This window comes from Tachyglossus aculeatus, chromosome 7, assembly GCF_015852505.1.
Source record: "Tachyglossus aculeatus isolate mTacAcu1 chromosome 7, mTacAcu1.pri, whole genome shotgun sequence".
Taxonomy (NCBI): Eukaryota; Metazoa; Chordata; class Mammalia; order Monotremata; family Tachyglossidae; genus Tachyglossus; species Tachyglossus aculeatus.
The window spans coordinates 41792581-41909734 of NC_052072.1; the positions used below are offsets into that span (position 1 = coordinate 41792581).

At 41.7% G+C, this 117154-nt stretch overlaps 2 protein-coding genes across 2 annotated transcripts; one reads left to right on the plus strand and one right to left on the minus strand.

Annotated features, from left to right (window-relative positions):
- The first annotated feature begins 2699 nt into the window (after positions 1-2699).
- TMEM207 (transmembrane protein 207) lies at positions 2700-24067 on the plus strand. Its single transcript, XM_038748788.1, has 6 exons — positions 2700-2823; positions 6541-6578; positions 10380-10424; positions 11057-11199; positions 16602-16734; positions 23797-24067. Exons 1-6 carry the CDS (start codon positions 2749-2751, stop codon positions 24065-24067), a joined length of 705 nt encoding a protein of 234 aa, XP_038604716.1. The 5' UTR covers positions 2700-2748.
- Positions 24068-30654: 6587 nt separating this feature from the next.
- CLDN16 (claudin 16) lies at positions 30655-65969 on the minus strand. The gene is made up of 5 exons (XM_038749637.1): positions 65856-65969; positions 40842-40944; positions 37709-37873; positions 36533-36724; positions 30655-30949 (listed from the first exon to the last, which is right to left on the minus strand). The coding sequence occupies exons 1-5, from the start codon at positions 65967-65969 to the stop codon at positions 30816-30818; spliced, it is 708 nt and encodes a 235-aa protein (XP_038605565.1). The 3' UTR covers positions 30655-30815.
- Between the last annotated feature and the right edge of the window lie 51185 nt (positions 65970-117154).

Here is a 117154-nt window from a genome sequence, read left to right on the forward strand (position 1 = left end):
CTGTTGCCCACCAGGTAGGAAAGTCCTTCTGTGCTTTCTAATCCAGTTGTATATTATTGACCTAAACCTCTCACTTGCCAGAAAATTCTTTCTTTAAACCATGAGATCAAGCCATTTGACTCATTTAAATGCTGTTTTTTGCTGATATTTCATTTAAGGATAAAATGAACATTCAAAACAGTGGGACAAATATCTTTGGGGAAGTAACCACTTGGCTTGGGTAGATCCACAAAGAACCCCTCCTGAGTCCAGATTAAGAGATGAAAGCATTTGTCTGCTGTCCATAGTCTTGACAGAGACCTGAATTTCACGCAGCGGTGAATAAACTGAGTCTTTGTCTTTGAAGGAAAGTATAATCTAAAAGGGAAGGTAAATATACAGAGATATGTAAAAGTGACAGAAACGTATATAAACAGCTCCAACTATATGGAGAAATATGCATAAATTTGATGCTTGACAGGAACAATACATGAACGATTTAGAGAGCCTGTGCAGAGCAATGCATTACAGTACTAGTGACATGCCCAGTATTATTCAGACTCTCTCTTCCCTGCCAATTATGTTCCCACTGGAGCATGGAGGTCATTGAGCAAACAAGGTGACAGGGATCCCGCACATTGTGCCATGCAGGTGCCGACTTTGCCCACTTTAGTTGCTTTGCATTCAGTAAGTACTCAGTAATACGACTGAATGAATGAAATAAATGAACCAGGGTTAGAACTTGGCTCACACATTTAAAATAGAGCAGTGTTCCCCTTGTCCTTTCTCTCTCTTGCACCTCCAGCAGACAGCCTGTGGCCTTCCCATCAGTCCACCCAGGCCTGCTCCTGACATACCCCGGGTGTTCCAGGCTGTGGGAATTCAAGCTGCTGCAGTGTGCTCTTTGTCCTCTCTATCCATAAGATGGTCAAGCATATGCACCAGGATCCTGCTACCTCCCCATAGCGATCCCCAAGGCCTCTGCTCCTGACATGCCCTGTGCATGCTGGGATGTGATTTTTGTGTGTGTGTGTTGTATCGGTTAAATGTTTACTATATGCCAGGCACTGTTCTAAGCACTGGGGTAGGTACAAGGTAATCGGGTTGGACAGAGTCCATGTCCCACGTGGGGCTCACCATCTTAATCCCCCATTTACAGATAAGGTAACAGACACAGAGAAGTGAAGTAACTTACCCGAGGTCAACCAGCAGACATGTGGCAGGGCTGCGACTAGAAACCAGATCCTACTGACTCCCAGGCCCACTAGGCAACACCTCCCTCCAATTCAAGCTCCTCAGTGTGCTCCTTGGCCTCTCTATCCACGGGATGGCCAAGCATTTCCATCGGGATCCTGACACATTCCCACAGCAACCACCCAGGCCTCTGCTCCTGACACACCCTGTGGGTGCCAGGCTCCTAGGGATTAAAGCTGCAGCAGCCTGCAGACTCTGTAAATTTTAGAAGACTCCTTAGGTTCTCTTCACCAGGGGACTTATTTAGACTTGACACTTGTATATTGCCTATCAATCAAATCCATCAATCAATACTATTTATTGAACACTTACTATGTGCAGAGCACTGTACTAAGCTCTAGAGAGGATACAATACAGTAAGTTAGCAGACACGTTCCCTGCTCACAATCAATCATCAATCATTTCCCTACTCCCAATCAATCATCAATCAGGGGCATTTATTGAGTGCTTACTATGTGCAGAGCACTGTATTATGTGCTTGGGAGAGTATAATAGAATTAGCAGACATATTTCCCACTCATATTGAGCCTACAGTCTTGTATTTGTGTTATTTTATCTTTTCTATTGTGTCTGCTGCCAAGCTCTTCCCTACCCTATTGTTAGACTGTAAGCCCTGGGAGGGCCAGGAACTGTCTGATTGTTTTTTCCCCAGCACTTAGTTCAATACCCTGCACAAAATAAGTGCTTAATAAATACTACAAATATGAATAATCTCCTGATTTACCAAGGAGTACTCGATCCACTGGATCAACAGCAGTGCTATACAGATGCTGAGTGTGACAAAAAGGGAAGTAAGAGGAATAGAAGGAGTTATTGGAGTGACTAGGCTGTAAATTCCTTCATGGAAGTGATTGTGTCCTGAATACAGTGCTTGGCACACATTTGGAGTTACAGTACCCTCTAACTATTGATAAATATTAGTGATTGATAAGAGATAGAAAGGCTTTATGGCCAAAGCCATCCTCCTAGGAGATCTAGGATGAAATTGTTGCCTTGCCAAGAATAAAAGAAATGGACAGTTTATCCCACAAGCCTCCCTAGAATGGAGCACAATGCAGTGTTCAGAGATTAGAGGTGCTACAGGTCCTCATTGAAAGTTCCAGACCAAAGAGATCAATCAGTGGTATTTACTGAGCACTTACTGTGTGCAGAGCACTGTACTAAGTGCTTGGAAGAGTACAATAGCGTTGGGAGTCAACATCCTTGCCCACAAGCTGAGATGCAGAGCTAACCTTGACAGTCAGTTTCCAAAATCCTGTAGCAAGCAACCGCTGTAAAAGGTACCCAGGTTTTTGCCCTTAAGCTTAAATTTGCTGAAATCTTGGCACCTGAATGAGTGAGCATGCGAGCAGCATTCCTTCTCTGACCATGTAATTTACCAGTCACAAGGAACAATCACGAAGGCATCGCAGGGCTGAGAACATAATTTATCCAGCAGCTTTACAAATTCTGAAGCATAGGAGAACAACCATAGATGGGATTCAGAAGACTCGTTGAGAGTTTTCCTTGAAAGACATGTCGCCAGGGACGTCTTCAAGTTCCATGTCAGTGAACTCAAAAACAGGAATCTTGTGTTTGATATTGCTCCAGGTAACCTCTAAGAAAATACTTCTGGGTTGTTTTTAGTATTTTTCTTATGCTAGATTTATTTATTGACTAAACATGTTTTCATACATTTTTAAAAAATTATGCCTACATTTGGGAATGGATTTAACCAGTTTAGGGGAGGAAAACATTTTTTAAGCATAATAGTATTTGGATAAGGTGGTGCATGCCTCTGATTTGCAGTTTAATATATTCAGTTTAAAAATGTCAGACACAGCCTACAATGTTCTGTTTACCACTGGTGATTCTTACTATAATATATAAAATATAATCACCTGTAGGCTTGAGACACACTCAGAGATGAGGGTGGTGCTGGGTATGTACAATTTATTTTGGTTCATTTATGCTAGCATTCCAATCAGACAAATATTGTATCTTTGTTCCGGGAACACAGTAGGTTAATACATCTTGAATGGAAAACACCACTGTTAAAACATTTCTAAATGTAATTGCTCTCTATTTTCAAATAACCTTAAGGTTTGACAGCTAATGAGTGTCTGGTGATGGGCAATAATACTATCATGTATTACAATTGCAACTTTTCTCTCCTTATTGTACCCCATAAATGATTGTATGATGACTTGAAACTGAGGTGCTGACTTTAGCTATTTCAATCCATTAAAATTGATTCCAGGTGATTAGATCAGCTCATAAATAATCTTCTTGTGCAGGATACTATGAATCCTCATTTTCTCTTCAGCTAGCCTACCAACCTATTTGCAGTGCACATGTGAAATTGAATGTACTCCAAGTCACTTTCTATGCTTCTAAGCAGTTCATCATCATGCCCTCTGATTGCTAATTTGTTTCTCTCTCCCCATCCACAAGTCTCTGTAGTTAGATCAACTTTGTAAAGTGAAGAGAAGGAAAAAACTGAAGCAGAAGTTGCAAATTGGGCTGAGAAATGGATGCAGATAATCAGAAATTGCCACAGGTCTTCAGAGTATCTCACACCAAGAGATACCCATAGTTTGTAGGATAAGCTTTTATTGAACACCCACAGGGGGCAATGAACTATACTAAGTCCTGGGCAAAGTACAACAGTAATGCAAGACATGTTCCCTGGATATGGAAGATATGGAACTTACACTATAATGGAGGAGGCAGACAAAAATATTTCCAGTGGGGTTATTTATTCATCCAAAATAAATTGACTCTACAATCCATCAAAAAATGTACATTAGTGCTGAGTGAGGATATAAATACATATGAAAGTATTAGGTGTTGTTAAAGGTTTGATGTGATTTGAGTTTTGAGAATTAATTTAGGAAAACTCAGTGGAAGAGTTGGGATTCTATTAGGAAGATGTTGAGGATGAGGAGATCTGTGGTCTGTCGGATTACGGGGCAGGCAGAGAGGAGGGATTTGCAGGCTGGCAGAACAGTATGAGCAAAGGGATGGAGGTTGGGGAGTCGAGGGAAAAATGCAAGTAGAGGAATTGCTTGGGAGAACTTAAGACAGTAAGCTGGAGAGAAGTGAATGGAAAAGGCTGGTAAGGAAGATAGGGAGAGTTAGTGGAGAGCCTTGAAGTCTATTGTGAGGATTTTTTTCCCCTCAGTGAAGAGGAAAATGGGAAGTAACTGAGGATAAGTGAGTTGGGATATGAGCAAAGCTTCAAGAAGATGACCATAAACAGCAGCATATATTATAGATTGGAGGGGAGAGTGACTGAATAAAGGTAGGTAGACCAATGAGGAAGATACAGTAGTTCAGCCATGACTGACAAGAGCCTGGATCAAGGAAGTAGCTATGTGGGTGGATGTAGGAAATGCTGAAAAGAACCAATGGGATTGAGCCATCAATTAAGAGAGCTGAAAGATAGGGAGGAGTCAAGGATTATACCAACATGGTAGGCTTCTAGGATTGGGAGGATGGTGGTATCACTGACAGAGATGGGAAAGTTGGGTGGAGAGGGTGTAAGAGGGAAGGTGAGTGGTTTAGTTTTGGACATGTTAAGTTTGAAGTGCTGTGAGACAACCAAGTGGAGCTGTTCTGGAGGCAAGAGAAATGTGGGACTGAAAGTTAGATGAGAGGTAGACATAAGAGTCATCAGCATAGGGGTGGTAACCATTAAGTATGAATGGCCTCCTTGGCTCTTATGTATATTGTGATTCAAATGCTCTAATCTGATAGACACAAATTATTCACTATGAGAAGATGAACATCTCCTCTTTTAGATTACAAATCCCTTGAGGGTAGGGGCTTTGTCTATTATCTCTACAGTACTTTCTCAAGTACTTTAAACAGTGCCTTGGACACAATATGTGCTCAATAAATGGTATTAATTTGCAAATTCTAATACTTTTGCATTTATAGGGAGCTATTTAGAGTCATCGCTTGTCTCATTTTTGGAACATATTTGGTTACCAGAACCTAACATACTGTCCTTTGATCTCTTTTTTTTTGTTGTTATTTAAGTGCTTACTATGTGACAGGCACTGTACTAATCACTGGGGTAGATACAAGATTGGACACAGTCCATGTTCCCCATAGGGCTCAGTCTTAATCCCCATTTTCCAGATGGGATAACTTGGCACAGAGAAGTTTAGTGACTTGCCCAAGGTCACACAGCAGACATGTAATGGCAGCAGGATTAAAACCCAGGTCCTGTGACTTCCAGGCCTGCATTCTTTCCTATAGGCAAAACTGCTCTCCATTGGGAGACCAATATTAGTAAGATTCCTCTGAATGGAAGGATCCAGTAGATCCTGGAGATGTTACTGAACTTTGCAGACACTTTGGAGATGGGAAAATGGTAACAAGAGGATCACATATTCCAAAACTCAAATTGGTGTACATATTTAATGTGTAGAATTTTTTTTAAAGCAGATGTTTTCACATGGTCACAAAAATACCATTTGTAACATTGATCTCAACTTCTAACAGGTTTGGGGACCTTATATTCATCATTTCAAAATAATGTGATCCAGATAAATGCATGCCTCATGTGACATGTAAAGACACAAACTCAGAAGAAAAGATGCGTGGTCTAAGATTTTTCTATTTACTGCAGCATAGCCATCTATTAGAGCATACATCTGATGCTCATTAATACTAACTAGATTTGTTTGTGTTTCTACCTAGGGATTTGCCCTATTTTCATAAAAATGTTCACAAAAGTAATGATTTTAAAGCCCAATAAAAATTGAACTGTACTAGAAAAAATGACTAGCACAACAGAATCTATAGAGCAAAAAACTATGGATTGAAATATATATTTTCCTTTTACAGATTTTTCTATCACATTAACTATTTAGGGTGAAAATATAAATCAATATTCATCATAACTGAGTGGAAGTCCCGGCCTTACTTATCTAAGTTCTCTCACAAGATGAGAGAGTTTCTGATTAGGGCTGACAAGACCCCACTTCACTTAAGTCACTTAATTTCTCTGGGTCTCAGTTCCCTCATCTGCAAAATGGGGATTTAATAATGTCCTCCCTCTTATTTAAACAGAGCCCCAAATGGGACCTGATTACCTTGTATCTATTCTACCATTTAGTGAAGGACTTGTAATAAAATAAGCACTTAAATACCACAATTATTATTATCATTATTAAATACATTCGAATACTCCATTCCCTAGCTTTTAATTAAAAAAAAAAACAAATGGAAAAAAGGGCATTTGTCCCTAGGCACCATTGAGATTGAAGAGATTTGACCGTTAAAATGTTTCATTTTCATTGTTCTCATGTGTTTCAGTTTGTGAGCTCAGATCCACCCTGTGAAGAAAATGAACCGTAAGTAAATAACTGATCTGGGGAGAGAGATATTAAAGAGTTTAAAAATATGTGATTCCAAGTGAGTGTAAATAAAAATAACAGGAAAGGAATGGCTAGAATAATAGCACTTGTCTAATATTTTCTTTTCTGCAACAGCTTTTATCTACTTATTTCTTTTTATTTATTACAATGCCCTAGATCCAAGCATAAGGACATTTTATAAGCTTCAGAAATAATTTCAGGACCCTTACCATAGTTATGTGAGATGTGGACAGTGAGGACCCTCAACATAGCTTGTTGATTATAGATGTGCATAATTCATACAGTGGAATGCATTTGTAAATAAATTCCTATATTTTTTAAAAAAATGAAATGTTTTCTGATCCTTAGTAAGAAAGAAATACGGGAAGAATAGAAGCCAAAGTGGGTGATTGGGAAAGACAGGACTGGAATAGACTGGATAGAGAAGGGGATTTTAAAAGAAAAGGAGAGAAGCTGTCTTCAGCTTTCAGCAGCCACTGTTAGAATTCCTCCCCTACTCTTTCAAACCTCACTGCAGGAGACAGTTGCTGGGGAATTGCCCTCCTGGTCTCCTGCCAGCAGAAGGAAGACATTAAGCATTTTCTTTCCTCATTCCTTTCTTGAATTAACAAACCACTAAATTGTAAACTCCTTGAAGGCAACAATCATGTCTACCATCTCTATTGTACTCCCCTAAGAGGTTAGTACAGTGCTCTTTGCACAGTTAGTACTCAAATATCATTAATCAATTAATCTATTCCATGCTACTTCCAATCATCCAGGCCCTTGGTTTCTCCTCCTTCCTTATGAAACTTTGAACATTTCCCTGCTAGACAGCACCTCTACAAGAGGACTTGCAGTGGCAGGGAGAAAAGAGGAAAGAAACTGGAAACAACATTGCCTAGTGGGTAGAGCATGGGCCTGAGAGTCAGAAGGAACTGGGTTCCAATCCTAGCTCTGCCACTTGTCTGCTGTGTGACCTTGGGCAAGTCACAATATCTCTGTTCCTCAGTTACCTCATCTGCAAAGTGGGGATTAGTCCTATGAGCCCCCTGTGGGACAGGGACTGTGTACAACCTAATTAACCTGAATCCACCCCAGTGTTCAGTACAGCTCCTGGCACGCAGTACATAGCATTTAAAAATGACTAGTCAGTTTGTTTACTTCTCAGTAGCACAAAAATAAGGTATGTGTAGCGGGTTGGTGGGGGGAGGGAGAGAGGAGGTGGAAGGGATAAGGAGTTGTGTGAAAATAAGAGGTTAAATGGGATTATCTATGGATTTTAATTATGCTTCCCTTCCCTATCCTCATTATCAAGAATAACAGATTGAGATAGTAAAAAATAGAAAGAAATACAATTTTAACATTTGAAATCTACCCTGGATATAAAAACCTGTGAGACGGAGCATCAAGAATTCAGCTGTTCTTTGATGCAACCCCACTCCCACACATTCTCCTCATACACAATTATCCTTCCCTTTAGGGTCTAGGGTTTAGGGAATGGCTTTGGAGCAGCAATTTTACTTCAGTTTCCAAAGTAATCACTTTTTCATTGGTAATTAAAGGTCAGGGGGCAAATGGTTCAAAGATATCACTGTAACTGGTATTTTGATATCTACTTCTACATTCTGTTATGTCCATTGCTCACAAAATGCTCTACATCCTTGTCATTTCACTGAAGAGTTCCACAAACATGACAGATCAAAGTCCTGTAAGATCCAGTACTGTAAGACAGACAGAGGCTGGGAAGCGTTAGCAGCACATACCTTGACAGGCATCATACATATGCACACATTGTTTCTTTCTATATTGAATCTAGCCGACTTGACTTCTGGACTGTTCTACACCAGAGCTGAGTTGTGATGAAAGAAGAATGTTCCCTAATTCTTTCATTTTGAAATATCCACATTGTGTTCTGAAAATGCATGATCCAGCACTGGGACTTTTTTTTTCTTTTTACCCAGAAGAGGCAATTTATCAGTGGTATTTATTGAGTGCTTACTGGATGCAGAGCACTGTACTAAGCTCTTGGGACAGTACAACAGAGTTGGTAGACACATTCCCTTCCCACAGTGAAAAGCAGCATAACCTAGTAGATAGAACATGAGCCTGGGAGTCTGAAGGACCTGGATTCTAATCACAGCTCTGTCACTTGTCTGCTGTGTGAGCTCAGGAAAGTCACTTCACTTCTCTGTGCCTCAGTTACCTCATCTATAAAATGGGGATTAAGACTGTGAGCTCTATGTTGGACAGCGATTGTATCCAACCTAACTTGTATCTACCCAAGCGCTAAGTACAGTGTTTGGAACAAAGTAAACACTTAAATACCACAAGAGAGCTTACTGTCTTGGGGGGGTGGGGGAGATAGACATTAATATAAATGACAAAAATATATGAACCTCTGAATAAATGAGATGCAAAAAGAAATACCATATGGCACATGATATTGTGCATCATTATGTCATGCTGCTCCCTGTATAATATGATGATAGCATCATGTTGCCTGGCTGCTTCTTAGCAATAGCTGTTTCAACAGAGGGGAGGGTGGGAAAAGATGAGGGGAAGACTTGGATGGGGATGTGTGTGGAAGGAGCCCCTCCCCCATCCCCCAGAGCACCTGTCAGTAGCTGTCAACATGTCCAGACCCTTCACAGCCTAGGAAGCCCCTTGCTAATAAGGGGGCAGGGGGCGTGAATTAAAGTAGGACAAAAAGATTGGCTGGTGGGAGGAAGAAAAGACTGTGGGGATGGAGAAAGGACTAGGGGTGGAAGGAGGGAGGGAGATGCTAGAGAAGAAAGGAGAACATGGGACTTGTGATACAAAATCATGACAACCATTATAGTGGCTGAATTTGTCCCCTGTCCAGCGCTTTGCCCCCATGGCTATCAGGGCACATGTGACCTGACTCCCAGCACCTGGCGTGAGGAGGGCCATTGACCCTGCATGCCGGATATGAGGATGGGGGAGGACTGGTTTCCATCACTTCCCTTTCTCACTGCCACTCTTACTTGGTTGAGCAAGGGCTGGGAGGGGACAAGGGCACTTTTAGCATTCACCATCTTAATTCCCACTGCAACTGCTTTTTGACTCAAAAGGGAGAAGCAGCAAGGCATAGTGGATAGAGCACAAGCCTGGGAGTCTGAAGGTCATGGTTCTAATTACTGCTCTGTCACTTGTCTGCTGTGTGGCCTTGGGCAATCACTTCACTTCTCTGTGCCTCAGTTCCCTCATCTGTAAAATGGGGATTGAGACTGTGAGCCCCAAGTGGGACAGGGACTAAGTTCAACCTGATTTGCTTGTTTCCATCCCAGAGCTTAGTACAGTGCCTGGGACAAAGTAAGCGCTTAAATACCACAGTTATTATTATTATTTCCTGCTTTGGTTTTTACTGTGGAGCCAGTATGATGGGGGCACCCTCATCATACCGAGTGGGCAGGAGGGCACCTAAGCTTAATAGCCACTTTTGATCCCCAGAAGACACTTATCTGGGTACTGGTACATGGGCGCTTGACCCCTGCTAAAGCAAAACTGGGTGTTTTTGCTATTGCATACCCGACTTGAATTCATTTGCCGCAAGTGTATTTTGAAACCATCTTACACTATTAATAGGAGAGGAGGAGCCGGTGAGAATGACTAGGAGGGGGAATATGTAAATGTGGGAAGGGCCAGTACAATTACTGTGGGTCAGACAAAGTCTCTGTTGCCTAATGATTTTAATATGCCACAAAATTCCTAAAACCCAGTTCCAATGGCTGTTGCTGATTGTATTTACTTATCTCTCTTCTGTTTAATCACCAGGTGTATAAATTATAATGACCATCTCCCCAGTGCCTGGCTTATCTGGTAAGAAGACCCTCAGTGACTATTCAATAATATCCCTGATGGCAGAGAAAATATCCATTCACTCCTGGTTCTTTACCCTGTCTGCCTATCGATAGTAACTACTGAACACTATGTGCAGAGCACTGTACTAAGTGCATGGAGAGTACAATACAACAGAGTTAGCAGACATGTTCACTGCCCACAACAAGTTTACAGCCTGGAGGGAGAGGAAGACATTCATATAAAAAAATTACAATATGTGATTTTAAAATATATACGGAAGTGTCGTGGGGTTGGGGCAAATATTAAGTGCCCAAAGGTCCAGAGCCAAGTGCATAGATGAGGCATGGAGAGAGAGTAGGGGTCCATTGAGAAAGGGCTCTTGGAGGAGATGTGATCTTAGTAATGCTTTGAAGGTGGAAAGTGTGGTGATCTGGCACATATGGAGGGGGAGGAAGTTCCAGACTAGGGTAAGGATGTGGGAAGGGGGTGGTCAGTGGTGAGATAGAAGAGACTGGTGCACAGTTGACTAAGCTGGTGATAGGAATGTGTGGGCTGGGCTGTGGTAGGAGATCAGTGAGGTGAAGTAGGATGGGATGAGCTTTTACTATTGACTCTCTGCCCAGTCCTTGTTGTGTTTTGTTTGCTTTTAGGTTATTTATGCTGCTCTTCCCAGCTGCTCTCCTGTGCTGTGGGATGCTTTTCTGTCTCCAATGCTGGATCAAGAGGACCAGCCAGGGCTCAGCAGGACGAACAGTGGCTGTATTTGCCATCAGTGATTTGGATTCCATTTATGGTACACTGCTACGGGGGCTCCCTCATTCCTTTATCTCTCAGAATTTTGTTCCATTTTTAATTCTAATAATATTAATTAATATTAATTTAATAGTAGTATGTAATAACCACCCACTTAGGACTGTGAGCTGTAGTATGCACTTGGGAAGTACAAGATAAATGATTCATTCCCTGCTTATGTGGAGCTTACTTACACTCTACTGGGGGAGACAAATGTAAAAAAATGTTCATAGGAGTAGTCAATCAATCATGTTTACTCAGATTACTGTGTGCAAAGCACTGTACAAAATGCTTGAGAGAATACAATAGAACAGAATTGGTAGATATGTTCCCTGCCCATATTGGTAGATATGTTCCCTGCTAGTAGTCCAAATAAATAATTGAATGGCAATCAAAATATATAGACAAAGGTTCTGATGATGGGTATAAATTAGTGCTTAAGTGTTGAGCTGGCTGATGGCTTAATATGGCTGAAGATGGTCAACCAATGTTATTTATTGAGTACTTTAATACGTGCAGAACACTGTGCTAACTATTTGGGAGAGTACAATAGAGTTGGTAGCTATGATTCCTGCCCTCAACAGGGTTACAATCTAGTGGAAAAACTTGCAAATTATAACACCCACTTTTCTCCGGAGCAATCAGACTTGCTTTCAAAACCCATTCTCCCTCCTTTAAACTATGAGCCCTATGAGGGACAGGGTCTGTATCTGATCTGCTTATATTGCATCTACCTTAGTGCTTTGTACAATGCTTTGCACATAGTAAGTGCTTAAATGTAATAATAATAAATACAATTATACTGCATGAGGACTTCAGGTCTCAGAGAAGCAGTGTGCCCTAGTGGAAAGAGCAGAGGCCTGGGAGTCAGAGCAACTGGGTTTTAATCCTGCCTCTGCCAATTGCTTGCTGTGTGACCTTGGGCAAGTCACTTAACTTCTTGGTGCCATAATTTCCTCAAATGTAAAATGGGGATTCCTGTTCTCCCTCCTACTTAGACTGTGAGCCCTGTGTGTGACCGGGAATATGTCCAACCTAATTAACTTGTATCTTTCCCAGCTCTTTGGACACATAGTAAGCACTTAATACCATTAAAAAAAAGCAACCATCACCAAACCAAAGAAGGAGTTTAAGGAAAAAAGGTCATAAGAGGGAACAGGAATAAGAGACTAGCTTCTAACTGAATTAAGGTTAACTGACAAATTTGGAAGACTTCTAAAGCCCTGATATCTCTTTGCTTTGTGTTCCCAACTGAGTAATGAAGTAAATCAGAAAGTTAAGGGCAACATGGAGAACTCAGTGACCCTTCCTTGTCCCTTCTATTTACTGTTGTTCAGGAGTCCATCCATTTCACTATATGTTGTGCCATCCTGACTTAGCTAGCCAAAGCAGCACTGGAAATGATAAGAATAATGATGGTATTTGTTAAATCCTTATTTTGTGCCAAGCATTGTAAAGAATACAAGAATTGATACAATGCCATCATATCAGACACAGCCTCTGTCTCACATGGGGCTCACTGGTCTCTGTGCTTCAATTTATTTATCCCTGGAAAGGGGAGTGAACACCTGCAGCCCAGGCTGTCTGTTGCTCAGCTATTAGGATAACTGAATTCAAGGATGCAAGGCAATGAGACTTCTGGATAAAACAAAATATAAAAACAATTCACATATAGCAGTGCATGCTTTTACAGACAATTATTTATGTTTCCAGAAACCCAAGTGTTTGTTTTCATAACCACTTCAAGATGAAAACTGGCTTTGTATCAAGGAGAAAACAATAAAGCTTTCAGACAAGAGAGAGCACTTGTCAATGGAGAGTCTTGGCCAGAAAAAGCTTGACATGCCAGAGGAGGACAGGGACTGTACTTGAATTCAAGCTGGTGCTCTAAAAATACTAAATAGCGCTGGGCTATTTGGTCAACTACTCCCATACCAAGTACCATCGACTTCTAGTGAATAACTCCAGTGCTATTCATATGAGTAACTCTATAAAGTATTTGGACAAAGAGAAGTAGGGTAGGCTAATGGAAAGACCATGAGCCTGGAAGTCAGAAGACATGGGTTCTAATCCCTGTTCTGCAATTTCCCTGCTGGGTGACCTTGGCCAAGTCACTTAACTTCTCTGCAACTCAGTTTCCTCATCTGTAAAATGGGGATTAAATACCCATTTTCCCTCCTATTTAAACAATGAGCACCGTGAGGGTAAGGGACATTTCTGACCTGATTATATCTACTCCAGCGCTTTACACATAGTAAGCATTAGAACACTAGTCAGTGGTATCTATTGAGCACTATATGCAGAGCAGTGTACTAAGTGCTTGGGAGAGTATAACAGAGTAGATAGATAAAATCCCTGCCCACAACAAGCTTGATCAACTCTCCTTTGGAACTCAGTGAATTTCCAGGCTACAACCCGGGAGTGGACTTACCTCAAGAAGAGTCCTATCTCCTAGACCCCTAGACAGATGCAGGAATGAATCTCCTGTCAGAAATGATAGAAGAGCTTGTATCCCAAGACTTCAGGCCCAAGAAACTGCCAGAGAAATGAATTATAGTACTAATGGCTTGCATAAGCACTACTCACTCTCTCTTTCCATGTTTCCACTGGGCGGGCAGGCAGGCAGGCGTGCAGCATGTGGCAAAGTGGATGTGTAGTCTTTGGTTACTCCAAACTACTGAAGTGTGGACCAGCCGGGAGCTTGCTCCCCACTAGCTCAGACCTCACTCACTAGCCCTGCCACTGATGCACTTGCTGACATACAGTGGTTTCAGGTGAATCACCTAGGCAGCTGCAGTAGATTTTAATACTGGCACCTGCAAGGGTTGTTTTTTCCTAAAATGGGGTCCATCCTCAGTTCAGTCCTGAGTGGCAATCCCATCTTTTATCACATCTACCAACTCTAATGTATTGTACTTTCCCAAGTGCTTAGTTCAGTGTTCTCCACACAGTAAGTGGTTTTATAAATACCACCGATTGATTGATACAATAGAATTGGGAGACTCCAGAGAAGCAGTGTGGCTCACTGGAAAGAACACAGGCTTTGGAGTTAGAGGTCATGGGTTCAAATCCTTGCTCCACCAATTGTCAGCTGTGTGACTTTGGGCAAGTCACTTAACTTCTCTGTGCCTCAGTTACCTTATCTGTAAAGAGGGGATTAAGATTGTGAGCCTCATGTGGGACAACCTGATTGCCTTGTATCCCCCCAGTGCTTAGAACAGTGCTTTGCACATAGTAAGTACTTAACAAATACCATCATTGTTATTATCCTCTAGGAGCTTACAGTCAGGAAAGAAGGGCTGAACTAACACTTCTAATAATTCACTCAAGCTCCCACCCTAACTCCTGAAATATAATAATACTATTAATAAGAGTATTTAAGCATGATGACATCTTCACAGCAACAGCTTTTTCAATTGGGGGCCATTTCTAAGCAGATGCTTTTCCTCAGCTATGAGTCTCTACCCACTATGGCACAGCCACAGAGACTTCCCTGTCCTCCCGTGGCTAAGTGAGACTGACCAGATGGTGGTCAATGCCCAGAATTGTGAGTAGAGGATGAGGTCAGTCCATAAAAATCAGCTGACCGTTAGAGAGTGCCATACCCACCCCCTTGGTTTTACCACTAGGGTGTTCTGAGTGGCTACCTTCAGATTATGTCATATGACTGGCAGATTATTCAAACAAATCAGTGCCCATCTGCAGCAACCAATCAGAGGACAATTTGTTATGGGCAGAGAATGCATGAGAAGCAACATGGTTTAGTGGAAAGAGCCCAGGCTTGGGAGTCAGAGGTCATGGGTTCTAATCCTGGCTCTGCCACTTGTCAGCTGTATGACTTTGGGCAAGTCACTTAACTTTTCTGTGCCTTAGTTACCTTGTCTTTAAAATGGTGATTAAGACTGTAAACCCAATGTGGGACAATCTGATAACCTTGTATCTAACTCAGCGTTTAGAACAGTGCTTGGCACATAGTAAGCACTTAACAAATACCATTATTATTATTATTTGCTAATTCTGTTGTACTCTTCCAAGAGCTTAGTATAGTGCTCTGCACATAGTAACATTAATAAATAGGAGAAGGAGCATGGCTTAGTGGATAGAGCATAGAACTGGGAGTCAGAAGGACCTGGTTGTAATCCTGGCTCAACCACACATCTGCTATAGAACCCTGGACAAATCACTTAACTTCTCCATGCTTCAGTTACCTCACCTGTAAAATGGGAATTAAGACTGTGAGCCCCATGTGGGACATGAACTGTGTCCCACCTAATTATCTTGCATCGACCTCAGTGTTAAGTAAAGTGTCTGGCACATAGGAAACACTTAAATACCATAACAAAACAAAGAACAATAAAACCCCACTGATTGATTGACACAGCTCATTAGTGGGTCATAAATCAACCCCTTCAACTGGGTGGCGAAGATCAGATGGGGTGCTCAAGTGAATTTATTTGGATTATGAATGCACTTTAGCATCCCTGTCGCAGACTCTCTATCAGACCTGCTGTTACAAGCTGCAAGGAAAAAGAACAGTCCCTGGATGCTAGCTCTTCCTGTGCCATTTCTCTGCTTGCTATCCATCAGTGGTATTTATTGAGCACTTACTATGTGCAGAGCACTGAACTAAGTGCTTGGAAAAATGCAATGCAACAGAATTAGCAGACATGTTCCCTGTCCACTGTTAGAACTCACCACCTTGTGACTCCTTTTCAATGTGATTAAGAATATTTGGTTTTCACCTAATCTCACCGTGAGAAATTAATGAGGTAACAGACAATATGTGTCTTGAAACTTTGGGAAGAAAATTACTCTAGGATTGTAAAGTCACTGTTGTTTTTTTCTCACTGTGCTTCTGTTTCCCCTCACAGATGTACTCTCAGTGAACTTTACACTGGAACTTCAAATATTCAAGATATAATTTTACTCAGCATTTGTAAAGCACTTTAGGTTATGAAAGGGTTTTAGAGGCATTAATCCTGTCCCTCCTGATTAATGAAGGGTAAATTAAGAGCTGAAAAGAAAATGAATGTTGGTATTGCCCCTAGATGAGTCTTGAATTCCCCATGATGAAGGGAAGGTCCTCAAAGTTCAAAGCAGATCTTGGCTTCCCATCACAGAAGGACAGCAGAATGACCAGAGGAGCTATTCCTCTCCATTTTGGCTGTGGAACTGCAAATTCTTTCTGAACTCCTTTATATAATTAGCTGCTATGAAGAGAGGTCCTTGTTATAGTGGCTGAACTATCAGGGTAGAGTTGATGGGAGTCTTTTTCCAAGGCTGTGTGTAATTTCTCATTGTTGGACCAATTTGAAGATGGGCCAGATTCTAGCAGTCAGCCCATGCCATTCTGTTTGGAACCAATGAAAAGATCACTAAGTTTCATTTTTTTCCTCTTTCTAGAGACGGCTGTGCCTCAGAATCCATTTCCTAGAGTTTGTCTTCACTCTCACAGTGTGGGCCTCTGTCCTGTTTCAAACTGCAGTGCAGTGAGGCCCCCACCTTCATATGAGGACCTGAAGAAGACTAGCAAATTGTAGGTTCAGTCCAAACTGAAAAATGATAATAATTATGGTATTTTTTAAATGCTTACTATGTGCCAGGCACTGTACTAAGCACTGGGATGGATACAAGCAAATCGGATTGAACACAGTCCCTGTCCCATGTGGGGCTCACAGTCTCGATCCCCATTTTACAGAAGAGATAACTGAGGGTCAGAGAAGTGAAGTGACTTGCCCAAGGTGACACAGCAGACAAGTGGCAGAGTTGAGATTAGAACTCATGATCATCTGACTCCCAGGCTCGTGCTCTAGATGCCAAGAATCTATCAATCAGTGATATTTATTGAGTGCTTACTGCTTGCAAAACACTATACTAAGTCCTTGGGAGAGTGTGATAGAGGAGCAGCCTGCCCTAGTGGAAAGAGCATGTGCCAGGGAATCAGAGTAATCGCTTAACTTCTCTGTGCCTCAGTTACTTCTTTTGTAAAATGGGTATTCAATACCTGTTTTCCTTCCTATTTAGACTGTAAGCACTGGGTGGGACAGGGACTGTATCTGACTTTATCATCTTGCATCTTCCCCAACTCTTAGAACAGATAGTAAGAGTTTAACAAACACCAATATTATTACAATGCTGAAGTCATCATTCCCCTAGAATACACCATAAATTTCCAGGCAAAATAACTATCTTTAATTTTTATAGTATTTACCATTTTAATCAATCAATAAGTAGTTTTCATTGGACTCTTACTGCGCTCAGAGCAGGGAACTAAGTGCTTGGGAGAGTGCAATACATTCTGTAGCGTGTTCAATCTACCGAGGCCCCCAAAAAGTTAAAGAGCCAAAGGAGAGCAAAGGAAAAATGAACCACTAGAGTTGAAATTTTGTCAGACAAAGGTTCTCCTTCACTAAGCAATGGTCTGGAACTCACTAGGGTACCATTTAGGGCAGGCATGTCAAATTCATTCCTGTGAATAGTTCACTAATGCAATTATCCATTTATAAGTAGGCCACCCTGTTAAAAAAAAAACTCAACTACTGATGCATTATTTGTAAGATTATTAGCAACATAATGTGTTATCATGGCATTAAGCAAAGGGAAATGAAATTGGTGACTAAATCTATTTTAATTAATTCCTTGCAAATATAGGGTTTTATTGGGGAGAGGGACAGTGGTCCAAGATTAGGGGAATAAGGGGAGAGACTGAGGAGAAAAAGAAAGTATCCGAAAGACAGATGAGCTAAATATGGACAGAAAGAGAGTCAAACAAGATGTCATTCTCTCACATAATCTTCTGAATGGAAAGCAGTAGCAGTAACAGTAGAGGCTGGGCCAGAAACCTATCCTTCCACTGACCCAGTCCGGCTCCTGGCTTTCATTCATTCATTTGTATTTACTCAGAGCTTACTGTGTGCTGAGCACTGTATTAAGCACTTGGGAAATACAATTCAGTAACAAATAGAGACAAATAGAGGTTTTGATTAATGGTATTGAAGTGGTTACTGTGTGATTGACACTGTACTAAGCACTGGGGTAGATCTAAGTAAATCATGTTGGACAAAGTCCCTGTCCCATATGGGGGCCATAGTCTCAATCCCCATTTTACAGATGAGGTAACAGGCCCAGAGAAGTGAAGTGACTTGTCCAAGGTCACACAGCAGACAAGTGCAGAGCAAGGATTAGAACCCATGACCTTCTGACTCCCAGGACCATGCTCTAACCACTACGCCATGGAAGCTACCACTCTCTGGGCTTTATGACCAGAGAGGCTGTGTGCCAAAACCCTTCACCCCACTTTCCAAATGTGGGGAACTCCAAGGATCAACACCTTATTTCCTAGAGCAAGTTTGTGGGTGGAGGTGGGAATGGGCAGCTTCCCTTATCCCTTCCCTGCAGCCCCTGGATGTTTGGTGGACTACAGACAACTGCCTGGCAAGACATATTCAATCGGCACATTTTCCAGGCTTGATTTAGGTCGTTACTAAGACCATTGATTTAGGTCATTAGGACCTGGGTTCTAATCCCTGCTCTGCCACTTGTCTGCTGTGTGACCTTGGCTAAGTCACTTATCTCTCTATGCCTCAGTTACCTCATCTGTAAAATGGGGGTGAAGACTGTGAGCCCCATGTGGGACATAGACTGTGTCCAAGTTGACAATCTTGTATCTACCTCAGGGCATAGCACTGTAAGTGTTAACAAATACAATTATCATTATTATTATTATTATTATCGCACTGTTGGGTAGGGACCGTCTCTATATGTTGCCAACTTGAACTTCCCAAGCACTTAGTACAGTGCTCTGCACACAGTAAGCACTCAATAAATACGATTGAATGAATATTATGGTTGTAGCATACAACAGCACACACATTTCTTTGGGGAATCAACTGAAAGCTCCTTGTGGGCAGGGATCCTCTATTCCTTTTCAATTGCATTGTGCTCTCCCAAGTACAGTGCTTAGCACACAGTATATTCTCAAATAACTCTGATTGATTGAGGTGCAATTCTGACAAAGTGATAGAAGTATTCCAACAAGAAACGTGAAATGCAGGGAAAGCATGGAAGCATGGGAGAGTCCTGGGAGTTATTATTTTTTAAAAAAATGGTGACAATCTTGTCAATGTGACAGGAGAGGAGGTCCTTGCAGATAGGGGTGACTACTTGCACTCCGTTAGTTGCTGTAGTAGATACATAAGAATACATTTTATTTTCACTCAGTAGCTTGAGATAGTTAATGCAGCTTCCTAAGAGGAGAAAATCAAGCAGAGCGAATTTAGGGGATTAATTGGGATTCAGTCATGATTCTGCATTATAGCCCTTGCAAAACACACCCATCTGTGCCTTCATTTAAAATCCAGGACTAAGAATCTGGAACTGCCACATGGGATGTAATAAATACAATTAATCAAAAATGATTTACAAATAAAAATCCTCAGTACACATACTTACCCCAGGTTGTAGCCACCCCATGTTACCTGTAACATAATGGGTGTAGTCATTACTCTTGACACCTTGATCCAATTCAAGTCTGTAAACTCCTTGTGGGCAGAAATCATCTAGACCTAATCTTTTATACTGTGCCTGCCCAAGTGCTTAGTACAGTGCCCTGCATGCAATGAGTGCTCAATAAATACCATTGATTGATGGATAATTGCAAGATGCCAAAGCAGATGAAGAACTTAGGGTTTCTCCACAACCAGCTAAAATTTTGTGATTTAGATGTCTTGCTTTAACATATTACTATTATTATAATTATTATTTATGGTATTTGCAAAGTTCTTACTATGTGGCAAGCATTGTTCTAAGCACTGAGTAGATACAAGTTCAACAGGTTGGACACAGTCTTTGTACCACATGGGGCTTACAGTCTAAGGAAGAACAAGTATTGAACCCCCTATTTACAGATGAGGAAACATCCCAGAGAAGTGAAGTGACTTACCCAAGGTCACACAGCAGACAAGTGGCAGAGCTGGAATTAGCACTCAGGTCCTCCGACTCCCAGGCCCGTGTTCCATCCACTTGGCCACACTACTTCAAAAAATGATTAAAGAAGACCCTGACGGAGAGAGGCGCTCAAAGGTGTAAAGAGATGTTCAGAAAGAGTTGGTCTGCTACAAGATATGTTGCAAAGACAAGAAGAAGGCTGTTGTTCACTACCACACTCTGAAGAAATGTCTAATTTTGCAGTCTCCTGCAAAGATTCATAATCACTTTACAACTCCTCATTTGATTAATGTGGTGATGTTAACTTGGAATTGTTTTAACAGTGATTAAACATTAGTTCAGTGATGCCTAACAGGAATTTCGTAGTATTCTTTCCCGGTGACGTTGGAATCAATCCCAATTGATAACATGAAAGTGTATAGGAAAAGGTACCCCTTGATACAGCCATTCACAATTCACCTCTTCATGATATAGCCACATATTCAAGAAACATAATCGAAGTATATCATGAGGTACTCTTTTTTTGTTTAATGGCATCTGTTAAGAGTTTACTATGTGCCAGGCAAAGTACTGAGTACTGGGGTAGATACAAAGTTGGGCATAGTCCATGTACAACATGGAGCTCACAGTCTTAATCCCCATTTTACAGATAAGGTAACTGAGATACAGAGAAGTGAATTGACTAGCCCAAGGTCACACACCAGGCAAGCAGCAGAGCCTGGGATTAGAACCTAGGTTTTAAGATTTCCAGGCCCATGCTCTTTCCACTAGGCCATGCTATTTCCTGTTTCCCTTATTGCTCCTTTATAAGAAGTTTTAATTTAAAGTTTAGTTAAAACAACAGTTGCCAGAAAATGCAGGGTAGAAATCAGATTTATCTAACTGCCAGGACAGCCAGCTCTGTATATAAACTGTAAATCCAGCTGTGCTCCTTCTCCCAAGAACATCTGGCAACTGGGAGGATGTTTCTGCAGTTAGCCTTTAATGAGGAACATTAACAGTTCTCTGTGCAGATGGAATGTTGTAGGTCTAACTAGATTAAATGTATTACTAAGCATTTTTGCATGGGCTGTCAGGAGATTAGCTTTAAAAATGACTCAGGTGATTCTGATCATCATCCCTCATCAAACAGGTGTTGCAAGAGACCCTCCAGAACTATTAATGTTTTTGCAATTTAAACATAATCTTTATGTGAGCTACAATCCTGATTCTAAATAGAAAGGTTGAGAAGGAGTGTGGACTAGTGGAAAAAGCATTGGCCTGAGAGTTAGAGGACCTGGGTTCTAATACCAGACTCTTCCACTTGTCTACTGTGTGAACATGAGAAAGAAATCATTTAATTTCCTCTGTGCCTCAGTTACCTCATCTTTAAAATGGGGATTAAGGCTATGAGCCCATGTGGGACAGGGACTTTGTCCAAACTGACTTGCTTGTATCCACCCCAGTGTTCAGTATAGTGCCTGGCAAATAGTAATTCCTTAAAAAATGCCATAGTTATTATTATTAGTTACCTAATCTGTAAAATGGGGATTAAGACTCTAAGCCCCATGTGGGACGTGGACCGTATCCAACCTGATTATCTTCAGTCGACTCAAGCTCTTGTGCCTGACACAAAGTAAGAGCTTAACAAATACCATTTTTTTTAAAAAAGGCAGTTGAGACATGTTGAAGTCATGATGATATTTGATAACCTTTGAGAGAATCTACAAATCGTCTATTGGGATTACATGATTTTACTGAAATACAAAAGCATCTGGAAAGCTAATATTTCATGAGCAACTTTTAAACCATTTTATCTTTGAGAATCCAACCTAATTTGTCAGCTGTGATGCCAGCTGCATGGAAATAGTGATCCAATTTAGGGACTGTGAAGCCCTAAATTTAGGACCAATGAGGTCCTGGAAGGTTTGCCTCTAAATTCAGACTGATCGCTTCTGTTCTAAAAGATATAGGAGAGGTCATGGAGTCCCAAGCCCTCCCTCCATGAGAGCTCCAGAGGCAAGGGGGGTGACTGCTTGATGAAAAAGGCTGCCACCCCGGTTCTCTCAGCTGACAGTGAGAAGTCAAGCTTAAACTTTGACAGTGAGGAAAATGGGCAGAAGGCACGTTCCCCAGCATTTGGAATGCTGGGAAATATTTCCCCTGCTTGTCTGTCCTCTCACCTGTTAGACTGTGAGCTCCTGGAGTCACCAAGGATGACATCTGCAATCATAATTATCATTGTTAATATTATTATTACTTACTATGTGTCAAACACCGTTCTAAGCATTGGGGTAGATACAAGATAATCAGTTTAGACTGATCATCCCCTGTCCCACATGGGGCTCACAGTCCAAGGAGGAGGGAGATCAGTTATTAGATCACCATTTTACTAATGAGGAAACTAAGGCTCAGACAAGTTAAGTGGGATCATCCAGCAGTCAAGTGGGAAAGCTGGCATTAGAATCCACAGTCTCTGATTCCCAGGCCAGAACTCCTTCCACTAGGCCATTAGTCTAAGCCCTTAATAGATGTTATGATCTATTGAGAAAAAAGCTCAGATGATAAAGTTCACTCGTTCATTCAATCGTATTTATTGAGCGCTTACTGTGTGCAGAGCACTATACTAAGCGCTTGGGAAGTACAAGTCAGCAACATATAGAGACAGTCCCTACCCAAAAACGGGCTCACAGTCTAGAAGGGGGAGACAGACAACAAAACATGTAGACAGGTGTCGAAACCATCAGAATAAACAGAATTAGAGCTATATGCACATCATTAATAAAATAGAGTAGTAAATATGTACAAGTAAAATAAATAGAGTAATACACCTGTACAAATATATACAAGTGCTGTGGGGAGGGGATGGAGGTAGGGTGGGGGGGGATGGGGAGGAGGAGAGGAAAAAGGGGGCTCAGTCTGGGGAGGCTTCCTGGAGGAGGTGAGCTCTCAGTAGGGCTTTGAAGGGAGGAAGAGAGCTTGTTTGGCGGATGTGTGGAGGGAGGGCATTCCAGGCCAGGGGAAGGATGTGGGCCGGGGATCGACTGCGGGACAGGTGAGAACGAGGCACAGTGAAGAGGTTAGCAGCCGAGGAGTGGAGGGTGTAGGCTGGGCTGTAGAAGGAGAGAAGGGAGGTGAGGTAGCAGGGGGAAAGGTGATGGAGAGCCTTGAAGCCAACAGTGAGGAGTTTTTACTTGATTCGTAGGTTGACAGGCAACCACTGGTGATTTCTGAGGAAGGGAGTGACATGCCCAGGGCGTTTCTGTACAAAGATAATCCGGGCGGCAGAGTGAAGTATAGACTGAAGCGGGGAGAGACAGGAGGATGGGAGATCAGGGAGGAGGTTACCTCAGCATAACAAAGTTGTGAGTTCTAATCACACTTGTGGAATAAGGATCTTTTTTAGATCCTAACTCCACAACCAGGAGTAGAACCCAGGCCTCCCGTCTCTCGGGGCCGTTACTTTTCCTCTAGGCTACTGCAGCCCTCTCATGGGAAGGCTTCCTTCATTCTATTTCAAGCAGAGGAGAAAGAAAGAAGAAGAAATAAGGAAAGAGAAGAAAGAATTTGCAGACAGTGCAGCTTCTCCTTTCTCGCAGTTTCCCCCCGCCACCCAAACTCCCCAACACTGGCTTCACCAGTAAGAATGGGTGTATGGGCAAAAACCTGACAGGTTGACTGTTATACTCTGCCCCACACTTAACGCTGGACCTCAGAGAGCCTCACAGCCATCAGTACTCCTGGGGCCTGAGATACCCAGCAAGGCTGCAGACTGGACAGAAAACCGTTTCCTGTACGACGCCTGCCTTCTCTGCTCCCTGATTCCCCAGCCATCCCCGCTGCTGACTGCCTCACCCTATACCCACCGTGGTTCTGCCTCTTTTGCGTGTCCATGTCTTAGAGAAGCCAAATCTAAGTTTTTCTTCAATTATCCCAAGTTTTGATAACCCAAACTGGCCGAAGTGAGGATTAATTTAGAGAGCTGAGAGTCTCAGCATTATTTTTAATATTTTAGTTTCAAAATACAGTGCTTCCTTCCAATGTCCAGCAGAGAGCAGTAGATATGTCAAGGATAAAGTCAAGGTGGCAGTTTTGAGGACCAAGAGCAATGCTGGAAAAGCAGAGAGAGGAGAGGAATTTGGAGGGAAGATGAGGACTCGTGACCGCCCAAACAGCACATGTCCTTATACTTCAATACTTACTCCCGTCTCTAATTTACCTTAGTGAGTTCCCTGCTAGGCTGTAATAATAACCGTGGCAGTTGTTAAGTGCTTACTATATGCCAAGCACTGTCTGAATTGCTGTGATTTAATACAAGCAGAATGGACTCAGTCCCTCTCACACATGGGGCTCACAACTTGAGGGAGAGAGAACAGGTTTTGAATCCCCATTTTATGGATGAGGGAACTGAGGCACAAGGAAGTTAAACAACTTGCCCAAGGTTCCACAGCAGGCAAGCACCCAGGTCCTCTGACTCCCAGACCGGTGATCTATCCACCAGTTCATGCTACTTCTTGAAGGCATGGATCATGTCTAGTAATTCTATTGTACTCTCCTAAGTGCTCAGTACAGTCTTTTGCACACAATAGGTGCTCAAAAATCAATCAATCATTGATTGATTGGCTGAGGAACCTAGAGGGGTCTGGAGGTCTTGTCACTGACGTCAACATTGCTAACCTTGTTTTTCTGGAAATGAAAAAATAGAATGCAAAGAAAAGGCTATATTTTTTTCACTAGCCAGAAGTTACATCAATATTATCAGAGTGCTGATTTAAAAGTTTTCAAATATGCATAAGAAGCCATGATCATGTTTTGAAGGCATAACCTGATTATTGAAATGAAATGGACTCACAAGTTCTAATCCTGGCTCTACCATTTCCCAATAGAGTGGCCTTGGACCAGCCACCTAAACACTCTAGACCTGTTTCCTCATCTGTAAAATGGGGATAAAATATCAGTTCTCCTTCTTTCTTGCACTGTGAGCCCCATATGGGAAAGAAAGATATGGGATCTGAACTGACTGACTTGTATTTATCTCAGTGTTTAGAACAATGTTGATTACATTGCAAGCTTTTAACAAACACATTTGTCTTGTGATATTATTTTCTGGATGATTAAGCCAGATGAAGTAGATTTTATTTTACTACAAATAGCAGACTGGTGAGTCAGTTGACTGTTGCTCTCTACCTCAGTACTAACTACCTGACGATGCTGGAAACATCTTAATTCTTAAAAGTACATAGTGCTACCTAACTGATGAGAAGAAAGAACAGTAATAGAACATAAAACCTAAATGAGTATTCTACTTTTGAGTTTCTAATGCTCTGTTAATGACATAAAGGAAAAGAAGTGAGGCAGTATTGTTCACTTATTTAAGGTCAGATGAGGAATACATTTTAATAACTTAATGCAACTTAATGCATTGTAGCTTTTGGAAAATGAAAGGAAGCTAATTCATAAAAAAGGAAACGTTTTGTAACGAACTTGCCCAAAGCAATTTATATGTGTACTGTGTAGGAAATACTTCTGTCTCCTGCATAACACACTAATCCAGGGTAACTATGTGACATATTAAAGTAAATGAAAGATAAATACTAGTTTCTATTTAATACTAAAGGGAGCTTAAAATAATGTATTCAGGAAGTATTTGAAAACCGCAAGCATCACAGACTTTGCTGTTTCATTGGCAGATTTTTCTTTGGAATTCATTACACAGGGGATAAATTTAAAATTAAAAAAAGGATTATTAGGGCAATATGAGCAGTTTCAAATTCCTCCCGCTCTGATGATTAATGTAACTAAAGTTTGTTTTCAGTTCAATAAAGTGTGCATTATTTTTTTTTGGTCAGGAAGTAAGAAATTAAAAAAGGAATGATGTCAAATAACCATATATCAGGTTATGTCATTATGTAGTTCCTTTTCTTTGCACATGTTTAAGCACATTAAATCAGATTTAAATAGGTTGGGATATTCAGAACCCTTAGTTATCTCAGATAATGTCTGAGTGCTCTCTCCTTGGAAAGATTTGTGATCTTGTCCAGGGCCCCTCTATCTTCTTCTTGGGAAGAGGAGAAAGGAGAAATTACAGGAAAGTTCAACATCAGAGAAAGGCACAGGGATAATTTTTTAACATTAATCAATCATATTTATTGAGTGCATACTATGCGCAGAGCACATTGAGACTGTGATTCAGAATGAGACTATAAGTATTAGGGAAAATACGTTTTTTGTTTTCTTTCTACCACTTAGGTCTTCCCTTTTGCATTTCTATTTTTTGTGTACTTTATTTTGGGGGGCATTTAAATGAGGCAGACCTGCTTCGTGTTTGGCTAATAATCAACTGCACCATAAGGTTGTCAAGCTGTTATTTGGGGAACACAGCCTAACAAGTTGGGGCTATCCAGGCACACTGTCTTCCACAGTATTTTTTTTCATGTAAAAATATGTCTTTTTTACAGTAGTAGCTTTTAAAAATCTCTTCTGATATGAAAAAAATTGGAGCTCTCTAAATGAGGTTCCCAGACAAGTAGCTTGTAGCAGACACTTGGGGAAATGGGATATGGTTCTACCATTCATTAGCACTTGATTTCTTTGAGGTAAAGCTTCCCACCTGAGATCAATTATTGCAGGGCTCAGAGGAAGCAGAAGTTCCAGGATCCATTTTGACTTTCTAGCAGGCTTAATCCAATTCTTCTCTGTAAGGTTTATTACATTAAAAAGTGCTTAGAAAGCCAAAGAAAGATAATTTGGATAGAAGCAGGAAAACATGGATTTTAAGTCATTGTGATGGCATTTTGACAAGGGCTTTGCTCCACAATTCTGGGTATCTTCATTTTTTGGTCTTGTTGAATGATAACAGGATGATTTGCAAAAAGAAGGCAACTCTCAGTGAATTAAACACAGGATTCTGGGGTTTGAAATACTATTTTCACTTTTTGCTGTTGTACCTCTATTTGGTGACTGGAAAAGGGAAGAATAGTTATTTACCAACATCATGTAGCTTCTGGAAAGGAATAAGTGCTTAAAGGAATAAAGAATCCACCCCTTTCTCTCCATCCAAACTGCTACCACATTGTTCTAAATACTTATCCTAATCAGCCTCTTCTCTGACCTTGGTGTCTTCTGTCTCTCCCTGCTCTAGCTCCCTCCCGTCTCTAACCCATACTTCACTCTGCTGCCCAGATCAGTTTTCTTAAAAATCTTTCAGTACAAATCTCTTAGCTCATAAAAAACCTCAATTGATTGCCCATCCACCTCCACATCAAGAACAGCTTGCCATGTGCTTTATAGCATTCCATCAGTTCTCCTTCTCCTACAACCCAGACCACACAATTCATTGCTCTAATACCAACCAATTCTCAGTACCTGGATCTCGCTGCCACATCTTCCTGGAACTCCCTCCCTCTTCATGTCTGACAGTCCACTAGTTCTCTCACCTTCAAAGCCCTCCTGAAACCATGTCCCTTCCAAGAGGTCTTCTCTAAGACCTTCTCTTCTTCATCACTTATGCACTTGGATCTGAACCCCTTAAACATTTGATAGGCACCCCACCCTTAGCTCCTCAACACTTATATACACAACCTTTAGCTCTCCAATTTCCCCCATCTGTCATTAATTTTAATGTTTGTCTCCCCATCTAGACTGTAAGCTTCTTGTGGGCAGAGATTGGGTCTACCACCTCTATTGCATTGTACTCTCCCAAACACTTAGTCCAGTGCTCTACATATAGTAAATGCTCAATAAATGCCTTTGCCTGATTAATTAAGTGTCTCAAAACAATTAGAACTGAAAAAAAATGTCAGGAATCCATCCATTCTAGAATCCTGTAAATGACACCAGGATCCCATAAAGGGTTGTGGGCCTTAGTATTAGAATATCAGAAATAGATGGCTAAAAGCTATTAATAAAGAATAGGACAATTACTTTAAATGTGCTGCTCTTCAGGTTTATACTTAATACTAATAACTGAAAACCAAAAAAAAATCTGGTAACACATTCATTAGCTTTGTATATCTCTGGCCTTTCCAAGTCTCAGTTAGAGGTTAGGCCAGCCAACTTTTATAGTGCATTTATTCATTAGTCAAATGGACACATTTCCTACTCTTGTTTTCAGAAACCTGAGATCAGCTTATTTTTGAAAATGTCATTAATGCATAGAATTATAAAGTCAGAATTTTCTGGCCATTAGATGGCAGTATTGGAGGTTATATTTTAAATGGAAACCTGCTCAACAAAATGAAAAAAAAATCCCCCACACCTGAAACACTTAACTCACTTCCCCTCTCCTCATCAGAAAATAAAATAATTCTTACAGAATATCTTTCTCTTCTAAGGAAGAATCCTAGGAGGACTTTGTAAATCTTTCTTCAAGTGATAATTTTCCCATGGCCAGGTTTCTGTTGCTCTCTTCATGAAAGCTGTGCAAAGTAACATAACCTTTAAATGAAAAGAGGAAAGTTTTCACCAGTTCACTTCCTGGTTCCTCCTGTCTCCCATCTTTTCATCACAGTAATTCCCCAGAGCTCTGATCAAGGTTCTCTACTCTATTCCTTTACACCCACTCTCTCATTCAGAAGGTGAAAGATGCTTAGAAGGGATTGGCTACAGAGGTAAGAAGAGGAGAGAACTGTGTCAGCAAAACCAAGTTTTGATAGTGCTTCTAAGAGAAGAGAATGGTCCATATTCTCAAAAAAGCAAGATGTTAAGGAGAATTAGGATAAAGTCTGTTAGATTTGACAGATAAGAGCTCATTGGGACCTAGGAGAGAACGGACTGAAGAGGGCAAACAGAGTGTGAAGGGTGAAGTAGGAAGGTGCAGGAGAGGAAGTGGAGGCAGCATGTATGCAATGAACAGAAAAAGCAATAGAGGACTTTGGACAGAAATGGAAGGAGGGAGGTAGGAAGGGAGCTGGAGAGTGCACTGGGCCCCAGAGGAGGTTTTTTTGAGGACTGGGGAGATGGCTGGTATGTTTGAAGGCAAAGGGAAGGGAACTATCAGAGAGCAAGTGGTTTAAGGTGGCAGGCACGGGGAAGAAGTTAGGTGCAAATGCTTTTAGGAGGTGAAAAGGGATAGGATTGGAGGCAAATCACAGTTACTATTAACTATTTTCCAGAGTGGCACGGAAAAGCTAGTGTAGTGATGTGCAACACTAACTGGGAGACCGTCCAGTCATATATCTTTCTTTTAGATTGAGCAACATATCGGACAGGGACTATCTCAGGTCTGATTGTTATTGTTTCTACGCCCATGTGTAGCTCAGTGCTTGACACCTAGTAAGTACCTAGTTGATACCATTATTATTAGCTGCAGCAGTCCCTCCTGATTGGACCTGCCACAGGCTCAGCTCATTCCTTTCCCATTGGATGAAAGAAGGGGGGTAGTGAGGGTTGGGAGAGCAAGGGAAAAGTGGTGGAGAATCAAAATATTTCACTGCCAAGGTGGACACAACCAGAGCACTTCCTCTTATTCTCTATGGGGTTTGGGGATGTTTGTGATGGCTGCCTACCAAGAGGACATATGTTTTATTCAGTTTGGGTTAGTATGATTCAAAAACCCTCCAAAGAAACAAAACATCTAAGAGTCAGATTCCTCCAGGTATATACAAAACTTATTTTAATAGTAAAAATGACTCAGGCCATTCACACATTTCAAATATCACCATTATCTTCCAGAACATTCATAAATACAAAATAAATCCCTGAAACAATTAGTAAAAAGAAAATAGTAAATGTCCCTTAATGCTAATATTGGTTTCAAACTTGGTTTACTGGAATGGGTTCTTTAAGTTCAAATCTCACTTTCACAAATACTTAATCCATGGGGGAAGAAAAACTTGGTTAACACATCAAACTTGATGATTCTAATACTTCCTTTCAGAACTTAAATCTCAAATGAATGTCAAGTAGATGATAATGTTAAACAGGTGGATTACAAGACTCATCAAACTTGAAATAAAATTTTATAAGTATCCTGAGCATTTCTCTCCCAGTTCCAATACAACATAGTAACCAAGTATTCTGTTGTTGTTGTAAAATCATAACCATGATAATGTCCTGAATATGAATGCAACTCAATCATTATTCATCATTCTTTAGAATAGATTTTATAGTCACAATAAAGCATATATTTTACAGGAGAGTTGAGAGAATTTGTAGTTTCCCTTCAACAGATTTCTTCTGTTATAAGCGACAAGATAGTAGACAATCTTCAAAATTGGAATTTTGGGGGAATACTCCAAGGTTTTTTACCTTTTATGTCCCAATATTAGTGGGCACTTTGCTGTATTTTGTCTATGCTGTGTGAACGAGTTCAATTCATCAGTCCATCAATGGCATTTATTGAGTGTTTACTGTGTGCAGAGCACTATACTAGGTGCTTGGGAGAGAACAATACAACAGAGTTGGTAGACACTATCCCTGCCCAGTTGCTGGCTTTGATGTTATAGTTGCGATTTAGAAGACTCATTTTTTTCACAATGCTGAATCATTCATTCAACTGAAATTTACAATTGAACCTAAAAGTGTCCTGCAAATTAAAGACCATCAGTTATGACATGAGACTGTAACCTCTGGATTTTTCTGGAGGTTTTGGATTTATTTTTATGAATGAGAAGAATGGTTGCTAGAATAGATGAATATGAATGGATCAGAGAAAGGGGAAATGAGTTTTCTATCGAGGATTTGCACAGATGTCTAAACTCTGGTATCCACTGCATACATTTTGGCTGTCTCTGTTCGAGAGGGTTCATATGTCTTTGCTATTGATTTTGCAGCAGTTGAATATGATGTCCTCTTGGAATAAGAGTAATGTCTTCCAGGGCCAATATCTATTTTGAGAAGACAAATAAAAAAGTTAATAGATATGAATTTTTTTTTTGCAAGCACCAGAATTACACAGCTGTATCTCTGCCTGGCTCAAAACCCTCAAAACATTCTCAGTCCCCAAACCTGCTAATGCTTGCCCCAACCCTTCCAATATTGCTTTTGCTTGCCCTGAATCCAAAACTGTCAGTTGCCACTAATCCATCAACCAATCAGCCATATATATTGAGCACTTACTGTGTACAGAGCATTGTACTAAGTGCTTGGAAGAGTGAAACATAACAGAGTTGGTAGACACATTCCCTGACTACAAGAGCTAGCAGTCAATAGGAGGATATAGATATTATTAAAAATGAATAAATTACAGACATGCATATAATTGTTATGGGGCTGAGGGAGAGGTGAATAAATGGTGCAAATCCAAGTGCAAGGGTGACACAGAAAGAAGTGGGAGAAGAAATGAGGGCTTAGTCAGGGAAGGTCTCTTGGAGGAGATATGTTTTGAATAAGGCTTTGAAGGTGGGGAGAGTGATAGTCTGTCAAATATGAGGAGAAAGGCTGATTCAGGCCAGAGGCTGGACATGGGCGAGAGGTTGGCGGCAAGATAGATGAGATCGAGGTACAATGAGTATGTTGGCATTAGAGGAGTGAAGTTTGTGGGCTGGGTTGCAGGAGGAAATCAGGAAGGTAAGGTAAGAAGGGGAAAGGTGATTGAGTGCTTTAAAGCTGACGGTAAAGAGTTTCTTTTTGATGTGGAGGTGGATGGGCAACCACTGGCGTTTCTTGAGGAGAGTGGGGAAAAATGGACTGCATGGTTTTGTAGAAAAATGATCCAGCCAGCAGAGTGAAGTGTTGACTGGAGTGAGGAGAGACAGGAGGCAGGGAGGCCAGTAAGGAGGCTGATACAGTAATCAAGGCAGGATAGGATAAGTGTGTGGATCAATGTGGTAGCAGTTTGGATGGAGAGGAAAGGATGGATTTTAGTGATGTTGTGAAGGTGGAACCAACAGGATTTAGTGATAAATTGAATATGTGGGTTATTTTATTTTACTTATTTTATTTTACTTGTACATATCTATTCTATTTATTTTATTTTGTTAATATGTTTGGTTTTGTTCTCTGTCTCCCCCTTCTAGACTGTGAGCCCACTGTTGGGTAGGGACTGTCTCTATATGTTGCCAACTTGTACTTCCCAAACGCTTAGTACAGTGCTCTGCACACAGTAAGTGCTCAATAAATATGATTGATTTATTGATTGACAGAAAGAGTCAAGGATAATGAGATTACAGGTTTGTGAGTTAGGAAGGAGGGTTGTGCTGTCTTAAGTGATGGGAAATTCAAGGGGAGGACAGGGTTTGGGTGGAGCTCTAGTTGGACATGTTAAGTTTGAGGTATCAGTGAAACATCCAAGTACAGATGTTCTGAAGGCAGGAGGAAATGTGAGGCTGCAGAGGAGAGAGATCAGGACTGGAGATATAGATTTGGGAATCATCTTCATAGAGGTGGTAGTTGAAGCCATGAGAGTGAATGAGTTTTCCAAGGGAGTGGGTGTAGATAGAGAATAGAAGGGGATCCAGAACTGAACCCTGAGGGACTCCCATAGTTAAGTGATGGGAGGCAGAGGATGACCCCACAAAAGAGACTGAGAATGAGCAGCCAGAATCATATTGAAATGTCCAGTGTGTCTCTGTATCCCTCTAAACTGTATGCTTATTGCAGGCAGGGAATGTGTCTGCTAACTCTGTTATATTTTACTCTCCCAAGTGCTTAGCACATTAATCTGCACATAGTAAGTGCTCAATAAATACCATTGATTGATTTATATCATTCCCCCTAATGTTCCTGGTGTATTTGCTAGGGCCAAGTGCAACTGGATTCAACTTTCAACAGGTAGATTCAAAGTTATAGGATCAGACACAGTCTCTGCCCCACACAAGGCTCACAATCCTATATCCATTTTACAGGTCAACAAACTGAGGCCAGAGAGATTGATTTACTTGCTCAAGGTCACAAAGCAGGCCAGGGGAAGAGCTGGAACTAGAACCCTTATCTCCAGACCCCTGGATAGTGCACTTTCCATTAGGCCACAACCTTCCATGAATGTGGCTTGCCAATCTGAGTATACTTTAGTAGCCTGGAGCAAAGCAATTTAGTTGGTGACTCTGAAGGAACTTTGGAGTTTGACACAAATAAGAAGTGAGAACAAACTTGATGGAAGGTAAATCTTTGAGGTAGGCTGTGTCAGAGCTGAAGTATCTGGAATATCAGAAGAGATGCTAAGGATTCAGGATGGGGGATCTAACGTGGCATGAATACATTTCAACCTGTTCAGTGTGTGGACAAGCAGAGAAAGAATACCATTCTGTGGCCTGTCCATTTTCTCCACATTGTTTTCGGGGTATGGGGTGGATCATTTTCACTTTCATTGGTTTTTCTTTGCACATTGATTCATGTTTACCTGACCATCAGAAATCATTTCCTCTTAACTGTGCTCTGCTCTCCTTCACATTATTGCCACACATCTCCCTAAATGAACTGACAGTTTTGAACTGAATGTGAAATTACAATTACCAGGTAGACACAACCTCTGAAATATTCAGGAGAAAACGTTCAGCCTGCTAAAGCATAACATGCTCACATAAGTAATTCATTTAGAAAATTATTGGAGATTTCTCCCAAGTGAGATGGGCTTTTTCAGATATATTTTCACTTGGTATACCTGGTTCTGGTTATAGTCATGACTAAGACACAAACCCACATGTTAACATGCTTCAAGATAAAGAGCCCCAGTTTGATTTTTTAATCAATCAATCAATCAATCAATCGTATTTATTGAGCGCTTACTATGTGCAGAGCACTGTACTAAGCGCTTGGGAAGTACAAATTGGCATCACATAGAGACAGTCCCTACCCAACAGTGGGCTCACAGTCTAAAAGGGGGAGACAGAGAACAGAACCAAACATACCAACAAAATAAAATAAGTAGGATAGAAATGTACAAGTAAAATAAATAAATAAATAGATAAATAGAGTAATAAATATGTACAACCATATATACATATATACAGGTGCTGTGGGGAAGGGAAGGAGGTAAGACGGGAGGATGGAGAGGGGGACGAGGGGGAGAGGAAAGAAGGGGCTCAGTCTGGGAAGGCCTCCTGGAGGAGGTGAGCTCTCAGCAGGGCCTTGAAGGGAGGAAGAGAGCTAGCTTGGCGGATGGGCAGAGGGAGGGCATTCCAGGCCCGGGGGATGACGTGGGCCGGGGGTCGATGGCGGGACAGGCGAGAGCGAGGTACAGTGAGGAGATTAGTGGTGGAGGAGCGGAGGGTGCGGGCTGGGCAGTAGAAGGAGAGAAGGGAGGTGAGGTAGGAGGGGGCGAGGTGATGGAGAGCCTTGAAGCCCAGGGTGAGGAGTTTCTGCTTGATGCGCAGATTGATCGGTAGCCATTGGAGGTTTTTGAGGAGGGGAGTAATATGTCCAGAGCGTTTCTGGACAAAGATAATCCAGGCAGCAGCATGAAGTATGGATTGAAGTGGAGAGAGACACGAGGATGGGAGATCAGAGAGAAGGCTAGTGCAGTAGTCCAGACGGGATAGGATGAGAGCTTGAATTAGCAGGGTAGCGGTTTGGATGGAGAGGAAAGGGCGGATCTTGGCAATGTTGCGGAGCTGAGACCGGCAGGTTTTGGTGACGGCTTGGATGTGAGGGGTGAATGAGAGAGCGGAGTCGAGGATGACACCAAGGTTGCGGGCTTGTGAGACGGGAAGGATGGTAGTGCCGTCAACAGAGATGGGAAAGTCAGGGAGAGGACAAGGTTTGGGAGGGAAGACAAGGAGCTCAGTCTTCGACATGTTGAGCTTTAGGTGGCGGGCGGACATCCAGATGGAGATGTCCTGAAGGCAGGAGGAGATGCGAGCCTGGAGGGAGGGGGGAGAGAGCAGGGGCAGAGATGTAGATCTGGGTGTCATCAGCGTAGAGATGATAGTTGAAGCCGTGGGAGCGAATGAGGTCACCAAGGGAGTGAGTGTATATTGAGAACAGAAGGGGACCAAGCACTGAACCTTGGGGAACCCCCACAGTAAGAGGATGGGAGGGGGAGGAGGAGCCTGCAAAAGAGACTGAGAAAGAACGACCGGAGAGATAAGAGGAGAACCAGGAGAGGACGGAGTCTGTGAAGCCAAGGTCAGATAACGTGTTGAGGAGAAGGGGGTGGTCCACAGTGTCAAAGGCAGCTGAGAGGTCGAGGAGGATTAGGACAGAGTATGAGCCGTTGGATTTGGCAAGCAGGAGGTCATTGGTGACCTTTGAGAGCGCAGTTTCCGTGGAATGAAGGGGACGGAAGCCAGACTGGAGGGGGTCGAGGAGAGAGTTGTTGTTGAGGAATTCTAGGCAGCGCGTGTAATTTAATGGCTCAATTGTCTACTGAAACACTAATTCATTATATGACACAACAGATAAAATTGTTCTAAACTGCCTAGACTTGTTCAAACTGATTTATACAAGTTTATTCTCATTTCAGTGACAAATGTAATATAAAGCAAAATTCTAAAAGAAATTGAATTTTTTTTAAGAAAAAATAAATTGGGTACTTTAAAAACTAAAAGATAATTTCAAGGTGATCACTAAGATTTGGGTTTTACTGATCTCCAGTGAGAATTGCTGGAGTTCTCTGAAATGAGGATATCCCATTAAGGAATATACCCACACTGGAGTTTCATGAGTATTACAGGACAATACATCAATCAATAAGTATTTACTGAGGCTTATTCAATGAAGAGCACCGTACTAAGTGTTTGGGAGAGCACAAAAGAAATGATAGTCATGAATGACTCCTGATCTCACCAAGTTTACAGTGTTGCTGGGGAGTCAGACACTAAAATAAATCACATAGAAAGAAGCAATAAAGCATAAAAATATGTGCATACTGCTAAAGGTTAGATCAGAAAAGATAAATACCCAAGTGCTTAGGAACTCTGATGTCACTGAGAAGCAGAAGGGCCTATTGCAAAGAGCATGGGCCTGATTGTCAGAGGACCTGGCTTTCATTCATTCATTCATTCAATCATATTTATTGAGCACTTACTGTGTGCAGAGCACTGTATTAAGCACTTGGAAAGTACAATTTGGCAACAGATACAAACAATCCCTACCCAACAATGGGCTCAGAATCTAGAAGGGGGAGACAGACAACAAAATAGACAGGCATCAATAGCATCAAAATAGATAAACAGAATTGTAGATATATACACACCATTAATAAAATAAATAGAATAATAAATATGTCTAACCCTAACTCCAACACTTGCCTACTGCATGACTTCAGACTAGTCACTTAGCTTCTTGGGCCTCAGTTACCTGATCTGTACAATGGGGATTAAGACTGTGAGACACTTGTGGGGCAGGGACTAGGTCCAAACTAATTATTCTATAACTACCTCAGTGCTTAGTACAGTGTCTGGTCCCTAGTAAGCATTTAACAAACACCACCATCCTGATTTGAATTATATAGTGGAAAGTATAGGAGAAGGTATAGTGCTCTTTCATTTGAGTTAAGTATTACTTTGTGGGATTGTTTTTGTTTTCTTTACCTTTAAAGAGATGAAAGCAGCAGGTGAGCAGTGCCCCAGCCAAGAGACATCCTAGAGAACCAGCCATTCCAAGCCAGCAGGACCAGCCAAATTTATACTGAATCCCCAGAAACACATTGTGAAAAACCAAAGAGGTTCGTTCCACATAGACATCAATGGCATACCACACTGACCCAATGATCCCTGGAACACCTGTGAAGAGTGAGAAAGTGGAAACAGATGTGAGAGTTTTCTAATGCATAGAAAGTGCATCACTCCCCTGGGTTAAATGTCTCCCTAATGGTAATTTAATTGATTTTAACAGGAGCAACTGACTGACTTACAGAGAATCACAGAGATTGAAGATACAGAACATTTTTGCCTTTGCCTAGTATCTAATGGAAAAATACATAGGCTCCATAGTCTATGTTATTTTATCAAATTCAATGAATTGGTCACTTGTCTGGATGGGTGCCAAAATGCCTGAAAGAACCAATACTTTCTTACTCAGCATCATCCCTGATTCCAGCTGGCTCCATTTATTTCAGTCTATTCTAGAAATTCCTCAGCATTTGTGTGTCTCCTTGTACAATATGTTTATATGTTCAATCTGTTTAGGTCGTTACATCACTCTGTTCATACATTTCCATCACATATGTTTTATGTATCCTTATTTGTGTTTGGCTGGACTCTCCTGGTAAATTGTAAACTTACTGGAGATACAGGCAGGGACTATTTCTATGTCTTTGGCATCTAGTACAGTGTTCAGTTCCCTGTCCACAGTGGGAGGGCAGAGTTTTATTGACTGGTTGGGTGATTAAAGTGGAATACCATGCGAGTTTGCACCTTTTGTTCAAAAGTGGGTTTGAGAGAACAGGGAGTTGATTTAGATGGCACTGAGAAAAGTTCAGATGAGCATTTTTCAGTAACTCTTCTCCATTCATTTATTTTAAAGACTTTTTAAAAATAGAGGAATTAATATCCATTTCTTGCTGATCTATTTATGCTTGATAAAGAAATTCCACACTATCGATAATGAATCACTGCAGCATCTCCAAACTACACCAATGAAGCAGCATTAGAAGCTGACATGAATATTTGCTTTGTACCTCAACCTCATCTCCACTTCCTCCCCTATAGTATTCCCCTCACTTCACATTCTGGGTAACATGTCCATTCTAACTCACACACCCATACCTGCTATTAACATTGTGATGCCAGCCACAAAGCAGAGCCGGTCTTTGATGTTAGGTTCATCGGGGAGGAACTTCACACAGTCAAGTCCAAGGAGCAGAGTGATGAATCCCAACCCAGACAGAATATCTGCAGTAATCATCAATGCTCGAGTTCCCACCAACTTCACTGAAAGACCAGGGCAGGTTAGAGCACCGTCAATGAAAAAGAACACTTTGGTTGGTTCCCATTGAGATCGTTTTAGAAGACATCCACCCTCTGTAGCCATATATAATCCTCCATAGACAAGGTCCCCTATAAGGCTGTAAACCAGCTGTGAAGATTAATAATGGGACAGAAACCCAGAACCAGAAATAAAGTTAAAAAAGTTGTAAACATAACTGTACATTTTCAGGCTTCTGTTGCTCAATGCCATTGGCCACATTTTCCCTTTGGCCCCAGGGAGTGGACCTTGGCCAGTTAGATATTGTGAGAACTAATTCAGGAAATTATTGTGGTTTAGGTGAAAGACATCTATATGCAAAATGGTTCTAACCTGGACATATTTATCAAGTAAACTGATGCAGTAATCCTCCAATCCTCTCTCTTTAAGTGTGGTATTTCTTGAACCTTTACTACATGCCAAGCACTGTGCTAAACTCTGGGGTATATACAAGATATTCAGGATGGACACAGTTCCTGTTCCAACAAGAAGGATCCTAATGGATAGAGCACAGGACAGGTAGTCAAAAGGACCCGGGATCTAACCCTTGCTCTGAAACTTGCCTGCTATGTGACCTTGGGTAAGTCATTTTACTTCTCTGTGCCTCAGTTACCTCATCTGTAGAATGGGAATTAAGACTATGAGCCCCATATGGGACAAACTGTGACCAACCTGGTTTACTTGTATCTACCCCAGCATTTAGTACAGTGCCTGGCACATAGTAAGTGCTTAAAAATGCCATAAATACCAATAATACCAATAATAATAATAATAATAACAATACCATAAAAATAACTATAAGGGAACACTGAAACATGATGCATACAATTTAATGTCTGCAAATGCAAGTGATGCCTTCCCACATACAGAAGGAACAGGATATACCAAAACAATCCACAGAGAAGAAAGTACTTCACCAACTCAGTGTTAGATACCACTAAATGATGGTGGTTGCCTGACCAGTGCATTTTATTAATGAATGTAGCTGGTTAGGGCATTTCAGTCCTTCTACATCATAGAGCTTAGAAGTTTAAAGAAGAGCCAAGCATCTAATTATCCTTAAATCAGGAAAAAAGGAATCCTTTAGATCCCCAAGTGATTGAATCTTAACCTAGTTGATGTCACTAAAATAAGACACAAGCATCCAGTGCTTAGAAAAGTGCTTGGCACATGGTAAGCACTTAACAAATACCATCGTTATTATTTAAACACTGTTACTTATTGGAAGTAGGTCAAAGTTGGAGGTATAGAAGCCTCTTATTCACAAAATGTGAATAGAAGAAATATCCATAAACCAAAGATCTTCAAACTAGTCTTAAGACTAACAACCCATAGCATTCTAAGGAACCTGAAACAAAAACAAAACATATTTATAACACCCCAGTTTCAAAATTACTTTGAACTGCTTTAGAATCCCAAAACTTTGCGATGCAAAGAAATACAACCATTCAGGTTTAAGCAGATATATGTGAGCTTAGAAATGTCTCTGTTTAAAAGGTGAGATTGTGAGCCCCTTATGGGATAGAGACTGAGTCTAACTATTTCATACCTATCCCAGTGCTTAAAACATTGTTTTGGCCCATGATAATCTCTTAAACATCATAATGAAATTGCACATAAGTACGTTTTGATACTATATTAATAGTGAATAGTCCCCAAGCTATTTTATTCATCAATGCACACTATTTCTTCAGTAATGATCTTTTTATGGTATTTATTAAGTGCTTATTAGAGAGAAGCAGCTTATTAAAGAAGCAGCATGGCTCAGTGGAAAGAACCCGGGCTTGGGAGTCAGAGGTCGTGGGTTCTAATCCCGGCTTCGCCACTTATCAGCTGTGTGACTTTGGGCAAGTCACTTAACTTCTTTGTGCCTCAGTTACCTCATCGGTAAAATGGGGATTAAGACTGTGAGCCCCACATGGGACAAGCTGATCACCTTGTATCCCCCCAGTTCTTAGAACAGTGCTTTGCACATAGCAAGTGCTTAACAAATACTATTATTATTATTATTATTGTCATTATTATTATGTGCCAGACACTGTATTAGGCACTGGCAGAGATACAAGATAATCAGGCTGGACACAGTCACTGTCCCACAAAAGGCTCACAGTCTTAATCCCCATTAAGTTCCCCAGAGAAGTTGAGTGATTTGCCCAAGATCACAGAGCAGACAGGTGCTGGAGCAAGATTAGAACCCAGGTCCTTCTGACTCCCAGGACTGTGGTCTATCCACCAGACTTTGCTACTTCTCTGGTTTCTTGTTAACAAAGTGTTTTTAATTCAACTTGACAATTCTTGATTTCAAAAATCAAAATTGATTTTTGTTTTGTTTATCGTGTCCCCAACTCCTAGAAATTAATGATGGGAAAAACCCAATAGAATACACAGTATTTAGAATATGTATTTCACCTCTCTGGAGCCAGAAGCAATTATTTTTCTTTAAAAATGCTTTCTGACATTCAAGTGAGCTATTTAAACACAGACTCTGCTAAATACATATTAGTATGTCTTATGGAAACAAGAGAAAATGCAAAGGCAAATATTTAAGAACTGAGGCAGTTGAGGAGCGAAAACATGGGTTAGGAGTCCTGGGTTTCAGCCCTGCCACTTACCTGTTTTACCTCAGACAAGTCCCTTAACTTCTCTGGGCCTCAATTTCCTCATCTGTAAAATGAAGACAATATACCTGTCCACTCAAGGTGGGACAGGAACTGTGTCTGTGTCCAATCTGATCATCTTGTATCTAACTCAACATCTAGCATAATGCTTGGAATAGAGTAAGGATACTGAGAATATCATCACTAGCAAGTGAACTCAATTTGTACATCCTTAACCACAAATACTCCAAATACTTTAATGATTAAAAGATCAGTCTATTTAACTATACCAGGTAACTATCTTTGCCCCTGATGAAAATGTCTATATCATACATACATGGATGCTCAGCAAGTATGGAGTCATATTCATCACACGTTCTAATTCCATCAAAAGCATTTGTGACGCATTCCCACCAGAGGCCACGGCATTTTGAACTCACCTAGATGCGAAAAGAGTGCAGAAGGGTCATTCAAGTCTGACTAGAGAGAAGGCATACACATTGAGCTCGTTGTGGGCAGGGAATGTGTCTGTTCTATTCATTCAATCGTATTTATTGATCAGTTACTGTGTGCAGAGCACTCTACTAAGCACTTGGGAAGTACAAAATGGCAACATATAGAGACTGTCCCTGCCCAACAACGGGCTCATATTGTTACACTGTACTCGCCCAAGCACTTAACACAGTGTTCTTCACCCAGTAAGTGCTTAATAAATATGATTGATTGATTGATTGAGAACTTGATTATTGAATGCGCGGGTTACAAATGTGAGCAGGATTCAATTTACTGCAGGTGCGTTCTTTTACAACTCCTACCCTAAGAACCTCCTGGTCCCTAAGGAAATTTATTAACTTTATGAATATTTCAAGTGAATTTAGTCATTGTCAGTAGAGACTGGGCTAGATGATAGAAAATAAGACTAGGCCACTGAAGGTGCCCAAGGATACCTACCATTGAGACATATGCAATGTCACATGTGTCACCCTGGGCACCTAGTATTACATGATGGTGTCATCAATCCCATCTTGCAGAAGTACACCAAGTTCATTTGAATCTAGAACCCTTCCAAGCACTTAGTACAGTTTTCTGCACACAATAAATGCTCAATAAATATGATTGGTTGGTTGATTGTTTTCTCTGGAGAGAACGCTAACCCTAAAACTGAATGAGGATCACTGTGTTTCCCCCCAGGTCTCTCCAAACAGCAGAACTCAGTAGCAGCATCAGTAGTAGGAGGCTGAGGGTCTAAAATTAAAACATTGCCCCCCAGTACTCTATCTGTACCAGGCAGGGGACAGACAAGCTGAAAACTGGGCTACCCAAAATAAAACCAGGAACTGCTCACATTAAGCGGCTTCCCTCTCCAACTCAGAGGTGGGTCTGGATGGGTCATTCAAACACTAATATGGAATAGATTTGCAGATTCCTTGCATTTCCTATCTACCTTTACAACAAATCTGGCTGACTATCCAGCTAACAGTTAAGGGCTTTTGCTACTATACTTTTTGCTAGTTTTTGATAGATTTTTACCAACAACACATCAACCCCATCTTGTAGAAGTACACCAAGTACTTTTGAATTGAGAACCCTCCCAAGCACTTAGTACAGCATTTGTTATAGATCTTGGAGATGGGCAATTTCCTCTGAAAGAGGAATCCTCTAGCCTATCTCTAATTCAATCAATCAGTGGTATTTACTGATCATGCACTGTGTGCAGACCACTGTATTAAGCATTTAGGAGATTACAATACAATAGAGTGCTAGACTTGATCCCTGCCCATCATCTAGTGGGGGGAGACTTTTAAAATAAATTACAGATAGGGAAAAGGGTAGCTAGCCCCTTCTACTCATGAAAACTGAGGTAGCTCCTCCCCAACTCTATTTCTCTCACTTCTTCAGCTCTCGCTTCTCCAACTCCCTCACTCCTGCTTGTCCTCTAGCCTGGAATTCCCTCCCCACTTGGATTCACCAGACCAAGCTCTTCCCATCATCATGGACTTCTTATAATCCCCTGCTCCCAGGAAGCATCCTCCCCTGATCAATTCACAACATTTTAGTCATGTCAACCCCATTGCCACTTTTGAATTGTAATCCCACCCTCAGCACTTATGTTTGTATAATAATAATAATAATAATAATGATGGCATTTGTTAAGTGCTTACTATGTGTCAAGCACCGTTCTAAGCGCTGGGCTAGATACAAGGTAATCAGGTTGTCCCATGTGGGGCTCACAGTCTTAATCCCCATTTTACAGATGAGGTAACTGAGGCACAGAGAAGTTAAGTGACTTGCCCAAAGTCACACAGCTGATAAGTGGTGGAGCTGGGGTTAGAACCCACAACCTCTGACTCCCAAGCTTGTGCTCTTTCCACTAAGCCGTACTGCTTCTCTATGTGGATTTAATAATGATAATAATAATAATAATAATGGTACCTGTTAAGTGCTTACTATGTGCCAAGCACAGTTCTAAGCACTGGGAGAGATTCAAGTTAATCAGGTTGGACACAGTCCCTGTCCCACATTGAGTTCACATTCTTAATGCCCGTTTTTCACAGATGAGGTAACTGAGGCACAGATAAGTTAAGTGACTTGCCCAAGGTCACACAGCAGACAAGTGGTGGAACCAGGATTAGTACCCATAACCTTCTGACTCCCACGCCCATGCTCTATCCACAAGACCATGCTCATTTCCTCATTTCATCAGTTATTCCATCCTGACAATTAAACTATCTGTTATAAACTTCTCGTCCCCCCTGCTCCTAAAATTTGCAAATAAGTTCTGTCTCCCTTATTAGATTATGAAGCTTCTTCAGGGCAGAGAGTCATGTACCTCGCTCGTGTTGTACTTATCCGCACATTTAGTACAGAGCTTTGCACTCACTAGATATTTCATAAATACCACTGATTGACTGAAGGGGGTATGCAGATGGTGGTGGAAGGGGTAAAGTACTATTTAGCATTCATGGGATCTGGGAATAGGCTGAGAGATAAGGATAAATTGTCTTTGACAACAGAATCATTAATCTGATCTTCACAAGGGCATCTTCCCTGCCAATGTTCATTTGCAATTTAAAGCTATGTTTGGAGTTGCTCTCCTTGAGAAACCCAGAAATTCAGAAATCCAGAAATGAAGAGTCAGATTAGAAAACAGAGACAGATGCTGCAAGGGGAAACATTCACTGCGGAAGTCTGCCTTCATTTACACCCAATGTATATTAAGGACCAGTAAAGCATGGCTTTAAAGACTTCCCCTATAATACTATACTAGTTTTTATTGTGAAGGGCAGAACTTTTGTTAGGTTCATATTGCAGTAAAAATTGTCTGTGCTCTAAATCACATTGCATACAAATTGAATACAGAATAGACCACCGCAGTGCAGATTTCACACAAACTGTTCTGCCAACATTCCTCCTAAAAGGACCACCTCAAAGAAAACGAGGCAATTTCTAAAGTTATTCCTTCTCCCCTATAAGAATATCAGCAAAAGTTAAAGATGTGATGGGACACAGAATGATGAATATTAACTCAATTCACTGAGGGGCACGAGATGCCAGACTTTCTCTCAGAAGGTCTGTGCACTGCATTCAAACTGTCCACTTAGAGATAAAAAGTGACATGAGTTTTCCCTTAATATATCTATAAGTGGGAAGTCACCGTGGCTTTCTCAGGGTTGTAAACATGGCAAAAGAAAACAGTTTTGGGTTTTCTTGGTAGAGCACATGCATATGGAACAAGTTAATATTCTTGCTTCTTCTGACAATTATGCATTCACATTACCATGGAAATTCAGGAATAGTTTTCTAAGGTCTAAACAAGAATTATCTTGGGAAATAAGACCACAGATTTGATTTCAAAGTACTAATGTGCTTCAGAGATGGGCCAGCAGTGGTGAATCAAGGTAAAAGGTTTGAAATTGGGAAGCAGTGGGAAAAGGTAGGAAAGAGAAGGGAAAACTTATTCTCTTGAAAAAGAAAGCCAGATAAGTAAACATATGCAAGTAAGTTATTATTCAAGGTTCAGCAGTAAAAAGGATGTATTTCATAACAAATAAAATTTGAGATATTGCATTCTTCCTCCCAGTAGTTTATATGACATCTGGTGTCATGATATTAAAAGTCATTAAGGTAGCCATAAAGCCCAGTTTTTACCAACATGTTCCAGGAATGGGCTCTGAATGAATAGGTTTGGTTCAAATATAACTCAAATTGTACTCAAAACTTCAAGCACTGATTTCATGTTCACTACGAACACCATTTGTTTAAATCAGTTTCCATTTTTTTTAAACAGCCATGAACTTGTTGGATATATTCCAGAAGACAGGGCCCTTCTTGGAATCCACTGTGGAATATCAGGCCCAGGAAAATCAGGAAAAATCTTGCCAAGAAGACAACTCCTGTGAGATTTAGCATACCAGATCAACAAATTGGGAAGGAGGGATCATGTCTGGAAGTTGTACCTTGACATCTCTCTTAATGGATCCAGCTGCATTAAATGTTTGGGAAAGTGAATTGTGGTCTAGCAGAAAAAGATTGGGCCTGGTTATTAGGGGATCTGAGTTTTAAACCTGGCTCTGTCAATTATTAACTCTGTGACTTTGGGCAAGTCATTTAACTTCTCTGTGCCTTGTTTTCCTAATTTGTAAAATGGGTATTATATACTGATCTCCCTCCCCTTGATGTGTTTACCAACTCTGTTACATTGTACTCTCCCAAGTGCTTAGTACAGTGGTCTGCACACAGTAAGCACTTAATAAATACAATTGATTGATTAATTGATTGATCAATCTACCCCAGACCTTAGTACAACACTTGACACATAGTAGGCACTTAGTAAATACCACTGTGATTATTATGATTACCGGCTCAGCTATGGACTGACTCTTATTTATTCATAGGCACCATCCAGCTGTTAGAGTGACAGGGGAGTTTCTGTTCAATAATGAGTGTGACATTTGTTAAGTGCTTACTGTGTGCTAAGCACTGTACTAAGCTCTGTGGTAGGAAACAAGATAATCAGATTAGACATAGTCCCTGGCCCACATACGGCTCACAGTTTTGGGAGAAGGGAGAATAGGTATTGAATTCCCACTTTACAGATAATCAATCAATCAATCAATCAATCGTATTTATTGAGCGCTTACTATGTGCAGAGCACTGTACTAAGCGCTTGGGAAGTACAAATTGGCATCACATAGAGACAGTCCCTACCCGATAGTGGGCTCACAGTCTAAAAGGGGGAGACAGAGAACAGAACCAAACATACCAACAAAAAAAAATAAGTAGGATAGAAATGTACAAGTAAAATAAATAAATAAATAAATAAACAGAGTAATAAATATGTACAACCATATATACATATATACAGGTGCTGTGGGGAGGGGACGGCGGTATGGGGGGGGGATGGAGAGGGGGACGAGGGGGAGAGGAAAGAAGGGGCTCAGTCTGGGAAGGCCTCCTGGAGGAGGTGAGCTCTCAGCAGGGCCTTGAAGGAAGGAAGAGAGCTAGCTTGGCGGATGGGCAGAGGGAGGGCATTCCAGGCCCGGGGGATGACGTGGGCCGGGGGTCGATGGCGGGACAGGCGAGAGCGAGGTACAGTGAGGAGATTAGTGGTGGAGGAGCGGAGGGTGCGGGCTGGGCAGTAGAAGGAGAGAAGGGAGGTGAGGTAGGAGGGGGCGAGGTGATGGAGAGCCTTGAAGCCCAGGGTGAGGAGTTTCTGCCTGATGCGCAGATTGATCGGTAGCCATTGGAGGTTTTTGAGGAGGGGAGTGATATGTCCAGAGCGTTTCTGGACAAAGATAATCCGGGCAGCAGCATGAAGTATGGATTGAAGTGGAGAGAGACACGAGGATGGGAGATCAGAGAGAAGGCTAGTGCAGTAGTCCAGACGGGATAGGATGAGAGCTTGAATTAGCAGGGTAGCGGTTTGGATGGAGAGGAAAGGGCGGATCTTGGCAATGTTGCGGAGCTGAGACCGGCAGGTTTTGGTGACGGCTTGGATGTGAGGGGTGAATGAGAGAGCGGAGTCGAGGATGACACCAAGGTTGCGGGCTTGTGAGACGGGAAGGATGGTAGTGCCGTCAACAGAGATGGGAAAGTCAGGGAGAGGACAAGGTTTGGGAGGGAAGACAAGGAGCTCAGTCTTCGACATGTTGAGCTTTAGGTGGCGGGCGGACATCCAGATGGAGATGTCCTGAAGGCAGGAGGAGATGCGAGCCTGGAGGGAGGGGGAGAGAGCAGGGGCAGAGATGTAGATCTGGGTGTCATCAGCGTAGAGGTGATAGTTGAAGCCGTGGGAGCGAATGAGGTCACCAAGGGAGTGAGTGTAGATTGAGAACAGAAGGGGACCAAGCACTGAACCTTGGGGAACTCCCACAGTAAGAGGATGGGAGGGGGAGGAGGAGCCTGCAAAAGAGACTGAGAAAGAACGACCGGAGAGATAAGAGGAGAACCAGGAGAGGACGGAGTCTGTGAAGCCAAGGTCAGATAACGTGTTGAGGAGAAGGGGGTGGTCCACAGTGTCAAAGGCAGCTGAGAGGTCGAGGAGGATTAGGACAGAGTATGAGCCGTTGGATTTGGCAAGCAGGAGGTCATTGGTGACCTTTGAGAGCGCAGTTTCCGTGGAATGAAGGGGACGGAAGCCAGACTGGAGGGGGTCGAGGAGAGAGTTGTTGTTGAGGAATTCTAGGCAGCGCGTGTAGACAACTCGTTCAAGGAGTTTGGAAAGGAGTGGTAGGAGGGATATGGGACGATAACTAGAAGGTGAGGTGGGGTCAAGAGAGGGTTTTTTTAGGATGGGAGAGACATGGGCATGTTTGAAGGCAGAGGGGAAGGAACCAGTGGAGAGTGAGCGGTTGAAGATGGAAGTTAAGGAGGGGAGAAGGGATGGAGCGAGAGATTTCATAAGATGAGAGGGAATGGGGTCAGAAGCACAGGTGGCCGGAGTAGCACTTGAGAGGAGGGAGGAGAGTTCCTCTGAGGATACCACTGGGAAGGATGGGAGAGTAGCAGAGAATGTTGAGAGCCGGGGGGTTGGAGAAAGGGGGGAAGAGACTTTGGGGAGGTCGGACCTGATGGATTTAATTTTGTTAATGAAGTAGGAGGCCAGATCGTTGGGGGTGAGGGAAGGAGGAGGGGGAGGAACCGGGGGCCTGAGAAGGGAGTTGAATGTACGGAAGAGCTGGCGGGGGTGATGGGCATGGGTGTCAATAAGGGAGGAGAAATAGTTTTGTCTGGCAGAAGAGAGGGCTGAGTTAAGGCAGGAAAGGATAAACTTGAAGTGAACGAGGTTGGCATGGTGTTTAGACTTTCGCCAGCAGCGTTCGGCAGCTCGAGCATAAGAGCGAAGGAGGCGGACAGTGGCAGTGATCCAGGGCTGTGGGTTAGTGGTGCGAGAGCGGCGAAGGGAAAGGGGAGCGAGCGAGTCTAGCTGAGTAGAAAGGGTAGAGTTGAGAGCAGTAATCTGATCATCAAGACTGGGTAGAGAGGAGAGGGCGGCGAGGTGGGGTGTGAGGCGTTCCGAAAGATGGGTGGGGTCCAGAGAGCGGAGATCTCTGTGAGGGAGTAATACGGATTTACAGGGGAAAGGAGTGTGAGTGAGGAGGCAGGTGAGAAGATTATGATCAGAGAGAGGGATCACAGAGTTGGTGAGGGTGGACACGGTGCAGCGGTAGGAGATGATGAGGTCGAGGGTATGACCAAGTTGGTGAGTGGGTGAGGTGGGGTGGAGGAAGAGGTTGGCAGCGTCAAGGAGAGATAGAGAGATAAGGAAATTGAGGCACAGAGAAGGTAAGTGGTTTGCCCAAAGTCACACAGCAGGCAAGTGTTCAAGTCAGGATAGTAGCCAGGCTCACTGAATCCCAGGTGTGTCCTCTTTCCATCAGGTCATGCTGCTTCTCGAGCAATCAATCTATGGTAGTAATTGAACATTTACTGTGTGCAGAACATTCTACCAAGTGCTTGAGAGAATATAATATAATCATGAGGATACATGATTCCTGCCCACAAGGAACTTGGAGTGCACTCTACCAAGTGCTTGAGAGATTACAATATAGTAGAGAAGGTAGACAGTTTCCCTGTCCATGAGGAACTTGCAGACTAAATGTACTTATTGCTGAGGGAGAGCACTGTATCACTGGACCTTCTCCATCTTTGGCCTCTAACAAATACGTCCTGGGACAACTAGCTATTGATGGGAACACGGACAAGCCAACTCAGCTTGGAGGTCAAAATATTCATTCCCCATCACTGATGCTTCCTGACCTCAGCACCCATCAACCACTGACCTCCTCCAGTATACAATCTCAGTTATATATCTGATTTTTCAATAATAATTGTGGCATTTGTTAAGCTCTTTCTATGTGCTGTACTAAGTGTTGATGTGGAAACAAGCAATTGGGTTGGAAACAGTCCCTGTCTTACATGGGGCTCACAATTTCAATCCCCATTTTACAGATGAGGTAACTGAGGCCCAGAGAAGTTAAGTGACTTGTTCAAGGTAACACAGCAGCCAGGCGGCAGAGCCGGGATTAGAGCCATGACCTTCTGACTCTCAGGTTCGTGCTCTATCCACTATGCCATGCTGCTTCTCTTAAAAGTAATTCAGTGTGCATATTCAGACATTCTTACCACATATGAAAAGAATGTTTCTTCACTCAAAGGAACCATAAACAATGCCATTTTCAAGGCTATTGATCATTTACCTGCAATGACCATATTTAGAAAAACAATGAGCTCATTAGAGGAAATAAGGAATCTCATTCCATTAGGTATTAATGCTTAGGGCACACTGTTAGATTGCTTGGTATTCACACTCATAGCGGTACGTGAGAATAGTGGCTGTAATTAACTAAACTCTTGTGTTAATGTAGTACTTACTAGAGACACCCTGAAAGGTGCCTTTGTGCAGGGAAGACAAGGTTAAAAGCCTTTATCACATTAAACATATTTTAGAGTCTGCTTTTTTTCCAGATGAATACTTTTCCATGGTGAATTCTTCCATGGTTGAGGGGCTGGAATTAATACTATCCACGGGGAAACTTGATAGCAAAGCCCTTGAAATCTGGAATATTGGAACTGTCAATTTTAGAGGAGTACCCCACAGGAAAAAGAACAGCAAAGAATATGAAGAATTGTAATGCTGATGTCAGACAAGTCAGCACAGGTGAAAGGTGATGGGGTTGACCATTTTGAAATCCTTTGTGAAAGAATTAATGGCACAGATCATTTTAAGTAGAACCTGACCTATTCATGGCATAGTTTATATATAAATGTATACATTTATGCAAATATAAAGATTTAAACCTATTCATAGTATAAGCTTCCTCTTCATTACTTATAAAGGCAAGATAATTCTAAAGGAAGGGTTGGTTTAATAGGAAATTCTCAACTCTATTATCTAGCCTCTTGAGGTTGCTGTCAGAATCGACCAGGGCTTGTTGTGGGGCTCGGTGTGAAACTGCATAGTTATAATATTGTATAATATCGGGTTCAAGGCTCTCCATCACCTCGCCCCCTCCTACCTCACCTCCCTTCTTTCTTTCTACAGCCCAGCCCGCACCCTCCGCTCCTCTGCCACTAACCTCTTCACTGTGCCTCGGTCTCACCTGTCCCATTGTCGACCCCCGGCCCACGTCCTCCCCCTGGCCTGGAATGCCCTCCCTCATGCACATCCGCCAAGCTAACTCTGTACCTCCCTTCAAAGCCCTACTGAGAGCTCACCTCCTCCAGGAGGCCTTCCCAGACTGAGCCCCCTCCTTCCTCTCCCCCCTCCTCCTCCCCATTCCCCCCACCTTACCTACTTCCCCTCCCCACAGCACCTGTATATATGTATATATGATTGTACATATTTATTACTCCATTTATTTTACTTGTACATATTTATTCTATTTTTTTTTGTTGTTAATATGTTTTGTTTTGTTGTCTGTCTCCCCCTTCTAGACTGTGAGCCCGCTGATGGGTAGGGACCGCCTCTACATGTTGCCAACTTGTACTTCCCAAGCGCTTAGTACAGTGCTCTGCACACAGTAAGCACTCAATAAATATGATTGAATGAAGGAATGAACGAATGAATGAATCTAGACTCTAAGTTCCTTGTGGGCAGGGAACATGTCTACTGGCTCTATTTTACTATATTCTCCCAAATGCTTAGAAAAGTGTTCGGCACACAGTGAGTGCTCAATAAATATCACTGACTGATGAGGTGACTTGGTCTTCAGAGGGGAAGAATCCCACCCCACTACTCCATACCACCATCGCTGACCCCAAAGACCCTTTCAAACTGGGCCATTGTCCCTGTCAGGAAGCAGGAAAGGCAATGGGGTGGTCTGAGCCAGAACATGGCTGTATCCAGAGCAGAACTACCTCTCAGAGGGAACTGCCCAGATCAGAGGATCTGTAAAGGTGGAGGGGGTGCCAGGCCCCTGGCATTACTGCTCACAGTCAGGGGAGGCTCCAGGCAGCTGTGGTGTCATTGGTTCAGAGTCAGGAGTGGCTCTTCCATCATCTCCCTTTCCTCCAGCCCTCATATGGTTGAAGAAGACAGTGGTGGTTGTGTTTTTCCCCTGAGAAACAGACCCCAACCCACAGTCTGTACAATATTTACAATATGGTACATTGTGTGTCTTCACTGGTCATCTATCCAGTCACCATATGCTTTTTTCATTTGTTCATTTGTTTGATTTAAATATTTATAAGTGGGCTTCTCTAGAAATGTTTTTGTTCTACTTTTCCATGTTCTTCCAGACTTCCTGAATTCTTCAGGAACATTCCCTCTCTTAAAGTTGTACGGAAGAAGGTATTTTGCACACACACATACACACAGACAGACCTGCTCACAGTGAGATTTTTATTTATATCCAAACAAGGCTGACATTACTAACATACCTTGCATATCATCTGCGGGAAGCAGCATGGCCTAATGGTTAGAGCATGGGCCTGGAAGTAAGAAGGACCTAGGTTCTAATCTCTGCTTTGCCACTTGTCTGCTGTGTGACTTTGGAAAAGTCATTTAACTTCTCAGTTACCTCATTTGTAAAATGGGGATTAAGACTGTGAGCCCCATGTGCGACAAAGACTTTGTACAATCTGAATAGCTTGTATCTACCCCAGAGCTTAGAAAAGTGCTTGACATACAGTAATAACTTAACAAATACCATTATTATAATTATTATTATTATCTGCAGGTAAAAATTGCCACTTGCACAATTTACACTATTTGTCTCCCTATTATATGCCTCGCTCTTGCTGTCTCACAAATGTCCACTGCTCTTCCACACCATTTAAAATTTTTCTTCTTTGGGTCTATAAATCCTTCCTTCTAACCTTCCTGTTTACCGTTACCTGGATTTAGCTCACTATAGAGTGGCCATTTGGGTATTCTATTTTCATCAATTTTTTACACAGAGCCCACACAGTGAAGTTGTGAAACTCTCCTAATAATGGTTTGCAGAAATAGTGGCAATGCCAAGCTGGTGGCAATGTTAAACCAGAAATACACTGAACAAATCAGAACAGACTGAATTCCAGAAAGTGATAATGTTCTTAAAGGGGTATTGAAACTGGCAGGCATGACTAAGATTTGTTGAATTCATTTTTTCTACTGAGTCCTTGGCAGAGTAGCCTATGGAAAGAGGACACTTCAGTGCTTTTTGAATATTACAGTAAATATTGCTTCTTCACAGTATGTAGTCAAAATGGATGCAAAAATCTATTAACACAATGTAAAGATTCCCAAATACTTCCTTCTTTCTGAATGCTTCACCTTTGAATTTGCATAACATTCCCATCCAAAAGCATAAACAGAATCTGTTTTCGTTGACAAATTTTGAATCACATCTGTACGTCCCTGTGTATAAATAAGCTTCTGTATATATCAAGACTGTAAGCTCATCTTTAGAATGTAAACTGATTGTATCTATGAGTACACTCCCAAGTACTTAGTATAGTACTCTGCACACATTAAGCACTCGATAAATAATACTGATTGGTTGATCCTATTAGAGAAGCGTTGTGATATAATTTATCCAAGGAATTTCTAAAGCACCTGAGAGTCACTGAAATACACTGCCTTGTCAGAAGCTCCTGGGAGAGCAGTAACATTCTTTCACGGATGCAAACAGCACATTATAATCCTCTGTTCTTGCTCATCAGATACACCCTGTAGCCACGGGTCTACCTTGCCAGTGAGACTCTGAGCTGGCTAGAGGGGATAAAAGGGTTTGGAGAGGAAAGAAATAGCAGCAGAGAGCAGTCAAGAAGTAGCAGTACCTCTCTATAGCCTGCCTTAACCAATCTGCAGAATTTTCATTTCTGGAACTATCACCTAGGGATGAGGATAATAATGATGATGATGATAATGTTGATGATGGCATTTATTAAGTGCTAACCTCTGAGACTGATGCAAGATAAACTAAGTGGATAGAGTCCTTATGCCATATACAGGGCTCATAATTTTAAGAGGCAGGTAGAACAGATATTTTAGCTTCATAGAGAAGCACTGTGGCTCAGTGGAAAGAACCCAGGCTTTGGAGTCAGAGGTCATGGGTTCACATCCCAGCTCCGCCAATTGTCAGCTGTGTGACTCTGAGCAAATCATTTAATTTCTCTTTGTGTCGGTTACCTCATCTGTAAAATGGGGATTGACTGTGAGTCCCCCATGGGACAACCTGATCACCTTGTAACCTCCCCAGCACTTAGAACAGTGCTTTTCACATGGTAACCGCTTAATAAATCCCATCATCATTATTACTATTTCACCATACTAAGCACTGGGAGAGAATGCATGGATGGGAATTGAACACCATCCCTGTCCCTCAGGAAACTCACGTCACTTATAAAACAGAAGCCTTCTCACCATCAGACTCAAGACTTTCCATCAGCTGGGTCTATGTAATTTTCTCTTTTCTCTGCTAACTGAACTCCTCATCTTTCCTCCCAAATCTTTCCCTCCACCTAACTTTGCCATAACAGTTGATGACAATCCCATCCTCCCAGTCTCTGAAGCCCACACCCTTGGTACTAACTCTCTCTCTAAACCACCACCTTTAGTCAGTCATCAATTCCAGTCACTTTTTTTCCTCCTTGGCATGTCCTTCTCCTCTCCATCCATCTAAATGGTCACACCGGAAATAGGCACTTATCATAACCTGACGACTTCTGTATCAGAGAAGCAGCATGGCTCAGTGGAAAGAACATGGTCTTTGGAGTCAGAGGTCATGGGTTCAAATCCTGACTCCAATTGTCAGCTGTGTGACTTGGGGCAAGTCACAACTTCTCTGTGCCTCAGTTACCTCATCTGCAAAATGGGGATTAAGACTGTGAGCCCCATGTGGGACAACCTGATTACCTTGTATCCCCCCAGCACTTAGAACAGTGCTTGGCACATAGTAAGTGCTTAATAAATGCTATTATTATTATTATTATTATTATTATTATTATTATTATTATTATTATTATCAGCCACCTCACTAGCTTCCCTGCTTCCAATCTCTCTTGTGTTCAGTATATACTTCATTCTGCTGCCCAGATCATTTTTTTCTAAAATGTCCTTATGTGCATGTCTTCCTAAATGCCACAAACCTCCAATGATTGCCCATCCCTCTCTGCATCCAGCAGAAACTCTTGACCATTCTACCAGCTTTCTCCCTCCTCTCATTACACCCCAACCTACACTCTTCATTCCACTCAAGCCAACTTATTCACTTTGTCTCACTCATTTCTCACACTCTGGACCTCTTTCTCATGCCCTTTCTCCAGTTTGGAACCCCCACTTTCCACCTCTCTCCTTCAAATCTAGGCACCATAGCTTTCCCCATTTCCAAAAGCCTTCTGAAATTATATCTCCTCTGGGAGGTGTTCCCAAATTCCTAACCTGCTTACCTTCTATCCTTCTTACTGTCTGTTCAGTGTGTCTGCATCACCTAAGTATTTGTATATTCAGAACCTCCCATAGTACTTACGTACATATTTTACAGACCCTGCTACTTAAACACTAATTCATGTACATATCTCCTTCTCTTTTTTCCTCCCAGTTGCCAATTATTTTAGTGTCCTCTGTCTCCTGCTGGATGTATATTACTTGGGGGCTGGGATCATGCCTACTATCTCTGCCATACTCACCCAAGAGCTTAATACAGTGCTTTGCACACAGTAAGTGTTCAATAAATATGATTGATTAACTAATTGCTACACCCCAACTCTTCCCAAGCAAAACCTTCTAATTGTCCCATGTTCTCAACTCTCCTGCCCTGGGTCCATTGATTATGTCCTTGGACATTAGATATTCATTCCTTGGCACTTATGTATATATCTATAAATTATATATTATACTTTATTTATTTATATTAATTTCTCTCTCCCCTCTAGACTGTAGGCTCTTTGTGGGAAAGTAACGTATTAACCAACTCTGTTGTTCTGCGCTCTTTCACACACTTAATCAGTACTTTGCACACAGTAACCACTCAATAAACACCACTGATGATTAATTATGCCTATACCCCTGTCTTGAATCTCCTCCTTCCTCAAATTTGCCAGTCAAACCCCTCCCCTCTGTCAAAGATATCTTGAAAAGTAATTTATTTTAATGTTTACCTCCCCCTGCTAGATTGTATATTCCTTGAGGGCAAGAATATGTCCTCTGATTCTAGTGTAATTTTCCAATTATGCCTGGCATACATTAAACACTCAATAAATAGGATTGATTGATTGGTCAATTGATCTACCAGGAACATTCCCTAACTACCCTTGTACTTTCCTGGCTGTGCCGTCCCATCAGCCATCTCAGAACTCATTTATCTATCTGCTTTCCATTTTTTTGTATTTATCTGAAGTTGTTCATTTTACATTCACTTACACCTATCATATCCATTCTCTCACTCTTCTAAGGTATAGTTCTCCCACACAGAAGTCAGGGATAATCTTTAGTTCTTTTGAATATATCCAGTGTAAGAGTTTGCACACAGAAGGTGTACAATAAATACTGTTGATTGGCATCTAGTTTCAAAGCCTTTCTTCTCTCCTTCCTTTCCTTCCCTATGCTTTAGCATTTAGTAGCAACAATTTAATATACAATAACCCACTTAATTAAAATTAAATACCAATGTAACAAGGCAAGACAGGGAGTAATAACAGAATCAATCTCTAGATTGCAAGGTCAAAATCAGATAGCAGCCCGCTAACACCATGACAGTTTGATGAATTTTACTAAAGTCATGTTTGAATGGGTGAAGCATGTTTTTGTAGAGCATTTTCCTGGCAGATGTCCTTTTGGATTCAAATCTCTGCAGAACAAATTAACCTTATTCATTGGCATTTTTGAACACTTACTTTATGCCAAATAATAATAGTAATAATAATGATTGTGGGTTTTGTTAAGCATTTGATATGTGTCAGGCACTGTACTAAGTTCTGCATGGATATGAGCAAATCAGGTTGGACGTAGTCCCTGTTCCATATGAGGCTCACAGTCTCAATCTCCATTATATAAGGTAACTGAGTCACAGAGAAGTGAAGTGACTTGCCCGAGGTCACAAAGAAGACAAGTGTTGGAGCCGGAATTAGAACCCATGACCTTCTGACTTCAAGGCCTGTGCCCTATCCACTGTACCATGCTGCTTCTCATAACTTCCCTATGATGGTGAAGTTTGCCCTGGGCAGTCTGGAACACTAATTTTGGAGTCGAGAGGCATTTTTATTTTTTGTACTTCTTAAAGGTTTACTTTGTGCCAAGCGCTGTACTAAGCTCTGGGATACATACAAGACAATCAAGATGGACACAGTCCCTTGTCCCATATGGAGCTCATAATCTAAGAAACAGGGAGCATGATTTAATCCACATTTTGCAGGTGAGGAAACTGAGGTATAAAGAAGTTAAAAGACTTTCCCTAGGTCACATAGCAGAAAAGTGGCAGAGCCAGGATTAGAACCCAGGTCTTCTAGCTTCCAGGCATGGCTCTTTCCACAAATAATCATAATTGTGGTACTTGTTAAGTGCCTATTATGTGCCAAGCACTGTTCTAAATAATGGGGTAGATACAAGATAGTCAGGTTGGACAAAAGTCCCTGTCCCACATAGGACTCACAGACTTAATCACCACTTTACAGATGCGGTAACTGAGGCTCAGAGAAGTTAAGTGACTTGCCCAAAGTCACACAGCTGACAATTGGCAGAGCCAGGAATTGAACCAATGACCTCTGACTCCAAAGCCCGTGCTCTTTCCACTGAGCCATGGGTGCTTCAGATGAAGTTCTAGGAATCATGTAGGATGGAACAATCCCAAAGGAATACAAAAACCAAAACATCCCACTTACTCTGAAGGTTTTTCAACCCTTGTTTGACTAATGAGTCAGATACTGCTTGGAACTTGACAGATTCCATACATAACATGCTACCTTCCCTTGCTGGCCCTCTACTTCTGCTGGCACCTCTACAAATAAGAATGTCCTCAACCCACCTCAAGGAGGGAGCAAGAGCACGAAAAGAAGACAATACAAGAAACTGAATGTTGTAATTTACCTGTATCCACATAACCTATCCTTTATAATGTGTCCCATTTCTCCACCTTATCTTATTGTGTGACTAGTAGTAGTAGTAAAAATAAAATAAAATATATAATGGTATTGATTAAGTGCTTACTATGTACCAGTTATTGTACTTAGTGCTGGTAGGTACAAAGTAATATGAATCCAGGCCCTGCATCACATAAATAAGATGGAGAATGGGCATTGAATCCCTATTTTACAGCTGAGGAAACAGACAGAAAAGTTAAGTGACTTGTCCAAGGCCACCTCCGGGCAAGCAGCAGAGCTGGTATTAGAGCCCAGGTCCTCTGCCTCCCAGGGTTATGCTCTTTCCACTCTACCAAGTAGTAGTAGAGATAATGATATTTATTAGGCACTTACTGTGTGCAGAGCTCGGTACTAAATGCTGGGAGAGAATTTACAGATATGCTTTGATTGTTTTGGTCATCTCTTTGGTCTCTCTACTGAAGGTGGGGACCATGTGTTGTTTCTAAATACTTCAAGTACTCTGTAATCTGAGATTGCCATAAAATGCTTGTCAACTGACTGACAAGCCCAAACAAAATCTGAAGATTGAATCTTGGAAGTGGTTGTTTTCTCTGTAAATCAAGATAATTCTTTCTTTCAGTTAGGTGAGTGTAAACAGTATGCTCTCTGGGTTACAGAGGGAGGAAAATCTGTCTCCTATATTCAACCCTGGTTCTCCCCTTAAGTTAGCCTTTGCAACTTGTAATAGTTGTAGTAATGGTATGTATCAAGTGTCTCCTGAGTGCAATGTTCTGTACTAAGTGATAGAGAAAAAGCTTCAGAGAAGCAAAAGAAAATCCCTGCTCAAGAGGATTTTGCAGTCTAAAGGACAATCTTGCAACCTAATGAAAGAACTTCCAGCTGGTGACCTAGATCCCTTTACATCTTAAAACACAGGTGATGTAGGGTGAATTCAGAAAAGCGTGAAGCAATATGGCCTAGCTGATAAGAGCACGGACCTAGAGAACATATCAATCGATCATATTTATTGATCATTTACAGTGTGCAGAGCATTGTACTAAGTGTTGTGGGGCTGAGGAGGAGTGAAAAAAGAGAACAAATCCAAATGCAAGGGCGATGCAGAAGGGAGTGGGAGAAGATGAAATTCATTCATTCATTCATTCATTCAGTCAGTCATATTTATTGAGCACTTACTGTGTTCAGAGCACTGTACTAAGTGCTTGGGAAGTACAAGTTGGCAACATATAGAGACGGTCCCTACCCAACAGCGGGCTCACAGTCTAGAAGGGGGAGACAGACAACAAAACAAAACATATTAACAAAATAAAATAAATAGAATAAATATGTACAAATAAAATAGAGTAATAAATGCATATAAACATATATACAGGTGTTGTGGGGAGGGGAAGGAGGTAAGGCGGGGGGATGGAGAGGGGGAGGAGGGGGAGAGGAAGGAGGGGGCTCAGTCTGGGAAGGCCTCCTGGAGGAGGTGAGTTCTCAGTAGGGTTTTGAAGGGAGGAAGAGGGCTAGTTTGGCGGATGGGCAGAGGGAGGGCATTCCAGGCCAGGGGGATGACGTGGGCCGGGGGTCGACGGCGGGACAGGCGAGAACGAGGCACAGTGAGGAGATGAGCGGCAGAGGAGCGGAGGGTGTGGGCTGGGCTGTAGAAGGAGAGAAGGGAGGTGAGGTAGGAGGGGGTGAGGTGATGGAGAGCCTTGAAGTAGAGGGTGAGGAGTTTTTGCCTGATATGAAATGAGGGCTTAATGAGGAAAGGCTGTTTGGAGATGTGCCTTCAAAAAGACTTTGAAAGTGGGGAGAGTAATTGTCTATCAGATATGAAGAGGGAGAGTGTTCCAGGATGGCAATGGGACATGGGGGAGATATCCGTGTTGAGACAGATGAGATCAAGGTACAATGAGGAAGTTAGCATTAGAGGAGTGAAGTGTGTGTGTGCTGGATGTAGTGGGAGAGCAGTGAGGTGAGGTAGGAAAGGCAAGATGATTGAATGCTTTTAAGATGATGGTAAGGAGTTTCTGTTTGAACCTGGATTCTAATCCCAGCTCTGCCACTTGCCTGCTGTGTAACCTTTGGTAAGTCGCTTAACTTCTCTGTTCCTCAGCTGTCTCATCTGCAAAATGGGGATTAAGACTGAAACACCTATGAGGGACAGGGACTGTGTCCACCCTGATTATCAGTGTCTTAGTACTATGCTTACCACATAGTAACAGTTTAACAAATACCATCAAAAAAAGCAGGGTTGCCTAGTGGAAAGAGCACAGGGCTTGGAGTAAGGAGGCCCGGGTCTAATTTCAGTCCCACCACTTGCTTACTGTGTGACCTTGGGCAAGTCACTTGCCTTCTCTGTGCCTCCGTTTCTTCATCTGTAAAATGGGAATTAAGCAGCTCTTCTCCCTCATCCTTAGGCTATGGGCCCCATGTGGGAGAGGAAAGGAATTTGATTATCCTTTATCTATCCCAATGCTTAGTACACAGTGAGTACTTAACAAACACTACAATTAAATTAAATTAATATTAAGATAGCTGTATATGATTTGCCCTACCTTGTAGACCAGAGTGATGAATCAGCTAGTGGTAGGCTTCAACACAGGGAGACTTTCTCCCCCAGGTCTTCTGTCAGCCAGTCTTCCTCCCTATCACCAATGGGGATGTTTTGTAGTCAAAAGGAATGTGTCTGTTGTATTTTTATATTGTACTCTCCCAAGTGCTTAGTTACAATGCTATGAACACAGTAAGCGCTCAATGAAAACAATTGATAGGTAAATAAGAAAAGGTAGACTGTAGAGAGGAGACTTGTTGGTTTACCTTTTCTCCTAGTATAAAGAAGATTTCATATCCCTGGGCTGGATACCAAAACTCTTTCATGAGCCGAGAAACCAGCTATAGTGGGGTTTTCTTAAGTTCTAGTGAAGCTAATTAATAAAGCTAATTAATTATTATTAATGAATAATTAACGAAATGAAGCTAACTAATTTCTAGACTGTGAACACACTGTTGGGTAAGGATTGTCTCTATTTATTGCTGAATTGTACTTTCCAAGCAATTAGTACACTGTTATGCACACAGTAAGCACTCAATAAATACAATTGAATGAATGAATGAATTTTTAGGCATCTCATTCATTCATTCATTCATTCATTTTATTTATTGAGTGCTTACTTTGTGCACAGCACTTTACTAAGTGCTTACAACTCTGTCCCCAGAAAAGCTGGAGCTTCCTACTCAGGAGTCATGAAGATAACATGTTTACTGGCTATGCATAAGCTGTGTCTACTTAACACCAAATTAATGTTTGGGAAAGTAATAAACATATGCTTACAAGGCATAGACAACAGTGTTTTCACAAAGGAACCAGATCCATCCTTTAATCAAAGGCTTTGTTTTAAATACATCAAATTGAGGGAAATTCTCCAACCCAAATAGTGTGAATCTTCACATGTAAAGGATGATTTAGAACAGTGCTTTGCACATAGTAAGTGCTTAATAAATGCCATTATTATTATTATTATGAATGACCTAACAGATGACAAACACAAAAGCCCAGGACTCTCTCTGGGGTTAAAGATAAATGTTTTAAGTCAGAGGATCCTGGTATTGAAATCAGTCAATCCATCAATCAATAGTATTTATTGAATACTTACTATGTGCAGAGCATTATATTGTATGCTTGGGAGAGTATAATGCAACAGAATTATCACTCACATTCCCTATCCACAATGAGCTTACAATCTAGAGAAACTGTCTGAAACTAAGCTTCCATCCATACACAGCAGGCTCACATCCCGTCTCATCTGTAAACTCATCATCTAGACTGTAAACTCACTGTGGGGAGGGATTGTAATCATGTCTACCAAATCTGTGACACTGTAATAATAATAATAATAATAATAATAATAATAATAATGGCATTTGTTAAGCGCTTACTATGTGCTGAGCACTGTTCTAAGCGCTGGGGGAGATACAAGGTAATCAGGTTGTCCCACGTCCCAGTCTTAATCCCCATTTTACAGATGAGGTAACTGAGGCACAGAGAAGTCAAGAAACTTGCCCAAAGTCACACACCTGATCAGTGGCAGAGCCAGGATTAGAACCCATTACCTCTGGCTCGCAGGCCCGTGCTCTTTCCACTAAGCCATGCTGCTTCTCTGTACTGTACTCTCCCAAGCACTTAGTGCAGTGCTCTACACACTGTAAAGTGCTCAATAAATATGACTAATTGATCAATATGATTGATTTCCTCTCGGTTCTGGATGAGGAGAAGGAAAATGTTTGGGCTCAAACAAGATGGTTTACAAACCATCTTATCTTGGATTTCCTCTCAATCTGGAGACAAGCAATAGGAGAAAGAAAATGTTCGGGATCAAGCAATATGGTCCCAAATGAGGAAAGACAGGTGTGATAGAACTCATTCCTCCATGCCAATCTGAATCACCACAGTCCAGCAGTAAAATTTCCTTTTGGCTCTGGGAAGATTAGACCTCGTGGAGTAATGGAAATTTTGATGAAAGTCAAGCATTAAATCCTTACCTAAAGTCCAAAACAGTAACTCAAGAGCCCCTAAACTGAGAAGGAAAAGACAGCTCCCTCCAGCAGGATGGAAAATAAGGCTGAGGAAATAGAACTCTGAACTTTGTTTAGTAGTTTGTTTCAGACATTTCTTTCACTGATGATTTGCATTTAATAGTAAGGGAGTCTTCCACTGCTCTGCAGCGATGTAATTTATTAGACTAAAAGTTGTGTGTCACTCCTTCCTCTATATGCAGCCGATGGTGCAAAAGTATCAAATCTTACATAGGGCATGGTTGTTGTCAAAAGAGGGGTCATATTGTCACAACTGTCCTCCTTCAACCTTTGTCAGTGCATTTATGGTATCTTGAGGGTAATAATAATTGTAATAATAATGAGTGTGGCATTTGTTAAGCACTTAATAAATGCCATTATTATTATTATTATTATTATTATTACTATGTGCCATGTACTGTATTAAGCACTGGAGTAGATACAAGATAATCAGCTTGAAAACAGTCCCTGTCTCACATGGGGCTTGCAGCCTAAAGTGGGAGGAAGAACATGTTTTGAATCCCTATTGTACAGATACTTGCCTCTCCAAATAGACTGAAAGCTCCTTGAGGGCAGGAATCATATATACCAACACTATTGTATTATACTTTCCCAAGTGTTTTAGTACAGTACTCTGGACACAGTAAGTGCTCAATAAATATCACTGATTGATTGTTTGATCTACTATTATATTGTACTCTCCCAAGCACTTGGAATGGAGTGCTGCATACCATAAGCTCTCCATAAATACAACCAATTGATTGATAATTGATTGATTAAATAATAATGAATAACGGTGGTTAAATGAAACATAATTATTAATAATAGCACTTGTCCTATCCTTTTTGATTACTGCATTAGTCTTCTTACTAACCTCCCTGCCTCATGTTTCTCCCCACTCCAGTCCATACTTCACTCTGTGGCCCAGATCATTTTTCTAAAAAAGAACATTCAGTCCATGTTTCCGTTCTACTCAAGAACCTCCAGGGGTTGACCATCCACCTCCATATCAAACAGAAAGTCCTTATCATTGACTTTAAAGCATTCAATCACCTCATCCTTGCTGATTCCCTGATGTAACTTAGGCTGCACACTTCACTCCTCTACGCACTCTACCTCGATCTCATCTATCTTGCTGCTGACTCCGCGCCCACGTCCTACCTCTGGTCTGAAACTCCTTCTCCCTTCATATCTGACAGACCATCACTCTTCCCACTTTCAAAGCTTATTAGAATCACATCGCCTCCAAGAGGCCTCCCAGACTAAGCCCTCATTTTCTCTACTCCCTCTCCCTTCTGCATCCCCCTTACATTTGGATTTGCACCCTTTATTCACCCTCCCCTCACCCCCACAACACTTATGTACATATCCTAATTTACTTATTTATATTAATGACCATCTCCCTCTATTTACTATAAGCTCCTTGGGGGTGGGAGATGTGTCTACCAACTCTGTTATATTCTACTGTTATATTCTACTCTCTCTAATGTTTAGTACAGTGCTTTGCACACACTAAGTGGTTAATAAATACCATTAATCATTTGACTGATTGATTGATCGAATCCCATTTCAAGGAGCAACACAGAGCAGGCCAGATTTCAGATCTGGCCAGCTCTTTAAACACCCGTTGGGGTAACTCAGAGGGAGTAAGACTTGCCCCAGTCCCGTGGATAGTCCCCAAACAGGAAGTTGCTTACATCCCAGGGTCATTTAGGACCTAGACAAAATCCCAAAGGCCGTTTCAGTCAACTTCAAAAGTCCCTGTTGGTCCCAGGAGTCCCCAAACTGCTTAGGGGTTCAGATATGTCAATGGGGTTTTCTGACAGCAGGGCCAGACCTAGCCTGTTAGAACTACTCTAATGCAGTTATGGGACAAAAAGTGCCAGTGTCAGCATCTTGTCAGGCTATGCTCCCTGATTTAAGCCATGTTTATACAGCATCCTTCTTCTAAACAGCACAGAGAGCTTTTATAGACATTTGTTGCATTAACCTTGGCCTAATGCTCATGTAAAGTGGCTAGTCTTATTTGTCCTATTGTGGGGAAGGAGAATAAGTGAGAGTTACAGGACTCCCTCAGTGATTTACTGGAGGAGCTTGGAATAAAGCCTAAGATTCTTGTTACCTTTGCCAAGTATGCCACTTTCTTGTTGTAACCTGCACCTGCAAGTCTCATTAGCTTGAAGGTGTAGAGCTCTTTTCCCATACTGAAACTTTGGAACTAGCTACTTGTCTATTTGCCCAAGGTGAGTAATAAAGAATGTCCTATTTCCTTCATTTTCCCCCTGTGTTCTTCTGTGGGGTCACGCATTTGTGTGGACTTGTACGCTTTGCGCACTATTTACCCTCCTGCATTTACATTTTAAACTTTCCATCAGTAAGATTTAACTTGCTTTTACTACATTATCTTGTTAATGTACTAATGGAATTGTTTTAAGCAAGTTTGTCTTCAGCTAAGCTTAGACACAATCAGTTGATCAATCATATTTACAGAGCGTTTACTGTGTATAAAGCACTGTCCTATGCATTTGGGAGAGTACGGTCTAAGCGGTTGGTGGACTTGTTCCCTATCCACGAGGAGCAAATAAATTTTAATCAAAAAGTTTAGCTATGAAATTGAAAGTTTTTATATAACTGATACATAGTCCAGCAGATTATTTTCAACCAAGGCTCGTGCTTGATGCTCCAAGTTAAAGGGAATTCAAATATATGCATATATATGTATATATAGGCATTTTCTTCTTCTTTGGCCCTGGAAACTAACTGATTAAACCCTGATTCAAACGCATCTCAATACTACTTATAGTACTTGGTGAAATTATTACTGGGTTTTCACTCTGAAGGCTAAGCTCTTATAGAAAGAGGTATCATCTAATCATTCTCCAGTACATGGGCCAAGTTCTCTCCATGCATGGTATTTCTATAAGATAGAAAACTAAAAATGAAACAGAAAGGGATAAAATTAAAAAAAAAACAGAAAATGATTATGAAATGTAATTAAAAGATGAGAAAAAATATGCAGCATTGAACTGAGTTGTTCAATGATCCAAGATGGGGAAAAATGCATAAACCTGCAATTCTTTTCACTTTTTTTTTCTTTGAGAGTTGGTTGCAAAGAATATAGAGGATAAACAAACTCTGCCTGAGTTGTCACTTGCTGTCCCCATGGAAGTTTTCCTACAGTGCTTGGTAGGCACAAGGTTCTGTTTAGTGCAGCCTACACTGTTAGAGACAGTTCCTATTCTAATAATAATAATTATTATTATGGTATTTGTTAAGCACTTTCTATATGTCAAGCACTGTTCTAAGTACTGTGATAGATTCAAGGTAATCAGGTTGTCTCATGTGGGACTCACAGTTTTAATCCCCATTTTACAGATGAGGTAACTAAGGCACAGAGAAGTTAAGTGGCTTGCCCAAGGTCACACAGAAGACAAGTGACAGAACCAGAATTATAACCCACATCCTCTGACTCCCAAGCCTGTGCCCTTTCCACTAAGCCACACTACTTTTAAAAAGCACACTTTTCACTGTTCCTGAAGCAACTTGGGAGTTTTCAAGATCCAGTACAACTTTGTAGTATACTTTCCATTTGATAATGCTCCTACCAATAAAATAATAATGACAGTCATATTTACTAAGCTCATTATGGGCAGGGAATGTGTCTGCTAAATATGTTGTATTCTCCTAAGCACTTAGTACAGTACTCTGCACACAGTGCTCAATAAATACCATCGATTGATTGATTGATTAAGCAATTATATGTGCCAAACTCAGTGCTAAACACTGGGGTAGATATAATACAATCAAAATCAGACAGAGTCTTTGCCCTACATGGGGCTCACAGTTTAAATGGGAGGGGAAATAGGCACTTAATCCCCAGTTTACAGATGAGGAAATAGATCGCACAGCAGGCAAAAACAGAGCCAGGGTTAGTAAAAAAGAAAAAGTTTAGCAAACTCTAATGTGACCCCCACGAATACAGTGACAAGACTGGTGGCCCAGAGCAGCTGTCCCTTAAAGGAAGGCATTGCTTAACCCCGATCTGGGATCAGCCTCCTGGTCTGTGTTAGAAAATCTAAGAACTTTCACTCTGATTTTGAGCATGTCCCGGGGGACAATTTGTTGCTTTCAGGGTCCTCGCAACATAGGTTATCCCACTATTCTCAGACTGGCATTGAAACACGAAGCTAACAGTAAGAGAAAGAGGGAATTTATAAAGCCCTCCTTTATTCGGAGTTGGCAGGATGGAAAGATGTAGCCCCTTTCTTACCTCCAGTGAGTCGTCAGCATTCACCATCCAACAGTCAGTCCAGGTGGCCACTACTAAAAACCCAGCTGAGAAAAATGCCAAAAAGCAACTAGCATATTGGAGAAAATCCTTCATGCTGGCTGTTGACCAGTCTCTCCAAGAGGAGCATATGAGCAACACAATCCAGCTCTGGGTCCAAGGAGCCCAGATAATCCCAGCAATTGTCAGTGTTTCAGCAGTCAGGAGATGTGTGAATTGGAATATTTCATTTTCCCTCCCAACTACCACATGAATCTTAAGGTTGCTGTAAGAACTATTCACGCTGGCTGAAACCAACAGAGAGGTCTAAGAGGTCATTCGTCTAAGCAACCAACAGCCAATCAAGAAGCCAGTTAAAAAAACTCATTAGGGTTTGGTTTGAGAATGAAAAGGCACTCCAAATGATCATACAGCATACCTGGGGAGCAGGCTAATAACCCACCTGGAGGAGGACCACTAGAGCTAAGAGCTTGGAGATGAAGGAGGCACCCTCCAAATTGCAGAGTATAAACTGAACCGCATACGTCTTCAGAGTTGTTCTCTCCTTTAGTCAGGGGATTTCATGGTTAGTACTTTTCACGCAGGAAGTACTCAATAAATACAGTTGAATGAATGAATGAATGAATGAATGAGTGGTTGGCTGAGCACAATTCTGTTATTTAGGACTATCAGGAAGCACCAGAAATGGACAATGTCTACATCTTCAGTGGAAACTGTGCTGAACAAATCTTGAGGTGTTTCTCCCTACGTGAAATGTACTTTTGTGTCTGCCATTCCCTCCAGATAAAAAGCTCCTTGCGAGCAGGGATTGTGTCTAGTAACAATATTGTACTCTCTCAAGCATTTCCTTCATTCATTATTCAATTGTATTTATTAAGCACTTACTATGTGCAGAGCACTGTACTAAGCACTTGGGAAGTACGAATTGGTAACATATAGAGATGGTCCCTACCCAACAATGGGCTCACAGTCTAGAAGGGGGAGACAGACAACAAAACAAAACAAGTAGACATGTGTCAATACCATCAGAATAAATAGAGTTATAGCTATATACACATCATTAATAAAATATAGTACTATGCACAAAAAATAGAGTAATAAATTTGTACAAATATATACAAGTGCAGTGGGGAGGGGAAGGGGGTAGGGCAAAGGGAAAGAGGAGAGGTAATGGGGAGGGGAGGAGGAGGAGGAGAGGAAAAAAGGGGGGGGTCAGTCTGGGAAGGCCTCCTGGAGGAGGTGAGCTCTCAGTAGGGCTTAAAAGGGAGGAAGAGAGTTAGTTTGGCGATGTGTGGATGGAGGGCATTCCAGGCCAGATGAAGAACTTGGGCCAGGGGTCGACAGCAGGGCAGGAGAGAACGAGGCACAGTGAGGAGGTTAGTGACAGAGAAGTGGAGTGTGTGGGCTGGGCTGTAGAAGGAGAGAAGGGATTTGAGGTAGGAGGGGGTGAGGTGATGGAAAGCTTTGAAGCTGAAAGTGGGGAGTTTTTGCTTGATTCGAAGGTTGACAGGCAACCACTGGAGACTTTTGAGGAGGGGAGTGACATGCCCAGAGCATTTCTGTACAAAGATAATCCAGGTAGCTGAGTGAAGTATAGACGCAGGGAGAGACAGAAGGATGAGAGATCGGAAAGGAGGTTGATGCAGTAATCCTTTCAGGTTAGGATGAGAGATTGAACCAGCAAGGCAGCAGTTAAATAATAATAATAATGATGACATTTATTAAGTACTTACTATGTGCAAAGCACTGTTCTAAGTGCTGGAGAGGTTACAAGGTGATGAGGTTGCCCCACAGGGGCCTCATAGTCTTAATCCCCATTTTACAGATGAGGTACCTGAGGCACAGAGAAGTGAAGTGACTTGCCCAAAGTCACACAGCTGACAATTGGCGGAGCTGGAGTTTGAACCCATGACCTCTGACTCCAAAGCCCGTGCTCTTTCCACTGAGCCACGCTGTTTCCAGCAAGGTAACATTTAGTATAGTGCTCTGCACAGAGTAAGTGCTCAACAGATATGATTGGTTGATAGGTGTTGCATTCCAAAGGCATCAGCAGGGACACTTGGACTCCACCAACAGTATGTAGAGGATGGGGTGGTAGGCATGTATGCTGGAAAAGGAGGGCTTTAAGGGGTTTTTGGCAGAAGGGAAGAGAAGCAAAATTGTAGAGATCATAGATCCATTCAAGGAAGCACAATAAAATCAGAAGTGCAGGAAATGAAGGGCAATGAGTAGAGAGTTGGGATAGAGCAGAGGATGGGAGTGAAGGGTGTGGGAGAACATTAACACTTATTAAACGCTCATCAAATGGAACATTACCAAATTTACTGAAGTCATGGACCCTTATCTTCAGGGAGCAGTCAAGGGTATGAAGAGGAATATATACAGAAGAGCAAATTTGTGAAAGAAGTTTCAGAATAAATAAAACATAGTGCCAATTCCAAGAATAGAGCTGCTTTTTAGCTAAGTGAAAGGAAGATTGATTTGTTAGTTGCTGCCTGTGCAGCATGAAGGAAATAAAGGCAAAGGAAACAGAGGCAAAAGAAAGGGTGATCAAAGTTAGAGAATAGCCAAAGCAGACATCAGCAGGTCATGGATATGGGGATATTAAGGAAAGGGAAAAATTGGATGATATTTTTAAAAAGGAGAGTAAAGTTATGAAAGGTCATGGAATGGAGGTCTATCATTCATTCATTCATTCATTCATTCATTCATTCATTCGTATTACTGAGCACTTACTTTATGCAGAGCACTGTACTGTTTGGAAAGCACAAGTCAGCAACATATAGAGACAGTCCCTACTCACCTAGAAACTGAAGCCATTGTTACTGATGAAGGATACATTTTTATCTCTGTTTAAAGATGGGCTGGAATGCCCTCCACAGGAAGAGCCCTGCTCCTACCTTCAGGATTCAATCATGTCCGCCAACAAGTACATATCGAGTTGAAACAAGGAGGAGAAGGTGAAAATAGCATCGAGGTCTGAAAGCAACAGACACGGTAGCGTAACAAGGGTCAGACTTTGTCTATGTACAATGTGGTCGAGACCATGCATTCCTCAGTGGCCTTCAGAGTTACATGTACTTCATTGGGTGAATCTCACCATCACTGGTGTCTTCTTTGAGAAGGAAGGATAACTATAAATGTGGTATTTGAGGTACATTTGAGTAGTCCAGAACAGTCTGAGCAAGACAGGGGAATATGGGCCACGGATCCCAACTCATGTCCAGGTAAAGGCAACCTTAGTTTTGGGTTGTTGAGGATTGGGGGAGAGGGAAGAATCATGTATGCATAATAACCCTTGACAGCTCCTGGAACCATCAAAGGACTAGACCCAGATGCCCCTCATCCCACCATGTGGACAGAAGTTAGAGGGGGGTAGGGGAAAGAGGGAGAACTCTGCTTCCTTCAATCAATCAATCAATGCTATTTAGTGAGCAATTACTGTGTGCAGAGCACTGTACTAAACACATAGGAGAGTACGATATAACAGTTCGTAGACATGTTCCCAGCCCACAACGAGTTTACAGTCTAGAGGATTAGGGTTTTAGGATGAAACTAGGAATGTATAACAGGAGTTCACACTGTATTGCAATACGCAGTTAGAGAGGATTCTTCATCAGTCAGTTCTTTAGAGATTTTTCTGAGCAATCTATCTCCATCACAGCCTGTTAGTTTTAGCAGGGCTTTATGTCGATGGAAAAAGAAATGCACCCACTTCTTTTGTTTGTTGTTTGTTTTCTAACAGTATTTGTTATGGGCTTACTATGTGCCAGGTACTAAGTGCTGGGGTAGATGTAAGATAATCAGGTTGAATGCAGTCCCTTGTCCCACATGGGGCTCAGAACCTATTGGGAGGAGGAGGACTTAATCCCCATTTTACAGATGAGGTAACTGAGGCACAGAGAAGTTAAGCAATTAGCCCAAGGTTCACACAGCAGGCAAATGGCAGATAAGATTAGAACCCAGGTCTCCGACTTCCAGGCCCGTGCTCTTTCCACTAGGCCAAGAAGCAGTATGGTGTAATGGGTAGAGCACCGGCCTGTGAATCAGAAGGTCATGGGTCTAACTCCTGCTTGACCACTTGTTTGCTTGTTTGGGCAAGTCACTTCACTTCTCTGTGCTTGTTACCTCTTTTGTAAAATGGGGATTGCGATTGTGAGCCCCACGTGGGACAGAGACTGATTTGCTTGTATCCAACCCAGTGCTCGGTACAGTGTCTGGCACACAGTAAGTGCTTAACAAATACCACAATTATTATTATTATTATTGCATCCATTGGCCTCTTGATAGACCAAAATGTGAGATCTAGTAACAACTTTTAATTAATCCTATACTCAAGGGCATGAGAAAGACAGAATTCCAGAGAATAAGGATGCTCCATTGTTTGTATCATGGGACTTTATACCTTCATCTGAAACATTCGGAAAGACCAATGCTGTGGACAGGATGCAGGGATGAAGAGAACATTGATCTTTGCAGGAAAATTCATATACATTCTCTGGGATCACTATAAAAAGCAACAGAATTATGTCAAATCATCCACCTGTTACTGATATTTTTTCCATTCTACCCATAATCCCCGGATGTGCATGGGCTAAGAAATAACATCATTTGTCTGTGATTTGAAGTTAGTGACCCAACAGTTAATGATCTGTAATTGTGAATTCAGCCTGCAGATGGAAGCATTTCTATATTTTCTATTTGGAAAGCAGGACCCCAAAATGCCGGACTGAATGCTACTACTGGTGTAGTTCAGTGAGATTTATCTTCACGTAAGTCAGCTTTGGAAAATGAACTCTTCATTCCTCTGTTGACCATGCTGCAGGTGCCCACACCCTGTCAGTGCTGTCATCAGGTGTCACCTGGGTTTTTTTCTAATGCATTCTTGCTGCTTTCCCCTGTCCATTGAGCCTGTTATCTTCCTGACCCTCCTTCTCCTGACATTCTTGTTGTTCTGGACAGAGGTTTCCCCGAACTGACTCTCAGCTCACCTGGCACTGGGAAGTGACTGATTTCGTCATCGGCTCCTTCCCGCCAACCTAAATTCATCCTGCTACACATTGTACTTCCCAAGATCTTAGTACAGTGCTCTGCACACAGTAAGCACTTAATAAATAGGATTGAATGAATGAATAAATGAATGGAGGTGTGAGCAAGTATCACTTGAAAGATGTGCTTGTTTGTACACTTCCTTAGGGGTTAGGCCAGGGGAAGAATGAAGAGATGATCCTCTGCATAGCCCTCCACACAAAATTCATAGGACCTCAAGACTCTTCCTTTACTGTTCCATCTTCATCCCAGCTTCTCTCAGTGGCTTGGAAGGAATGATAGTTTCTTCTTAAAAACTTCCATCTTGGTACCTTTTCTTTTTTTTTATGGTATTTGTTAAGTGCTTACCATGTGCCAGGCACCATTCTAAGAGCTAGGGTAGACATAAGCCGATTAGGTTGGACACAGTCCCTGTCCCATACAGGGCTCACAATCTTAATCTTAATCCCCATTTTACAGATGAGGGAAAAGAGGCACAGAGAAGTGAAGTGACTCCCTCAAGGTCACACAGCAGACAAGCAGTAGAGCCGGGATTGGAGCCCAGGTCCTTCTGACTTCCAAGCCCATGCCATATCCACTAGACCATACTTCTGCCTTCCTTCTGCAGTACTCCTCTCAATGCACTCATTCCTTGTTGAAAGCTGTGCTCTTGGCTTGGAATAGTCTCCCATTTCTACTCCATCAAGACATTTCTTTCACTCAAAGCTTTTCATGGCCCACTTTCTTGAGAAAGCCTAAAATAAGGATGGTATCTGATGAACACTTAATATGCACCACATAACGTATCAAATGCTGGGGTAGATATATGATAATCAGTCAGTCAATTGTATTTATTGGCACCTACTGTGTACAGATTGGAAGAGTACAATATAACAAGAAACGGATACATTTACATACATACAATTAAATACAATACAGAAACATTGGGAAGCAGCGTGGCTCAGTGGAAAGAGCCTGGGTTTTGGAGTCAGAGATCATGGGTTCAAATCCTGACTCCCCCAGTGGTCTGCTGTGTGACTTTGGGCAAGTCACTTAACTTCTCTGTGCCTCAGTTACCTCATCTGTAAAATGGAGATTAAGACTGTGAGCCCCCCGTGGGACAACCTGATCACCTTGTTACCTCCCCAGTGCTTAGAACAGTGCTTTGCACATAGTAAGCGCTTAATAAATACCATCAATATTATTATTATTATTACAGTCCCTGCCTCAACGAGTTTACAGTCTAGAGGGGGAGGCAGACATTAAAATAAATAAATAAATAAATTACAGTAATGAACAGTGCTTTTCACATAGTAAGTGCTTAACATATGCTGTCATTATTATTATATGTACTGTGGGGCTGGGAAGGGGGATTAATAAAAGAAAGAAGGGTTTAGTCAGGGAAGGTTGGACCCAATCCCTGTCCCTCATTGGGTTCGCAGTCTAAGAGTGAGGGAAAACAGGTATTGAATCCCCATTTTAGAGATGATCCTATGTCAAGAGAAATCCAATGGAAAGAGCATGGCCTGGGAGTCAGAGGAACTTGGTTCTGATCCTTGTTCTGCCACATACCTGCTGTGCCTTAGTTCCCTTAACTGCAAAATGGTGATTCAGTACCTGTTCTTGTGGGACCTGATTATCTTGTATTATCTACCCCAGTGCTTAGTACAATGCTTGGCTCCTAGTAAGTGCTTAACAAATACCACAACTATTAACTAAGTGTGATGAGTAGGGCAAAAGGGTAATTTTGATAATAATGATAACCACCTCTGACCCGCCTCCATTTTCCACTGAGAAAAAAGCCATCATAAAACTGAAAGGTATTTATTATAATTGTTGTAAAGTACACAATTTAATCATTCATTCATTCATTCAATCGTATTTATTGAGCACTTACTGTGTGCAGAGCACTGTACTAAGTGCTTGGGAAGTACAAGTTGGCAACATATGGGTCCCTACCCAACAGCGGGCTCACAGTTTAGAAGGGGGAGACAGAGAACAAAACAAAACATATTAACAAAATAAAATAAATAGAATAAATATGTACAAATAAAATAAATAAATAGAGTAATAAATACAAACAAACATATATACATATATACAGGTGCTGTGGGGAGGGGAAGGAGGTAAGGCAGGGGGTAATCACATGGAGCTAAGCATTCTCATATGTATTCTTAATCAGTATTTTGGGGGGGTTTCTTTATTAGTCTCCATTGTTGTCCCCTGCTTTAAGCACTTTATATGCCAACAGAAAGTTGTGTCCATGTGGACATTTCATAAATGAAACTATAATGGTTTTGTCCTTCTGGCATTAGAAGGGCATTGCATTTTCAGCACCGCAGCACTGGTTTACATATCTGTAATTTACTTTGTCTGTCTACCCCTCTAGATTGTAAGCTCCTTTTGGGAAGGGATCATGTCTACTAACTGTTATATTTTACTCTCCCAAGTGCCTAGTACAGTGCTCTGCACACAATAAGCACTCAATAAATACAATAGATTGATTGACCCATAGAGAGAAAGACTTGAGTGAGAACAAAGGCTACGTCACTGGCATGTGCTTTGCAACACTTAATATATACTCAATAAATCATAAAACCAAATAGACAATTACCCCTTTCTGAGAGCCAATTGTTCTGCCTGAAAGAGGTAATTAAATTTAACTAGGTGAGTAACTCATTTCTAAGATGCAGTATATTTAATACACATACAAACATGTATTATTGGGCCTGTTACATTATATTTCCTCATTCAAACATTTTGCCCTCAGTACCCTTCAAATTAATCAAAGAGACATGATCATTCAGTGATTGAACTCTGAAAACGCGAAAATCAGTTCTGGGACTTTGGGGCTTATATTACTCTGTAAAAAAGGAGAACTATGCAAGTTTATCTCATCTGGTTATTGTAAGAAATTCCAAGTAATGTTCAGAGAATAGAACCATCACATTTTATAGCACGTTCTATTTGCAATTACTAGCAATGAGAACATTGCAGCAATAAGTGGGGCAGTGACTTATCAAAAAAAAAAAGAAAGAAAGAAAGCAGCTGCAAAGCTAGAGGAGGTAAACTTCAATAATCTGGTGTCTGAGCCCAGAGAGATAGCCATTGAACTAACTCTCCTGCACTAAAATCTTGGTTGTGGGGATGGCTAAAATTCAGGCTTTTTTTTTCTGTAGGAACTTAAGAGAAAAGTCTTACTACTTCTACATTAACAAGGAAGATGAAAAACTATCTGGTAAAGGTTTAGTAACTTTCAGTAGTCAACAAAATCACAGACCAAGAGACATTCATTGGAGGGAGGAGGAGTCTGAAAAGTGACACTTTACCCATGACACTACCCAGCAGCTGTTTGGGACTCTCCAGTTCTCATCTTGAGGATCACCATTATTGAGGAATCTAGTTCTTCTCATATTAATGATAATAACAATAATAGTATTCATTAAGCATTTACTAGGTGCCAAGTACTGGGATAGTTTTGATATAATCTGAACAGACACAGCCCTGGTCCCACACAGGGCTCAGGGTCTAAGGGGGAGGGAGACTTTATATGAATAATTTTACAGATGAGGAAACTGGGGATGAGCGAAGTTAAGTGATTCATCCAAAATCACACAGCAGACAGGTGGTATAGCTGGGATTAGAACCCAGGTCTCCTGACTGCCAGTCTTGGAGTTTTCCCAGTAGGACTTACTGCTTATAATCCTTACAGCTAGGTTTGTACATGAACTCGACTCCTTCAGAACCTTTCCTGTCCTTAAGGAAAAATGATGCATAGAGAAAGTCTAACAGAAATAGTGCAGACCACCATCTTTGCATCATTATTAATCAATGAAGTGGTGAAATCAAGACTAGGAATGTGGCCCTGAAATAAACATTGATTACCTGGAATATTTCAGAACAGAGAAAATACATATGGAGGGGTGTGCAATTAAAGTTTGCAGTCTAGTTCAGACAAGACTCACAAATATCCAGCCAAAATAATAAGGGGGTGGAGTGGCTTCTGTATGAAGATAGATTAAGGTTTAGGATTCTAGTCTGGAAAGGCTAAGGCTGATAAGGGCCTATGACTGAAGTTTACAAAAAAACAAGAAGGAGGAGAATGGGGTCAAGACAGAATTGTTCTCCACCAAATTTCACAACATCATGTCAAGGAGCGTACATTGAACCTTGATGGTGATAGGTTAGGCAAATAGAAAGGAAACTTCTTTGGAACAGTAGGGGTTAAGTATGTAGAATTCATTACCACAGGTGGTTGTGTAAACTGGAAATAGGAAGAATTTCTAAAAGGGTTAGGATAAATTGATGAGAAGTCCATAATGGGTTACTAAGGAGACAAATGTTATTATTCTATTTATTTTGTTAATGATGTGCTTATAGCTTTAATTCTATTTGTTCTGAAGATTTTGACACCTTTCTACACGTTTTGTTTTGTTGTCTGTCTCCCCCTTCTAGACTGTGAGCCCATTGTTGGGTAGGGACCATCTCCATATGTAGCCGACTTGTACTTCCCAAGCACTTAGTATAGTGCTCTGCACACAGTAAGCACTCAATAAATACAATTGAATGAATGAATGAATGAATAGAAGAAAAGTGAGGAATGGAGCATCGTTAAACATTAGTACTGATGTCTCAAACACACACACACACCCACACCCCACTGTGTACTGTGGAGCATAGCAAAGGAGAAAACATGTTACAATCCCTGCTATCAAGGAGATAACAATATAATGTGGATTGCAGGATTAATACATATATATGATTTACAAATAGAACAAAAATCATGTGAGAGGTATACAAAGAATAGATGACACGTGAGTGCCATAAATAGTCCTACATGATGTACAAAGGTAATAAAGGACTGGAGGGCTATGCACAGAGAAACACATATATGTACATAGCAATATTTCTGTGTTAAGGTACACATTGCTTGTTTCTTAGTGATAAATGTGAGTCTATCAAAGGTTCTGAAAAGGAGTCCTTTGTTTATCTTCCTTCCAAGTGCACTTCTGGACCAATGATCCCAAGAAGGTTAACTTCTTTGGCAAAAAAAAAAGGTAGGGGAATCTGGGGTTCAATACTCCATTGGCATGTAGTTTACCCTGGAGACGACTTCACAAGCAGTGTGGCTATGTGGAAAGAGCACAGGCCTAAGAGTCAGAGAACATGGGTTCTAACACTGCCTGTTCTAACACACCTGTCTGTTGTGTGACCTTGGATGGTCACTTAATTCTCTGTGCCTCAGTTACCTTATCTGTAAAATGGGCATTAAATCCTACTCCCTCCGGCGAACCTCATGGGGGACAGAAAATGTGTCAAATCTGATTATCCTGTATCTCCCCCAATACTTAGTACAGTGCATGGCACATAGGAAGCACCAACAAGTACCAAAAAAATAAAAAGGTAAGAATGGGAGATCCTCATCAGAGCACACAGACACACACTGGTAATAAATAAAACCAGTATCAAAGCCAAGTAACCCCTGTTCCTTGGACAAATAATATTTACATTGAGTCATAGGATTATCCTACAGTGAAACTGGCCACTGGATCATTCAGTAAAGGATTCTCTTTCTGACACAAACCCATACCTTCTCACTGTACCTCGATCTTGTCTATCTCACTGCTGACCACTCACCCATGTCCTGCCTCTGGCCTGAAACACCCTCCCTCCTCGAATCCCACAGACAATTATTTTACCCCCCTTCAAAGTCTTATTGAAAGTACATCTTCTCCAAGAGGCCTTCCCCAAGTCCCCCTTTCCTCTTCTCCCATTCCCTTCTGCATCGTCCTGATTTGCTCCCTTTGTTCTTCCCCCCTCCCAGCCCCACAGCACTTATGTACATATCTGTAATTTATTTATATTAATGTCTGTCTCCCCCTCTAGACTGAAAGCCCATTTAGGGCAGGGAATGTGTCTGTTTATTGTTACATTGTACTCTCCAAGCATTTAATACAGTGTTCCACACACAGTAACCGTTCAATACATATGATTGAAAGAATCAATGAATGAATGAATAGAAGGTGTAAAACCTCAGTGCAGTTCATTTTCAATAGTCAATAGGAAGACCAGCTGGGTGAACTGAATTCAGCTCACAATGTAGACAGCTGATCTTATTTGACCACTTTTCACTTAAATAAGATTCTTGTCTTCGATGTGTTCCCTTGATTCCTTTCTTCTCTTGTCACTGGGCATCTTCCCTGCTTTCCTCATCAACAGCCTCTGCTGGGCCAAGCTCAACTATTCTACTATATCATCTGTTGCTACGTGAGGGACCAGAATTTCCCAGAGCTTTGGTGGTGGTTGAGCTGAAAATGACCAGACTAGAATAGATCCTTCAGAATGTTCAAACAATAGGTCCAGTCTGGTAGCTTGATTAACAGCACTACACAATGAAGGAGGCAGAGTAACTCCTGGAAATTCACAGAAGTGGGAGTTTTAGGTCTTGCTGCTAACTCTGCCTCCATTTATCTGTCCAGAATGAAGGATAGCAGACAATATTGGGGTTGTGATAGGACTACTTAATCGTGCTTAGTGCTTTAATGCCTATGAAATGCTGTCCAGAAGCTTGATAAGCTGTGGAGATGGTGAATTTGGAGAATTAAAGGGATTAGAGAAAAGATGCTGGAATTGTCTTTTTCAGCATGTCTTTGGCTGTCTTTGCTCCTGTTACCCTAGTTCATATTTCTAATTCCTGTCTTATTTCCACCACAAATATGCTGGGTATGATGGATCATCTGAAAGCAAGAGGTTTGCCCTGACAACGTCCTCCTCTCCATTCAGGCCAGTGATGGAACTATTTCCTTCAACATCCATCATGCCTGCCAAAGTGACTCAGCCATGCCTGGCCTTGTGAAATCATCTTTTGGGGGTTATAAGGTCAAACTAGTCCAAATCCACCCTTGGAAACTAATTAGGTAAGTATGTACCATATTCAAAGAGATATCAAGGGCCCCAATGCTCCTTACCTGCCTCCTGAGTCACCCAGCTCTGTCCTGGCATTGTTCATTAGTGAAGGGTTGTGATTTATAGGCAGTTACTCATTATTTCAAAACTTGAGCGACACATATACACACAAAACCACATTCCTCTGTTCATGTGTGTTTGAGGTGAGTACAACCCACATTGGAAGCTGCCTTAGATATTCCCTGGGAAGACTGTCAATGAATCAAAATGGGGAAAGAACCTCACCACCTTTCCTTCATAAAGATACAGAAAATGTATCCACAAAGCAGATATTTTGGGGACCAGTTTTTCATAGATCTTCCTCCTTCATAGTGGAAACTCCCCTATGCCCAGATGCCTCCTCTTTGGGGAGATCTGGGAAAATTTGAGAGGCAGTGTGGCCTCAGAGAAAAATCATGGGGCTGGGAGGCAGGAGACCCGGATTTTAATCCCAGTTCTGCCACTTGTTGGTTGTGGGACCTAAGGCTAGATATTTAACCTCTCTGGCCTCAGTAAAATGGAGATAAGATAGATTGTGAACCCCATCTGGGATGGGGACTGTATCCATTTGCATACCTTTGTATTTACCCCAGTGCTTAATAAATATTATGATAATTACTAGTATTTCCCAATACACCTCATATTTCTAAAATTCCCACTATCTATCATTCATTCAGTAGATATCCACATTCACTAGATAGCTGCATCTGCATTAATCATTTACACAGAGAGGTTCAGGGTTCAAAATTTTACAGTTCCCCAAATCATGAATCTTTGAAATCAAAGTGTGGATTTAGAGTTAATGAACTCCATCAGACAGAGGAGGGGCCTACAGTTATGAAACGTCACTGTCAGAGCCTTTGAAAATCCTTCTACCCTTGATGCCTTCTGTAGAAAATGAATTACTACTTACCTACCCACAAGGATGCTTTGGGATGAATGAGATCATGGCATGCAAAGTGCTTTGAGGTCGTTGAAAGGTGCTACATAAAACAAAGTATCCTAACTACATTTTACATGGTAAATGAGTAATCTCCACAGTTCACTGCAACCAGAGTCATGAAGATTCACACTGGTGTCAGAAAATTTCCATGACCATTAATACTGTTGACCCTGGGTAACTAAATGACTGTCACGTCATTGCACTTTTCCTCAGAGAATCTAAGGGAATCAATTTTAGTGAACCTCACAATACTCTTGTAAGGGTGGAAACAGATACTATTCAATCTGTCTGCCCTTGATAATAAGTAGAGGTACCAAAAGGATAAATTCAGAAGATGAGGCAGAAACAAAGTTCAAAACTTGGACCCAGGGATTCTGTCTCCCTGATGACCACTTGGAAGCTGGGTTGAAACAAGAAGTGAGAGAGGAGTCTACTGGAATCACAACTTGAGAAGCAATGAAAAAGCTCTCTTGGGGTAAGGAGAGCAGCATAGTAGCATCTGGGTTGGATTGCTCTTGCCTTGGAGTTATCTTCAACAGGCTCTGACATCAGATGCTGCCTTTACATTTGTGCTCTTCTCACACAGCATGCTCATCTTTACCCTCACTGTACACCATACTGCTTAAAGACCTCTGTCCCGACTACAGGTGGTAGGTTCCATGATTAGAGTCATGCATTTTGCACTGCAACACGGTAATCGGGTGAAATCCTTCAAGATGATCTGATAAATGAGCAGTTTACATTGATCCTGATTGATTGTCTTCATGGTTTAAATGGAAAGTCACCTGATCATGCAACCAGAATATGGTGCCGGGGAAGAAGGAGGTGGGACCTTCCTTTCATTCATTCATTCATTCAATCATATTTATTGAGCTCTTACTATGTGCAGAGCACTGTACTAAGCGCTTGGGAAGTACAAATCAGCAACATATAGAGACGGTCCCTACCCAATAACGGGTCCTTCTGAACCGTCCCCAAGGCAGGGGTAGGGGGAAAGACTCTGGGAACATGTGTGGATTAGGGTACAGAAAGTGGACTGGGGGAAGATTCAAATGAAAACAGCTCTCTCTGGGCTTCTTGGGAGGGATCTTACCCACCTGGGACATTTATCTCTGTATTTCCCAATCCCGCGGGGCTGCTACCCTTCCAGGGAACCGAGGGAAGGTAGAAGAGAGCTCCAGGAGGGGCTGTGTGGGTGGAGGTTACATGTATGGTTTCTTCCATCAGATTGAGAGATGGGCACAAACTAAGCAGCAGTATTGCCAAGTGGGTAGAGCACTGGGTCTGGGAGTCCAAAGGACCTGGGTTCTAATCCTGGCTCTAACACTTGTCTTCTGTGTGACCTTGGGCAAGTCACTTCACTTCTCTGGGCCTCAGTTACCTCATCTGTAAAATGGGGATTAAGACTGTGAGCCTCATTTGGGACAGGGACAGTGTCCAACCTGACTAGCTTGTATCCACCTCAGAGCTTAGTATAGTGCCTGGTACTTAACAAATAGCACTAAAGAAAAAAGTGACCCTGTCCCTGCCACTCAGGAGGGACTGTGCCTACCTGGAGCATTTCCCTCCCATTCCCCTGGCTCCGGGGCCCACTACCCCTCCAGGATAAAGAGCAGTACCTCCGGCACGGGAGATGGAGTCTCTGGTGAGGCTGGGGAACAGACCATCTGCTGAGGACATGTGAGGGGGGTAGGTGCCAGGCTGATGTCAGATTGGATCATATGACTGGTGTACATCAGTCATAGGGGCGGGGGTGCCATGTTGGGTCATAGCTCAACCACTTCTACTAGGCATTAGCAAATCTCATAGAACTCCGAGACATATTCATAGTCCCACCAAATGTCTCTATGCACATTGCACCCCTGTCGTGTTCCCAGGCCATGCTCTTCCAAATAATTTGTAAATTCCTGGCCAAAAATGTTTAAGTCAAAGCAACCCCTTGCCCACCACCTCCACCAAGTTCAGCATATGAAAAAGGCAATATGGAGCAGAAGATACTACCTCTGAGAAGGAAGATGACCCCAAACCAAAGAAATAATACTAGGATAATACAGGATGAAGTCATTTTGGGCTCTTTGGTCCGGTGCTGGAGATGGAGAGGATCCTTTCTGATCCAGGGTGGGCAAATCTTCTTCCCCAGCATTCTCAAAAGTGGAGGACAGTGAACCACCTATATGGAATGGTTTGGAAATGGCCCAGGAGCTATATTTTGATACTACTAATGATAATAATATTAATAATGATAGTAATGGTATTTGTTAAGTGCTTACAATGTTCCAGGTGCTGTACTAAGCACTGGGGTTGATATAAGCAAATCAGGTTGGACACAGTCCCTGTCCCATGTGGGGCTCACAGTATCAATCCCCATTTTACAGATGAGGTGAATAAGCACAGAGAAGTGAAGTGACTTTCCCAAGGTCACACAACAGACAAGTGGCACAGCATTTAGTACAGTGCCTGGCACATAGTAAGTGCTTAACAAATACCATGAGAAAGTGGTGGATCTGGGATTAGAACCCCTGACCTTCTGACTAATAATGTCATCCAGAAAGGCAGGGCCTCATGTTCTGTTCTTCGCACAGCCTTGCCCACATTCTCTTGGAAAAAATTTACAATTTGACTTCAAAGGTAAAAATGGAAAAGAATGAAAAAGAAAAGGAGGAAGAAGAGAATGATGACAAAGAGAGGAGGGAGATGGAAAAGGAGAAAAGGACAAGAAACGAAAGAGAAGAGGAATGGTCAAGTCTACCTGCCTGGTACTTTCCTACCTAAAACCCTATTTGAATCATGCCTCCCCATTCCCACTCTAAAGGCAAGCAAGTTTGAAAAATAGTTCCTGAAACTGCTAGACTGGGAAATTCCCACCCGGTTTAAGACTAGAGTGACTGACGTGCTCTGCACATAGTAAGCGCTCAATAAATACTATTGATGATGATGATGATGACATGTTCTGTAGCCAACTAACAGCTATGTCATTTGTGGTCATTCTTATCTTCTTAGAAAGCTACAGTCATAATCCTGGCATTAAAATAAGCTCAAGGAGCAAAGTAAAGCTAAATGACGAAATTGCAAAATAACCTTCTTCGGTTCAAAAGCTGCCCATGAGCAAATCAGCTAAAGCTGTGCACACGAACTTTGGGAAATAAAAAGATAGGACAGATTAGCATTGGGCCGGAACAGATTCCCATTTACTGGTATTCAGTCACTCTGGGTGGGGAAAACAAGTGGGGAAAAAAGAGAGAGGAAGTAAAATAAAGTCCTGAATGGTGCTTCTCAATGATAATTGGCTTCAAAAGGTCTGTAAGCATAAGTATATGAAAACCAAAAATAACACATCTCTGGGGGCTAGATACAAAACTTCAAACCCAGGTTCTACTACTATGTTAAGAATTATTTGCACAATAACGATCTCTTCTATTTGATGACCTCCAAATCCTTAAGACAAAAAGGAGACGTCCTCTCAGTTAAAAAATTTGATCGCATTTGGCATTAATAAAATGCATATGTCTTCCTAAAGCTCTTTGTCACGCATTCAGTTGATCTTGATAACAGCATCCTGGGAACCAAGTCAGTCCTGTATTATTTTCCCTTTGTAACAGCAGAGTAGTTTGAGGAATGGTGTGCCCTGCTCTCAGGCCAGATGACCAGTTGGTCTCAGGAGAAAGAGTGGAATCAGGAGACCCAATGATGAATTCTCCAATATCCTCATGAGCTTCTTTCGCTTGATCAGGGGGCATGACAGCTATTTCTCAAATATCAGCAAGTCAGATCTTGCAGTTTCCATGAAGACTGGTATGTTTGTTTAGGAGTGTATACGTGTGTGTGTGTGTGTGTGTGTGTGCGCGCGCGCGCGCGCATATGTGTGTTTAGGGGTAAGGGCAGGATGAGGGGAGCCAATCAGGTCTACCTCACCCTCTCGTGGCATTCATTCAGTGAACATGATCCGGGACTCATTGACAAGTTCTAACACAGCTCCATCCTGACCGAAGTCTTGGACCTCACCTCTCTATGGCAACTAAAACGGCAGGGAACAAATGTATTTTGCAAGTTTTTTTCCACTGGGAATTTCCATTTTGAAACAGACCCTCCAGGTGGCAAATCAAGTAGTGGTGGCTACAAACCTTAGTGGGGAAAATGTCATGAAAATTCAAGTAATCATTTTCAAGCCATCTACCACCACTCTTGCCTCAGAGGCATCACAGGGAACACCCTGACAGCACATCTGACTGATCAAAAGAGTATATTTAAGGCTTGTCTTATTCACCAGCCTGCTCCCTACCCTCCTGCTGCACTCTAGAAAGTTCTTGCAGACCAGGAAGGTGGCAATCTGATGATGAATATGCTGACAAATACGAAGTACAAATGGACAAATGCAGGTTTGGGAAGTGGCATGGCCTAGTGGAAAAAGCATGGGACTAGCAGTCATAAACCTGGGTTCTAATCCTGGCTCTGCCACTTGTCTCCGGTGGAGTCTTGGGAAAGATCACAGGCTTAGGAGTCAGAAGATGTGGGTTCTAATCTGCCTCCACCACTTGCCTGCTGAGTGACCTTGGGCAAGTCACTTAACTTCTCTGTGCCTCAGTTTCCTCATCTGTAAAATGGGAATTAAGACTGTGAGCCCCACATGGGACAACCTGATTACCTTGCATCTACCCCAGCACTTAGAACAGTGCTTGGCACATGTAAGCACTTAACAAATACCATAATTATTATCATTATTCTCTGGACCCCTGTTTCCTCATCTCTAAAATGGGGATTAAATCCTACACATTCCCACTTACACAGTGAGCCTCACAGATAATGTCCAACCTCATTATCTTGTATCTACACCAGTGCTTGAAAGAGCCTGGGCTTTGGAGTCAGAGGTCGTGGGTTCTAATCCCAGCTCCGCCACTTGTCAGCTGTGTGACTTTGGGCAAGTCACTTCACTTCTCTGTGCCTCAGTTACCTCATCTGGAAAATGGGGATTAAGTCTGAGCCCCACGTGGGACAACTTGATTAGCTTGTATCTACCCCAGCGCTTAGAACAGTGCTTTGCACATAGTAAGTGCTTAATAAATGCCATCATTATTATTATTATTGTACAGTGTGTGGCACATAGCAAGCACTTCACAAATAAAAACACAAACAAACAAAACAAAAACACAACAGTTTCAACAGTTTTACATAGGCACTGATGCTGGTGAAAGCCCAAGTAAGATAATGCACTCTTCCTCAACAACAGGAAGGAAAAGAAGCACAGTACAGTCTTCTATGGTGGAAAGAGAAGGTAGGAATATCTTGCATGGCAAGTCAAGTGAGTTTGATATTTGACAGGACAAGACATGAATCATTCACTTGAGCAAGAAGAGCAGTTGGCTGGATCTTACCAACTGATACACATTTTACCAGGGCAAATTTCTTTTCACTGAGGGTTAGTACTGAGAGACATCTCTTTTGCATTTAACCCTAACCCATTACCCACTCCTTATCCACATATTCATGCAGAAATACACATATCTATATAGGAACAGAGGTCTCCATGAGTCTCCTGCTCAAAACAGATCAAGGGAGGAGCCCCAGATTTGCTAACATGAGCCTGAAAAGTGTCCGAGAGTCAGGGAGCAGATGTGACATTATCACATCTTAAAATGTACCAATCACTGTCTGAAACCCTAGACAATTACAAAAAAAACCAACAACAAATTGACAGGGTCCATGTCTCAAAAAAAGCTCACAATCTCCTATTTTTAGCAGAGCCACTGACTTGTAAACTTGGCCAGTTCTGAGCCTCGTTAATGATTCGTATATTTAACCATAACATGGCGATAACCATGACTTCACAGGAATGCTAGGAGGATTAATATGATAATGGTTTCTTTTCTCTTCCTTGAAGAGGCTCTGGCTAACATGATAGGCAGGAAAGGCGATTCCCCCCACAAACACACACCCCGACCTCGATACCTATGGCAGGATTCAGCCCTCCAATCAGGCTTATGCTTAGCAGCTGTGCAGCTATTTGTTTTTCTAAACAGTATTTGTTAAATGTTTACTATGAGCCAGGCACTGTACTAAGCCCTGGAGTAGATACAAGCTAATCAGTTTGGACTTCAGCCAATGTCCCACAAGGGGCTCACAGAATCTCTATTTTACAGATGAGGCAACTGGGGCACAGAGAAGTGAAGTGACTTGCCCAAGGTCTCACAGTGGACAAGTGGCTGAGCTGGGATTAGACCCCAGGCCCGTGTTCTATCTACTAGGCACAGCTTCTCTGCTGGGGATAGGGATAGTTTCTTTCAAAGGGAAGAGAACTATACACCCACCAAGGGATGTCCACCAGACCTAGTTCTAGTTCTAGGAGAATCAGCAGAAGCACTGACTGATCAGGTCCTTCCTACACAGTCCCTCCTCCAAACTGGGCTTTTAAGGACATTCTTGACCACTTTGCATAATTTCCAGAGAATCAGGACCTAGAATTTAGAAGTATATACACTTCTTTGGAATTTTAAAGCATTAATATAAAACACTAAATCTAAAGCGCTTAGAACAGTGCATTGCACATAGTAAGCGCTTAATAAATGCCATTATTATATTGATAATGAACTATCACGGAGAGATATGCCTTACTTAGAAACCAGTATTTATTGAGTTTACTCTGTGCAGAGCACTGTACTAAGCATTTAGGAGACTAAAATAGAGGTAGAAGACACAATCCCTGCCCTCAAGCAATTTACAGTCTAGGGAGAGAAACAGACACTAAAACAGTGGAAAGCAAGAGAGCTTAAAGATCCGTAATTAAGTGCTTTTAAGGGGAAGGGGTGGGGTAATTACAGAGACAGAACAGGGGTGTGATTTGAAAAGACAAGTTTATTTAGCTTATGAATGTGACAGGACATCCTATCAAATCTACTAATCCCTAGTAGAAGGGGTTGAACTCTGACCCAACATGGCACCACCTCTCTTGTGACAGACATCTGCAGTCACATGACATGGGCAGGGAACTTGGTTGCTAATCATTCATTCATTCATTCATTCATTCATTCAATCATATTTATTGAGCACTTACTATGTACAGAGCACTGTACTAAGCGCTTGGGAAGTACAAGTTGGCAACATACAGAGACAGTCCCTACCCAACAATGGGCTCACAGTCTAGAAGGGGGGGACAGACAACAAAACAAAACATGTGGACAGGTGATCCTGTTGTATTATACTCTCCCAAGCATTTAGTACAGTGTTCTACACATAAGTGTTCAATAAATACCACTAATTAATTGACTGACATAATCTAACACTGACCTGGCATCCATACCCCAGTACCAAGGAGGAAACCATGCATCACCCCAACCCATATAGCTCCTCCTAGAGCTCCCTGATACCTTCTGATTCATTCATTAATTCATTCAGTCATTTTTATTAAGTGCTTACCGTGTGCAGAGCACTATACTAAGCACTTGGGAATGTACAATGAAACAATGAACAGTGTCAATCCCTGCCCACAACTAGCTCACAGTCTAGAGGGACTCTGTGGCCCAGAAGGCCAGGGGGTCTTGAGGTAGGGGATATGGAGGGGAATGATCCGGTGGCCACAATCCTGAGGAGTCAGGACAGAGCCACTTTGGTTTAACCTATCAGTCAGTCAATCAGTCGTACTTACTGAGCACTTATTGTGTGCAGAACATTGTACTAAGCACTTGGGAGATACAATATAGCAATAAAAAGACACATTCTCTGCCCACAGTGAGTTTCCAGTATAGAGGAAGAGACAGACATTAATATAAATAAATAAATTGGAGATATGTAGATAAGTGCTGTGGGGCTGGGAGGGTGGATGAATAAAGGGAAAAAGTCAGGGTGATGCAGAAGGGAGTAGGAGAAGAGGAAAGGAGGGCTTAGTCAGGGAAGGCCTCTTAGAGGAGATGTGCCTTCAGTAAGGCTTTGGAAGTGGGGGAGAATAATTGGGGTTGGGGACCTCACTTCCTTTCCGTTCTGTTTGGGGTGGGTGCAGTGGTGCAGATGTGATGCAGGTGTGGCAGTAGCAGTGGCAGCAGCAGCAGCAACAGGGGTGGCAGCTCTCCACACCCAGCCAGGAGACCCCTGGAGCCCACCCCTCTGCTCCCCAAGGAGCCAGGGTGGCTGTGGCTTTGGTTTTTCATCCAGCTCCTCCTCTCTGTCTGGGGTGGCTGTGGTGACCCAGTTTGGGTTCAGCTCCTGGGGAAACTGCGCACAAGAGACTTTATCCTTCTGCCCCTGCCAAGGGGTCAACTCCAAGGAAAAGGTCTTGTAACAGGGCACACACACCCCCACCCCAATTCCACTCCTCATCCCAGCAATCCACACACATCTGACCATCGCCCTTGCCATGGAGGGCAGCTCAAGGGAAGGCATCTCAGAGCCGGGTGCTTGTCTCCTGGTCTGCTTCCCACCTCCGCAATCCACACACATCCCCAGGCAGCCACAACTCCCTTCCCACAGGAAGTAGCTCCGGAGAGGGGGTTTTGTAGCCAAGCACGCATCCCTCAGTACATGATTGAATATGATTCAATCAAATACGATTGAATGAATGAATGAACTCCTCACCCATGCAATCCACCTGCGTTCCCAGAGAGGTCCTGTCTTCCCGCCCCTCCCTCAGGGGAAAGCTCCTGAGGAAAGCCTTGCCTTCCTCTTCCTCCACCATCAGAGTGGGAGACTTTATAATTTAAACTAGAAAGACAATTGATCCTTTATTGGCTCATCTTGAAAGATTGCACCTGATTTATGTGTCATAGCCCAAAACGTGCCAATCTGTCATGGAATCGTGTATCCCTAAGCGTTTCGTGGATTAGTGGAAAGAGCACGGGCTTGGAAGTTAAAGGATGTGGGTTCGAATCCCACCGCTGCCACTTGCCTGCTGTGTGACCTTGGGCAAGCCACTTAACTTCTCTGTGCCTTAGTCACCTCATCTGTAAAATGGGGATTAAGATTGCGAGCTCCAAGTGGGAAAACCTCATTACCTTGTATCTACCCCATCACTTAAAACAGTCCTTGGCACAAAGTAAGCACATAACAGGTATCATAATTATTATTATTAAGGATGAGGACTCATCTGCCTAGGAGATGTAATAGGAGGGGAAATAGAGGGGGAGATGAGAGGTTAGTCAGGGAAGGCCTCAATCAATCCACTGTATTTACTGAGCACATTGAGCAGAGTGCTATACTAAGCTTTCGGGGGAGTGCTTCAGGATGGAGAAAGCACTGGTTTGGTTGCTAGGAATGGAGAAGGAGTTCTGGACAAGAGGGATGGTGTGATTTAATAATAAACCTCACTCTGCTACTTGCCTACTATGTGACTTTGGGCCAGCCACTGAGCAACTCTGTCACTCAGTTTCCTCATCTGTAAAATGGGGATAAAACACCAGCTTTTTCCTCCCCTTTAGACTTTGAGCCTATTGTGGGATAGGGATGTATCTGATCTGATTCTTCTTTACCTCAGGGTTTAGTATAGTGCTTGGCACAAGGTAAGCCCTTACCAGATAACACAATTATTATTAATGTTGTTATTAGTGTTATTATTACTGCTATAATTACCTTGCACTTCTGTGGTACTTAAACATGAATGTATCAGCTTCACAGAGGTGGGTGGCTCTTATCAGATAATGGTAATTGCACAGGCTGCTTTACTTTAACCTAATAATAATAATGGCACTTATTAAGCGCTTACTACGTGCAAATCACTGTTCTAAGCACTGTGGAGGTTACAAGTTGATCAGGTTGTCCCACGGGGGGCTCACAGTCTTAATCCCCATTTTACAGATGAGGTAACGGAGGCACAGAGAAGTTAAGTGACTTGCCCAAAGTCACACAGCTGACAATTGTCGGAGCCAGGATTTGAACCCATGACCTCTGACTCCAAAGCCCGTGCTCTTTCCACTGAGCCACACTGCTTCTCTAACCTACCCAGGAGCTTCCAAAATACTACTACAATCTTACAGTGTGATTTAGGATGATCAGTCAGTAGGATCAATAATCCCTCATAATTGTAAAAAGGAAGAGACACCGGCCTATCCTTTCCCTTTAAAAATGACAGAGGAGCAGCATTCTGAACTGAGGGATGGCTGACTAATACAGCATGAATCTTACCTACCTGCTGTCTCCCACGAAAATTCAACAATGGAAAACCACAGTAAACTAGCATCTAAGCAGGCTTTCACTGCACCTCCCTGTGTCTATCAGATCATATGACTTAGGGTGGAGAAATCTCCCCAAACTATGCACAAGTCTTTCTTAAGGTTTACATTTTAACACTGTCATAAATTATCCTTATGCTCTTTTTTTCCTGACTCAGAACCCCATACCTTCCTCAAGTTTCACCCACCCACACCCTACCTTTTATTTGACTATGGAGAAAAAAAAAAAAGTTTTTTCTTGCCATTGCACTAACAAGTTACAACAAAACCCAAGCTGATTCACTCATTCCACCATGTGCCTGTTCAAAAGACTCTGTTTATGACTGCAGGCTTGAGACATTTTTCTGCAAAGATAAGAAGGAGATGGAGAATGAAATGAATATGACAATTCAGAATTCACCAATCAAATGGCCAAAGTCAGTTTCTTATGTGTGGGAAGGTATCCAAGTTCTGTATTTGTCATTATATATGGTGCTGAGGAGTCTTTTTGGGACAAAGGGGCAAGAAGGATCCAAGTATGTATCTCTAGTAGGTCTCCCATTTGACTATTTATTATTATTATATTTTTATGATATTTGTTAAGCATTTACTATGTATTAGGCACTATACTAAGCACTGGCCAATCAGGTGGGACACAGTCCATGAAGCTCATAATCTTAATCCTCATTTTACAGATGAGGTAACTGTAGTACAGGGAAGTAAAGTGACTTGACCAAGGTCACACAGCAGACAAGTGGCAGACATGGGATTAGAATACAGGTCCTTCTAACTGATTAAGCACTATATGTCAAGCACTGTTCTAAACTCTGCACAGCTCTGCACATAGTAAGCACTTAATAAATTCCATCATTATTATTAGTAGTAGTAAACTCTCAATAAATACTATTTATTTATTAATGGATTCTAAGTGCTTGGGTAGATGCAAGTTAGGTTGGACAGAGTTCCTTTCCCACACAGGGATCACAATTTAAATAGGAGGGAAAACAGATATTTAATCCCAATTTTACAGTTGAAGAAACTGAGGCACAGAGAAGCTAAGTGATTTATCCAAAGTCACTAGCAGCCAAGTGACTGAGTCAGGATTAGAACCCAGGTCCTCTGACTCCCAGGCCTGTATTCTTTCCACTATGTCATGCTGCTGCTCATAGTGATGATGGCTTGTTTAGAAGAAGCACACTCAATCCCCCATGACCTCATAATGTCAGGCATAGTGTGGTGGCTGAAAGGGAGTGAGCACGATCTACACCTGAGCCAAGGGGATTTTAAATTTATTTAGGTGACAAAGCTCAAGCTCTAAATGCCTCTTCTTGATTTACTACTCTTAGAAGCCTTGGACACTTCTGGGCTCTCATAGGCCATTTTCCCTTATTTACTCTGATCACTTGACTTGCTATCTGCCTTTCCCTTCTGTCTAGTAGGTTATTTTTCTTCCCTGACAACAGAACCTTTTTGTTCTGGAATCTTCATGTTCTTGTTCAATTACTTACATACTTCCAGATGATTTCATAGCAGTGAGAGAGTCCTGGCTGGGACCCAGCTGTCATGGATCCTGAGTCCCGAGACAGTCAGTCAGTCAATCATATATATTGAGTGCTTACTGTGTGCAAACCATTGTACTAAGCACTTTGGGAGAGTACAATATAGCAGACACATTCTCTTCCCACAGCGAGAGAAGTTACTTGCCCAAGGTCACACAGCAGGTTAAGTGGAGGAGTTGGGATTAGAACCCAGGTCCTCAGACTCCCAGGCCCGCTCTCTTTCAACTAAACCAGGCTGTTCCCCATGTGCGTAAGGCCAATCTAACAGCAGGAGCAAGTACTGAGCACCAACTATGTTCAAACACTTTTAGACACTCAAGTTCACTGCCTTCCAGGAAGTTTCAAGCTGATGATGGAGTCAATATACAATAGATAAGAGAGTAAGAGCACAGATCTAAATGATAGAAGACAAAAGCAAGCAGTTAAATAATGAAATAAAAATAAACATGAGTGTTAGAATGATTGGTTGGGTGGCAGTAGCAGGAAGTTTAGGAGTTAGTCACGAGGACCCACCTTTGGGTCCGGCAACTTTCCGCTCTCGACCTGTTGTAGGCTGTGTCTCCCTTTCCCTCTTTCTGACCCTTTCCATCTTTCGCTCACTGTCCCTTTTGCTCTTCCTCAGACTTTCCTTTTTTTAAAATGGAATTTGTTAAGCAGTTACTATGTGTCAAGCACTGTTCTTAGCATTGGGGTAGGTACAAGTTAATTAGGTAGGACACAATCCTGTCCCACAAGGGGTTCACAGCCTAAGCAGGAGGGAGAACAGGTATTCATTCCCCATTTTACAATTGAGGAGACTGAGGTGCAGAGAAGTGACTGGCTCAAGGTCACACAGCAAGCAATTGGCAGAGCCAGAATAAAACCCAGGCCCTCTGACTCCCAGACCTGTGCTCTTTCCACTAGGCCATGCTCCTCTTGGGAAGCTTCTTACAGAAACTAGCTCCAAAGGTGTTGCCTATGAAGCTTCTCATCCTCTTCCTTCCTTCATGACAAGCCCAGTGCATCACCTCAACCTTCTGCTGCATTGTTCCCCGGGCTCAGCAGGGGTTCTCTCCCACCCTGATCTAGGACTCCAACCATCCGGACCCAGCCTGGACACAGCTTCCTTCAAATGCTGCCTTTTTTTTCCCTTGTGAAGTTCTTATTTTGGATGTATCAAGTTCCACATCCTCATCCACCTTCCTTCACATTAGAATCTTTTCTACCCACAAATGCTCGGCTCCACTTCTCTTAGTTTGGCTAGGCCTCCTTCCCCTTTCCTTCTCTCAGTTCTCTTCTATTCTTGACCACTCCCCTTGAGACCTCTTTATTCACACGATGCCTCTGCTCTTTTTCTTCAAGCTGGTGCCCTTTAAAGCTCCAGAATAGGTCACAGGAAAGCCAGAGGAAATGACAACAAAGAAATTTGTAAGAGTCTTAGAGCCACCCAAAGGACCACAAGATTTATGCATCAACAAGTGGAGGATAAAAGGCCCCAAACTTGGATTTTAGCTCTTTTCAGGACCCATTTAGATTCATTGGGGTTTCTGAGTTCTTTATTCTGGATCTCTTTCATTTCTAAAATCTAGAAGAGAATGGGTACAAAATCAGTTAATCAGTGGTTATCATTGAGTGCTTACTGTGTGCAGAGCACTGTTCTAAGTGCTTGGGAAAATACACTGCAACAGCATTGGTAGACACGATTCCTGGCCATAAGGAGCTGAAAGGAATCAAAACCATGGTGCTGCTCCACAGCCCAGTTCCAGAAAGGGAGATTGTTTATATTATTCCCAAAGAACCGGTACCCATGCTTACTGGAATTTGTTTGCATTTTTGAAGAAACACCACCAGTTCATTTCACAAGACTGCCATCAACCTTCAAATAACAAATAGATGGGCAGCTGACAGACTGGAAAGAAATGCAAATATCATTTGGAAAATAATTAGAATTTAAGAAGAATTTTTTGTAGTATTTGTTGGGTACTTATTATGTGCCAGGCATTGCACTAATGCTAGGGTAGATTAATAATAATAACAATAATGGTATTACTTAAGTGCTTACTATGTGTCAGGCACTGTACTAAGCACTGGGATAAAATGACACAAGCTAATCAAGTTGGACATGGTCCCTGTCCCTCATAGGGTTCACAGTATTAATCCCCATTTTACAGATGAAGGAACTGAGGTACAGAGAAGTAAAGTCCATGGTCACACAGCAGACAAGTGGCAGAGGCTGGATTAGAACCCAGGTCCTTCTGATTCCCAGTCCTGTGCTTTGTTCACTAGGTCATGCGGCTTCAATCAATCAATCATAGTTATTGTGTTCTTATTGTGCATAGAACACTGTACTAAGCACTTGGGAGAGCATAACTCAACAATATAACGGACACATTTCCTGCCCACAACAAGCTTACTGGACTGGACACAGTCCCTGTCCCACATAGGGCTCACAGTACTAGTCTTCACTGTACAGATGATGTAATTGAGGCACAGAGAAGTTAAGTGACTTGATCATGGTCCCACAGCAGGCAAATGGTGGAGCCGGGATTAGAATTATATTGTTCAAATATATGTTTACGTGTTCATAGGTTAAACTATAGTGAAATGGAGGGATTCATGGGGAGGAAGTAGCAGGGGCTAGTGGATACAGCATAGTCCTGAAAGTCAGAAAGACCTGGGTTCTAATCCTGGCTTTATCATTTGTCTGCTCTGTGATCTTGGTTAAATCACTTCACTTCTCTGTGGCTCAGTTCCCTCATCTGAAAAATGGGGATTACTACTATAAGCCCCATGTGGAACATGGACTGTGTCTACCCTGATTATTTTATATCTATCCCAACACTTAGTGCAGTGCCTGGCACATTGTAAGCACTTAGCAAATACCATTAACAAGTGGAACATTATACATCAGAAGGAAAATGGATTCTGTAAGAGCAAATAAGAATAGATGTTCACAAAGACTATTTTGATCTGGATCATGAAATGAACAAATGTTAAGTCAGTGTGTGGTCTGCTGATTATAATCTTGGTGACTAATGAAGGTGCCCTACCAGTTTGTATTTGAAAACTTTCAATTAGTATAACACCTGGATAAACAAAAGGGGTGGGGCAGATGAAGGGAGTATTGATGGATTCCTACCATTTTCTTTCTTCTTCTATGCTTTTGGGCAGGAAATCCTGGCACAGTCCGGGAATTTCAACTGCAACAATTGGCAGCGCAGCCTAATCATGTACAATGAAGCCTAGTGCAATTTGATGAAAAAAGTATAGCTCCAGGAAATTCTCCTTAAATAGAAGCAAAAATCCAACTTAAATGGTGAGCCCTAGCACCTGAAGATGAACTGACCCAAGCTCTGTCATCAATCACTCAATGGTTTTTATTGAGTCTTTACTATGTGCATTGCACTGCTATTCAAGGAAGAAAGCAAAAAATAAAAATAAATAAAATTCAAAAATTGTTCACCTCTGGCCTCTTGGAGAGAAAGCCCATTCCCATTCACAGAGATGATTCTGAGACTCTACCTCCACTAGACATTTGTGAGTCACAATTTGATAGTAACAACAATCAACAAAGGATTCTACTACCAAATAGAGAACAGAGAATCATGTACAGTAAGCAGCAAGACTTTCCAGAATTAAGTAAACCACATGAAGGAGGCACATTTTTGTACTAGGTAAGAGCAGTAAAAGCCCTTTAGTGTGGGCCCAATTCCCAATACATATTCACTAGTTATACCTAGAGCTGAGTTCACATTGTCTCTGCTCTGGTAAGAACCCTAGCCAAAGTACAGTTTTTCATCCAACATCATTATCATTTCAATTACTTATACCATAATTAATTTCAGTGAAATAAAATGATGCTTCATAGAGTATTGCTATAAATATTCATAGTGACACTCAGGCAAGTACACAGAAGGGTCATTTGAGAACATTTCGAACAAAGGTACTAATGCCTTCTGGCCTAGAATTCCCTCTCCTTCAAACCACAGATCTATCAATCAATCATATTCATTGAGCGCTTACTGTGTACAGAGCATTATAGTAAGCATTTGGGAGAGTACAATAAAACAGTTAGTAGACACATTCAATGCCCACAATGAGATCTCAGTCTAGAGGGAGAGATCTCCCTATTGTCAAAGCCCTCCCAAAAACCAACCCACCTTCTCCACAAGACATTCTAGGTAAATATTGAGAGGGATGGAATTGAACAATGACAGAGACAGGGAAAGCAGAGACCCTCCACTGACTTTTTAAAGAACTGAAAAGATTCAGTATGTTGTCTTCTTCTCAGAAGACACGGTAGTTCCCTTTGGCTGCTCAAATTAAATTCAAACTTTTAAAACACACACTTCAATATCTCTATCACTTGGCTCCCTTGTTTCTAGCTGCACTCTCATTCTCCTCCACACTTGCTCATGCTCTCAGATCTGCCCAAGAAAATTTGCTCCTTGACACTGCTCTCTTACCTCTCTGATTCACTGTTCTACATCCAGAATGTCCACCGGCACTGCTACAACAAATCACTTCTTTCCTTTGAACCACCAAATTCTGGTTCAGAATCCTCTGCCAATGGCCTAAATTCTGGTTCAGAATCCTCTGCCAATGGCCTAATGGAAGAAGTTTGGGACTGGAAGTCAGGAAAACCCAGGTTTTAATTCAAGCTCTGTCACTGACACTCTGTTTGATCTTGGGTAAATCACTTAACCTCTAAGGGCCTTACTTTACTCATCTATAAAATGGGGATAAGTAAGACACCTGCTTCTCCTATCTCTTAGACTGTAAGCCCTGTTTGAGCAGAGACTGCTTCTGTTCTCAAACTTTTTGTATCTACCTCAGTGCTTGGCACCTAGTAACTGCTTAAAATAAATAATATTTTCAAAACTGAATTAAAACCATTAGAAAAGAAAAGCAGGAAAGCCCAATATAGCTCGCTGGAAAACATCAAAGGACAGCATCAATTGGACATCAAATTCTAAACGAAGTTTAGATTCCAAAAATTATTGAATATTCAACCTTCTTTATGAACTATGAGAACTGGAATTCACAACTGATTCTTGCCTGATGTCACTGGGATCACCTACAAGGCAAAGTGACAAGATAAGTTCACCAACAACGATGTCTTAGAATGCAGCCTGCTAACCAGGATATATGCAATGATTTCTGCATCACAAATGTGCTGAGCAAGACATGGGAAGGGCACCATCAAGGTGCAAAATCAGGTCCTGGGTGCCCAGGTGCAATGGAGTGAAGACACAATGGCTAGGTCTTTGAAGAGAGAAACTGATGATGGAAAGATTTACGGATTCCACTTGTTTCATAACATTATCACCTTATTTTCAAACTATCAGAGTTGGCCTGAAGTAGGAGAGAGCCTTTCCAGTGGGATCAGCTGCAGAGTCCAAGGTAGTTTTCTCAATAGACAATATGGGAAGGACTGTCAAATGCTAGTATTTTCAATCACGCCCACAGTCAAGGATAATAGCACCATAGAAGGATCATTTCTACTTTACTGTTAGAACACATTAGCCCCACAGCACAAATTATAATAATAATAATAATTATTATTATTATTATGGTATTTGTTAAGTGCTTATGCTAGGTGCTACAATAAGTGCTGGGGTACATACAAGCTAGTCAGGCTGGATACAGTCTCCGTCCCACGTGGGGCTCACAGTCTTAATCCTCATTTTGCAGATAGGGAACTGAAGCACAGAGGAAGTGAAGTGATTTGCCCAAGATCACACAGCAGACAAGTGGTAGAGACAGGATTAGAACCCAGGTCCTTCTGATTCCCAGGCCTGTGCTCTATCCACTAGGCCATGCTGCTTATGTGCATATCTATACATTATGTATTATAAAATTATTTATTTTTATTAATGTCCGTCTTCCCCTCTATACTCTAAGCTCGTTGTGGACAGGGAGCATGTCTACAAACTCTGTTGTATTGTAGTCTCCCAAGGGCTCAGTACGGTATTCTACACACAGTAAGTGCTTGATAAATAAGTGCTCAATGATGAGGATGGACATAATGAGCTGCCATAGAATGGAACCGGGAATACAGGTTTCTTGTACTTCAAGGTTGTGTCTAAGAAAAGTGGTAAGCATCTCAGTATTTGATGACTCACCCACCAGCCTGCACCTCAAATGAAGATTTTGTAAGGGCCAACCTGATAAATTGTTTGAGGATAAAAATAGATCTCCAAGCCTACCATTAAGTATGATTCTCCATAATAAATCCAAGTTGCTACAAGGTATTAGAGAGAGACCGAACCATGAAACATGCCCAGAATCACCAGAAACTCTCGGGGTAAACATAACTTTACCGGAGCAGGTCACTTAACTTCTCTGTGCCATGATTCCCTCATCTGCAAAATGGGGATTCAATACCTGTTCTCCCTCCTACTTAGACTGTGAGTTCCAAGTGGGACCTGATTATCTTGTATTCAAGCACTTAGTACAGTGCTCGGCATACAGTAAGTATTTAACAAAACCCCAATTATTATTATTATTATTACAATACCCACAATAAACAATAACAAGAGTATGGACAAATGAATAAATACATATTATCTTGACTCATCTTTTTCATTCAAACTGCCTAATGAGCCTGTTATCAAATCTTCTCAGTTCTACCTTAACAATATCTCTAGAACCTGCCCTTTCCTCTGCATGCAAACTTCTACCATGCTGGTTCAAGCCCTAATCGTAGTCCTCATTTACTACTGACTGCGTCAGCTTCCTCACTGACCACCCTGCCTCCTGTCTCTCACCATTCCAGCTCTTACTTCACTGTGCTGACCGGATCATTTTTCTTAAAAAAAAAAAAATCAGTTCATGTCTCATCTCCCCAAATCTCTAGAACCTTCATCTACCACTGCATCAAATAGAAGCCCCTTACCATCAGCTTTAAGGCACTCAATCAGCTCTCCCATTCCTTCCTGATTTAGTTAATCTCCTACTGCAATCCAGCCCACACCCTTCACTCCTCTAACACCAACCTACTCACTGTATCTCAACCTCATTTATCTCTCCACTAGCCCCTTGCCCACAACCACCCTCTGGCCTAGAACTGCCTCCCTCTTCATATATGAAAGATCACCACTCCCCTCATCTTTAAAACCTTACTAAAATTCCCTCTCCTTTAAAAGGCCTTCCCCACTAAGCCCTCATTTCCCCTACTCCTTCTGCCCCCTGAACCACCTATGCACTTCAACCGGTACCTTTTAAACACTTGATATTCACCCCACCCTCAAACTCACAGCAATTATTCTGTATGGTCTTGTCTTATGATGTCGAGTTGTCTCTGACCCCTTGCGACACCATAGACGCAACTCTTCCAGAACGCCCCACCTGCATCTGCAACCGTTCTGGTAGTGTAGCCATAGAGTTTTCTTTGTAAAAATACAAAATTGGTTTACCATTGCCTCCTTCCATGCAGTAAACTCGAGTCTCCACCTTCGACTCTCTCCCATGCCACTGCTGCCCAGCACGTGGGAGTTTTGTACATAGCTGTAATTTATCTTAATGTCTGTTTCCCCCTCTGGAATGTAAGCTTCTTGTGGGCAGAGAATGTGCTCTGCTAAATATAGTGCTAAATAAATATCGCTGATTGATGTAAACATATACACACAGAATCAATCAATCAATCAATCGTATTTATTGAGCACTTATTACTGTGTGCAGAGCGTTTGGGAAGTACAAGTTGGCAACATATAGAGACAGTCCCTACCCAACAGTGGGCTCATAGTCTAAAAGTCCTCCCCCTGGCCCGGAATGCTAAGGTGGTCATTGGAATGACACACTTGGAATGACACACTGACACATACTTAATAAATATTGATGATATAAGATGTTAAAATGGGGTGGAAAACCAGAAGTTCAGGTGTTAACCAGAGAATATGTCTTGAAGAAGATGATTATTTTTAGAAGGTCTTTGAAGATGAAAAGGGATCCGGTTCAGAAGGGTTGAGGTATTCCAATTGCATTTGTCAGCAACAGTGGGCACATTCAGATTTTTGAGCAATTTTACTGGCATCACTTATGAGACCAACACAACATCAAAGTGGCTGGACAAGATTACAAGAATAATGTCCCGGAACACAGTCAGTTCTTCAGCCTTGAGGCAATCTTCAGGGCAGCACAGTTTCACTGGGGAGATACTTGAAAGGAAGGGGCAGTGGTAGAATTCCCAAACAACTGCTCTGTGGTGAACTGAAACAAAGACATAGAGAAGCATGGTCTCAAGCAATGGGATGTAAAAGTGGACTTTTGGGAGATTTCTGTAGCAGATGAACCAGCCATAACAAGCAGATGGTTTGCTATCTTAGAGCACTGTTTTTGAGAAGATAGGAAGACCAAGAGGTAGTCTTGAAAGTGGTCTGGGGTTCTAAAAGGGGCAAATGCAACAGCCCACCCAGAAATTATCTTTTTGCATCGAGTGCCAAATGGTGGAGCCCCAGTTTAATTAAGTGGACCCACACATTTGAATAGCATTTCACTATCAGTTGGGTCATCTTCAAAATTGAAAGATAGATGCACTTTATAAAATTCTTCTAATGGAATTTATCATGCACTAGACTGAGAGTCCCATTCATTCATTCGATCGTATTAACTGAGCACTTACTGTGTGCAGAGAACTGAGCATTGGGGTGGGGGGACAGGGATTATGTTCTATCTGATTATCCTCAATCTACGCCAGTGCTTAATATAGTTCTCAGTCCACAGTAATTGTGTAACAAATACCACTGTTACTGTCATCATCATCATTATGATTATTATCAAAGATGCATCTCTGATGAAAAGTTTTGCCTCTTTCATGGACAGAGAAATTTGGAGAACATTACCTCTCCATACCCTTCTCAGGGTTGCACCTGGAGAGTTTCCAGTACTCTACCAATCTTGACTACAAGAGGGAGAGTCAAGCAGAGGCCTGCCCTAGCTTGGTCAGTGGCTAGTGAGTGGAAGGCAATCTGCTACAAGTCAAAATTCCCCTGTGCTGGGCAGAAGTGGCATGGGAAAGAGTTGAGGGTGGAGGCTCAAGTTTAGTACATGGAAGGAGGCAATGGTAAACCACTTCTGTATTTTTACCAAGAAAACTGTATGGATACACTACCAGAACGATTGCAGATGGAGATGTGGGAGAGATGTGGGAGACTCAAGTTTACTGCATGGAAGGAGGCAATGGTAAACCACTTCTGTATTTTTACCAAGAAAACTGTATGGATACACTACCAGAATGATTGCAGATGGAGATGTGGGAGAGATGTGTCCATGGAGTCGCTATGGGTAGGACACAACTTGACAGCATAAGACAAGACAAGATAGGACTCCTTAATACACTTATTCAGCTCCGTGATCCAAACACAATCTAAAAGCAATTCTTTTCTCCTTTATCATTAAGGAAGATTGTCATTTTAAGCGTATGTCATTCCTGGCTAATTTACAATGGTATCCTTTTCCCTTAAAGATAATGGTACATTCAATCAATCAATAGTATTTACTGAGCACTTACCATGTGCAGAGAACTGTACTAAGCATTCGGGAGAGTACAATACAACAGAGTTGGAAACAGTGTTCTCTGCCCACAATGAGTTTACAGCCTAGAAGGGCAGACATTAATAAAGATAAATTATTTATGATATAATTTAAAGATATGTACATAAGTGCTGCAGGGTTATTGGTGGGCAAATATCAAATGCCCACAGGTCACAGATACTAGTACAGAGACAACACAGAAGGGAGAGGGAGTTGGGGAGAAAAAAGGCTTGGGGAAAGCATCTTGGAAATGTGACCTTAATAATACATGCATATTATGAGTCATTTTTGAATACTGAAATCCACTTTGGTATCTATATCAACAATTTACTTCCTGTGGCAAAATATAGGCTTTTAAAAAAACTTAATCCAACCATTAAATAAGTTTGTAATACCTAAATTGCCATATTACTCCCATTAACAATAAACTCGAATGCTTCCGTTGTATAATTAAATTCTATCAGTCTAGATTAATAACCCCTGGGTTGACTTTGGACAACAATAATATTAGCTCTGAACACTGGAACTTGAGAATTTCAAAATGTTTGGGTTTAATCCTTACAGCTCAGGTCCTGAGACAGAATGCAATAAAAACACCCAACAAAGTTGCCAAATGAGGGAGGAAGGAGAAACGGTGAACCAAAAGGTTACAGTGTTAAAAGTACCAACATTTTCAAAGCACTGTAAACATTTATAAACTGTGTTGTGAATGCATGCCAAATTCCAGGTATCCTAGCAGATTGATCATCTCAATAATCATGTAATGAGAGTGTGAGAAAACGAGACCAGATTAAATGTAGGGTTTGTAAAAATGTGAGAACCAGTCTGATACTAAGGTGGTCATTAGCAGATATTTGTGTTTTCAGCTTTGATTTGGATATTTTTACATAGAGAAGATTAGCCAGGGATATGTGAGGACTAACTGCCTTTCCTAGCTATAATAATAATAATGATGGTATTTGTTAAGTGCTTACTATGCACTAAGCACTGTTCTAAGCACTGGGATAGATTCAAGAGAATTAGGTTGGATACAGTCCCTGTCCCACATGGGTCTCACAGTCTTAGTTCCCATTTTACAGATGAGGTAACTGAGGCACAGAGAAGTGAAATGACTTGCCCAAGGTCACACAGCAGACAAGTGACTGAGCCAGGATTAGAACCTAGGTCCTTCTAACTCCCGGGCCCGTGCTGTAGCCACTAGGCCATGCTGCTTAGTGCTTCCCCTCACCCGAATTATTGAAAATTTATTCACTGCCATAACCCCTGTCCTTCACCAATGGGGAAACGCACTGAATCCATCAACTGTATTTTTTTAATGCTTACTGTATGTACACCACTGCACTAAGCACTAGAGTATGTCTACCAACTCTGTTGTACTCTCCCAAGTGCTTACCACAGTGCTCTGCACCCAATAAGCTCTCAATAAATATGACTGATTGATTGGGCAAGTACAACATAACAGGGCTGGTAGACACATTCCCTGCTCACTGAAAGGGCAAGTCATTTTTACCAGAGCCAAACTGAGTCAGTTCCTGAGTTAGGAACAGAACTTGATGCACAGTTTCAATTTCCAACAAAGGTTATCCAGTCCAAGAGTTGCTCGAGAAGAGAGTAGAGAGGAAAAAAAAATAAACTGGTCTAGTGGCCCATTCTACTAATTTCCTGAAACTCATTATGTAATCCCTGCCTAAAGACAAAGGGTGGAAAAGGGTTTCTTGCTCATGCCTCGAGCGGGAAAAGTGAGCGAGCCCAGCCCATATCCCAGAGAAACTTACTACAGAAACTGACTTGGGCCAGGCTATCATAGAATTGCATCTCTCCGGATTGCTGATATTCACCATATAGAGTTATACTCTATAATGGGTATAATCTTTCAAGAAACGCAGATGAAACATGAGGAAAGATAGGGATGATATTTTCAAATTTGGCAAAGAATTTCCAGTCATGAAAAAAAGAGCTGTGGAACTTTGCAAGAAGATGTTCGATTTCCTGAGCCTTGTGAGGGACAGGGGCTGCATCTGATCTGCTTATACTGTATCAACTCCAGGATCGAGCCCCATGCCTGGAAGATACAAGATAAACAGACCTGTTACAGTTTCTGTTCTACACAGAAAGTAGGACTGTGAAAAGGTAGTGATTTTGCATTTTACAAATAAGGAAATTGAGGCATCAGAGAAATTCATTCATTCAATCGTATTTATTGAGCACTTACTGTGTGCAGAGCACTGTACTAAGCGCTTGGGAAGTACAAGTTGGCAACATATAGAGATGGTCCCTACCCAACAGCGGGCTCACAGTCTAGAAGGGGGAGACAGACAACAAAATAAAACATATTAACAAAATTAAATAAATAGAATAAATATGTACAAGTAAAATAAATAGAGTAATAAATACATACAAACATATATACATATATACAGGTGCTGTGGTGAGGGGAAGGAGGTAAGGTGGGGGGGATGGGGAGGGGGAGGAGGGGGATCACCTTGTAACCTCCCCAGCGCTTAGAACAGTGCTTTGCACATAGTAAGCCTTAAATGCCATCATTATTATTATTTGGCAGAATCATATCATCACCAGTTACCTCCCCAATGATAGTCCTTTTAAAGAAGTATAACATACTTTATACAGATCTTAAAAAGTCCTAAAAGTCTTCATCTTGAAAACCTTCATCTTGAAAACCATTAAAGCAATATGAGGGTACCATCTTGGAAAGTCAGTTATTCAAAAGCAAGCTATTCCTCCCACTAGGTACCCCATTGTAACTTTCTAATTTCCTTACTCCCATTATACCCCAGCTCCAGTAACTAAATCACTACCCTGCATTCCCTGGACTTCAAATTTTCCCCACTAGACTGGAATGGGCTCTGAGGAAAATGTCTTGCTCTAAAGCTCTTAGTAAACCCTTATTTTCGGTTCAGATAGAAATGAAATGACTTGCCCAAGGTTATACAGCAGGCAAAGTGGCAGAACTGGAATTCAAACCCAGGTTTTCTAACTCCCAGGCCCATGCTTTTCCACTAGGTCATGCTGCTTCCATTTAACAAATATCATAATCATTGTTCCTAATGCCATATTTCATTAACTAACTTGAGTAGTTTTGTCTGAAGTAGATTTGGAGCTGCATCTGTGTAAAGGTTGTCCTTTGAGAAATTTGGTTATTATATATATTATTTATTTATTATATATTTATTTAGATTAATGTCTGTCTCCTCCTCTAGATCACAAACTCACTGTGGGCAGAGAATGTGTCTGTTTATTGTTGCATTATACTCTCCCAAGCACTTAGTACAGTGCTTTGCACACTGTAAGAGCTCAATAAATATGATTGAATGAATGAATGAATTTAGTTGCAGTGTTGCCTAGTGGAAAGAGCTCAGACCTGGGAATCAGAGCACCCATGTTCTAATCCCAACTCCTCCTGCTTGCCTGTTGTGTGACCTTGGACATATCGCTTAACTTCTCTCTCCCTCATTTATCTCATCTTAAAGTGAGGATTAAATCACTGGCCCTCAAATTTTGATTGCGATTATCTTGTATCTACCCTAACACTTAGTACAGTGCCTGGTGCATAACAAGTGCAGAACAAGTACCGTAAAAACCAACCAAAGAAAAATCAAAACATTTGCAGAGATGGAAGTTCAAAGTAACCTAGACTACCTCCTTGCTTCCAGGTAGGATTATACCTAAATGATGCCAAGCAAATAAATTGGTATTGATCCTATTTTTGAAGTCTTCCAGAGAAGAAATTTATTAAAATTGCCACTTTATATGGATGAATCTATATTAGTCATCTGGATAGCTACCAATCTTGCTACATTAGTATTAGGAGGTTGAAAGATTACAGTCTTTGATTGCTATTCTTTGAATAATGAACATTTCATATATTCATTTACCATCCTCATCCCCAGTCCCCATAAACTTCACTTCTCTGGAAGTTCTGATCCCATTATTGGATATTTGGCTGAATTCTCCTCTGCTATAAAATGTCCACATCTCTTGCCCAAGTACCTAAACACAGTGTTCTAACAGGATTGATCATTGCTGAGTATAAGGACTTTCAAACAGTTTCTACATGCAGTAACCCTCAAATCGAGTTTATCTTGTAACTACATTGCCAAACTATACTTGGCTTTCAATTCTCCATAAAGCTTACAAATATATATATATATATATATAAATCTTATAAATCTTAGTCTATTATCCCAGTTAATCTTTTTCTAACCTGTCGAAGTACAGTTTAGCTTTCTACCTTGATTGACCTATCCCACTCTTGTTCTTAATGGTACTTTAGAGAATAAATTGTACAAATTGGAATCTGGGATAAGAAGTCAACAGACTGAGATTCTATTCTCAGCCTTTCCGCTTTAGACATGTCCATGCCAAGTGCCACTCTGGGGTGCCACAGGTCTTCTCTTTGAGAAAACTAGGAACTAAATATATGGTCCAGTTAGAAGATCAGTAAACTCCAAGTCAGGCATAAGGTGTGATCACTGACTGTTAGTGTTGTGTTTTTTCTTAATACATTTGTATTCATTTCATCATCATCATCATCATCAATAGTATTTATTGAGCATGTACTGTGTGCAGAGCACTGAATTACAAACTTGGGGAGAGTATAACACAACAGAGTTGGTAGATACATTCTCTGCCCACAATAGGCTTCAGTATAGAGGAGACAAATATAAACATTAATAAAAAACTTATAATTTAGGCAGAGTTAATTCACCTGAGTTGTATTGCTTTGATTTTTCCTGGGAAATAAAACCCTGTCTCAACAACCTCTGTGCTGAACTTCTTTCTCAAATTAAAGAGGATGGGAAGAACTCTTAGCACTTAGAATGGCGCTTGGCACATAGTAAGAGCTTAACAAATACGATCATCATCATCATCATTATTATTATTATCAAGAAAGAAACAAAAGGATGGAGTCACCTGCTAAAATATGTGGACTCATCAAATAGATTTTCACCCTTATTTTCCACCCCCTGCCACCTTTTCCGATATAGATGGACTAAACACTAACACATGATTTAACTTGCTTATGACTTCTTGGCCTGTAAGGGGATAGTTACAATAGAGATAACAGAATTTTGCAGAATATCAGATCTTAATATAAGCCAATTCTGCCTGGTAAAAGTATATTTAATTCTCTGTCAACCAGGAAGACGGAAACAGGGTGTGAAATAACTAAAGAACTTCAGAATACCTTCTTACTATAACAGAAAAGAACACACACAGGAACTTGGATAAAAGAAAAGCTTTGAAAAGAGCAAAAACCAAAGACAGAAAAGAATAGGTGGAAACAAATTGAAGTGAAAGCAGACTTGCTAAAAGGAGAATGCAAAAATGATAGAAGACGTTTTTTGAAAGATGCACATTCCTTACGTGCAGTGGGGACATATTACCCAGGGACAACTCAAATTCCTGAAGTGCAGCAAGTGTGTGATCTAGGGAGGAAGAGAATGTGGGCATGCCATGGCGCCAACTGGGGGAGGGGTGGTTGGAGATGGAGGGGAGGAAGTTTTAAATCACTGGCTTTTATCTAGGTACCAAGATGCTATCAAAGTAACAGAACAAACTGTACTCAGCTTGTTTGTCTCCTTCAGGACCAGCCTTGTGGAGGTACGATATGTGAGCTGCTTTCCTGGCTTCCACTCTTGTTTGAATACTGTTCTTGCTTGAATGACTAGGGTCAGGCTGTGACTGATTGAATATTTTGGTGCTCCATGTGGAGGGGGTCTTCTCGCCCAGGTGACTTATCTGATGAACAGCGAGAGATCCTGCCCCTTAATTATGGTATATTGGATATGTCTATATCCCTCTAAGTCTGCAAGTTCCTTGTGGGCATGGATCATGCCTATGAACTCTATTGTACTGCATTCTCCACAGTGCTCAGTATAGTGCTCTGCACACTGTAAGCACTCAATGATTGCCAATGATTGATTGATCTAGCCCTGTGTGGCATCTTCCCCACAGAATTCCCAGGCTTCAGCAGGAGCAACTCTGTTCAGTGGTCTCTCCAGCTGCCTGAACCGAGACAAAGAGATGAGCTGGGAGAACCCTCACTTTCCTACCCTACTCATTTTTCAAACCATGAAAATACTTTCCAATGGACATCAATGGGATAAATGAACAGTTACGCTGGGAAGCACCCAAATACACCTCAGGGGGGTCTGGAGTCAATTCTTCTGAATGCACATGTAGCTGGATTTCTTCAGGCAAACCTCAGTGAATTCAGCCCCCAAACCTGAGAATAGATGTAGGACAGACCTCTCCCCAGTGCTCTGTATCAATTATTTTAATGGTACCTCTTAAGTGATTACTATATGCCAGGCTCTGTACTAAATATCGGGGTAGATACAAGATAATCAGGTTGGACACAGTCCTCACCCCATCTGGGACTCACAGTCCAAATTGGAGGCAGGAGGATTTAATTCCAATTTTACATACGCGGTAACAGGCACAGAGATATTAAGGTCACACAGAAGACAAGTGGCAGAACCTGGATTAGAACGCAAGTCCACTAACTCCCAGGCCCATGATCCTTCCATAAGACCAAACTGCTTCCTTATAGACATCCCATTTTGGGGTGTCCATGCTAGCTGAACAAATCCCATTTCTTTTGGAGGAAAAAAAGCAGCATGGCCTACTGAATAGAGTATGGGCCTGGGACCTAGGTTCTTCTACCAGCTCTGCCACTTGTTTGCCGTGTAATCTTGGGCAACTCACTTAACTTCTCTGTGCCTCAGTTGCCTCATCGGGAAACTGGGGATTAAGACTATAAGCCCATGTGGGACAGGGACTGTGTCCAATCTGATTAGCTTGTATCTACTCCAGTGCTTAGTACAGGACATAGAAAGTGCTTAACAAATACCATGAAAAAAAAAAGTGCAACTCTTTAGAATTTTAGAATGTTTTTTGGTTTGGCACCCCACTATAAGCAAAACTAGAGAAAGCATCATAGCCATTAATAATAATCATGGCATTTGTTAAGCGCTTACTATGTGCAGAGCACTGTTCTAAGCACTGGGGGTGGATACAAGGTGATTAAGTTGTCCCACATGGGGCTCACAGTCTTAATCCCCATTTTACGGATGAGGTAACTGAGGCTCAGAGAAGTGAAGTGACTTGCCCAAGGTCACACAGCAGACATGTGGTGAAGCCGGGATTCGAACCCATGACCTCTGACTCCAAAGCCCGTGCTCTTCTCCACTGAGCCACGCTGGGGTAAGGGAGGGAGAGAGAGAAAGAGGTGAAGGAGAGTGGTTTAAAAACATCTGAGTTTAGGCTGGCCAGAGCCTCTGTGATAGTAGTCGGGCAGGACCATGGTGCCCAAGGAGTATGTTAACATCACCCAGAGAGAGGACCACACACAACTGGGCAAAAGGGGCACCTACCTGGAGTCCCCTGTGACCAAAAAGAGGCCCTCCATGACTCTTCCAATAGCAACAGTCAGTAAGTCAATTGTATCTATTGAATTCTTACTGTGTGTAGAGCACTGTACTAAGCGCTTGGGAGAGTACAGTAAAACAACAAAATACCCTTCATCCTCTCCCCGTACTTACCTCTGCCTCTTTGCTGTAGGCTAACTGGAGCTCCACAAAGTAAGGAGGGGACATGAACCATGAACTCTGGGAGCAAGAGGTGGAGACCACTAACCAGCTGGACCCACAGGAACCTTAATCTTACTAGGCTTGAGCAGTGGAAACTGGCATGAAAATGTGCTCTTCCCCTAAAACTGACCAGCCTAGGGGCCCAAGTTGAGATTTTTCATTGAGGTCATCACTGTCCTCAATCACATGGATGGGGCTAGGTCTCTGCAGCTAGTGTTCAGCAAGAAGTCCTCCCTATTTCTTGGATAGACGAGGGCCAGATTAAAGCAGATATGGGGGGCTAGAGTCTTTGGGCTCAGGAGGACCAAGCAGTGACTCCCGTCATGTCCAGGAGGTAGATCCCATTAGAAGGCAGTGCCAATAGTGGTAAAATAGTGGCCCTTTGTTGCCAACCTGAGATGCAGGCTGTACTGAGGAGGAAAGTGCCCCATGTCAATTGTGTTCCAAAGGCCAAGGGGCACTTCCTGGCCAAACCCAAGTCTCCTCCCCTGCTCCCCTGCTGCTTGCAGGAGTTTGCTGGGACCGTTCAGCAGGCAACCTCCTCTCTCTCCTCACCTCTTGCCCCTTGGCAAGACCTACCTTTCTGTCCTCTTGGATGAGATGATATCTGGGAGCCAAGATGCCAAGGTCATTCATTCATTCATTCAATTGTATTTATTGAGTGTTTACTGTGTGCAGAGCACTGCACTAAGCGCTTGGGAAGTACAAGTTGGCAAAATATAGAGATGGTCCCTACCCAACATTCATTCATTCATTCAATTGTATTTATTGAGCACTTACTGTGTGCAGAGCACTGTACTAAGCACTTGGGAAGTACAAGTTTGCAACATATAGAGACGGTCCCTACCCAACAGCGGGCTCACAGTCTAGAAGGGGGAGACAGACAACAAAACAAAACATGTAGACGGGTGTCAAGTTGTCAGAACAAATAGAATTAAAGCTAAATGCACATCATTAACAAAATAAATAGAATAGTAAATATGTACAAGTAAAATAAATAGAGTGATAAATCTCTACAAACATAGGTGCTGTGGGGAGGGGAAGGAAGTAGGGCGGGGGGATGGGCAGGAGGAGAGGAAAAAGGGGGCTCAGTCTGGCAAGGCCTCTTGGAGGAGGTGAGCTCTCAGTAGAGCTTTGAAGGGAGGAAGGTCCAGGGTCCAGGATGCCCAACAGAGCATAGTCCTCCCTTCATCCCTCCCAAACTGGGTTGGGTCTTACCAATTCCAGAAACAATGCCTTTGCTTAATCTAAGCTCTTCCTCCCCCTCCCTCCAAATGACGCAGACCAATCTGCCCAGGCAGCCGGGGTTCTGTAGGAGGGGCTGACCAAATCCAGTCTGGGAACCCCTTAGTATTTTTCTGGGGAAAAGATCAAAAGAGGATTGAGGTGAGGAGGTGGTGGGAGGTGGAAAAACAAGACGCAATCCAATGACATCATTCCCAGCATGATTTAATGATCTCATCATACCATGGATGTGCAATTTGACATAAAGGCATCACAACAGGAGGGGAAGGGTTAAGGAGGTGTTTCCAAAATCTAATAGCCTGGGATCCATAGGAAAAAAAATCAATACTACTTTGGGTAGAGAAAAACTAAACTTGTGGGAATATCTTCCCCTGCCAGTTTGTTTTATTCTTTCCACTCACTCATCCTAAGAGTAGAGTCAATGTTGAAATGAACCAAAGCTGCCTTAACATTAAATTAATTCCCAGTTGGCCCCTTGATTTTTTTTTAAGACAGCCCCTCAAACCAAAAAGCTCAGACAGCCAAGTTTTACCTCTTTATCTTGGGAATTCCATTTGAAACAGTGGACTATGTTCTCAATGGGAAAGAAGTGTTAAGATCACACAGATATGAAAAGAGTTTTTTTTTTCTTTTCAAACAGTTTCAAACATAAAATGAATAATGAATTAGGTTCAGGGTCTCTTTGAAGGGAAGAGAAAACACAAATTTAAGCTTTTCTAACACTAAAACCCCTAAAGAATGCCAGGTCAGCACAATGGATTAACTTTAGTACCTAACACTTGTGTGGCAGTATCAAGTTGGCATCAGATAACATACTTTAGGACATTTAGACACTATAGAGTGCTTTAGGTTGTGGAATTTTTTAAAGTACTACTACTGCTACTAATAATAATAATAGTACTTGTTAACCGTTTACTATATGCCAAGCACTGTTCTAAGCGTTGGTGTAGAAACAAGTTAAGCAGGTTGGACACAGTCCATTTCCCACATGGGGCTCACACTCTTAATGCTCTCTGCATAACTTTAATGTCCAGATCCTCTAATGCCAATGACTCACTGTACCTCAATCTGTCTCATCTGTTTCACCACCGATACCTTGTTCACATTCTTCATCTCATCTGGAACTCCCTGCCCTTTCATATCTGATAGACCACTCGTGTCTCCATCTTCAAAGCCCTTCTAAAACCATATCTCCTCCAAGAAGCCTTCCCTGACTAACCCATCGTTTCCCCCACCCTATTTAATCTCCTCTCTGCATTGTCTATGCTCTTGAGCGTGAACCCCTTAACCAATCAATTATATTTATTGAGCACTTACTATAAGCAAAGCACTGTACTAAGTGCTTGGGAGAGTACAACGCAGCAGAATTAGCTAAGCACTTGGATACTCACCCCACCCCAAGCCCCACAACACTTACATACCTATCCTTTTACTTAGCTATTTCCCCTATTTGTAATTTATTTTAAAGTCTGTCTCCCCCTCCAGACTGTAAACTCCTTGAGGGCAAGGGTTGGTGTCTACCTACTCTACTGTATTGTACTTTATCAAGTGCCTAGTATACACAGTTAATGCTCAATACATATTATTGATTGAAATAAAGAAATGGAAATACTGCATTTAGAGTACAGACTTGTTCAAATGGAAGAAGATACAAGGATATATTTTGGGCTTTATCCAAGTATAGTACGATATATTATTCACAGTCTACTGAGCACTCAAATATATACAAATGTTTAATCACCTTTTTTAGCTAGATAATACATTGAGGGCAAGAATTATTTCTATAGATTTACTCTCCTGTACAGGGCTAAAGCAGTCAGTGGGTTTGCAGCAAATCTAGCAAATTAGAGGATCTAAAAGTTTGCCCTTATCTACTTTGATTGGAACTTTCATAGCTGCCTTTTCACCAGGTCATGTAAAGCCCAGGTATTGCATTCCAAAAAATACTTATCTGCTGTTTTAGATGCTCCTGGGAGCAAAGGTTTATTTGCAACATTGTTACCTTGGCAGAATTTTATCTCTTCAGATGTCAACGGGATTTTTTTTTGGTTTTAAAATAAAACAGCAAGTAGTTTGATTGCCCCGATGAGTGGGACTGAGCCCTCGCTCTGCTCTACCCCCACCCCTACCCTGACAAAACAGGTCCGAAATGAACCTCCACTAGCTCCTTTTGAGAATGCAATAGGCCTAATGGAAAATATGCTGCCCTCAACTGCACTGGCTAGAAACACAGTTACTAGAGAGCTCAACCACCTGAAAAAGATTCCATGACTTCAATGAGACCACACCCTGGGTCTTCCCAACTCCACCTCTGATTTCCTAACAAAATACGCCCACCACTTTCAGGATCTGTTGCTGTTTTTAACTCCATCTTTCTAACTCTTGTGGAGAAAGGCACCTTTGCTCATAATGGGCCAGGCTATCAGCAGTTTGTCAGTTTGCTGCTGCTTCCTCACAATAGTCAAAGGTGGTGGCTCAGGTTTCCTGTTATCCATCTTCTACAAACAACCAGTGCAACAGAGCCTGTGAATATTGCCATGTGCCATAATGAACACAAAGTGAGACATATTTATAGCCCATCATTTTTGAGAGGACACCATGGAGGGTGAGATACTATCTCAGTTGGTGGATGTGTCTGAAAAGATATCTGTGTGTCATACAGTCCATTCCTCATTGCCCATAAAGATGGTTCATTTTGGTGCTGAAGACCCTCAGGGCCATCCAGAAATGCCTACGTCAATCAGACTGCCGTGCTGATTGATACCTTCTTCCTGGACTAGTCACCAGGATAAAGTCTACTTGTAGATGCTTCCCTAAGATTGATTTTTTTTTTTTTGTGGGGGAGGGGGGGCGGAGTACTTGATTCTGGAAATTTGTATTAGGTTTGCCTGAGCAGAAATATGGCAGAAACAATATTCTCAAAAACAAAAAAATTCCTCTTTGGCTTCATATAGTCATTTTCATTCCATAAAGTATTCCCAATTTCCTTTTCAAATTCATTCTAGTAGACTCTGCTCTCAAAGTGAAACAGGTTTTATTTGTCACAAAAGTAAATTGCTTCATTTGAGAGTGCAGAATCGAGGCCAGTATTAGGGAGGTGTTTTCCTTCTGAAGCATGGGTATTTTATTTCACTGTATTTTATTTTAAAGAAACGTTTCCAGTTTGGAGGCAGCTCTGCCAGTGAGCATTTTCTTAGATTTCCCCCTTTCTTTCAGACACCAGCTTAGAAACAGGATTTAGTTACACAGAGGAGTCACCGGCCTCTCCTCCTTGTTGTTCCATTCCAGTAACTGCTCGTGTGGGGAAATTCCAAACTCTGCACAGCTGTTTGCTATATGCATCTTTGGTTCAAAGCTTTGAATGTAGTTTATTCCTCAAGAGACAAACATTTTGCTACCTCGGGAAGGCTAATGGCAAAAGTTGAAGTTTGTGGCAACTCCCCACAAAATTCCCCCATTACAGGTGGTGCTTGAAAGCCAGAAATCTTGAAAGCGTAGTTTGATATATTCTACCATCCTAATGTATAATCAGCGACTGAGCACACCATTTATTGAATTTCATCCTTCTAGGTACCAATTGAACAATTTTATGACTAGTTAGGTGAGTTCATATCAAAATGGAAAAAAATTATACCAGTGATTTAAAAATTGTTTTACTCCAAAATTATACCAAGTGCTAATATGCCAAACTTTCCATTTTTGTTCTTCTGTTTTGTTTACTTTAAAAAGTTGGACTATGAGTGAAAACCCTTGTTTTTTTAAAAAAATAGGCACAGAATATCTCAAATAGGAATATGTTTCAAAGTGATATTTTAAAACCTCTGATCATTCCTTGGGTCATACTTTAAAGTAGTTACTTTATGAGGGAAACTCCCAGCTTTCTGAAAGAAATTAAACAAAGAGGATGATTCCTTTCACCTTTTAGAAATTTGATATTTTAGGGCCAACATATTTTTAAATATTTTATCCAGTTCTTGACTAGAAGTCATACCTTTGGTTTAAGATGTCGAATTTTTTTCACCATATAAACACCCAAATCGCTATTCTTGTTTTAGAGGAACAACTCCCTTTCCTTTCCCACAAAGCCTCTCTAAATAAACTTGTCTTGCTTAGGAATGCTGCGTAAACAAAATAGATGAAGATAAAAATAATGTAATCTTGACTTACTGAATGAAGACTTTCTGAATGAAGAGCAGCAGAGTGCTTCAGCCAGATTCTTCAAGCTAAAAGGTGTGAAGGTTGTTTTCTGGTCAGCTTTGGCTGAAAGCCTGCGACAGAATGCTGAGACTAAGGTATCCTGAGTTACTGTTTAGTACTCTGTCAGTAAAGACAAGTGCGACTGAAACAAGTGCATTTTAGTTTTCTTGCTTTACCAATTGCTGCAGAATTATTAAAGCATAAATGAAGAACAAATGATCTTCTAGTAGAAACTTTGGTAGATTTTAATTATTCTCTGAGGCAGGTAGGAAGTGGCATAGGAAGTTGCAAAATGACTTTGCATTGACCATTAATGAAAGTTAGCAAAAAGGCTATGTAAATATAATAATCCCACAGTACTTAGATCAAAGTTGGGTGACTCCTGTTTATAAATTAGAGAAATAGTAACTATTTAAGTAAAGCATTCCAATCACTGCTGGACCTCCTTAAAAGTCTTTGAAACTCTTAAAGCTCTATAGAAATTGTTGGCATGCATTGTTGGGATCTTGAAGATGTGGTTTTATTTTGAGCTTCTGTGAGAATAACTGAGCTAATAAATAAAGCTTATGTATGTACCTGTGCTCAAGGAAGATGGAAGGAACTAAAGATACAAAGACCAAATTTTGCCACTGATGGAAGTAGTTAATTAAATGTGGAATATGTTGTAGCTATCTGTATGGCCCAGTGGATAGAGCCCTGGACTGGGAATCAGAAGGACATAGGTTCTAATCCTACTGTGTGACCTTGGGCAACTCACTTCACTTCTATGTGCCTCAGTTCCCTCATCTGTAAAATGGAGATTAAGATTATGAGCCCCATGTGGGTCAGGGACTGTGTCCAACCTGATTTGCTTGTATAATAATTAATAATAATAATTTTGGTATTTGTTAAGCGCTTACTATGTGCATAGCATTGTTCTAAGTGCTGAGAGGGATTACAAGGTGATCAGGTTGTCCCATGTGGGGCTCACAATCTTAATCCCCATTTTACAGATGAGGTAACTGAGGCACAGAGAAGTTAAGTGACTTGCCCAAAGTCACACAGCTGACAAGCGGCAGAGCCTGGATTTGAACCCATGACCTCTGACTCCCAAGCCTGTGCTCAGTGCTTAGAACAATGCCTGGCACATAGTAAGTGCCTAACAAATACCATGATTATTATTACTATTACTGTTTTCTTGCAGGGCTTGTCCCAGTCTCTTAACTGCGGCTAGAGACTCCAGCTTTTCTAAATCCACCACTCAAAGAAGGCAAGCCTTCCTCTAATTCCTGGACTGCCTGTTGCAGTTGTTTCCTAAAATCTACTTCTTTATTTCCTTGAGACTGGGATTCACTCTTCCTTAAAATGTTTGTTTTCTGCTTCCGTGCCTCAGAAGCCCTTTCCAGCCCACCATCTTGTTAATCCTGCTATATCAACCATCCTTCTTCATTCTACCGAGCAGAACTATGTTATGATAAGCAGCACCTCAAAGTATGCTTAATACAGTGAATGCGGTTCTGGCCTCATTACTGAACATTTTCAGAATCTGAATAATTTGTGAGTTTAAAGAGTTTATTTCAGTGAGATCTGAAATAATCTCCAACCAAAATGCTACCACATTGATACAAGAACTTAACCTACCCTGCCTTGACTACTGCATCAGGCTCTTTGCAGACCTCCTTGCCTCTCCCCACTCCAGTCCATACGTCACTCTGTTGCCTGGATAATTTTTCTAAAGCACATGTTCAGTCCACACCTTCCCAATCCTCAGTAACCTTCAGTGGTTGCCCATCCATCTCCACGTCAAAAAGGAACTCCTTATCATTGCTTTAAAGCTCTCAGTCTCCTTGGGCCCTCCTATTTTATCTCATAGATTTCCTACTACAACCCAGCCCACTCACTTCACTCCTCTAACACCAAACCTACTTACTGTACCTCAGTTTTGTCTGTCTCACTGCTGATACCCCACTACTAGCTCACTCGATACCTCAGGCCTGGAATATCCAACTCCTTTATATAGAACAGACTATCACCCTCCTCAACTGCAAAGCCTTATTAAAATCACATGTCCTCTAAGAGACTTTCCTCAACTGAGCCATATTTTCTTCTATATCCTCTTCCTTCTACTTTGCCCTGGCACTTGGATTTATACCCTTTGTTTGTTCTCCCTCAGCTCCACAGAACTTATGTACATATGAGTAGTTTATTTTAATGTCTATCTCCCCTCTAGACAGATCATATGCTCCTTGTGGGCAGGGAACATGTCGACCAACTCTGTTATATTGTACTCTCCCAAGTGCTTAGTATAGTGCTCTGCACATGGAAGTACTCAATAAATATGATTGATCTGAAAACACACTATAGATATCTCTCGATGACTCTTAAAAATGTATAGTGATATGAAAAGATTAAATGGCCATGCCTGTTGCAATTTTCAGTTTTTCTATGGGCTTATATAGCCAGATCTATTACTCACTGTGGTTAAAACTGCATTCAATTTTTTTCCCTTCCTGTCTATGGCATTGAGCAATCTTGGCCAGGCAATTATACATGTTTGTTATTCTGCTACATCACAAGGAAGAAACCTATGGTGAAAAGACACCTGTTATTAGAGTGCTATCATAATAATTCAGCTCCCCTCATGTCTCCAGCAAATTCTTCACCGTCTATCTTCTTTATCCAGCATTTACAGCATGAAAACGCTTCATCACCTTTAATCATTGTTTTGGTCAAACCCAAAACAGATTAATAATAAATCTCTCTCCAGTAATTGCGACAAAGAATCCCTACCCCAATAAACACAGTGTTCTTCAGTGAAATTGTATTAATCCATTTTCAGCTCTTCTTGGAACTGAAAGTATGTTTTGGGGGGAGGGGGGCAGGAAGGGCTGGAGGCAGAGTCGGGAGGGGCAGTGAGAATAGGGGAGCATGGCATTGCAATTCTTTTGAAGAGGAACAATCTGTTTTAGTGAACTTTAGGAAAGCATTGTTGCCTGGCGAAAAGAGCACAAGCCTGGGGGTCAAAGGATATGGGTTCTAATCCTTGCCTTCTGTGTGACTTTGGGCAAGTCTCTTAACTTTTCTCTGCCTCAGTTTCCTCATCTTTAAAATGGGAATTCAATATCTGTTCTTCCTTCCCTTTAGACTGCTAGCCCAGGTGGGGTTAGTACAGTGTTTGGCACATAGTAAGAGCTTAACAAATAACAAAATCGTTATTATCATTCCCTGGGTGAATGATTACTGTCTCTTTTAATGAGAACAGTACTGGAAATGTCAAAAAAATGTAATGCTATCCTGGTTTCCCTTAGATAATTCCCTTTAGGACATCATAGACTCTGGCACTCTGTAAGAACATTGGAATCACCAGAAGCAGCAAGTAAAATTGACTTGATTATTCTTAAAGGAAATCTTCAAGTGTTTTTGGAGAGTTGGGATTCATGAGGGTGTTTAGTTTACATTGATATAACTTGCACTCTCCAAACACCCTCTTAAAATTCCCATCTTGCTGTCATTTCGATCAATCATATTTATCAAGCACTTATTATTATTAATAGTATTTACTGAGCACTTACTGTGTGCAAAGCACTGTACTAATTACGTGCAGAGCTCTAATTATGTGCAGCACTGTACTAAGGACTTGGGAGAGTACAATATAACAGAATTGATGGAGATGTTCCATGCCCACAATGAGCTTACATTCTAATTTCTATCATTATTTAAAGATCTACATATCCACATTGAATATGTGCCTCCCAAGGCCATATGGAGGGATGTTGTCTCATGACCTTTATGTTCCCTTTACCTCAGACACACTTCCTCTAACAACAGTGAGGAAGTGGCAACTTATGCCCTCACATACCTTCACAGGCCAATTCCATAAGTTCCCTCAATTCTGTTCTAGTCTCTTTTTCTTTCCCTCATTCCTCTACAGACAGCTTGAAATGATTGTGTCTCCAAGGGGATGCACCCTTGACAAAGTTTGCCAAATTCTCAGGACTGCCCCAATAGTAACTAAGCCTTTTTTGATCTTGATTGTTTTGGTTTTCTCTTCTGTCTCTCCTTCCCAGTTCCTAGACCAGTTGTGTTTAGCTAACTGTGAGAATTCATGAAGGGTCCTCCCTGCTGCTGTTCT

Coding starts and splice junctions, on each gene's coding strand:
- TMEM207 (XM_038748788.1), top strand. CDS start 2,749: ATGTCGCCAGGGACGTCTTCAAGTTCCATGTCAGTGAACTCAAAAACA. Junction 10,425..11,056: donor CCCAGTGCCTGGCTTATCTG/GTAAGAAGACCC, acceptor GTTTGCTTTTAG/GTTATTTATGCTGCTCTTCC. Junction 16,735..23,796: donor CTGAAGAAGACTAGCAAATT/GTAGGTTCAGTC, acceptor AAAACCTGACAG/GTTGACTGTTATACTCTGCC.
- CLDN16 (XM_038749637.1), bottom strand. CDS start 65,969: ATGAAGGATTTTCTCCAATATGCTAGTTGCTTTTTGGCATTTTTCTCA. Junction 37,874..40,841: donor CATACTTGCTGAGCATCCAT/GTATGTATGATA, acceptor CTGGTCTTTCAG/TGAAGTTGGTGGGAACTCGA. Junction 30,950..36,532: donor CTGCTTTCATCTCTTTAAAG/GTAAAGAAAACA, acceptor TTCTCAAAATAG/ATATTGGCCCTGGAAGACAT.